Below are 136036 nucleotides of genomic sequence, written 5' to 3'. Positions count from 1 at the left end.
GTTTGCTTGTCCTGAATAGTGCAACTGGGCTACAGTTTGCAATATATTTAAAATTAGAATTATAGAATCATAGAACAATAGAATTGCTTGGTTGGTAAAGATCTTTGAGATCATTGAGTCCAACCATACCTGTTCCACAACTAAAGCAGATCTCTAAGAACTTCCTCTACCCATCTTGCAAACACCTCCAGGGATGGGGACTCCACCACCTCCCTGGACAACCTCTACCAGTGCCTGAGAACCCTTTTGGTGAAGAAGTTTTTCCTAATGTCCAATCTGAATCTACCTGATGCAACTTGAGGCCATTCCCTCTTGTCCTCTTGCCCATCATTTGGGAGAAGAAACCAGCACCCACCTCACTACAACCTCCTTTCAGGTAGTTGTAGACAGTGATAAGGTCTCCCCTCAGCCCCCTTTTTATATCCAGGCTAAACGACCCAGTTCCTTCAGCTGCTCCTCATAAGACTAGTTCTCCAGTTAAATACACTGGCAATCAGGTTCCTAGATTTAAAAAGGGAATAAGCCAGTTGAAAATGAACCACTGGTTGGAAAGCTTTACCCTTTCTCCTGGCCTCAGGGATCTTTCAGAACCAGTCAGCTGAGGAGGTGAATGACAACAGTCAATTAACACTCGTGGCCATCTCTGCCTGTGACTGGAACAGTGACCACCAGAACGTGCTGTCATGTGCGATACTAACCCTGAGCCGCACCACGACACAACCCATGTTACCCCTGCAATGAGTTAATAACTGGTTTAGGTTTCATTATCACTCTTAAACCACCTAATTAAAAACATCTTCCCAGAAAACAAACAAAGTAATTACACAGGGAACTGGCGATTAATTGATTTATAAGCATAATTATGACTTTACCATATGCTTGGGTTCCTGTATTGAGTGTATATTATGTCCAGCATTATGCAGTGGTATCAATAATTAATTCTGTACGTTAACCCTGCATGCCATTCTTCCTAATTGCATTCCTTAGAGATCATCCTAAGTGACCAAGACAGGAGCAGCCATACAAATTCCAGACCTTCTCTCTGCCCCTAGTGAAGGCTGGTCGACTGCTGGGGGAATAGGGAAGATACAGAAGGTCCAGGAGACTTTGAGCAACTGAATGCAAAATAGAAAGGCAGTTAAAGCCGTACAGCCTTTAAGGACATCACAGCAAAAAAGAGGAAGATAATTAGTGTACATGTTTTGGGTGGCTGTATTTTTTTCCCTAATGATCGGTAGTGGACAGTAATCCAAAACATGAGGTCTAAACATATATATATGAGATGATTCTGCTTCACAAATAGAATCATAGAGTCACAGAATAGTTTGGGCTGGAAGGGACCTTAGAGATCATCTAATTCCAACCCCCCTGCCATGAGCAGGGACACCTCCCACTGGACCAGGCAATAACCTACGACACGGGTTACTTTACTGGGATCAGAGTTATGCTAAAGAAAAACAGGAGAATAGAAGAATCTCAAGGCCACGAAATGAAGGGAAAATGAAAGAAATGCTAAGAAAATCTGAATATGAAAAAAATTCCAGACATGCAAAATAACTTTTACAGCCATTCAAAGACTTTGCAAACTTTTTATCATCAGAGGAAGGAGCCTACAACAGTCTGGTGATGTTAATACTAAACGGAATAATATCACATGGGAGAGAATTGGCAAGCAATTCTCACTCTTTTTCTTTTTTTTTTTTCTTTTTTTTTTTTTTTTGAGATGCAGAATAATCAGATTTCACCTTGTTGTGACAAATGGGCAATAGGTCAAACATGTTTGCATCCTTACTTTTGGAACCGATAAATAAGAAAAACCTAGTCAAGTGGAGAGTGATAACAGAAAAGTAATTTGAGATTTTCAGTCTTGGCAGCTTGTCTGATTCGTCACCCCACTCACCACTCTCTCTAAAAAATACTTCTGTAGAAATTGCTCTACGGGCTCAAGGTGGTGATCCCTGTGATGCTGTAACCTGCCTGGGACAGTGGCCAGGATCAGACTCAGCAGGAAAAGCCCTGAACTGCTTACAAAGCAGCTGAGGGATAACCTTCCTAAAGAAAAGTTTTCCTCTTGAATCTCAATAGATAGTGCTGTCTGGGAAATAAACACCACAAATCTGTTCTCAAGCTCCGCTGTTGTTTTATTTTAACTATTTATTACTTAAAATCTGGATTTTTCTTGCCCCGATGTTTTCAGTCATAGCGTCTTCTATCAACTCTCACAATAAACTCAATGAAACATTTTTGCACCACATATACCTATATATTTATAAAATTAGTCTGAGTATCAGAACTTATGCCATTACTGCATGACTTGATCTTCTTGTAACGTGAAACAGCACTTGCATGCGGTGTTCATTTCTGATAAGCAGGCATATCACTGTACATCAAATATAAACAGTATATGTGGCTATAAATACAAGCCTATCATTTTGTCAGCACATCTCCAGTTAAATGGATCGCTGTGACCAGAAAGCAGGTCCATCCAATTAGACCTGTTTCAATACCCTTGTCGGCTTGAATGATGCAGGGTACATAAAAACATCGTGTGCTCGATGTTAGTCTGCTGATCCTTGGTACCTGAGGTAGTTAAGGTCCACTCCCAGCTAGTGTTTCCTGTCAACATTTCTTCTGAGAAATCCTTTTGACAAAGGATGTGAGCCAATTCCTCTGATAACATAAGACTATTTTTCCATTGTTGTGATCAACAAGCCCTTCTGTGTTCTTGTGGAATTCATCCTGCTCAAACTTTCTTTCACTTAATCGTAAAATTATAGAATGGTTTGGGTTGGAAGATCATCCAGTTCCACCCCCCTGCCATGGGCAGGGACACCTCCCACTGGATCAGGTGCCCAAGGCCCATCCAACCTGGCCTTGAACAGCTCCAGGGATGGGGCAGCCACAGCTTCCCTGGGCAACCTGGGCCACCACCTTCCCACCCTCATCATGCAGAATTTCTTCCTAATATCTAATCTTAATCTTCCCCCTTCTGATTTGAAGCAATTCATTCTAATCTGCTCACACCATGACCTTGTAAAAAGTCCCTCCCAGCTTTTTTGTAGCCCCTTCAGATACTGGAAGGTCACTGTAAGGTCTCTGTAGAACCTTCTGTACGCCAGGTTGAACAACCCAAACTCTCTGTGCCTGTTACCTTTCAATCAAGTTTTAGAATACAACAAACTAAATTTAATTATCTCCAGTCTCTTACCTTGCCTTTATATTTAACCCATCATGATCTCAAGTTCTTCATGTACAATGTAACAATTCTGTGGCAATCAATCTTCCTATCTTTGGTAATTCCTGGGTTTTTATTTAGAAGAGTGATGGGATTATTTGCCTCAGTAGTACCAAAGAGAGAAAACTGATAGCTGAAACTGTACTCAGAAATAACTTTGAGCTCTGTCTTGTCACTACTATATATAGAGAAGTTTTGCTTCCATCATAGAGAGATGATGTGGAATAGGGCATGTGCAATCAACTATTCATTTAACGCTTTTTGTGGAGAAAACCAGATCTAAGTCTAGAGCAAGAATTTTCACTGCAGATACTTTTTTCAATGTAAGCATTGATCTTGAAACAGAACATTTAACCCTGCCAACGGTAGACTTGATACTGTTAACTGCCTCTCATGGACTGTTAGGAATACTTTGTGGATTTTCTGGGGTTCACTAACTGTACATTGAAAATCATTCCTTTTGCAAATGCTTCCAAATCGGCGATGGGCCAAACTGTCTGTAAAAAGGATCAAAACGGAAGAATAAAAAGCTGTACAACAAGTACACAGGGTCAATAAAAAGCAAAATAAACAGGATAGAGTCAGATCATCAAAAATTCAGGCATATAAACTGGAGAAAGCAAGAAAAAATAGAAGAACACTGGTGGTGCAATGTCACAAATATTCCATAAAGGAATAGGTTGCACGATACGGTAGAACTGGAGGATGCAGGCACACCCAGTGGAAGTTGCTCAGAAGCCGTTTTGGTTTTCTGAGGTTCACATACTAGCAGTAGCATTTATTCCTCATTTTTGCATTAGGCTCTGCCCCATCTGAAAGTATTCCTCCTTTTGCTACATGATTTAAGTAGCCAATGAGAAAAGCTTCATCTCAAATTAGCTTCACATTAGCTGCTTTTATGTTCTGAAAATAAATTCTTAACACTGAAAAGTCAAACAATGCTTCACTGCAAAGAACAAAATTCTGTCTCCTACCGCATACCAAGTGTTAGAGCTGCACACACTTCTTGCTGCGCACATACCTGAGGAGCAACCAACAGTAGTGTTGGGTTTACAGATGAAGTTTCCTTCTCCAGCCCTGAAACTCTGTGTTGCATGATGTGTATTTGTGGGCACCTGTCATTTTACTCCAGCTCCCAATTTTCATTTGATACTTAAAGAAGGAGTGAGCTTCCCCCTGAAGAACAGAGCCTTGGGCCAGATTATCTTCTTTATCAGATCTTGTAGCCTCACGTGAGGATGTCCCCTTGCTCCTGGCTCCTCTGGTGAGGCTTGTCCTCACCAGCAGTTCTGGCACTGCAGGCACTGAGTGGTCGCAGGATCTTGAGGGACACCAACAGCTGCAGCAGAGAGGTCACTGGGGGGACCGCAGCACCAACTGCTTCAAATTACGCTCTGAAAAACACTCCTAGTTTAGGTCCTTTCTGTGCTTATTTGTCAGGAAAATATGGTGTCAATTTATATGCAGTAATTGCTTGTAGTGGGAGCAGTACAAGTAGCTGATTTTTCTTTCCCATTTTTGTGGTGACCTCAAGCTGTCTGTTGTTATTTTTAAATTGTTTTCTTACTTGAAGGAATGTAAGGAATTGTGTTACATTCAATAGGATCTGAGCAGTATGCTGTTTGTTAGTAAATAATGTAGTTTATTTAGAATAAGCTGTTCATGACCCTCCTAACATACAGAATTGTTTCTACTCCTTTCTTCACTGACCATGGCTTTTATAAAGAGAGAACAGAAGTGCCCGAGTCATTGCTGGATTTACACACTAAGGAGACATAACAAAATGAGAACAGGTTTGGAGGTTTTTACACATTTAAATCTTTCTCTATATGAACCATGTCATCCTTGCCTGAGACATCGTTCCTGAAGAGATTTATTCGCCACATGCATGAAACTTCAGATTTATTTTTTTTCTTCTAGCATTACCACAAAGGACTAGTATCTGCATATATGCAGATAATCTTAAATTGTGAAGTGTGCTGCCTCACAAAATCCCTGGCCCTGCCCCAAAGCCCTCGGGCTCTGCCCAGATGGCTGCCCAGGATGTGTGAGCCACATTCATATTTAATCAGATCAATGTTAACACCTCCACCATCAGGCATGTCCTCTGATTAAAAATGTTGATACCCCAAAACTTCATGTTTCCTAAGAAAAGATGGATCAGGAGAATCTTTCTGTGGTACGCCTTTTGGACCAGGAAAGAACTTAATCTTTTAGCTCATATTTCAAAGACCTCCCATGAACTGCAAGAAGAAAAGTTTATATTAAAATCTAGTTATGCTACTCCATCCAGGACATCAAAAGTAGCACGTCAAAAGTAATGGCAGCAAATTTAACTATTTCAAGCCTTTTCATAGAATCATAGAAAAGTTTGGGCTGGAAGAGACCTTAAAGATCATCCAGTTCCACCCGTGCCACGGGCAGGGACACCTCCCACTGGATCAGGTGCCCAAGCCCCATCCAACCTGGCCTTGAAAACCTCCAGGGATGGGGCAGCCACAGCTTCCCTGGGCAACCTGTTCGGGAGAAACTTATTTCTGTCAGGTGTCAATTTTTTCTAATTATCTCCTTAGTTATATGTTACTTTATTTGGTTTTTTTTAAAAAAAAGAAAGAAAATGTTTTAATTTTTTGAAGCATACTTCCAGTTATTCCACCCTTTCTCATTTGCACCATCTATGGTTATCAGAAGACATGTGAGGACAATTTCTGAAAATAACTTAAGCTGATTTTCCATCCCAGGAGGCATGTCTGGAACACACTGTCTGGGAGAATAATTAATTCCAGGGGCAAGCAAGGAGTGATCTTTTTAAGCAATTGCTGATGCAAAATATTTAAAATTAAGAACAAAATTGTGACATTTCTAAAAACAGATATTGCATGTTCAGCTGAACTATTAAATTTTTAACTGTGTATGGTTATAAGGCACTTTTAACTAACTGGTATAAAAAGACAATCTTTTTCAGAGTAGATGGGTAAATAAGCAACAAGCTATAGCAATAATCATGGCACAATTTGTGCCTGTAATCATACTTGCTGATTCAGGTGAGGCTGCTAGTGCTGCACGTGATATGATGTTATCTACAGGTGCGGATCATGCAAATGATCGCATGGTACATCATGTCTATACGTGACCAGAAGCTGTCTGAACAGAGGTGCTCAGCACGCAGGAAAATTATTGTTCTTACATGCTTCAGTTCGAAAATCCTGGCCAAACCTTGATTTTTCAAGCTGCAATTTGAATTCATCCACTATTTCACAGATAGGCATAATTAAATGTTGATTACAAAGAAATCCACAGATAAAAGGTAATTTGTATATATGCTACCTGTTATCGTAGAATCACGGAATGGTTTGGGTTGGAAGGGACCTTAAAGATCATCCAGTTCCAACACCTGTTTATTATTAATATTTCTTTATTAAGTGATCTGTTTTAAATGTTCCAACTGCACACTCTCAAAATCTCACTGAAGTCAAGAGAAAGCATGACTTTAATGAGCAGAACTTCAAGACGGGGGCGTGACAAGGTCCTGAGTTGGCTTTGAAGAGGATCTGCCTAGGTGTTCTCATGGTAGGCTCTCCAAAGAAGATCAAAGATGTTAGACACAAAAAGGCAGGTTTAAAACAAAAGTAGTTTTATTTTTTGAACAGGGAAGGCTCAGAGAAATAATAAAGATTGTGCAGATGTCCCCATGTGCTCTTTGCAAGCGTGTCCCTTCTTCCAACCTAAGCAATGACTTTCTGAGTCACTAACTCAGCTCTTGCTTAGGCTTCTTGGTCCCAGGAAGCAATTTGCACCCTCCCTGAGAAGCAACTTTCAGGTCTCTGCTGTGACTCTTTAACCACTAACTCTTCCAGGCCCTCAGCATAGGAAGGAGCGACCCTTCTGCTTCTGTGCCATTAGGTTTCAGTTTCCTCAATATTTTTTAATAATACTAATTTATAACAATCAAATAAAATGAACACCATGACTCAAAAATTGAAAACGGAATTAGGAGTCGCTCAAGCAATACCTCATGTTCTGAGATTTAAATCTAAGACCTAAAAAGTTTGTGTCTTGGAGACAAAGACCAGCGACAACATTAATAAGAAGGATGGAAAAGAAAGTCAGAAATGAAGAATTAATGACTGTGTCATTTTGACTCTAGTGCCTCTGCAAAAGTTAAAAACTAAAGCACTAAAAGTATGTTGTTTATCGTGATATTACAAATGATACTGAGATTCACCTTTTTTATTTTAATGGCCACTATTTTGCACTGAAAGGCCACTCAGCTCTTGTTTTGCTACTGGATTCCAGTTAAGAGAAGACAAGGTCTTTTCTTATCTATTTGTTTCTCCACAAAATTCTCCATTAGAGATTAGCTAATTAAATTCCAATGCAATTATATTCCAGCATAATTGAGAAATACCGCACAAATTATAATCATAGAATCATAGAATAGTTTGGGTTGGAAGGGACCTTAAAGACCATCCAATTCCAACCCCAAGGCCTTCTCTTCTCCAGGCTGAACAACCCCAACTCTCTCAGCCTGACCTCATATGGGACTGATCATCCTTGTAGCCTCCTCTGGACCCGTTCCAACCCGTTCCAATCTCCTTCTTCTGTTGGGGATTCCAGAACTGGACACGGGACTTCAGGTAGGGTCTCACAAGATAAGAACAGAGGTGCAGAATCACCTCCCTCAACCTGCTGGACACACATTTTGTTACTGGTCCATTATGTACTCCTCAGGTAAGAGATATTTGCTGCATATTTACAATAAAAATATTTTGATTTTTTAAGTGGGGATAGAAGACACGAGTTAAAGTATCAGACTGAAATGTATCTTTACTATAAAACATTTCAAATGAATGGAGAATTTTTTTAAATGTTTGCTTTTTTGATAATAAAAGAAAAAAACAACTCCCTCCCTCCCTCACCCTCATTACTTCCTGACATCTTTTTTTAGCTCCTGTTGTTCTGGTAGAAGAAAAGAAACTCTGAAGAGAATAGAATGAGAACTAACAGTGAAAGAAAACCAAACAGAAGCAGAAAAATCAACAGTAAAAATCTAAATTTTGGCTAATTTTCTAAAATTCTTCCAACTGACTAAAGTTGCAAACGACGTGATAAGGAGAAATAATCGAGCCTTAACTCATGTATCGCAGCCACATTATAAAGATATCATAACTTACAGTCAGAATTGGACTGGAAACATTTTTCCTTTCCAGAAACCATGCAAAAAGAAACAAAGAATCAGTCGAATGTCTATCTTGTGTGTGAGTGTAGTACCGAATGATTAGGAGGACAGTGGATCCTTACAGCAAACTTTGTGAATATAATTATCATCCATGCAGCTGAAGAGGATTTTACATCACAACGATTTGCGCGCAAAAGCAACCAGCATTGCCACAGGTTTTAGTAGGTTTTTTCCTCCATTTGTTTCTTAAGCAGGGTGTCTGTTTTGCTTATCCAAAACCTGAATCTAGGAATAATGTTTGGCTCACTCCACCCAAGCCCTGGATCTAGGAAGACTGTTCTGCTCTCTGAAATCCATACTAAAATTCATAGGGACAACAGGGAGATGCCATAGACAGAACATGAAATTTTTATCATGAAACTACGATCAAGACTGCTGGTTTCACCGCTACTGTAACTCAAATGTGGGAATTCAGGGTTGGTGACCTGGAGCAAACACTTTTTGGGTTTGTTCCCTTTTTAGTTCTTCTCTGTATTGCCCTTGCAGGATCCTCTTGCTGTTTAAAATGACTTAATCCTAACCGGAGATCCTGTAACAAACAACAACAGAACATCAAAGGTGACTAGAGGAGAAAGATCAAACAGGAATTAGGCAATTCAGGGAGCTATTAGAGGACATGAAAACTGCCCTGAGGGAGAGAACAGGACTGAGCTAGCCCACCCTAGTTGAACAATCCTATTGTCTTTGATCAGACAGCAAAACGGGTGAGCTGAGGGAGGTTTGTCAATAGACCGAATCTTCAGCCTAGCTGAACCGACCACCTTGTCTCTTGGTCTACTTGGGTATCTGACTTCAAACTGTATTTTTCCGGTTTGTTATTTTTAAACATAAAAATCTATGTAGATTTTTTTTTTTTTAATTCTGAATGTTCTGTTAAAGTCTCACATCTTTCTTTTCCAAGACCTTTGTTTCACTAATACTTTGCTCAAACTACGGTAAGTTGATTTTAGTCCCAAAGAATTGTTGCATTTTACTGGAAGCTAAGGTGGTCATGACTAGGGCAGACCATGTCTGACCCAGACTGCATCACGCTGGTGGAGCTGCTAATGAGTCACCTTTTAGGCTTGTGAGGCATCTCACCCCAGGTAATCACAGGCTCCCACTGTTAACAGTGAGATGGGCATTTGATGACAACTAGGGAGATGTTGGCTGGAGGGGATGTCTGAAGGCCTCTTGACCAGTTTCCTGCTCAGACAAGAATGATTGCCAGCATTATCTCGGATCAGCCACAACTTTGTCCAATCAAATCTTGAGAATCTCTCAGAAAGAGGATTCCCAGCTTTTCTGTGTAAAACATGAGAATGCCACACTACCATCCTGGTGAGAAACATTTTCACTCAGTGTCCATCCTAAGCTTTTCAAGTCAGAATTTACAACCATTGCACTTTGGTATGTGTGTACATATAGAATCATAGAATCATAAAATCACCAGGCTGGAAAAGACACATTGGATCATTGAGTCCAACCATTCCTATCAATCACTAAACCATGTCCCTCAGCACCTCGTCCACCAGTCCCTTAAACACCTCCAGGGAAGGTGACTCAACCACCTCCCCAGGCAGTAGTGTGTTTATATACATATATATATCTCTACACACATATATGTATATAATCAGCCACTGCAAAGAATTACTGCACCTTATTGGGTTTTTCCAGTTTCTCCTTGAAGCTTCATAGATTGCTGCTGGATCACACCTTGCCACCTCTTCACCATATGAAACAAGACTAGATCCCTCAGCCTATACTAACAGATCTTGTACTTGAAGCCCTTGTGCATCCTGGTGGTCATCTACTGGGCTCCTTCCAGTTTCTCATTGTCCCCTTTGATCTGTAGAGCTCAGAATGGGATGTGTGCTTCCATGCAGGACCTCACTTGCACCAGCAGAGTAGGAAAGCAGCTTCCGTTGATCAGCTGAATACATTGCTCCTGATGACACTCATTCTTTTTAAAAGATGAACAGAAAGCATTTACTGGGAAATGAGCACAGTCTTATGACATTTGCCTGTCTTCAACGAAGGCGCTGGTTCTTAATTATGTCAGTAAAACACGTGGCTGGGGGGCTCTGACCCTGGCTGAGGCCTCCAGGCACAGATGTAGTACAAATAATTGCCTGGAATCTCTTCTGGGTGAGGTATTTCCTCAGTGTAGGCAAGGGATTAAACTAATAACACCCTATTTCCCCTTTGCTGGTATTAAGGAAAATTACTCTGTGGGAAACCAGGAGCTCATTGGTTCAAGAATACTTCCCTTTGGGAAAGTCTCTTCAGGGTGTCTTCTTATTTTCCTTTACCATTGCAGGTTTACTCTTCCACCAGGTAGGTCAGCTGGCTACTGAGCAAGGACCTATGATTTCCTATGTTTTAAGCAGCTTGTCAAAGCAGAATTAGTATTATTTTTCATTTTTATTTGTTCTTTTTCTAGCATATAATTTAAACAGCTAGAGAAATAAAAAGTGTGATAGTTGCGTGGATAAAAAAAGGGTAAGGAAAAAAAAAGATAATAAATCTTACTATAGATCTTTAATGTACAGCTATTAAAAAAAAAGCTTATAGAATTATCACTAAATCATAGAATCATAGAATCATAGAATCATAAAATGGTTTGGGTCTGAAGGGACCTTAAAGATCATCTAGTTTCAACCCCCTGCCATGGGCAGGGACACCTCCCACTGGATCAGGCTGCCCAAGACCCATCCAACCTGGCCTTGAACACCTCCAGGAAGGGGAATCTACAGCTTCCCTGAGCAACTTGTGCCAGTGCCTCACCACCCTAAAACTGTAGAATTTCTTCCTAACTTCTAGTCTCAATCTTCCCCCCCTCCAATCTAAAGCCTGTCTTATCACTCCATGCTTTTGTAAAAAGCCCTTCCTGAAGCCCCTTTCAGCACTCGAGACTGGTCTAAGGTCTCCTTGAAGCCTTCTCTTCCCGAGGCTGAACAACCCCAACTCTCTTAGCCTGTCCTCGTAGCTGGGATGTTCCACTCCTAATCATCTTTGTAGCTATTCTCTGCACAACTCCATCTCCTTCTTATGTTGGGGATTCCAAGAACTGAACACAGGACCCTAGGTGGGGTCTCACAAGAGTGGAGCAGAGAGGCAGAATCCCCTCCCTCACCCTGGTGGCAAAATACCAGGTAACGGCTTAGCAAGGCTCATTTCCTATAGCCACATCTAACAAACTGTCTCTGTTTGAAAGGGCGGACACATTAAAACATATTATCCGAAAAGAACATAAATATCTGGCAAACGCAAGTTATACTGTGCGATTTAGGACATGTTAAGCATCTTTCTTTGGACACATACACTAGCACCAGGTCGCCTGACTGAGGTGAAGACTCAAAGAAGAGAAACTTTGGAAGAGAACTGCTACTATTTTGCTGGTTTATATAGAGCCTGTTCTAGGAATTGCTCATTATAAAGTAACTAAAAATGCATATTCAGGTGATCTGCAAGTCCTGAAGCAATTAAAGATACTCTAGCACATTCCAGAAAATTATTGTTTGAACTTGGAAGCAGTATTTTTCATAATGTAATCAGTGAAGAAGTAATTGTCCCTGTAAACTCATAGTGTATCCAGGAAAGGAGAATGGCAGCTTTTAAAGATATCAACGGCACCACTTTCCCAGGTAAGAGGAAGACGGGTATGTGACGCTGGCTTCTGTGGAGACAATATCCTCAATCAGCAGATGTCATAAACTCTTGAATGTCCACGGTCAGAGATTAAGTTACATAGAATCATAGATCAGGCTGTTCAAAGCCCCATCCAATCTGGCCTTCAACACGGCCAGGGATGGGGCAGCCACAGCTGTCAAAGGACTATCAAAGTGGCCTCTGACTAGGAAGAAGCAGGAGGTATTTGATGATGTATGCATCTGAGTACAGCATAAACTTTCCTGGAGAGCAGAGAAAAGCTCATATGTGAGCGTTTATAAATTTAAATAATTGATTTTACCGGTACCCTGAATTCAGCATCCTTGCTGATATGCCATCCAGCTACCCCACGACACTCACTTTGTGTATATAATAGAAATAAAAGACATAATTATATGCTTTCAAAACCAGTCTGCGTTTTGCTTCTGCCTTTAAAAAAAAATTAAACATCAGTTTAAGCTTTGGAGTCCTGTGCTGGTACATGGAGGTATAAAATAAACTGAAGAAGATTTGAGCTTATCTTTCTCATATCTGATTTTTTTAGCAAAACAAAAGATAAAAGCATTAACCATCTGATATTTTAGAAAGGTTTTTTTATTACTCCAGCAAAGCCAAAACTATAAAACTAAATTACTGGTATGGAATAAAACCAGCAAGTGGCAGTATTTGACAAAAATCTGAAAGGTAGGTAGGAAACTTTTAGAAACAAACGGAGATTTACACTATATCTAACTATAAAATAGGCACTTCACCTAGTGTTCAGAAAGAAAAATCTCTCACTTCCTGCATAAATACCTTATGTTTTGTGAGGTCTGCTTCTCAACTGGAGAAATCAGAAACAGGAGGCAAATTTCCCATGGATATTTATATGCAAGGTCAACAAAAATGACCCTACACATTTTAGAAAAATTCTTCTATGAAAACTGGCTAAGAATAGTAAGATATATCAAAACCATTTGGGAGCCTTAGTTATCAGAAACCTTCCCTGCTACCAATTTAGAATAGAATGCAATCAATATTCAAATCATTATACAGCTTTCTTCAGTGCATTTTATAAAAGAAAATAAGATATAGATAAAAAAAACCAAAAAATACCCAAACAAACCCACAAACCCAAAAGAAATGGAAAAGATTTGAGGTTGTAAAGCAAAAAACTTAGCAAACACCAGAAATTTGCTTTCTCCCTTGTGCAACTGCATTTAAATAATTTACAGTTACTTAATAAAAGGCATTTTTTTCCACAAGTTTCCTGCTTTATTTAGTTCAAAGAATAAATCTTAATCTCAGTATGAAAATCCTTTTCTTCTACAATGTTTGTGAAGAGCAGTTAAGAAACTGTGAGAACTTCCACAAGTTGGACTGATTTACAATGCATAATGACATAAATAGCTTTCCTCTGCAGCTTTAAGTAAAATTGATTTCCTTTTTAACCTACTCTCTAAGCATCTTTTTAAACTCCTTCATTACTACTGGTGAAAATCTCTTGAAAGCTTTTTTGGATCTTCATGGTCACCTCTGGAAAGACTTTTCAATCTACCCATGTTTCTGCCTTCTCTCTCCTGCCAAACGAGCATTTTATGGACAAAAAACAAGATGCGAGATCTTTAACCAGAGCAGTGACAAGGAAAGAACTGACTGCCTTTTCAGCATCTCAGTGAACATCAAGTCAATCTGCACTATATTTTAATTAGAAATATTAATATTCTCTCCAGTGTCTAGGGCTGAGCTAATTGCAGATGCTACTGGATTCCACAAGGCATGAAAAAGGTCTAACTTAAACGACTTATGAGGCATTAATAATATATTAACCAAGAGCCTGGAGGTTACATGTAACAAAGTAAATGGCAAGAATGCCATATAGCATGTTAAGACTAAATTGCCTAATTAGAGTGAAAATACCGATGTGCTTTTAATCTCATGCTCAGAATTACATACATCTAACAGATATTTCTAATATATAGTACAATAGTCTAGTAAGTCCCCAAACGCTAAAACCTGTTCAGAACAGGGAAGTGATTCTGCTTTTGTACTCAGCACTGGTGAGGCTGCACCTCAAATCCTGGGTTCAGTTTTGGGCCCCTCACTACAAGAAACACATTGAGGTCCTGGAGTGCATCCAGAGAAGTGGAACGGAGCTGGTGAAGGGGCTGGAGAACAAGTCTTACAAGGAGCAGCTGAGAGAAGTTGTTTAGCCTGGAGAAAAGGAGGCTGAGGGGAGACCTTATCACTGTCTACAATTGCCTGAAAGGAGGTTGTAGCGAGGTCGGTGCTGGTCTCTTCTCCCAAGATGCAGGTGACAGGATGAGAGGGAATGGCCTCAAGCTGCATCAGGGGAAGTTTAGATTGGACATTAGGAAAAACTTCTTCACTGAAAGGGTTCTCGGGCACTGGTAGAGGTTGTCCAGGGAGGTGGTGAAGTCCCCATCCCTGGAGGTGTTTACAAGACAGGTAGATGAAGGAAGATGGATCTGATTTAGTAGTGGACAGGTATGGTTGGAATTAATGATCTCAAAGGTCTTTTCCAACCTAATGATTCTATGATTCTATCATTGTAATTTTCTATAGAAAACATAATCAATTTTGAATGAGTACTTTATGTTTTAAAAGAATCATCATAAAGCACCAAAATGCCACAAAATAAACTGTCCTCCTATTTTCCTACATGCTATGAACAACCCAGTTTAGCGATACCTCTGCATGACTGTGTTTAGTTATCTAACCTCAGATGTTCTGCTGCTTTTAGTATGGGCACCACAGGATGACAGATTTACAATCGCCAAGATGCTCTAACATGAGTGGCATTTCCGAGACAAAAACTTCCTTGTGCCAACACTTGCACTTCTCAGGTCAAAAGTGCTTTTCCTGGACCAGGAAACAAATATAATTCTCAGACTAAGACATGCCTGTATCCCAGCACTGATTACAAATGCAAAGGAGGTGATACATAAAGCAGCTGCCTTCTGAATTGACATTGAGGTGATGCCGATTTTAACCTGCTGCTTCTGTAAACTTCCACAACCTTCTACAAGGTCCCAGTTAGCCAGCCTCCAGCTCAATGGGAGGTTGAAGGATGCTTTAAAGGACTCAAGACTCCTTTGAACAAGAAAAACACTTCCACGCTTCTATTAGTGAACTCAGTTTTGAAGACATAAGCAGTCAAGCCTCGCTTTAGAGAACAGAAACATAGTGGCTCAGGAAAAATATCATCAAACAGCACTTCTGCAGAAAGTAAATTACAGATAATAACTCAGCATATTTTGATTCTGGGCCTCTCAATGATTTCCAGCACTTGTAGCACACTGCCAGGCTCTGATTTCCTACATAGAATCATAGAATCGTAGAATAATTTGTGCTGGAAGAGACCTTAAAGATTATCCAGCTTCACCTCCCTGCCATGGGCAGGGACACCTCCCACTGGATCAGGCTGCTCCAAGCTCCATCCAACCTGGCCTTGAACACCTGCAGGGATGGGGCAGCCACAGCTTCCCTGGGCACCTTGGGCCAGGGCCTCCCCACCCTCATGGTGAAGAAATTCCTCCTTGTGTCTAGTCTAAACCTGCCCCTCTCCAGTTTATCCCCATTGCCCTTTGCCCTATCAAGACAAGCCTTTGCAGACAGTTCCTCCCCAGCTTTCTTTTATTCCCTTCAGGTATTGGAAGGTCACTCTAAGGTCTCCTTGGAGAATTCTCCAGGCTGAACAAGCCCACCTCTCTCAGCCTGCCATGAGGTGTTTGACTAGGTATTAAAAAAAGAACACAAGTGTCATTCCTTGGCTTATGTGCTAAAACTAAGTCAGAGTACACTTAAGAGTAAGAATATTGTAGTTAAATTTTAGGCAAGAATGGCCTCTACATTGCTCCTTGAAGCAAAAGGCAGGGTGGCAAACAGGTAGAAGTGGCTCATTTTTGGGGTGGAAGTGGGGGTGCTGACACTGATCTTTGGTAAAAGAAAATGATTTTGTCACACTTGATAGATTACTTGCAAACATTGCTACTGTCATCAAAGAAAGGACATTCCCATGTTTCTTTCCAGGGAATCAATGCATGGAAAGGATTAGAGGAAAGGTGTCTATCTACTTTGGACCCGATATGTCAGAAGAATGGCTACATATTTAGGGCAATGTGAGGGATCTCAGAGCTTATCTAGCTTTGTGTTCTCATGCGACGTCTGATTTCAGAAAGTGTTGAGATCATGGGAGCTAAGGCTGTAACCATTCCTTTCAGCAGTTACATTCTGGTGGTCCTCTTACACCCCCTTGCCAGTGTAAACACCTACCCAAAACCTTCAACTGAATATAACTGATGGCAAATCTGAATATCCTGGTTCAGCAGCAGAAGCTGCAGCACTAAGAGGGAATAATAGTTCAGGGCTTGTGTACATAAGCAGAAATGGGACTTAGTTTGATGAATTTGCTTCTTCCCATAAGAGTTTCTCATTTCCTTTTATTTGTTCTTTATCTCTTCTTTTCCATTTATCGCTCTTTTCCCTTTCTTTTCCTGTCTCTTCTACTCCCTATTCTTTCTCCTTCTCTTCTTTTTCCTTCCAATTCTTTTCCTCTCTCCTTTCTCCTCTATTTCCTTTCTTTTCCTCTCCCTTTTCTCCCCTTTCTCCCCTTTCTCTCCTTTCTCCCCTCCCCTCTCCTCTCCTCCTCCACTTCTTTCTCCTTCTCCCTTCTCATTCTCCTCATTTTCCTTCTCCTTCTTTCTCTCCTTCTCCTCATTTTCCTTCTCCTCCTCTTCATTTTTCTTCTTCCGCCTCTCCTTCTCCTTCTCTTCATTTTTCTTCTCCCTCTCCCTCGCCTTCCCCTTCTCCTCCTCCCTCTCCCTCTCCTCCTCTTCCTTCTCCTCCTCTTTATTTTCCTTCTCCTTCTCCTCCTCTTTATTTTCCTCCTCCTTCTCCTCCTTCTCCTCCTCCTCCTCATTTTCCTCCTTCTCCTCATTTCCCTCCTTCTCCTCTTCATTTTCCTCCTTCTCCTTCTCCTTCTCTTCCTTCTCCTCCTCCCTCTCCTTCTCCTCCTCTTCATTTTCCTCCTTCTCCTTCTCCTTCTCCTTCTCCTTCTCCTTCTCCTCCTCCTCCTCCTCCCTCTTCTTCTCCTCTTCGTTTTCCTCCTTCTCCTTCTCCTTCTCCTTCTCCTCCTCCCTCTCCTTCTCCCTCTCCTTCTCCCTCTCCTTCTCCTCCTCTTCATTTTCCTCCTTCTCCTTTTCCTTCTCCCCCTCCTTCTCCTCTTCATTTTCCTCCTTCTCCTTCTCCTCCTCCCCCTCCTTCTCCTCTTCATTTTCCTCCTTCTCCTCCTCCTCCTCCTCCTCCTCCTCCTCCTCCTCCCTCTCCTTCTCCTCTTCGTTTTCCTCCTTCTCCTTCTCCTTCTCCTTCTCCTTCTCCTTCTCCTTCTCGTCCTTCTCCTCCTCCCTCTCCTTCTCCTCCTTCTCCTCCTCCTCCTCCTCCTCCTCCTCCTCCCTCTCCTTCTCCTCTTCGTTTTCCTCCTTCTCCTTCTCCTCCTCCCTCTCCTTCTCCTCTTCATTTTCCTCCTTCTCCTTCTCCTTCTCCTTCTCCTTCTCCTTCTCCTTCTCCTTCTCCTTCTCCTTCTCCTCCTCCCCCTCCTTCTCCTCCTCCCCCTCCTTCTCCTCTTCATTTTCCTCCTCCTCCTCCTCCTCCTCCTCCTCCTCCTCCTCCTCCTCCTCCTCCTCCTCCTCCTCCTCCCTCTCCTTCTCCTCTTCGTTTTCCTCCTTCTCCTTCTCCTTCTCCTTCTCCTTCCCCTTCCCCTCTTCCTTTTTTTCCCATTTCTTCTCTCTTCTCTCCTTCTCCTCTCCTTGTCTTTCTCCCCTTCCTCCTCCTCCTCTTCATTTTCCTTTCTTTTTCCATGTCTTCCCCTCTCCCCTCTCCTCCTCCCTCCCTTTCCTCTCCCCTCCCCTCTCTCCCCTTTCCCCTCTCCCCCCCTCCCGCCGTTCCTCCCGCCCCTCAGGGCGGGGCCGGCCTGTCCCCGCTGTGCCGCGGAGGCAGAGCCGCGGAGCGGAGCGTGGGGCGCGCTGTCCCCGCAGCCGCCGCCGCAGCATGGCCCGGCCGGGCTCCGCGGGGCTCTCTCCGCCGCCTTCGCCGCTGCTGCTGCTGCTGCTGCTGCCGCCGCTCCTGCTGCTGCCGCCGGGCAGCTCGGGGCTCGCCCCGCCGCGGGGCAGCGTGTGGTGCCCGAGCCGCTGCCTCTGCTTCCGCACCACCGTGCGCTGCATGCACCTCATGCTGGAGAGCGTCCCCGCCGTGTCCCCGCAGACCTCCATCCTGTGAGCGGGGAGCCGCGGCGGGGGGGGGGGGGTCGGTGCCTCGGAGCCGGGTGCTGGGGATGCTCGGGAGCCGAGGGAAGTCGCTGCCTCGGAGCCGGGGGAGTCGCTACCCCGGAGCCGGGGGGAGTCGCTGCCTCGGAGCCGGGGGGAGTCGCTGCCTCGGAGCCGGGGGAGTCTCAGCCTCAGAACCGGGGGAGTCGCTGCCTCGGAGCCGGGGGGAGTCGCTGCCTCAGAGCCGGGGGGAGTCGCGGCCCCGGAGGCGGGGGAGTCTCAGCCTCAGAACCGGGGGGGTCGCTGCCTCGGAGCCGGGGGAGTCGCTGCCTCGGAGCCGGGGGGAGTCGCGGCCCCGGAGTCGCAGTCCCGGAGCCGGGTTGGGGTGAGATGTGTCCGGTTCCCCCGGGCTGGTGACAAGGTGGAGGTTCTGCTTAACCTGCGGGCGTCGTATCTCGAGCTTAGTCGCCCGCAAGAGGAATTTTGCGGCTCCCTTGGTGCCCTGCTGCAAGGCATCTCTGGTTTGCAGGAGGGTCGGTGCCGTTCCGGGCTCGGTTCTGAGCCCCTGGACCGAACCCCGGGTTCACCGAGCACTGACCCGGTCCAGGTTCCTCCCAGGAACCTGCGGAATTGGTTCCCTCTCCTGTTTCTTAATCCCAATGTGTCAGCTGAGGTGTCCGGCCATCCCGCTGGAGGATCCCGTCACTGTTTCGAGCAGCAGTAAAAACCCAGCTTGGTAATAAAATGCAGTTTGGTAATAAAATTTAGCATTGGCGAGGATTAAAATATATTCCATTCACATTGTTTTGACTGCGACGTTGACCTTTCCAGCCGTATCTGTTTGTCATCAATGCAAAGATCTAAACGAACATCACACTCTGTTTTGTTTCGAGGCTTATGTGAGGAACAAATTTGTTCCACTGACCTGCTTCTAAGCTCCTTGGGCTTCAGAAAGCTCTTGGCCCCAGCCCCGTCCTTCCCTTACACACACGCAGCCCTGGAAGCCGCGCAGAGCTTGGCCGGGGGAGTTTTCTGCGGGGCCTCCTGTAATAAATCGACTTGTGACTTTGTCAGACATTTTCAGATGGGGTCTAGAAAGCCTCGGTGTGTTTCAGCGTCCAAGTATTATTTCATGTGAAGAGTGCAGCCCTTTAACGTGAGCCGAGTCCCTCTTTGGCAAGAGGCACAGCCTCTTGGGCGGAGAGGGGTTAGTCCTTGTAAACCTTTTAGGGAACAATACAGCAAGGGGGTGGTTAATATTTCTTGAAACAAAGTACATTTACAGAACACCTTTTGCCTGGAGATTGCAGGAAACTGTGTAAAGCTAGTTTTGGGAATCATTTTAAAGGGGAAAAAAAGTAATAAATAAATAAATTTTAGGCTATGGAGTCGAGTCGTAATGGCTGGGTTTCATGTTTGAGGTAGAAGGGCCTGCAATGAGCAGAAAGTATTTGATTAAATCTAGCCAGGGTGGAGCTCCCCTTACGGTAGGTATTTATAGTCTTGCAGGGAGTCGGAGGAGAGTGTGTGAACAATGCAAGCATTATGCTCGTGTAACCCCACTAACATATCAAATTGTCTAGGATCCTAAATCTGACTTATCATTCCGGTATAATGCAAGCTACAATGCAGCAGAAGTAAGGAAGAAGAATTTTAAACCATTCTTTTCTGCTTGACAAAGAACGGTAATTGTCAGAATTCCCCTGCGGATGACCAGCAATCTTCAAAACATAATAGTGGCCTTACTTGTCATAGAATCATAGAACCATGGAATGGTTTGAGTTGGAAGGGACCTTAAAGATCATCTATCTAACTCCACCCCCCCCACGATGGGGGAGGTTCTAATTCCAACCGCCCCTTCCACCTCCCACTGGATCAGGCTGCTCCAAGCCCCATCCAGCCTTGTCTTGAACACCTCCAAGGATGGGGCAGCTACAACTTCCCTGGGCAACCTGGGCCAGGGCCTCCCCATCTTCACTGTGAAGAATTTCTTCCTGAAGTCTAGTCTGAATCTTCCCCTCTAGTATTTATAGCCATTGCCATGTGGCAGTGAGTATTCTCCTTTTCCACCAACCAACTAGTGAATTTTTATAAATAAAAGAAGTGATAGTAGGTATGTAAGCGCGCAATTCCTCCTTCTGCTACAGTTGTGAAGGGCTGCGAATGGGGAGGGATGGGGCCAGAGGACAGTCAGGTAATTTGAATCTCTGGGACAAAGAACGGCGGTACAATTTATTTAGTAATCAATAGTTTGAGGGCACTAATTACACATAAATAGCTTACCTATTGCATATGAATTGCCTAGCTTTAGCTGTAGAACATACCTTCAGAATAATCATTCTATGGCTGAGGTACTCATTGATTCACTAGATGGTTTACCACTCCTTTTTACCTTCCTGTTTGGTAGAACTGCAGTTCTACGCAGGAGTGTTAAGCCCATCACCCACAGAAGGCTCTCTACACTTGAGTAGTTCTTTCTTTAAGCATAAGCATAAACTAAGAAGCTGTTCTTTCACCTCTGGCCTGACTCTTAACAGTTTGTCTTTCATGTGGAGCCCGTATACGAAGTGCATTTTCTTTAGTAGTGGTTTTGATAGCCGGATAATTAGAAATCATTAATCAATTTCAGTTGAATGCCTTCCCTCTGAAACAAAATCCAGCAAAGTCCAGAGGGTCCAAAGGTGGCTACAAAGATCATCAGAAGGCTGGAGCACCTCCCATACGAGGACAGGCTGAGAGCGTTGGGGTTGTTCAGCCTGGAGAAGGCTCCGAGGAGACCTTAAAGTGACCTTCCAGTACCTGAAGGGGCTTCAGGAAAGCTGGGGAGGGACTGTTTACAAAGAGTTGTGGTGACAGGATGAGGGACAATGGGGATAAACTGGAGAGGGGCAGATTTAGGCTAGACATAAGGAGGAATTCCTTCACCATGAGGGTGGTGAGGCCCTGGCCCAGGTTGCCCAGGGAAGCTGTGGCTGCCCCATCCCTGGATGGGCCTTGGGCAGCCTGGTCCCCATGACAGGGGGATTGGAGCTGGATGATCTTTAAGGTCCCTTCCAGCCCAAACTATTGCATGATTCTATGATTCTAGAAAGTGTGTTGCTGGTGGGTTAAGCCCATCTTTACTGACGCTGGCAAATTCCACATTATTATCTGTTTCTTTTCTTCCTTAGGACACAGATTGACCATGCAAAGTAATTATTAAAACAGCATGAGGCCCAGACCGGCACTGCAGCCAAATGTTTTTCCCCACATATCAAAAATGTCTACTCCTAATCTCAGGCTCTCTTTTGAAAACTGTTCATAACATTACTAGTTGCTGCCCTTGCCAGTGCTACTTCTGGCTGTACATTTTCTCACTCTCTCCTGCTTCCCCAGCTTCCTGGCACTTCCCCCTTCCCTGCTGGGATCCATGCCTTAAATTTCTTCTGCAGACTGGATGCTGCCAGCTTCGAAAGTGCTCGTGGAGCCTTGCGTGAGCACGTGGTTTCGCCCAAGCTGGGATTATTGCCCAGATTCCTTGTAGGACTAGGGCTGGCATCCCAGTCAGCAGGGCTTGTGATGACTTCCCGTAGGAATGGAGACCACTTCTTACAGCGGTTTGCAAAATCACTTCATGCCTTAAGTACAGTCCTGGAAGTTTCCTTTCATCTCTGCCTTAATATACAGTGCCCATGTATTCATGGAAATTGCTGAAATACATTTCTATTTGACCGTTTAAACGGTTCGTGGAATGTAAAGTTCTGAGTACAGTACTATTGCTGTCCTCTCTTCCCTGACTTGTGTTTTATTTTACATTTATTTGAGGGTTCTCTGTGCTTTAAAGGCATTTTTGCTTCAGGGTACTTGTCATTCTGACGGGGTCCTTTAAGTATTCGTGAAATATGTTATTATTTGTATCTTGCCTTATCCTGACCAGAATCCAAACCTGCCTACAGGACTAGTTACACATACTCAGACCAGTAGTAAAATTTGGTCACAGTTTTTCTTGGCAGCACCTAGATCTCTCCGATTTTTTCCTAGCTGTACAAGCATAATTGCATTCATTGCAGCTGGATCCCAAAGACTGAGCAAGAACAGAAACTAGTGTTCTGTTATAAGCCCAAAAGGTAAAAACTGACAAAAATAATTGTCACACAAGAAAATGGACTCGATTGTCATTATCAGTGACACGCAAACCATTGCGAAGTACATTTTATTTTGAAAGAAGTCACTCGTAATACTATCTGCTATGAGTATTTATTTCTTTGGCTCTTCTGTATGTCTGTTATGAATAAAACACCTTTTCAATGCACTAGTATAATTTTATGCGGTCGGACCTTAACAGGACTTTTTAATTTGCAATCGTTCTAAGTATCTTTTGAATGCAGTCACTGAAATTAAATTGCGGGCAGCGGTCTCAGTGGTCCTTGTTATGGCTTTTGTTTACATAATTCCAGCATATTCTGGAAATCAGACACCTTTCAGTGCGTAGCTTTTTATTTGTTTGTTTTAATTTCTCTTTTGTAGCGTAAATGTCAAGAATCCATCCAAAGGGGAAGGGGGAAGTGTTAGTTATTTATGTCTCTGGTGAGTTTCTAGACAGCTGCATAACAAGTATCTAGGTTTTTTTCATAGCTCCATGAGAATTTTTGTGGGATCTGATGTACACTCGCAGTGCCAGTGAAAAGCGTTACTGATGCTTTTCACGAGCATCTGTCGTAATACAATTTAAAGAAAACCAAACCTGAATTACACAAAACACACGTCTGTTTGCAGTGTACATGAATTACTGAAGAGATTGGGATAATGGAAACGTAATGACATTTTGCTTTTTAGTGTTGATTTGTGAGAACATTATGCCTCTTAACAGAGATATTTAGGGAAAAGAAATGGGTAGTATGTATGAATTCGGTCAGTGTAGGAGTCTCTGGGCTTTCATAGCAGAACGATGCACGCTTTTTGCATATCTGCTGTTTGCAAACGATGCGTTGTCATCAGTCAGCAAACTACCATCCGTTCTCATCTGAAAAATGCAGGATCCTTGCTTCTGATCAGATTTTTGAAATCCTTTTAGAAAACTTCCAGTAGGTTAAGTGGGGTTCCCCAGGGCTCAGTGCTGGGTCCAGCCCTGTTCAGTGTCTTCATCAATGACCTGGATGAAGGCATCGAGTGCACCCTTAGCAAGTTTGCGGATGACACTAAGCTGGGTGGAAGCGTTGATCTGCTGGAGGGTAGAGAAGCTCTGCAAAGGGATCTGGACAGACTGGATCGCTGGGCAGAGTCCAATGGCATGAAGTTTAACAAGGCCAAGTGCCGGGTCCTGCACTTGGGGCACAACAACCCTGTGCAGTGCTACAGACTGGGAGAAGTCTGTCTAGAAAGCTGCCTGGAGGAGAGGGACCTGGGGGTGTTGGTTGACAACCAACTAATATGAGCCAGCAGTGGCCCAGGTGGCCAAGAAGGCCAATGGCATCTTGGCTTGGATCAGAAACGGCGTGACCAGCAGGTCCAGGGAGGTTCTTCTCCCTCTGGACTCGGCACTGGTGAGACCGCTCCTCGAATCCTGTGTTCAGTTCTGGGCCCCTCACCACAAGAAGGATGTTGAGGCTCTGGAGAGAGTCCAGAGAAGAGCAACAAAGCTGGTGAAGGGGCTGGAGAACAGGCCTTATGAGGAACGGCTGAGAGAGCTGGGGGTGTTTAGCCTGGAGAAGAGGAGGCTGAGGGGAGACCTCATTGCTCTCTCCAACTACCTGAAAGCAGGTTGTAGAGAGGAGGGAGCTGGCCTCTTCTCCCCAGTGACAGGGGACAGGACAAGAGGGAATGGCCTCAAGCTCCGCCAGGGGAGGTTTAGGCTGGACATTAGGAAAAAATTCTTTACAGAAAGGGTCATTGGTCCCTGGCAGAGGCTGCCCAGGGAGGTGGTTGAGTCACCTTCCCTGGAGGTGTTTAAGGCACGGGTGGACAAGGTGCTGAGGGGTATGGTTTAGTGTTTGATAGGAACGGTTGGACTCGATGATCCGGTGGGTCTCTTCCAACCTGGTTATTCTGTGATTCTGTGATTCTGTGATTAAGCAATTAAGATAGCAAATAAATACACCTCAACACTGTGAAGGACCAAGGACTGTAGTCTCAAATTTGGACTGCAGGTAAGCTTGATCACTGCTAAGCATCAATTTGCATGTAGGAGGTAGTTGAAATATGACACTGATGTAAGTTTTTAGTTAAGACACAAAGATTTGTGTATACTTAGTGTTCAAAAAAGAACAGATACTGAAGGTTTACTTGAAGTGTTGGAGAATAACTGAATACAGACACAGATCTTGACAGACTCTTGGCTGGGCAGCAAACTGCATTAAATGCCAGTGATAATTTACTTGGATTACATAAAGCAGGGGGAAAGCCTAACATTCTCTCAATAAAAAATACCTTCTGTCTTCCTTCATGGAAATTTTGTGACTAAATGCAGAATTCAGTTTGAGGTTGAAACCCCTACTTGTAGGTCTCTATACGCAGGAGTCTACAGTCGTGTTTGGTGTCTGAGTTTCCCTTCTCGTGAGTAGCAGCTTAGCCAAGACAGTCCATGGTGCCTAGAGTAGGACTCAGCTCACGTGAAAGGATTCGATTAATTTGCTAACTATGGTATCTAATGCCATTTTAATTGCCTTGAGAAAATAATTTCTGGCCTCCGGCTGCCTCTCCAAAAAGGACACAGGTCTCCCATTAGGCATGGTTTGTATCTGCTTGGTCCTAACATGGCTTGGATAGTTTAGGGCATTCAATGAACAGCAGATACCACTGTTGAGACAACTGAATTAAACTGATACCATTTGTGCAGTTTATTCATTTATTCATGCCCTGCCTTCTCCTGTATGAGTGTGTTGACTAGTCTTCTGTTGATGATAAAAAGAGTTTAAACATCTGCATGTAGATACTGATATCTGTTTGTCTAAACCAAACCTTAAAATATTTTTCAGAAGAGAATGTTTTCACAGCAGCAAAGCAAATTTGGTGGGTGTGTAGGATGTGAACCGCGCTAGAAGCCTTTCCCAGGCAATCTGTCTCATGCTGCTGATGGAACAAGCCAGGACCGAGGCACAAATGAGTTAAGGAGACATTTGCAGAGCTTGCAGAATATGCTTGGTCCTTAGCAGGGGGCAGAAGGGCACAGCATTGACAGAATGTTTGGCATTTACTGGTTAGACATTAGGTGAAGCTGCTGAAGGATGCAGCAGAAGCCCAAGTGTGTCTTCGTTTCAAGAGCGTATCTGCAAGCCACTGAATCTACTAGTGGGAAAATGTTTTTGTCACCTCAGCAGTAAGTTAACTTGTGGAGCAAAATCATATGCATTGTTTTCTGCAAGTGTCCTACTGCATGTTAGACACTGTCATAGTTTGTTTTGTTTTGTCATACATTTTTATGTTACAATTAATAAACATAATTTCTGCTTTTCATCCCTTTTATGTGTTTTTGACCAGTAAATACTTAACATTTGAGTGTAAAAGTGCTAAATATGTGTTTATTTACAGAAAGATGTCAGTAATGAGTAAAACCAAAGATCCATTTGACCTAATATCTATTCTTTGAGGGTGACTGAAAGGGCAGCTTATAAACAAGTAGACAGCATAGAGCACCATGTAAGGGTTCACTCCAATAATAAATTGCAGCTCAGGGGTTTTCTAAGCTAAAGATTATTTCCATGTTATACGTAAATCTTGATGTATTTCTTTTCCAGAGATCGTTTAACCTCTTTTTTCCAACTGATTTAGTTATTTACGCCAAGGTTTATGCTAATAACTTCTGTTGACAAGGAGTACTACACAAACTATGTGGTGTAGATTGCTCTATTCTTCTGTTTGAAGCCTGCAAGTTGCCAGCTTCACTTGGCATCCCCCATTTCTTCTGCTGGAAGAGACAGTGAATATTCGATCCCTCTCTATCATCTCAACGCCAGCCATGATTTTATGACCTTTGATCCTAAGCTTCTCCATTCATTTCTTTTTAAAGCTGAGGAGTCTTCTCACTGAAAGGTCAATGTTCTTAACCTCTCATCATCTGAATTGCTTTTTCCCAGCTCTGCTATGTTTTGAGGTGAGGGAATTATAACTTTCCCTAGAGTTTACATGGACAGATCTGGTACTTGGGCTAACTGGGGGTTTATACTGCAGCTCTAGGATCATCTCTTGTTTTATTTTCTGTTTCTTTCTTAATAATTCACAGCATCATATTTCTTTCTCTTGAAATGTTGTGTTCATTGAATTATCACGTCAGACTTTGTTAAAATAGATGAATATCATAGGCAAAACCTTATTCTCTCTTCCCCTTACAAATAAACTGAACAGTGAAGAACCCATTACAGCTTTCTGTGCAACTTTAGTGATGACTGTCCTCCACTATGAAAATTTGCTGTGTACTACCAATATCTCGTTATATGCTGATCTGTAGTGCGTAGGATGCTTTCCAGCTGTTTGAAAAGATTGTCTTCTAATTTGCAAAGCTTTGGGATTTTGGACTGTTGTCAGCCCAAGGTATTTTCATTTGTTCTGCTGAAACATCTTAGAAAAGTCCTGAAGGTTATATAAATCAGTGGATCGCTCCGTGTTTTTGCCTGGATCCCCTAGTTGAAAATCACAGTTTAAAACATTTTCTGTTTTCCTGATTCTGCGAACGGATAGGTTCCGTGCCTCTGCTGTTACTCGCTTTTCCCAAACAACAGCAAAATTAAAAGCATGAGTTATATCAATTTTCATCATTACTTTGGGAATTTAGGGACCTAAGGGACATTGAATAAGAAATTTCTGAGACAAACATGGGATTAGTCACTGGAAAAAGTAAGAAATGGATGTTTTGACATTAGTCAATACACTCCTCCTCTCCCAATTCCCAGAGAAGGCTGGTGAAAAAAAAACAGGGAGATGCCTATCCCTTGCATCATCAGGAGGTTGTGGATTTGAGACGCAAGGCGGGGGTCACTGTCTCGTCTAACAGTGTGGTAAACACATGCCTAAGGGGAAAATATGACTAATAACTATTCTAGCCTCCTGTATTTTTCTGAGTAGTTTTTGGCTCCTAGGTGAGATCAGTGCTCATTAAAAGATGAGATGTGGCTATTGTTAACCAGCAGAAAACTTGGTTGTTTAGGTGTTGAATAAATGTTAGGTTGCACACGTGCGCTCATGGATAGGCTTGTAAGTAAACTAACTTTAAATGAAAAAGTTGAAAGTCCATCAGAAAAGAAAAATAGAAAGTAGTAGCCAAAAAAGAAGAGAACAGAGCTGGGGTAAAGACAGAAAGAAGCTGTGGAAAGAAAGCAATGTAACATAATGTAAGAAATTTCTATTGCTGTTGTGACATGAAAAAGTAGCAGACAACTATTCAGAAAATAACAGAAGAAGAAGAGAAGTAGCGCATGATGTGCAAAATTGCATAATATTTTATTTTTTGAATTACAAAATGCCTCTTACAGGAATATTTTACTGTGTATAATGGGTGAAATGAAAATACTAGATTAATGTTTTCAGGCTCCAGTTCTATTTTGAACAATTGAAAAACAAACGGTATGTTTTCACCCTTCTTGATTCATCTCTCCAAGTTGTATTTTTTCAATGATTTATTTTTTGATTCATCTTTCTGCAACTTTCAAAACTTACTGTAGTTTGTTTAAAGTATTTTTCTCCACATCATATATTATTTTGCGACTGAATACATTGAATGCTCTAGATCTCATTTTGCAGATATGAATGTATTCCTAGCTTTATACACATGAGTGATCCCAGGCTTCTGATTCTTCTTTGACTTGAATGTTTGCTGAGTCTCTTTCCAGCAAGCTAAAGTGTTTACAGCCGTATAGGTTAAGACTTCTTTTACAGTAATGATCCGTTTATAAAGGTGACATTTAAAATCTATATCGCCCAAACTAAATATTTATAGTAGCTTGTCTTTCTGGAGAAGTTTATGTATAAAAATAAGTCAATATTTTAAATATTTATATGTGTGTCTGTGTTTATATTTTTATGTATATACACACACCGTGCTATTGTGTGCATGTATATGTGTGTGTATGTATATGTAATGAAATAGAAACAACTGAGACAAATTGTCTGTATCATTTGCTCCATTTGGATTTGATGAAGAAAAACAAAACAAAACAAAACAAAAATAGCTTTACAGGCTTTATTTTTGCAAACACGGGCAGCGTTTCAAGACAATCCAAAGAGATGGTGCAATGAGAGCTGGCTGAGCTGGAACGGGGTGACTCAAGTATTTCCTTTTCCTTCCTTTGCTTATCAGGCTGCCAAATTTGATTTCTTTTTGTTACGGAGTTTTTACTGTTGTCTAGGGACAAAGAAAATGAAAAGAAAGTTTAATTTATCACAAATAATAAAGATACTCAAATTCCTTGAGAAGGACACGTAAGGAGGAGATTGAAGTGGGCTTTCAGCTTTCATGTCTTTTGGTTTAATCTCTATTTAGACAGATTAGCAAAGATTAGGGCATTAAAGACATTGTGCAGTGCCTGACACGTTTCTTGAGCCTTGTGAAAGTTTGTAGAATCAGACTGCAAATTTTGGTACAATGTAGTCTTTCCCTCTTGGTTTTTTTTGGGTTTTTTTTTCTGATTTTTTTAATGTTTTTCTACGTTTAACTCTAAAATTAGTTTTAATGACTGTGACATTACTCCCTTTTCTGTTGTGCTCTGTTGTTGTTCAGACTTCCAGATCTTTTATTCCCTTTCCAATTGCCACTCCCCAAATCTTTCAGAAACATTTTATTTTAGCATTCTTTCCCCTTAAATCACTTATTACAACAGTCTACTCATTGCCTGGCTGCTCTAAAAAAGGCAGATTACTTTGTACACAGCATTACCTTAACTAAAGACTGCTTTCCGTAAGCAGGGTGATGACTGCTTGTTTGGAAGTTATTGCACTGTGCTAGCCAAACTGATGGATTTAATAGCCTTTTCTTAGCCGTATGGCTGCTGATTTCCTTCACAGGAGAAAAAAATATAAAAAAGTTGCTTTGATGTATCTTGAGGCGGTGTGAGACGTAGCTGGGTCTGCATGAAGTTCAGTGTTCAAGGGCCTGTAGCCTCTGTTGCAGTTCCACCATGCTCTACAGAAGGTAAATATTTTGGTTTTACATAGTTTTGATCACCTAGTTCGATATAAAATCTCACTCTGATATCTCGTGGGATACTCATTTATTTAATGAGTATCATGATAAACAGATACATTTTGTGAAACTGAGATGAAATCTGTCATCAATATTCAAATCTTTAAAGTGAGTCTGAGTCAAAGTCTTACATTGTTTTACTGGTGGGTGAGGAAATATTTTTTTTTTCAGTTTTTCAAAACCATTTTGGAAAATACATGAGTCGTTGTGTGGCCTGGTGCACAGATAACTCTAGTGAGCCATTCAGAACTCTGAATAAATACAAATAAGCGCCACACTGCATCATCGACTAAAATAATGTAAAAAGCTGGAGCAGCGCTGTAATGGTGTGACATTATATATATAAAAAATACACAATGATTGATTTGGTACTGAGATGAACTGGATGAACTTTAAGGTCCCTTCCATCCCAAACTATTCTATGATTCTATGATTTTGAAAATTAAAGATCATCCAATTCCAAGCCCCCTGCCATGGGCAGAGACACCTCCCACTGGATCAGGAATTTACATTATTCTCTAAAAAACATAAATTGACTCATAAAATTCAGATTGTTGACTTAGGTAACATTCTCAGCCTTCAATAAAATAAGTCCAGGTGTTTGGTTTCAAGTGCCAGAAAAAAGGACAAACTTTCATGGGGCAGGAAGAGCTGCAGAGCTGGGCCAGGGCTGCAAGAGCAAATGAGAACAATTTGATTATGTGAGTATGTGCTTTGCCCTGGCCAGATTCAAGTCATTAACTTTCTATTTAATTTTACTGGCCTAGGCAGTGCTTAAATAAGTCTAATAGTGCCAATGTAGGGTTAGAATTAGCTAAAATAAATCAATTAAAATGTTTATTAGTAAGACTTTTATGTATAGATAAAGCATGTTTTATGTGTAGGTTGAAGGCAGAGCTGTCAGGAGTGTAAATAATGGCTACCAGGCAATTATTAATGGTCTATAAAGACCTTTCTTCATATAGAAGCATATTCTATGTGTTATTTTAAGCAAGTTTTAAAACTCAGGCTATTCTTTTTTTCCTGAGTCCTCTTTAGAATGAGCTTGGAGTTTCTAAAATTTTGATACATGCCAAAATATCTTTCTTCAGTGAATTATAGTTTTGAATATAGTTTTCTAATCTTCCTGTTATGACATGAGCTTTTCCTGATATGTTTTACGCTGTGTCAACTTCATATTCTTTCTGGACTACATAATTAATTTTTGCTCCCTGCTGTTTTCCTTATACATTTTGAATATGTCAAAAATTGTATAAAATTTTTGGAAATGGAAGAAATACTGTCTAAAATGTAAAAATAGTCTGATATGCGATATCACGGAATCATAGAATAGTTTGGATTGGAAGAGACCTTAAAGCTCCTCGGAGCCTTTTCTTCTCCAGGCAGAACAACCCCAACTCTCTCAGCCTGTCCTCATATGGGAGGTGCTCCAGCCCTCCGATCATCCTTGTAGATGCCTCTGGACCCGTTCCAACAGCTCCATCTCCTTCTTCTGTTGAGGATTCCAGAATTGGACACAATACTCCAGGTATCCATTGGAGATTTCCAACTAAACAGTTTGGCAAAGTAATTGAAGTTGCAGCTAGGAAGATTTTTAATAGAAAAGAGTTAACCAGCATTCAACATCAATCTTTGTATCGGTCATATATCTATAAACAGTGTTGGTCTGTTAATGGATATACAATATAACCATCTTTTGAAGAAATTTGTGGCTATGCCAAAGACTTTAGATAGTGTAGAGGAAGTTTTCTTTTTTCAATGAACTTGCAGTGTGAGCAGCACTTAAAGAACAGACATGAGAGGTAAGAAAATAACTTGTGTACATTCCACACGCTGGGGTTCTCAGGTGGATGTTTAGGTCAGTTTTGTAACTACATGGCAGGTATTCATAAACCCTTATTCATTAGAGAAAAAAAATATGAATTAGTTGTAGTATGACACTTGCCATTCTGCAGTATCATCTTGAAATCAATCTAGTTTGATCTTTTCAATACTGGTAAAATTCTGAATTCCCACAATAAATTTGAAACCAGTGATATCTGTGCAACCCGTATTCTTCAGGTAACAGGTTTCCATTTGTTTTCATTTACTTTTTTATTGTGGGTATCCATGGGAAATTGTTTTTAATAGCATTAACATAGGGCAATTATCTATCTTGCCTGTTAGACATTGCTTATGAAAGATTTTGTATCCTGGTTTGGTTTTGTGTGGTTTTTATTTGTTTGTTTATTTTTTTCCATAATAAGCTTTCCAAACCCTTTTCCTGAGAATCAGGAGAAAAAAAAAATATAATCAGGGGACAGGACAAGAGGGAATGGCCTCAAGCTCTGCCAGGGGAGGTTTAGGCTGAACATTAGGAAAAAATTCTTCACAGAAAGGGTCATTGGGAACTGGAACAGGTTGCCCAGGGAGGTGGTTGAGTCACCTTCCCTGGAGGGGTTTAAGGGACAGGTGGACGAGGTGCTAAGGGGAATGGTTTAGTGATTGATAGGAATGGTTGGACTTGATGATCCGGTGGGTCTTTTCCAACCTGGTGATTCTATGATTCTATGATTCTATGTCTTAGTCTATTACCTGAAGCAGGATTTGCATTTTTAGCATCTTTAAATATTCAGGTTTCACAGCTTGACTTTGGTTTGAAAATATCCTTATGTTTCTGAAGGGATATTTAATTTTTCAGAAGCCAATCTTCTGGACCATATAAACAAATAATTGCTTTTAAAACAAGCTGAAGATTAGGTGGAATTAATTTACTGTTTAACTTTGAACTTTGGACATAATTAGACATGATAGTAGGTGACCATAAACTGAATTCTCTTTAAATTATGCGCCCACAGGTAAGAAATTTCCAATGGCATAAGCATTTGAAGAACTTGTGGAATACATTTGTGGATTTAAAATTTGTTTTATTTCCTCTTGATCAGTGTCTCTGTCATTCCATAAATCTGCTGGTTTTTACTGCATAGTGACAGAGATTCAGTGAGTGGGAAATAAAATTCAGCTAAGCTTTATCTTCAGCCTTATGGTTTGGGGGTGGGAAGGATTTGTCCCTCCAAAGATGACAGCAAGTGGATAATCTCTCAGGAGATATTTCAGCCATGGCACTACTCTAGCGCACAACATCTGACGTCTGGAGGAGACGTTACCAGTGGGAAATTGTGCACTTAAGAGGTTAAGTGCTGGGTCTATGGCTTGTACTCCTGAACCTCTTAAATTCTACTTAAGGTATCTGAAGTATTTGTGGAAATCTCAGCCATAAACTGGCACTTGCATTTGTACTTCTGACCAGTCTTACAGCAGTGACAGTTTAGCTGTGGGTCCAAGTCAGGCAGAGTGCTAGTAGTTTATACTTTTCCAAGACACATGAATATGGAATCATAGAATAGTTTGGGTTGGAAGGGTTGTTAAGCCCTTCCAGTTCCTCCCCCCCTGCCATGGGCAGGGACATCTCCCACTGGATCAGGTGCCCAAGGCCCATCCAACCTGGCCTTGAACCCCTCCAGGGATGGGGCAGCCACAGCTTCCCTGGGCAACCTGGGCCACCACTTCCCCACCCTCATGATGAAGGAATTCTTCCTTATGTCTAGTCTAAATATGTATTTTCGGGTAGTAGAAACATTCTAAGAATCTATTATCCAAAGCTGAAAAGTAATTAGTAGATATACCTGCTTCTTATGGTTTTTCTTAAACGTGGCTGCAGATAGTACTTAGACTTCTTTTTTGGGTGCTGACTGTACTGAAGATATATTTAGGCAGCCAGTCTATTTAGTGTATTAATGCTATTTAGTGTATTAAAACCTACTTGTTTTGTTTCAGTTTTCTGTTTTAATTCACAAAATAGAGATTGTAGCTCTTTCTAGCTAAAAAGCCCCAACCCAGAAACATCCTGTGTGGTATTTGGGGTTTTTTTGGCTGCTAGGTGCCAACAGTAGTGGCTTATTCCTGCCCTTGGTCTCCTCAGAGTTAGCTGAGAAATAAACAAGGGCAAAACTTTGGTTTTACTTGAATCTTTTCCCTGATTTTGTGGCCTCTGATGTCCATGGGCACTCGTGTTATCTGCAGTGACAAGGTGGCCTGGAAGGCGGAAGGAGGGGAAGAACTCTGATAGTTCCTTTTTTTCATTTTACTTTGGCTAGACTAATCAAATGTTTTAACTTTTCCTTTTTTTTTTTTTCTTTTTATAAACCCATGGCTGAAAGCATTTTCTCTTCTGTTAAACACTACGTAAACCCCCTTGAGAGTCAGTGTTAGCTAGAACGTGTTACTGGGAAGCCTCTGAAGGTGTTGGTCCGTGTCCCAAGTGGTATTTCTGGCTTGAGTCATAGCTAGTTTTTAACTGATAAAGGCTGACAAAAAACAAGGATGTAAGCTGAAACATGTTCAAAATGGAAAAATAAGATTGAATTATTGCTTTAAAAATAGCATTAAGCTATGACAACTGAAGTAGTACAGAATCCTCTTAGAAACAAACTTTTTTGCCTTAGGAACAACGTCTAAATGTGTAAAAACATTTTCTGCCTAAACATTTTTCGTGCTACTTTCTGGTAGTTTTGCTGCTTTGTTAATGTGATTAAACAACTGCAGAGATATTAAAAAGTGATTTCTAATTAATTCGTGACTTAATACTGCCAACATTAGAACTGCAAGGAAGAGGATGCATGACAAAGCAAAATAGTTGCAGTCTCCTGAGGCCACTGGAATTTCAAATAACTAGCAAACACACACATGAGACTAGTAACACCTGAAAATTTCAGACACATCTGTAATTTGCAGCAATTCAGTTTTCCAAGTATTTTTTAATCTGGTAAGTCCAGATTTACTCTGAATAGAGAAAGAATTGTGAAAGGAAAGAAGTTGAAGGCATTTTATTTTGTTCAATCCAACTTTTGGCATGTAAGGTAAAATGAGATGGGTGTTGATTCCACATGTTGTTTGATGTAATTAAATTATATAAAGTATAGTGTTTATTATTGATATTGATGCAAGGATAGACAGAGGATGAAGAAAAAGGAAGGAATAATCTGTTTCCAGAGATCCCCTTCACTAATAGTCATGCAGTTGGGTACTTCAAGGTTGCACATTGTCTTCTAGCAGCTGCTTCGATTGCTCTTCATAGCCAGAAAGCAGTTTCTTTTCTCCTAAGAGACGGAACACACAAGGCTGTTTGCAGTGAAGAAGAATGAGGAGATAAATACTGGAGGAGTCCCGTCAGTCACTAACATGGTCCAGTCACTCCCAGTTTTTGTTCTGAGTTTGCTTTGCCAGGAGCAGGAGGAGCTGGGGGCAGAGCATGAAAATTGCAAGCTTATCTGCTCTGGCAGCCTGTAGTTAACCTCAGGAAGCAGAAAATGTGATTCCAAGAGCTGCTGCCTTTTCAGTGAGATGACCTGGGATTTTCCATGAAATAGAAGGAAGAACTGCTTCTTTGTCTAAAACCAGGAAGCCAATCTGCAGCCAAGTGATAGAGTACCTGAATTTTTGTTTTTATTCTTTATTGCTTTCCATATCAATAGTAAAATATCCTTAGCATTCTGTAAGAACAAGTATCCAGATAAATTCTAAAAACTCTGAGTCTGTTTGCATCTAATGCAGGAAAATCTGTATTGGAAGTAACTGGAAAGTACGTAACAGTTGGAAATACTTTCTGATAAAATCTGCCCGGTAGGGAGGGAAGAGTGACACACAGATTTACAATGAATAAAGCCTTTAGAGTCAAATTTAGGTGTTATTTTTAGACGCAGAAGTTCCTTCAATTTTCCACATCCCTTGGCTTGATGTTGATCTTGTATTGCAAGACTTCTTTTTGAACTGATGGGGACAAAATGGGCATTTGTTAGTAAGGACATGGGCATTGCTGATGCTGGATGTTATTTGTTGGTGTGATAAATATAATGCAAGCTTACATGCCCTGCATCAATGAGGCTTCCTGCCTCGGGGAAAGAAAAGCCCGCAGGACTGCACTGATGGGGAAATCACACTTCCGTACAATTATTTTAGTTTGCCTGCCTGGTCTGTTACTTCTTTCCCAGCCCTCACTTGCATCTCTGTTTTCAGCTGTAAGATCTGCTGCTGCTGCTGAGAGCTCCTTGCCCTCCCCTCAGTGCTGATGCTCACCTGGCATGGGTTGAGCCCAGCTGGGTAGTCCTGTGGGAGAAGAGCTGAAGTGTCAGAGATAGAAGGTGGTTTAAGAAGTAATATAAACTCTATCACTTTTGTAAGAAACAGGTGACTCTTCTGCATCAGTGTGGGTTTTCTTTTATGAATATGCGCGCTTGCTTGCTTTTCACACACATCTATTTTCCTGACAGTAAAGAAAGGAAGAAAGAACTAATCTGCCATAGAATCATAGAGTGGCTTGAGTTGGAAGGGACCTTAAAGATCGTCTAATTCCAACCCTCCTGCCATGGATCAGGTGCCCAAGGCCCATCCAACCTGTCCTTGAACACGTCCAGGAATGGGGCAGCAATAACTTCCCAGGGCAACCTGGGCCAGGGCGTCACTACTCTTATTGTGAAGAAGTTCCTCCTTATGTCTAGTCTAAATCTGTCCCTCTCCAGTTTATACCCGTTGCCTCTAGCTCTATCCCTCCAAGCCTTTGTAAACAGTCCCTCCCCAGCTTTCCTGTAGCCCCTGCAGGTACTGGGAGGTCACAATAATATCTCCTTGGAGCCTTCTCTTCTCCAGGCTGAACAACCCCAACTCTCTCAGCCTGTCCTCATAGGGGAGGTGCTCCAAGCCCTGTGATCATCTTTGTAGCCTCCTCTGGACCTGTTCCAACAGCTCCATCTCTTTCTTACGTTGCGGATTCCAGAACTAGACACAATACTCCAGATGAGGTCTCACAAGAGCAGAACAGAGGGGCAGAATTGCCTCCCTCCACCTGCTGGCTGAGCAGGACAGAGTTGGCCTTCTGGGCTGCGAGTGCACATCACCAGCTCATGTTGAGCTTCTCGTCAATCAACATCCCCAAGTCTTTGTCTGCAGGGCTGCTCTCAGTCACATCATCCCCTATCCTCTATCCTGTATTCGGAAAGATAACAAAGAATTGTGGGGATATTTTCCTGCCCATCCATATTTTGAGTTTTAGGATCCATCCATCCATCCATCCATCCATCCATCCATCCATCCATCTTTGAAGTACTGCTGCAAAGAAAAATAAAATAATCATTTATGTACTTCAGTGCTCAACTCCTTTGGACCTTTCTTAGAAAACTGGTCAGTTGTACTCCTCACTTACAGCTATTTAATCCCAGTGAGCAAAAGCTGGAGATAAACATGCTCGAGCTGGAAGCAGGGTGAGGCTATGCCTTTTTTAGCAGTTAATATAGTTAACTACTAGAATGACTAGCCAGTCATTAGATTTTGCTTGATTTGTGGTATTTTTGAATCACAGATTTATATTTTTCTCAGAGGGATTGTTCAGCTCTGACAGTAATAATTGCCTTTAAGACAGAAACTACTCTACTGTTGCATGACTTGTCCTGTGTGGGAGGTCAAGGGATGATAATGTTTCTTCTTGGCTTTCAATTCTTTCCTCTGAGAATATCAGTATTTCAGGGATATAGAATTCAGACTCAAGGATCCTTTTGAGACAGACAAGTGCAGAAACATTATTTATTTTGTAAAATGCTAATGGGGTGGGGGAAGAGAAAACACTGATTTGTGACTATAGCAAAAAAGCAGTATTTCTGTAGGGTTTTTTTAATTACGAGACCAAACAAAATTGTTACCCTGTTTCTTTAAGTGGTTCATGGTATGCAATAAACTAGTCAGCTTCCCTTTTTCATGTCTTGTTTAGCCTATGGTAGAGGAGAAACTTTATTTTTTTGTTTGAAAAGTACAGTTAAAATGGTATAGAGAAGGAAACCGAGTCAAGTATGGCCTCAAGCTCCGCCAGGGGAAGTTAAGGCTGGACACTAGGAAAAAATTCTTTACAGAAAGGGTCATTGGGCACTGGAACAGGCTACCCAGGGAGGGGGTTGAGTCACCTTCCCTGGAGGTGTTTAAGGGACGGGTGGACGAGGTGCTAAGGGACATGGTTTAGTGTTTGATGGGAGCGGTTGGACTCGATGATCTGGTGGGTCTCTTCCAACCTGGTTGTTCTATGATTCTATGATTCTAAGTTTGCATCTCCAACTATTACTAATCCTCTAAAAATATTTTGATGTATCATTAGCTTTTGACAACTAGACTGTGCCAACCATTGGTTCTCTCTTTGCTTGTTCCAAGACCTTGACCATTACGTATTTGTTTTAGCACAGCACTCAGACGCAGCTGTTGTGCCCCATTTTCTTGGGCACGGCATAAATGCAGGACGAGAAAATAGCTCTTCCCCAGGGATATTTCTGTCAGAAATAACCTGTCATGAATCAGGTGGCTGTACTGTCAACAACCTTTTCATTGTTTGATATTTAGAAATAGATCCCCCTGAGAGGAAGAAAGACAGATTTCACCTTTTCTTGTTATTTCTTCAGGCTGTAGAATTATTATTACATCTCTTGGAATGCTGCCCATATTGTTAAAAGGGTGTTTTGGGTTTTTTTTGTTTTGCGTTTTGTTTTTGTTTTCTTGGGTTTTGTCGTTTATTTATTTTTTAAGGTAGCGTAAATATTAGAAACAATTATAAAATAAAATTTCTAATTTTAAAATACAGTACTTCTGTAGTGGCTGGATTTTGGAAGACTCTGAAAGTGGATAAGACAAAGAGCCAGGATCATGCCAGAGTAAAATTTCCATGTGTAATTCTTGACAATTTGACCTACTTGCCTAAAACTTTGAAAGAGCAAATCCCACTTGGGTCCTATTAATGGCACTGCATAGCTGGTTGGAAAAATTGGCAACAAGGGCAGCAGAGGGATCTACTGACTTAGTAAGACAATACTGCATTGCTGTTCGTTGAGTTCACATTTAAATGTTTTCTTTTCAGCTCTAATGGCAAAATAATTGTTAGTTAAAACAAATCCTTAGCTCTTGGAGAAGACCGTATCACCAGCTCTCCATTTAGCAAAGCTGTACCTAACAAATGTATTTTTTAAGACTTACAAATTTGAAGACCCTTTTAACAAATTTTGCATATTTTGCAAAATAGGTATTATTTTAATTAGATAATTGGTAGATCATCCAGGGCTTGGGCAGCCTGACCTAGTGGGATGTTCCAGCCCATGACAGGGGTGTTGGAACTGGATGATCTTTAAAGTTCCTTCCAACCCAAACTATTCTATGATTCTATGATTTAGTTATTTATATTTTCATAATCATGGATTTATAATCCAGTTGAGTACTGCCAAATGTTCTGTGTCCTCTTCTTCAAGTTCAGTATTTTTGTGATCCAACCATTTACATTTGTTACAAAAATTATGGTATACTAAATATTATTGACTATGATACCCACGCACCATGTAAGAATTATGTTTTAGTTTCCCATCTAAAATTGCAGTGTCTTTATTTTGTGTGCTGAGTGCTTATGTATAGATAATAAAAATTTCTCTATGTAAATTAGTGAAAATCACGTAGTTCATCTAGTAATTAGACTGAGGAAGAATTAATCCAGAAAATTAACTGCCAAGAAAAGTGAGGATGATCTAATTTTGTTTGTAAAAGAGTTACTAGGGCTAAATCTTAAAACCAAGCAAAAATAAAAAAAAAAATAATCTTGGTTCTTCTGGTATTGCAGGAAATGTTACACCGCCAGTAGTGAGGATTAATATAAGCAGTGCTAGAGCTGAAAGTGGGGTTTAGTTACATTTTTTTAAAGTGGTGGACTTCTCTTTGTTTGTTCAACAAAGTGACACTTTTTTTTTTTTTACAGGGCAGTAGTTAAAGCAGTATTAAAGTGCCATTGACATCATCCAGTTACTGCACTGACTTGATTATATAACCTCTTTTGTCCAATTTTCATGCTCTGCTCTGTTTGAATGTTTTTACTATGCTGATGGCTGTTTTTCATTTCCTGCTGGGATGACCTTGAATAAAAAAAGAATAAGAATAAAGTAGACATAAGCAGTGTAGTCTTGCTGGCAGTTGCAGATCTTTTGTTCTGTGTTGAGAAACATAGTAGTTTGGCATTATGGTATAGGTTATTTCTGCTGGGTAGTAATTAATCTTCAACAGTTAGAAAAAAATAATGTTTTGCTCTTATTTTATTCTTTTGAATTTTCCAATGGCAAAATAATCCAGTTATGACAATACTAGATGATCTTTAAGGTCCCTTCCAACCCAAACTATTCTATGAGTCTATGATTCTACTGTATTAACACATCTGAAGAGAGCTAAAGAAATGATAAATGCAATGGTCATTCTTAACTTAGATTACTAATTTAACCTATTAAATCTAATAAATCTACAAATATTATATTTATCTATTAAATTTCTCCCTCTGTTTAAAGGAAAATGAGATTAACTAGTTGGCAGCTTTTTCCAGATTCAGGATTTATCACATGGCTGAAGGAATTGTTATTTTTCTGTTTTGTCACTCCCTGTTGACAATTAGCATTTCATAACTAGCCGGACAGATTAATAAGACTACATCATCTTTCACATGCATATCTTTTTCAGGCGGCTTATATCTCTCAATGTCAGAAAGTTGTAACAATGAGAAATCCATGCATTGAAAGTAGTTTGCATTATTGCTGCTGATTCTTAGCGAACCAAAGCCACCACCTACTTTTAATTTGTGAAATTAAAGCAATAAAGTTTATATTACCATGCAGCTCACAATCACATTTTGGCTTTAAATAGTTTTCCTGGGACTTTTAAAAGTATCTGTCTTTGAGGCAGGGGATTTGGCAGGGGGCTTGTTCTTTTATAAACCGCAGTTAGAGAACCTTTCATTTTTTAAGATGCTTAGGATGGTAATATCCTCTCAGGTGTTTCCATTTTGCTGCTGTGATGATTTCACTTATCTTAGGAATTATCTCTGAATTTAAGTTCCTTAGTGTCTGAAATCAGTGATGAAGTACTGGTTAACTCCTGAAGCAAATTAATGAGGTACTTACCTTCACTGCTAACAAAAAGAATCAAGATTTTATTTCATTGGTAAATGCTTCAATCTTTTTCTTTTTAATGAAAATTGATAATAGGTGTGATTAACGTGTCAACATTATGTTTCAAACATCAGTGTGTTGTATGACTATGTTGATTTCATCCACATTGCCTTTGTCTTGTCCAAAGCTAAAAGAGATACAAATATTTTCAATTTAAAGCGTGAAGTCAGGTCCTTTCAATACAATAGGTTAATACAAATGAAGATTGTCTAAACTTGAATTTAAGTGCATTGTTCTAGTTTGCTAATGGTAGATGTGATGCTTTGGCTTTATTCTGTCTTGACGGATACTGGTTTTGGAGAAACTTGGAAATCCTACTTTTTTTGAGTGGTATTGTCTGTTTCACTTTAGTCTCATTTTCATGTAGTGTTTCTTAGCATGCATGTATGAATGTGATTTATAGTCTATTATATCTGAGAGCAATATGCTGAAAAATAATCCTCCAGAGCAAGTTTAATAAGTGTAACTACATCATCATGTTTACATTGTTCTGTTGATTGCATCTACTGCAAAGTAACAGCATATGGTAAGTTTTGGACAAGAAAAACTTAGGACAAATGCTGAGAGATTACCAAGTGATTGAAGAGATATAAAGTTCAGAGAGACAGGTGATGTGGAACAGTAGGTTGACCCAAAAAGTGCTAGGACATAGTCTTATGCCACAGAATTATGTGAGACTAGTACAAACAACGATGCTTGGTTAGACCTGCTGCTTTTTCATTTTAAGCCTCAACAGGGAACACAGTGACAAATAAATGTTAGTCTGTAACTACAGAATTATAGAATCATAAAATAGTTTGGGTTGGAAGGGACCTTAAAGATCATGTAATTCCAACCCCCCTGCCTTGCACAGGGACACCTCCCACTAGATCAGGGTCCCCAAAACCCCATCCAACCTGGCCTTGAACACCTCCAGGGATGGGGCAGCCACAGCTTCCCTGGGCAACCTGTTCCAGTGTCTCAGCACTCTCACAGTGAAGAAATTCCTCCTTACGCCTAGTGTAAACCTGCCTTTCTCCAGTTTATACCCATTGCCCCCAGTCCTATCACTCCAAGCCTTCGTAAACAGTCCCTCCCCAGCTTTCCTCCCCAACAGTGCGTTGGAAGCCTGCTAGGCAACTGTCAATGAGCACCTGCTTGGCTGCGCACTGCCTGGCACCCCTCCTGACTCCTAGTTGTTTGCAGTGCTGTGAGACCCAGACCTTTCTCCAGCGCTGGAATGCAAGTCAGGAGCTTCCAACTGCTAAATTGTCAGCGTGCTCCCTGGCACGTTCTTGGCCCGCACAGCCTTGCGCTCTGCCGAACATTCCCTGGTCGCGCTCCATGAATTAGCACAGAGCAGATGACATGGGGCCAAGAAGATAATCCTGAGAGTATTCGGTTTACAAGGCATCGCCCACATGTTGTTTTGTTTGTGTTATCCAGGCGAGACTTGGTGTTTCAAAGTGCTGGGCTTAGCTTCTGTGGAAGTCTGTATGACTGAGGTGTATTTTGACAATTTAAATTGTTAAGCTGTGGAAGGTGCAAGAAGGGAAACGATAACCATTAGTATTTAGTATTTTTGTGAATTGGCAGAAAGGCAGGTTTTAGAGCTTTATGTAGAATCGTAGAATCATTTGGGTTGGAAGGGACCTTAAGGATCATCTAGTTCTAGTCCCCCTGTGATGGGCAGGGACACCTCATGCAAGAAAGGAAAGTTAATTTTCATTGTAATGACTCTTCTTTTTTTTTTTTTATTATGTATATACATGTAGCTGTGTTTGAGAATACAAGCTAAGAGATAACACTTAGCAAAGTGTTTGGGGAGGTCAAGCAGGATTTCTCTGAAGGAAGATGCTTAGGTAGAAAACCAATACAAGAAGGCAGCGGTAGCATACTTTTCCCTAGAGTTATTAATACATTGCGTAGGTATCATTTTAAAAAGTAAATATTTCCGCTATAAAACACATAATAAAGACGACTATCTGAATGAGGAGTTAGGTATACTAATTTTTTATGTGGAAAACTGAATGCATGACATTTAGGTTTGGATTATTATGTAAAAGTTATTATAGTACCCTAAAATCCCATGCCATCATGATAGGTGTTTGGATAACTTTTATTGGTTGTTTGATTCATTATTTAGAGGTTGGGAAGGGGAAAAACGACAGTGAGCAGCTGGGGTGGATGCCCTCAGTCTGCTGTTTTAACCTTTTGGTGCACCCTGGCTGGTCAGTGGAAGTGGGATTCTCTGAGCCCTGAAGCAGAGCACCCAGCCAGAATACAGTCAGTTTGTAAGAACGAAGTGGGGAACGACAAAAAAAGGTAAAGAGAAAAGAACAGGCAGGGAACAGGCTTTTGTGAGTAGAAAGTCATGTGGCAGCATGATTGGGCAGGAACTAGTCTGAAATAAAGGGACAAGAAACTTTATCATGCTGATTAACCACATGTTATTTCAGCAACACAAAATGCCTGTAGATCTGGATCATAATGTCCTGCTTGAGCTACCAGTACCTGTTTCAGGCTAACGCAGTCCTCATTCCTGCCGTTCACTCTCTGCAGGGATGTTTCCTGGCACTCTGGTTGCTCTTAATGCTTTCACTCTGAGCTCCTCTCCTGTCCCCTGGAATGCACTTAATTCTCACAAGCTGGACACGGGGTCTGTACCATGGGAGGGTGACATTTCAAGCCTGAGAAATGGTGCTTTGTTCAGTATAGAATATTTTTTTCTCTACAATGGTGTGACAGTGGGGATGGAGGCTTTGTGAATTTTTCTTTTAATCATTTACTGAAATCTTAAATTGGCTTTGAAAGAACTGGTGGCTGTTTGATTTTTTCCTGTCTCATTGCTGCTCAGTTAATTATTTCCCTTCTCAGGGGTTTGTAACTTCAAGCTTGTTTCTAGTCTCAAAACAACCAGAATATTTGCAGCCACTCCAAATTTTCTATCAGCTACAAACTTCATAATATTATTTTTAATTCTATCAACTTTGTCTTAAAATATTTAGTACCTTACGGCAGATTTTTCCTTATTCTACTTGATACAGCCTTTTATTCCAATAACTTGTCTTTCCTTATCCTCTTTTTCCCTAGCAGTTGAATGCTTGTTTACAGAAATATCCTTTAAACCATACTTCTCTGGTTTGTTTATGTGAAAGGCTTTTATCAAACCCCTTAAATTAATGCGTGCAATGTATATTCTGTCTCCTTTACCCACCTCATTATCACGTTATACAAGGAGATTAAGACAGTTTTACAGAATTTCTTCTTGAGAAATCTACAGTGGTTATGATTTAACAACTTTTGTCTTCTGTGTACAAGAAATACCTAATGAAATACCTATAATTATATTAATTTAGAGAACAAAAGAGGCTGTGCTTTCTTTATTTTAAACAGCATTTGTGAACTGACCCACTATTTTGGGGGATTTTGTGCTGAAAAATGAAAAACTTCAAGTTCACACTTAGAAGTGTTACTTTCTTTTGAGAAAGAGCTCCCCTTTGGAGAAATGTGCTGAAATCATAATCCTACATTTCAATAAGATTAATATAGTTTTTATTCGCTAAATGTAATGTAATTGTAGCACTAAATTCAAAGAAAACATATAGTTAGTTATTATAAAAATGTATATTTGTCTTCATAGCTTTCTATGAAACATTGTACTTGCATATACCGGATACACATGGCTCTAGAGAAAATTTGAGTGCTGTGTTGTATTAAGGCTTTTTTAACACCTTTATGCAGATTGAAAATGGATGGATAGGGTTTCAAACTTGATGTCTTAATTAGTCCTAATGACTTCGTATGAGATAGGAAATAACGTCAAGAGTTGGGATAAAGCATCACCATATGCAGTGATGGTAAAATAATGTGAATTATTGTGATTGGCATTGCTAATCCCTAGTTATGTTAGTGAGTTCCTGCAGAATGGATTTGACACATCAAAAGGGTGCTCATTTTAATGCTGACTCAGAGGACTGGCTCCTTCATTGAGAGCTTTGTTTCACTGTAGGGAATAGGCTTGATTTCATATAGAATCATAGAATCACCGGGTTGGAAAAGACCCACAGCATCCTCGAGTCCAACCATTTCTGTCTGCCCCTAAGCCATGTCCCTGAGCACTTTGTCTACCCATCTTTTAAATGCCTCCAGGGATGGTGACTCAACCACCTCCCTGGACAGCCTCTGTCAGGGCCAGGTGACCATTTTTGTGATTCTTTTTTTCTGATGTCCAGTCTGAACCTCTCCTGGTGCAGCTTGAGGCCATTCCCTCTTGTCCTGTCCCCTGTCACTTGGGAGAAGAGCCCAGCTCCCTCCTCTCCACAACCTCCTTTCAGGTAGTTGTAGAGAGCAATGAGGTCTCCCCTCAGCCTCCTCTTCTCCAGGCTAAACAACCCCAGCTCTCTCAGCCGCTCCTCATAAGGCCTGTTCTCCAGCCCTTTCACCAGCTTTGTTGCTCTTCTCTGGACTCGCTCCAGAGCCTCAACATCCTTCTTGTGGTGAGGGGCCCAGAACTGAACACAGGATTCAAGGAGCGGTCTCACCAGTGCCGAGTACAGAGGGAGAAGAACCTCCCTGGACCTGCTGGTCACGCCGTTTCTGATCCAAGCCAAGATGCCATTGGCCTTCTTGGCCACCTGGGCCACTGCTGGCTCATATTCAGTTGGTTGTCAACCAACACCCCCAGGTCCCTCTCCTCCAGGCATCTTTCTAGACAGACTTCTCCTAGTCTGTAGCACTGCATAGGGTTGTTGTGCCCCAAGTGCAGGACCCGGCATTTGGCCTTGTTAAACCTCATGCCATTGGACTCTGCCCAGCGGTCCAGCCTGTTCAGATCCCTTTGCAGCCTCCCGACCCTCCAGCAGATCGACACTTCCACCCAGCTTAGTGTCGTCTGCAAACTTGCTAAGGGTGCACTCGATGCCTTCATCCAGATCATTGATGAAGACATTGAACAGGGCTGGACCCAGCACTGAGCCCTGGGGAACCCCACTTGTCACTGGCCTCCAGCTGGATTTCACACCATTTCCCACCACTCTCTGGGCCCTCCAGCCAACCAGTTTTCCACCCAGGAGAGTGTGCGCCTGTCCAGCCCAGAGGTGACAGTTTCCTAAGCCAGTTTCCTATGGACAAATGTATATTCTTTTCCGTATCAAAAAACATTCTGCATTCTGTCTCTGCCTGCTTTGGGTAAAGATTTGTTTTTAATTCTGAAATTCAAAAAAAATTAGATAATTTGAGAAGCCTTGTGTGGTTTAGGAGCTAAGGATTGCTAGTTCTAGTGGAATTTTGAGTCTATTGAAAAATACTCAGTTTTCAGTATCCCATTCATGAATACTGCATTTTTGCACTTTTGATTATTTTAATTAAAATCAAAACACTTCATTAAAACACAGTTAACTTGCAGATAATCCACAAAAAGCTCTCAGTAAAGTGGAATGTCATGTCCAATAATGCATACAGAGGGATCTGCTGTATTTTCTCTCCGCATCAGCTGCAACGCTCAATGCTTCTTTAGAAAATCTTGGCACCTAAGATTCAGTGACTCACAGGCAGCAGCTTTTTCTCACGAGTGACACATGTTTCGTGTGTGTTAAGTATTTCTCGTATGAATGGTGAACAAGATGTAACACTGTTTAGCTATAACTAGAGACAGTACTTTTTAAAGAGCAAATTGAAGCTATGACAGTTTGTGCTTCTAAATCTGGAAATCCTCAGTTCAGCTGGGAGTTGGGTAAGGAGACTGTCCTGCTGTCCGGAGGCAGTCGAACTACACATCTAAACAAGGGGTCACAATTTGCATCCCTCATTTATTCTCTAGTCACTGACCGCATAGTTTGGTGGAGTGTAATGCAAACAAAACCACATCTAATCCTTTCCTTACAATGAACATGGGCTACATCCTAAAGCACTTATGTAGAAAAAGTCCTTCTGAGGCCACTATTCCAGAGCTGAATGAGCCCTGATGGGCTCATTGGTGAGGAATGATGGTTAAATATGCTCTTTGTAAGACCTGAGGAAATTATACCCCCTTTACATACAACCTCAGCCAGGGGAATTATATATGAATAGAATGCAGCTGACTTTTCTGTATTTCCTTTGAATAAATACTGAATTCCAGAGAGGCTTCTTGATAACATATTTTCTGTTATAATGCAGTGCACATTTATGTTTTAATTAGGACTGGTTATGGTGCAAAGGTTGAAGCCTTTAACACCACTTCTCACTGTGTTCTTCTGGAGAAACTAGCTGCTCATGGCTAGGAGGGGCATGCTCTTTGCTAGGTAAAAAACTGTGTGGATGGCTGCACCCAAGGAGTTGTGGTGAGTGGAGTTAAATTCAGTTGCCGTCCAGTCACAAGCGGTGTTCCCCGGGGCTCTGTCCTGGGGCCACTTGTTTAGTATCTTTATCAATGATCTGGATGAGGGGATCGAGTGCACCTTCAGTAAGTTTACAGATGACACCAAGTAATGTGGGAGTGTTGATCTGCTTGAAAAGGAAGGTTCTCCAGCAGAATCTGGACAGACTGGATCGATGGGCTGAGGCCGAACGGATGAGGTTCAACAAGGCCACTGTTGGGTTCTGCACTTGGGCCACTACAACCCTTGTACAACGCTACAGATTTAGGGAAGCGTGGCTGGAAAGCTGCCTGGCAGCAAAGGACCTGGGCTGGTTGACTGATAGCAGGCTGAACATGAGCCAGCAGTGTTACCAGGTGGCCACACTGGACAACATCATCATAGCTTGTTTCAGAAACAGTGCCAAACCTCTAATCCTACGAGATTAGACACTGAGGTGCTGGAATGTCTCCAGACAAGGGCAAATAAACTGGTGAAGGGTCTAGAGCACAAGTATTATAAGGAGCAGATGAAGGAACTGGGGCTGTTTAGCCTGGAGAAAAGGAAGCTGGAGGGAGACCTTATTGCTCTTTGCAACTACGTGGAAGGAGGTTGTAGCAAGGTGGGTGGTGGTCTCTTCTCCCAAGTAACAAGCGACAGAATGAGAGGAAACTGCATCAAATTACACCAGGGGAGGCTTAGACTGGATATCAGGAAACATTTCTTCACTGAAAGTGTTGTCAAGCATTGGAACAGGCTGCCTGGGGAAGTGGTTGAGTCACCATTCCTGGAGGTATTTAAAAGTTATGTAGATATGATGCTGAGGAACATGGTTTAGTGGTGGATTTGGCAGTGCTGGGTTAAGGATTAGACTCAATGATCTTAAAGGTCTTTTCCAACCGAATGATTCTATTATTCTAAAGTTATGGCAAGTTTATGTCCTACTTATTGAAAGCAATTGGTAAGTGTGTTCACCAGGAACAATAGAGCAGTAAGTGTGATCACAGTCTTTTCAGATTTCACTTCTTTTCCATTTGTTTCCCTTCTGTCAGAGAGTATAAGGTCCTGGTGTGCTTGGTCTCCTGCTAGAGAAGAGAACAGACCTGGTGCCCTCCTTTGTTTCACCCGTTTCTGATCTTTTCTCACAGTCCATCTCTTGCTGTTTGGCCTCCCAGGGAGTCCATTCAGTTTGGTAACAAGACAGCAAATTATTTCCTGGTTCTTTATTTTTTTTTTGTGTGAGTTTCTTTCATCTAGTCCTGATGAGTTGGTTAAATCAGTTTCTGAGTTGCTGGGAGTAAAACAGCCAATGCAAGTGAGCAGTAAATTCGTGCGGCTCAGAGCCAGAGGAGGACAGGAGGTGGGCAGAGGTGGAAAATGCTGCACCTTCTTTCAGCAGGAGAGAGGTGTGAGACTGGCACAACCGTGGTGTTTCCCCACATCCCCGTGGTGTGCAACCTTGCTCCCTGTCCCTGCGTGCTCTGCAGCCCCTCGCTTGAGAGATCGGTTTCCTTCGTCTTCGAGAAGTTCTCATTCAGCTCTAGATCTAATGGGAAATTGAAGAGGGTAAAAATGTATAAAAACCTAAGACAAAGTAAAATTAAATAAGAAAAGAAATCTCTTCTGGAAGCTGGATTTATGGGTTCTTAAAAGCAGGACAACATAAGGCACTTAAGCCTTCTTACCCAAAACAAAAGGATGGAGTAGCTTAAAAGTCTTTAAAGCTGCCTCCATTTTCCCTGAGCTTTTTTCTGGTCTTGGTTTTTCTATATCTGCTTTTTTTACAAGCATTTTTATTTATTATTTACAAGCGGCTTTTAAAATACAGAGATGATTCAGTTTAGTGAAATACTATTCAGCATCCCATTACAAGGGGCTTCACCATGGAAGAGAGCATCCTCATGTCTGCAGGTTCAACTTAGATACAACCTTCAACATTGAGAGCTGAGGGTGGATTTGGTCAAGGCTCTGCTTAAGTCTGCCAAACAGTGTTTGGATCCGTTTTGTCTTCTCCTTTAGTTAGAAACTATGGTTTATGGAAGGAGCCTGGTCATGGTAGTCACAAAAGAGCTTGCTTTTTTCATATGGAAATATACACAAGGTTTGGGTTTTTTTAATAACATGATTCTCCTTTCTTTATTCTACAGAGACTTAAGATTTAATAGGATTAAAGAAATCCAGCCCGGAGAGTTTAGACGGCTTAAAAACCTGAACACACTGTAAGTTCTTTTTCAACTCTGAAGGCCCCTTTCCCCTTTAGATTTAATGTGATTAATTTGATAATGTGCCAAATTTGCTCACTTATCACAGTGATTATCTCACAAATATCAGCTGTAGTATTTACACAGGTGAGGGAAGTGAGATTTAGGCCTGATGTATTTGAAAGCAAATCCTGGTTATATAGCCTAAAATAAAAAAAAAAAAGAAATTATTTATATTGTAAAAGTATTTTGGTTTGGTTTTTTTTTTCCCCCCAGCTGTTACTGCATGTTAAAACAAACATCTGTTTATTTTTCATAGACTTCTAAACAACAACCAAATCAAGAAAATACCCAGTGGGGCATTTGAAGACCTTGAAAATCTGAAATATCTGTAAGTTAAATGAATGTCACTTTTTGCATCAACATGTAACTGAACTTCTTCAATTCAAAAGTGTTTTAATCTCAGACTGTGTTTTTATCTGACTCACTGTATTAGGAGGTAAACTGCTTTGAAATTCTGTGAAATTCATTTGCGGGATGGGGGCAAATGGGAATCTTTGTTTCTATAAGCAGGTGCTTTGAGATTTGCTGATATAACACTATGGTATCTGTAGGCAGTAGATTTTAAAGGACTTGCTAATTGCTGTTTACTATGTGCAACTTAAAATATAATTTATAAATGCGTATGTTGAGAAGTTTAGGAAGGCGCTTCTTTAAAGGTTCGCTTGAAAAAGTTTGTGTTTTGAGAAGTGGTTTCAAAGCAGCTGGTGCAAATTTTTTGACTGCAGAAGCTTGTAACTGTATATAAGCTTTTGACTAGTCCTAAATTGTCCACTGAATGCACTATAAATTTGTAAGAGAAAAACTAAGTCAAACACAAAATAGAAAGGTAACTATATGATTTGCCATAAGCTCTGTGTCTTCAAACACCCTGAATATTGTAAGACTAAGTTCTCCCATTTTTAACAAACGTATAGTGTGTTAATTAGCTGAATAAACTAAAGGCATTAAAAAATGTTGGTTTTATCTGTATAAAATACTAAAGCTGAATAGGAAATTGTCATGGATCTCAGCTCTAGTCTCTGGAGTCCACCTTATGTAGCATCATGTAGGAAAGTTTCACCTTGTTGTCTTGGAGTATTGTTCATTGCATGAATGCTGTACAGAAGAAGTGGTCACTTTGAGATTTCGTTGCTTTGGAAACAGTTCAGAAGCTTAATTTTCCAGCTCGTTTTCAAGAATGCAACCTAAATAGCTCTAGGAAGTTGGGAGAAGGGTGGAAAATTAAAATAACAACTTTGTGCAGATGCATTACCTAATTTTCCAAGCTATGTTTGGTTACATTTACTGGTTTCATTTATATGTGTATCGTCTTTCGATACTAAAATTGTTTAATCTGTATACAGTAGTAGGGAAAATAATATTGATCAGACTGTCCCCAGCGAATTATTAAAGTCCATGTTGAGTGTTACAAAATATGTTTGTATGGTAGATCTGGTAGTGGAGTAAGTAAGGTCTGCTAATTCAGGATGGCTCAGGTTCTTTCCATAATCAATAACAGCAAAAATACTGTTTATTAGTTGTTTGTTTTCACGTGCTTGCCATTGCCTAGTGGTAGTAAACCTAGATAGTGGTAGATAAAACTCAGCTATGCACTCTGTTCATTGGGCACGGGAACAGGCTGCCCAGGGAGGTGGTTGAGTCACCATCCCTGGAGGTGGATGAGGTACTGAGGGACACGGTTTAGTGGTTGATAGGAGTGGTTGATAGGAATGGTTGGACTCGATGATCCAGGGTCTTTTCCAACCTGGTGATTCTGTTATTCTGTGAAATAAAAATGGAGAATGAAGATAACTTTGTCAACAACATCAATACCTGTTCACTTAGTAAGAAATGGAGAAGTGAGGAATCAAACATAGCATCATTGTGATAAGCATGTGATAAATGGAAATTAAGATTATATGAAATGGATCAGTTCTGGAACTGCTGAAAGGGAATGTGTGTGGTTTGTTTTTCCTTTGGTGAATGAAGTAATAGTGGTAGAAGATACATTGTAGATTTGCCAAAGTGCAGAGCTGCTGACCCTCAACCTTCCAGAGAAGGAATTGGGTCATATTTCCTTCTGTGCCTTCTGCCACCATTGCAGTGATGATCATGTTCCTCTGTCCTTTGAACACCTCCAGAGATTCCAGGTCTTCTTTGCAATTCATGTTGCTAATTCCACTGTCTCCTTTATGTTTCTGTATAAATCCCTCTTTGCTGTGTTTATTTACTTGTCAGATTTAACTCTACAGTGCCTGATACTGCTATTACTTTCGAGATTTTTTTTTCCTGCAGTTCCGAACAAATATATCTGGATCTTACTTCCTTAAATCATGTGATTTTTTTTTTTTTATATGGTCCCTTAAATACAAACAAATAAGAGTTATGTTCATAAGGGATATAGTAAGCTTTTTAACTGCTACTTAAGCTTAACTACTTTTTTTTTCCTTAATTTCCTGATAACTGATTACCTATTTGTTTGTTCATTTCCTATGTATTATGACCAGTACCTCTCACCTCTATCAGCCTTTCTGAAAAAGTGTTATTCAACTCTTCTGGAAATAGTTGGTAGTAATCACCAGAAAGTAATTTAATGTGTTAATAGTATATGTAATTTTGTCATCTTAATCTTCTGTTTATTCATTCTTTGTAAAATTCTAATGGTTCAGTTCCATAAGACAGCTCTTAGGTAAATGAAACGATAAATTACTTTTTCCCTAATTATACTCTGAATCCATTTTCTGCTAACTTGGGATAAATTTTGAGAATGTTCATAATTCCGAGCATTTTGTATTTTGCTTCCACTTTGTTCTGTATTGGAGGAACTGCTTTTTGTTCAGATGTGTATCTATGTTAATTAAGCACACTGAGTCTTTGTATATGAATGTGCTGGAATCTCAACAGTGTGTTGGAAAACCAAATTTAGAGCCAAGGGAAGGATACTTCTCCATATGGTGCCCCAAACTTGTCAAGAGTTGAACATCAGATACCTACAACTTTTCTCCTCGTTAGTGCCTGTTGTGAAATGCCAGTGTTTTACCTGTTGCATCAAAAGAAGTTTGCTATATTTCCAGTAAGTTACTGAAAACTGTAATAGTAGAAAAGTGAAAACCACTACTAATAAAATGCCTGCTAATAAAGCCATTTGTGGTCCAAAGTCTCTTCATCCCTTTTATTTCATAGAAATCCATGCCTGATTAACTGAGTTTCAAATCATTTGTCCAATCATTGTTACAAAGTTCTTAACTGTGAACCTGTTCCTAACCTATCATAAAAAGAAAGTGACTGACATCAAACCTCAGAAGTTTTTTCATTTGCTGCCTCCATGCAGAAACTGCAGTCATCAGCTAAACTGTGAGATTTTTCTCCAACACCCTCTCACTAAACCATCTTTGCTGTTACAAGCATGATGAACATGAGCACATACACTGATCCATCCTGATTTATTTTGATTATGTCAAGAACACATAGACAACCCATGTGAACATACTGGTACCTTGCACGTGTTTGTTCCGTTTATATTACAGACTGTCAATGGAGACCAAATGTCCATCTTTACACAATGATAAAACAAAAGATAACGCTGTTTCATGGATGTGATACCAATATTCTATCTTGTGTCTTTTTATTTTTAAATATTCAAAAGGTGAATAGGCGGAGTTAACAGAAATTCTCACTTTTTGGTTCTCCAAGTCCAGTAAAAAGACTTATTCTATCACAATTTGAATATTTGTACCAGTATTCAGATGAGATATTTTAAAGGAAATAAGAAGCCAGTGGCATCCCCTGTGTGTAAAGGCACTTTTGATGTAATTTGTCCCACTGAGTTGAATTTATTTTGACTTTTGGCAAGCTCATCAAGAGACAGTAAGTAATGACAGTGGGCATGGGGAAGCCCAAGACCATCCGGGTGACAGCCTTGGGGTCTACACGGCACCAGATTTTAATCTTTCTTAGCAAATATTTGGGATGACATCTCAAGGACTAAAGTATTTTTACGTGTATGTGTTTAGGTTTTGTTTTGGTTTTTTTTTTTTCCTAATATGTAGTTGAAAAAACTGTCTTCATGTGTCAACTTAATTCTTCTTTTCCACCTTCATGTAGCTCTCGTTTGTGTACTAATATTACTGATTGTTTCTTGTTTCAGCTATTTGTACAAGAATGAAATCCAGTCAATTGACAGGCAAGCATTTAAAGGACTTGCCTCTCTAGAACAACTGTAAGTGCCTTTTCTCTTCTGTGCTGTCATCATCAGGGTCCCCCCGCAGAGGAAAAGTGCACGTGTCCGTCCATACATCCTGCCTGCATGCTCTGCATGTCTGCACTCCCTGGGTTGTTAGGCAGAGAGCCCCATAATCATTTGCATGTGAAAAAACACAATTGATCTCTGTGTCAAATTCCTCGTTTCTATGTTTGTCTTTCATTTGTGATTTGAATCCCCTGTGGCCCTATGAGGTCTTACATAGCTTTGATGAAGAAAAAGCATTATTGTGCAAAATGTTGAAAAGTGATTTGCATTGCTTAGTGAGATATTCTGACTTCATTCCTGTAGGTTTTATAACATCATGATTCCTTTGACTGCAACAGTTACTTAGTTTTACGCAGCTTAACTAAAGCTGAATTAGTTTGTTGAAGTTTAACCTGATTTTGCTGTACTTCAAAACAAGAAGAATTTAAAATTAAAACCTTAGTATTGTTGATATCTGTTAATCACTGCCGTGTACAGATGTTTAAAAAATAAGAAAGTTCATTGTAATGTAGAGGTTTCAGTGATGTCTTCTAGAAAGATTAGCATTGTATTCGTTTTCCGTTATAATGACTGAAGAATTATTTCTACTGAAAAAAATGCAAAATGTAGTCCATAACATGAGAAAAACTGATTGTTTTGATTCCAGTGATTTTAACTGTGTTTTGTTTTATAATCAGAAAGCATTGCTATACATTCATTGTGGTGATGTTTAGGAAAAAATAGCTACAAATGCATAGCTATTTCACAGTTTGACTGCCAAATAACTGTACTAGACTAATGAGTTTTGTAGTGTATAAACTGAGTGGACTAAACATCTTTATTCTAGGACCAACATAAATTTTGAAACTCGTGACAGTTATTGGGCCATTACAAATTTTCTCCAATATAGACCACTTTTCTTGTTTGTATAAACCTCTAGTGGATATTTGTGGACACAGGCTATATCTGAAATAAAATGGCACTTTGGATCAGTATGACATCATACAAGTTCATTTTAGAGGGTAATAGATGCCTTTTGAAGGTAGAGCTTCTATATGAAACAAAAGTGATAATAATGAAACACATATAGATGTCGTTTTTTTCCTTAAAGCCTTTCTCTTCCTCTTCCTGCTACTCTAGAAATGATTATTGCAGCATATCAACAGCAACTGGGAGGGCTGACTTGCATGCTAGTTGCAATTCTTATTTTCTCTGTAGAATTTTAAATATCGAGACCTGTTTATTGAATTACTAATGCTTCCAAAACAGTATTCTTCCCTGTGCCACAACCTTGATATGCTGCAAGTGGCAACATTTTTTTCTTCTTTATGTTGCTCTGTTTCCCATTCATCTATTATGACTGAAAAACATAAATTGCTTTGGAATATTAACGTTTTTCTGCTAGGTTGCAGTTCAGCCTCTCTGCTTGCAGTGATATCACAGCTTAAGCTCAAGCTTGAGCTTGACCAACATTATTCTGTATGAAATTAAGTTTTAAATGGGATTTGAGTCTCATCTCTAGTTTGGAAGTATGGAAAAGGAGGCAGGCACAGTCACTGCTCGGCATCTGCCCTTGTGTCCTGGCAGCAGTTGATGCCTCACGCCTCGCTCAGGTCTGCTGAGCTGCCAGGTGGCGAGGGGGGTCCTGCCCTACTGGGTGCGCATCAGAAAGCTCTTTTTGAGCCCTTCTCCTGTGCAAATCTTCAAAAGAAGGCTTGCCAGGGGGGAAACAGGGAGCACAGGAAGCCCATGGCAGGCCTAGAAATCAATTTAATGGCCTATTCATTGAGATTTGTAATTTATGAGAGAGATTTGTCATTTATGCAGCTTTGCATAAAACCAAGTTCTGACTCTAGAGAGTCTGTTTTATCACATTATGTATCTTTGGAGAAAGACTGTGTTTGCAAGGGAAAAGTTAGTCTTTTCAGGCAAGTTCCCAGTCTTCTTACATCAGTTTGGGACTGTACTTCAGTTTGGGTTGTTTAGCCTGGAGAAGAGGAGGCTGAGGGGAGACCTTATCACTCTCTACAACTACCTGAAAGGAGGTTGTGGAGAGGAGGGAGCTGGGCTCTTCTCCCAAGTGATAGGGGACAGGACGAGAGGGAATGGCCTCAAGCTCCGCCAGGGGAGGTTCCGGCTGGACATTAGGAAAAAATTTTTCATGGAAAGGGTCATTGGTCCCTGGCAGAGGCTGCCCAGGGAGGTGGTTGAGTCACCTTCCCTGGAGGGGTTTAAGGGAAGAGTGGATGAGGTGCTGAGGGGCATGGTTTAGTATTTGATAGGAATGGTTGGACTCGTTGATCCGGTGGGTCTCTTCCAACCTGGTGATTCTATGATTCTGTGATTCTATATCGACTATTCAGTTGATGTTTCCACATAAGGCTTCTGTGGCCTTAAGTTATCAAACCTATTTTGCTGCTGGATGTGTTGACTCAGCCAAATGCTATTCTCAATGCTCAGCAGAGTTTTCAGAAGTAGATGCTGTCGTCCACATCTCAGGGAAAAAAATTGATTCATAGTAATTTCTTCTGCTGCAATGAAGCAGAGTAGAACTCAGTTACTTTTTTAAAAAAAAACCTGAACAATAAAGCAAACGCTTTTTTTCATTTTGGTTTAGTTTGTTTTTTACTAATGTTATTCTTTGAGAGAAGTTAAATATAGTTTGATTTAGGATGCCTGTTGCATGTATAAAGGAAGAAAAAGCCCAGTATTTACTGTGGCTGGCAGGATGCTTCTTAAACCTCCACAGTGGAATTCTTTGCTGCTGATGTAGTAGAAATATCTTCTTTTTTTTTTTTTGACATTTCTGCCAAGGGAATAAGATCTTTGAATCAGATCTTGAAACCCACTTGTGCTAGAGTAAATTCTGAAAAAAAACCTTGGCAGTTCTAGATGCTCAAACACACTGAGCCATACGTATTTCGTCACCTAACTCATGGGCACAAAGAAGGAAGGTGAGCTGATGAAAAGTAGCTGCTTAGTCCCAGTTTAGACCCTCTTAAATCTGCAGGACATATGTTTGTGTCTGGCAAATGCAACACAAAGCTGCAGGAAACTTGCATTTTTTTTGAGCGGCAAAGGGAAGGCAGCCAGAGCACCCAAAAGGCAATGAAAGCTGCCTCTATATGTTCGTGCTTAGACAGCTGCTCTATGCCTCTTTATAAGCCTGTGCTTAGATAACTGATTCCCACCCGAAATATCACATATACCTGGCATGGGAGATTGTGAGTTTGCTGTATCTGGATCCCAAAATCAAGCTGCAAATGCAGTCTCTTTCCAGATGCGCATACATCGCTTTGCAGTTCTGGAATCCTCAGCATAAGAAGGATATGGAACTGTTGGAACAGGTCCAGAGGAGGCTACAAGGATGATCCGAGGGCTGGAGCATCTCCCATATGAGGACAGGCTGAGAGAGTTGGGATTGTTCAGCCTGGAGAAGAGAAGGCCCCGAGGAGACCTTGGAGCGACCTTCCAGTGCCTGAAGGGGCTACAGGAAAGTTGGGGAGGGACTGTTCACAAAGCGTAGCATGAGGGGCAATGGGGATAAACTGGAGAGGGGCAGATTTAGGCTAGACTTAAGGAGGAATTTCTTCACCATGAGGGTGGTGAGGCCCTGGCCCAGGTTGCCCAGAGAATTGGTGGCTGCCCCATCCCTGGAGGGGTTCAAGGCCAGGTTGGATGGGGCTTGGAGCCCCTGATGCAGTGGGAGGTGTCCCTGCCCATGGCAGGGGTGGGACTGGGTGAGCTTTAAGGTCTCTTCCAACACAAACCGTTCCATGATTTTGTGATTCTATGATTATACTCAAGTAATGGATTTTAAGTACTTCCCCAGTGTTGTGGAGACACTATTAGAAATGAGCAATTGGCAGGTATGATAAAAGTAATCCTTTAAAAAAATATTATTCTACAGAAGATATAATTCTAAATTTAGTGCTGTGAAAAGCACCACGGAGACTGAATTATACTGTAAATGTTCATCATCTAAGATTAATAGAAGCAAAGATAAAATCTGTACCATGCTTGTTTGATCAAATCTTTTTCTTCCTCCAGGTGTGTTTGATCTGGACTATTTTTTTTTTCCTTTAAGCATTTCCTTTCCTCCTGTTTCAGCCTTGAAAGAATTAAAAGAAGGAGACACAGGGGCATTTAGAAATTATTCTTGCATGCTTTTTCTTTCAGTTCCCATTATGAAAGTCCTTTTAATATCAAATTCATTACATCATACCACTATTTTAAGTGTTTTGTACCATGTACATAAAAGATGTGTGCAAGTGCATTTCAGTGTGAGATTCATTCCTGAATATGATTACAGTGAATTTCCAGTCCAATAAACTCATATTAATTAAAATATTAAAAACACTTTAGAAGAGCGTAGATGTGGAACATACAATCTAGTAGGAGGTGTCCCTGCCCATGGCAGAGAGTTTGCAAGCAGATGATCTTTAAGCAGATGATCTATGATACAAGAAAAGAATGTTATTATAAATCTAAGTGATAAAATGTGATTAAAATGTGGGTTGTAAAACTGAGGATTTTTTTATTCTTTTTATTGTAGATTTGCAATGCAATCTTGTTTCTACATCTATTTTTTCTAGAATTAAACTTGTGAATAATTAATTTTCCCACTTATTTAATACCTTATTCTGTTCATAAATTACCTGACAAGTTGCTCAGGACTTTTTTCTAGATAATAATTTGAAGATCTTGTTCTGCTTTGCTGAACAGTGACAGACCTGTAAAACCCCGCTAACTTGTCGTATGAAGCAGTTAGGAGTATTTTCCATCTGGACTTCATGATTTGATTTTTTGACCTACTTTAGGCAGGATAATTTCTGATGAGGTAAAGTTAACTGTTTTATTGTCCTTCAGTGCCTGAACTATTGTAGTTTTATCTGTGATGATTTGAAGTTGTAAACATGGCAGGGTTTACAACAGAAGTATTGTTTCAATTAGACAGATTCATTTGGCTGGAAAAACAAGATGAGTTTTCAGGCAAGTTAAGCATTTTTTACATCTGTAATTACAGTAGTCTTGAATGCTAAACAGCAGTTATGAGCTGTTGCTTTGAGTTCAATGATGTAAACGTCACATAAACCGTCTGAGAGAGGAGTCCTTTTTCTCTTTTTGCTAATCTCACCTCTGATCTATGGAAGGAGGGATTGTGTGCCTCGATGTGCCTGCTTTTGCCAGCGTTATTTGTTGTTCTAGTTAGAGGTATTACTTGTACTGACAAATCTTGCCTTGTCAATGACGAAGAGGTACAAGAAGTTAATTTATTGGGAAGATAAAGAGATACATTTGCAAGGTGCTCGTGTATCATAAAAATGCAAGTAGAATTAACAGAGTTAAAAAAATCCCTCTTGGCACAGGAAAATATGTAATTTTTTCCAGAATCAAAGCTTCTTCAAAAGAAGTAACTCTGTAGTTTTTTCCCTTCATCGTCTTTCACTGCACTGATCCCTACCTTGCCTTGCCCCATCCTGCTAGTCCTCCCTCAGGGCTGGACCTGAGGTCCCTCTTCTTTTTGCTGGCCGTTTAAATGACCCTTGCAGCAAGTATCTTCCTTTGAGGTGTCTGTCTTTTTAATTTAGATGAAATTGGCCTGTATTTTCAATAGGGAGTTGAAGACTGGCAGGCATAGCACGATGACACGGTTTTCTTATGCAAACAGCATCGCGCTCTGTGCTCCCTACAATATGTGGTCCCGCGTTGCGCTGGCAGTGAGCAGGCTTGACACTCCGATGTGCCTGATCACATTTATGCTGATTTATTGGCTTTTTCTGTGGTCCCCATTCATCGCTCCCTGGCATCGCTCGCTGGCTCGCGCTTGGGCCGTGCTGCTGCTGGCAGGGGACCTGGGACATTGCCAGGCACGTGCCTGGCTTCCCCGCTGCGTGCGCCGTCCAAGGCTGCAACGACTCTGCTGCAATCGCTGCTTGTTCCCCCTTTCCTCTGTCCGCAGTGACCATCCAGCTCAGGTCAGGGCATGTGCAGAGTTTCAGCACGAGAGACTTCCCATGTCCTATTACTTTTCATGCCGAAGGATTGTTTTTCAAGAGATTTTGGGGTCTGAGATTTTCTTTTTGTTATCAAATGATGAGCTTCGGCTCTGAGTGATTTCTATATATTCACATTCTCCAGATGTTCCTGAATTTATCAGAGGTCAAAAAGGAAACTTTAGGAGGCTTGAATACATATGGATATAATCAGGATCCAAAGGTTATAAATCATTTTCACAGTTCCTTGTGCAAGTCTTATCAATTACTTCTCATTTTCACATCTGCAAGGCTACGGAGTACCTCCACAAGACAGTCAAGACTGGAATGATCCTGCCTTTGCTGTCTATTTTCAGAGCAGTTACAGAGGAACTATTCATAAAGGCTTGTGGTGATAGGACGAGGGGGAACGGGTATAAACTGGAGAGGGGCAGATTTAGGCTTGATATAAGGAAGAATTTCTTCACCGTGAGAGTGGTGAGACACTGGAATAGGTTGCCAAGTGAAGTGGTGGCTGCCCCATCCCTGGAGGTGTTCAAGACCAGGTTGGATGGGGCTTTGGGCAGCCTGATCCAGTGGGAGGTGTCCCTGCCCATGGCAGGGGGGTTGGAACTGGATGGGCTTTAAGGTCCCTTCCAACCCAAACTGTTCTATGATTAATAATCTAGTTAATTATCTTGTTATCTTTTTTTTTTTTTTTGGGTTTTACAGGATTAACAGCTGTGTAATATTTGTTGCTGTGTAGTATTAAAAGCTTACATTAAGTATCAACAGAGCATCAAACAGAGCACAGCTGTGGTAGTTAATTGTACCCCAGTTACTGGGAAGCCCTTTGAAAGCAATTCAGTCAGACTTGGTTTTGTATTACAAATCTGTTTGTCTTTTGAGCTTTTGAGAGCATTCATAGCTTTAAATGCCAGTATTCATGGACTAGAGCAGGTTACTTCTCAGCAACTTTTGATATTCTCACTTAAGGTGATAGCAATGAAAACAGTTGCCCTCTAAAAATGTTATTGTGTTGGAAATGGTATATGTTTTCTAAACAACCCGCCATATTTTCCTGTAAATATTAATAATTTTCCCTTTTTTCCATGTATATGTATTCAAGTATGTTTACTAATAAAAAGTAAACATTGCAAAATAGTGTTCAAAGTTGTATCTCCCAAAATCTCCAAAATAATTGTTTCCAAACACATTTTTTTTGCACGAAAATGTACAGGTACACACAGACACACCCACACTAGTCAGTGGTCTGCAAACCCTTCTTGTTTGTCAGGTCTTGTATTTCCCAGATTCACATTTAAGATTCAAAAAAACCAAAAGCAAGTTAAGCCACTACCTCACTGTCACCATTTAGATATATAAGCAATGTTTAAACAATAACAAATGCTTTATAAAATTTGTGTAAATAATAACAATAAATATTTTATAAAATTTCAGCTTCATTCAGAAAACCGTTTCAGTATTTTTCTTTTTTGTTTAACATATTTTCAGGTATCTGCATTTTAATCAGATAGAAACATTGGAACCTGAATCCTTTACCCATCTTCCAAAACTTGAAAGACTGTAAGTTTGTTTTTCTTGGGGTAATATTCAGAAGTCAGCTTGCTTCCTTGTTTGAACTAAATGAATGTTTGAAAATGGAAAATAATACTTTTATCATTCCCATAGATTATTTTTAATCTAATTTTTTTATTGTAACTACTACATCATCTTTGCCAAGAATACTTTGGTCAGGCCAACCTTTGATGCCTGCAGAAGTGAGCGCTGCCTGTGGTATATTTTTCTATTGCAAAACTGTTTGCCAAAGTGCTGTGATCAATGTTTGGCCAAAAATAAATGTTATGAATGAAGAAGTGGAATATTTATACTATGACTTTTTTTTTAAGTTTCTCATTTGAATGCTTATGAGCTCCCTTCTTTTTGCTTCCTATGTCTTTTTATGGCTTCTTTTTTCCCCTTACGGGCACACCAAATGCACCTTGGAGGCCACTTAAAAATAGCAGCCAATGAATTTGTGCAAAAAGTTTCTTTTGTAATGTTACTTTCTCTTAAAGGACTTTTAGAAGAGTGTAAATGCAATGAATGCATCGCAAAATCTGAAGTATTACATGCATATTTCTGTGCTTTTTAACAGATTTTTGCATAACAACAGAATAGCTCATTTGATTCCCGGAACATTTAGCCACTTAGAGTCCATGAAGAGATTGTAAGTAAATTGAATTATTATTGAACTGAAGAAAGTTTAAATAATCTAACTATACAATATCTCATCCTGCAATATTTATCTTCCTTGCAAGTGCCTTTCATTGTTTTAAGTATTTCTTTCCTGAGCTGTGCTCCAGTTGTTCACCTATATAGATTGAGACCATTGCTTCATATTCTACTCTCTTTAGTGACTAAATCCTTTTGTTTGTTTCCTGTCTTGGAATTACTTGTAATCATATGGTCTTGTTTTGTAGATCATAGTAACATACAAAGATCCTTCTTTTTTTTGTTGTTTGTTTCCAACTCTCTCTTGTCTATGTCTTACCAGGTGATCCTTCTGTGATGTCTTTCAGTAACTCATTATTTTGTTATATTCTGTTAATTGTTTTCCTTATCATTTAAGTTTTACCAGTAACATCTGATATACTGGGAGACATTTGTACAATAACTTTTAAAGTACTTTGGTTTGTTCTTGCCTGTTTTTCACAGGAGAACAGGGAAGAAACAAAATGTGGGACAATAGGTTAAAAAAAAACCGTTAAAAGACAAAGTGATGCAAAAATTTACTATCCCCAAAGATTGCTTTGCCGTGCAGTTTTATTTCTTATCTATCCCTCTATCCCTCTATCCCTCTATCCCTCTATCCCTCTATCCCTCTATCCCTCTATCTATCTATCTATCTATCTATCTATCTATCTATCTATCTATCTATCTATCTATCTATCTATCTATCTCTAATAGTACAGATTTCTGTACTTAATGTTTTTTTCCTCTACTAGAAAGTGTGGAGCTCCATGTAGTAACTTCTTCACTACTGGAAAGAAAGTCAACAGAATTTATGGGTTCTTGTTATCTGCAGAAGGCAGGTGTTCCACAAAATTACTGACCCACTGTGCTCAACAAGAGCTTAATGCTTAATGCTTAATGCTTAACTGTGAGTCTTTGTCTCAGCTGCCTGATCAGCAAAATGGGAAGTTGTAAAAATGTCAGGTTAGCTGTAAAGTTACTACTATAATAAGTATTAAGCAGAAAAAAATGGGAAGAATGGTACAAGTTACTTATTTAAGCAAAGGTTGTATAACATCTAAATAAAACTTGATTTATTCACTGAATGCTGGGGTTAAAAAAAGAAACGTTTAGGTGTTTGCTATGTTGAGTACAGTCCTACCTATGCAGTTAAAATAAAATATATATTTGTAATAAAGACAACCACAGTGTGTACAAGCAAGTGGCCATCACCTGTCTTGCAGCCTGTCTGTGATCACAGATAAAGGCATCGCTGGTATTGCAGAACCATTTTGATCCTAGCGAAATAGTCCAAGGTGGCTAACAGGTGGTGTGGCTGCTTCTTGTTTTGTGCAGGCGTTTGGATTCGAATGCTCTGCACTGTGACTGTGAAATCCTGTGGCTGGCGGAGCTGTTGAAGACGTACGCGGAGTCGGGTAACGCTCAGGCAGCCGCTACCTGTGAGTATCCACGAAGGATCCAGGGAAGATCAGTGGCCACGATAACACCTGAAGAACTTAACTGTGGTGGGTTTGCTGCTTCCTGCTGGTTTCTTTAATGTGTTAAATGCACCTAGACTCTGATATTTTTTTTCTTTGTTAGAATATGTTCTTCTGTTCTCTTCAATAACACCGACTGCTTCGGGTCAGTAGTGGTGGTTTCCAGAAATCTCCTTGTGTTCCTTCTCATTTTTTCTTTACTTCTGACAGAACTTCGACCTCGTAGACTGTCTTTAATGAAACACATACAGCTATGTTTGAAATTTCTCATTGAGGATCTCAATGTGATTATCTGGAAGGAGTTTATTTTTCCTATTTATATTTCAGTTTTGATGATAAAAGGATTGTGAACTAAGGTCTTTGGGCTTATGGTAATATTTTCTGGTGTCTTTTATTCCTTTTTTTCGCAAGGGAAAGGGAAGAAAGGAACCGTACAGGATTGCTCCTGATTTCACAGACATTATGGTTAAAACTCTTGTTGATATTATTGGAATTGAGGTGGAGCCACTGAATTTATTTCTCTCTCAGCTATGCTTACAGGGAGTACCCTGTGCAGGCACTGAAATCCAGTTATGGAAGGATTAATGGATAATCACTTCTTTGATATCCTTTTGTTCGTCTGTATTCCTTTAATCTAGGAGAGCCCAGGCTGTGCCCCATGGGCGTCCTGGGGCTCAGCCCTGTCACCTCTCCAGTTCTGAAGCCAAAATGCAGGTTTTTCATCATGCAATGTGCATTTGTCTGCCCAGACACTTGACGAGATGCAGATATAAGTGAAGTAAATTGTCCTTTTTTTTGTGTGTGTTGGATGTAATTCCGATCCTGAGAATTATGAAACATCTATGAAGTTCTTGAACAAGACAATAAAAATGGGATTTGGTTCAAGAATAAAACACGTGGCATCCTACAGGCTCTTTGCACATCTAAGGAGGCTGAATATAAAAAATGCAGGAAGCAAGCTGGACAATTTACTCTGTAGGAGGCAGGTTAGGCGCTGATGCTTATCTAGAGGAAGTTATTTTTAATGGTACTTGTGCACACTGCTTTAAAGTTTTTCTTCCATAAGCAAATTGAGACCCTTTTCAAATAAATACAACAGCTACTTTAGAACCTGATACAAATTTGCACAGTCCATTTCCCGTCTGCTAAAAAGTCCTAAAGAACAATGGAGGAGGGCAGAAGGCCCACAGACACTGTTGCAGAGGAAAAAAATGCTATTAGTCCTGATTAAGTGCATAAATATTTCAAGTTAATTTTTTTGTGAAAAATATTTTTCTACAAGGAGTATAGAAAATCTTTTATTTACCATTCTTTAGCAGTTTCTAAACAAGTAAGAGTTTCTTATATGTTCTGTTGTTGATATAGAGAGGCCAAGAATTACATCAGAGCCTCAGGATGTGGATGTTACCTCTGGGAATACAGTGTACTTTACTTGCAGAGCTGAAGGCAATCCTAAACCAGAAATTATCTGGCTCCGAAACAAGTAAGTTTAAAAGAGGAAGAGAGAAACCTGAAGTAAGTATGTTTGTCTGGGTGTGTATATATTTCTGGGTGCATGTCCACCTGTCTTACTTCCAAATATATCTACAAGTTAGAGCAGAAACATTGATTAAAATAAGTATATGGAGAAATAGTGGCCCAGATCTATTAGTAGTTCTAAACACGTAAGAGCTGTTAACTTTAGAAACTATTAATTCATGACTATAACATTATTGGTTGCATTTTTAACTATCATTATACCTGAAAATGTGCTCACACATTTAAATCATTCGTGTGTAAGTACCAGGCAATCTAATGTAGACGTGTTGCACGTGCAGGTGGTGGTTTAGCTAGTGTTTGCATACTTTTGTACTGGTCTGTTTGCATTATATTTTGAGCCAGAGCAAAATTTACAGCTGGATAACAGGTTTCAGAGGAAGCCTTCCTTAAGCCCCAGCTCCTTGGAGGCAGCTTTCCTCCAGGGTGTAGCTCCATCCCAGAAGAGGGGAGGTATATCAATTTCCAGGCTCCCCAGACTCCTACATGGAGAGCAGACAAGTGCTTATACCACGAGGCTGTAAGGTAATTCAGGCTGGAGGGGATCCTGGGAGGTCTCCAGTGCAGCTTCCTGCTCAAAGCAGGATCATACCAGGTTGCTTTATCCAGTTAAAAACCTCCGAGGATGGAGGTGGCAGAAGCTCTCTGGATAACGTGCACCATTGCTTCTCTTAACTGCTTATCATAGAATCATAGAACAACCAGGTTGGAAGAGACCCACCGGATCATCAAGTCCAACCATTCCCATCAATCACTAAACCATGTCCCTCAGCACCTCGTCCACCTGTCCCTTAAACCCCTCCAGGGAAGGTGACTCAACGCCCTCCCTGGGCAGCCTCTGCCAGTGCCCAATGACCCTTTCTGTGAAAAGTTTTTTCCTAGTGTCCAGCCTAAACCTCCCCTGGCGGAGCTTGAGGCCATTCCTTCTTGTCCTGTCCCCTGCTTATGGAGTGGTGGGAAGGACCTATAACAAGAACACATCTTTCAGCAGCCCGAGGGCCATCCTGCTGCATGAACCATGCCCAGATCCTGGCTCTCTCCATCAGTGCAGGCACAGCAGGGCTGAGCAAGTTACGTGATGGCGTGTTGCCCCTCTTAAACTGGTGTTAATTTATGACAAGCACATGACTTGTGAGTTTACCGCAGTTTATGCAGACTTTGATTTAATAATGGTCTTATACAAATGGAAAATCTGATCTGGAAAATAAATTCCCTTGCGTTTTATATTAGCAAATGAACAGTTGTAGTCTGTTAGTTGCTGATAAAATAGAATTACATAAAGTCCTATTTCTGTGGCTTTGTGCTGATGTCTGTGAGAACTTCATGTGCAGCAAGGGTATGATGTTTATGGAGTATGTCAAGAACAGAGCCTTGAACTTGGATGGTATAATTATTTGATTGAAATTTTCTTTGGCTCGTGTACTTTTTATAATAAACAAAGAAAACATGTATTCAGAGTACACATATGAAAGAGTTTTAAGAAGAAATTTGAGCTTGGGGTGTGGGATTATTGACTCTGGCTTGTTTCCTGGCTGCATGAATGAGAGCAAAGCTCTTTGCAAGGTGAATGTGGCAAGATTTCAGTCAAAAGCCATTGACCATTTTGAGCAGTATGTGGAATAGATCAGCAGTTAGGCTGGGTTTTGTACAGAGGGGGTGAAATCTCATCCCTTTTCTGTGCTTTCTTCATCATGTACGGAGGGATGGAGTGAGAAACAATATCTTTAATAAGTGCCCCATAGTTAATATCACAGAAATGTGTCCATGACGTAGCCCGAAGACCTGATCTTAACTTATGTTTCAAACCAGTGCAAGTTATAATCAGGTTCATTTAGTGTTCCTTGAGCCATCCAGGCAGATGTTGGCACAAAGATAATTTTACAGCAACTAACCCCTCTCCTAGTAGAAAATATCTTGAGTGTTGAAATTACATTAGCGGAAACATTTTAAATTGATTTGCCAGTTAGAACAGCCTTAAAAGAAAATAAGACCACATGTATGTATTTTGTTCATTTTTTTTTCCTGTAAGCTTTTACTCATAAAAGGATTCTGGATTTTCTTTTTAAAGATGTAATATCTTCATAAGCAAAATTATTTTCAATTTTTGTTTTTCCACTTCTTCTCTTTAGGGGAAAACTAAAAGTTCTATGATACTTAACTCAGTAAAAACACTGTTATTTTGGGTAACGTATTTTGGGTTTTACTAGTTGGCAGTTTTCTGTGCTTGTGATTTAAAGGTTTAACTCCAGCAGATTCTTTTCTTCACAGTAATGAGCTCAGTATGAAAGAGGATTCCCGTCTAAACTTGCTAGATGATGGCACGTTAATGATTCAGAATACTAAAGAAACAGACCAAGGCATTTACCAGTGCATGGCAAAAAATGTGGCTGGAGAAGTGAAAACTCAGGAAGTTACTCTTAGATACTTTGAGTCACCAGGTAAAGAAGACTGTGTCTGAATCTTTCATTCAGATAGAGAATTGTTTTGATAATAGGACTGCTAAAACTAAGATGCTTTAGCTCTTGCATGTTCTTGACATGTAGAGTTCTTGTGCTTGGGCATCGTAAAAACTAGATCATAAAGTTGTAATATCCCTAGAACAAGTATGCAAATAATGCAGTTAATTAATACCTTTATTGTAGAATGTAATTATGATGATAAACGTGTGTGCTGTTTATAGAAGGGTTATGAAAAGCTGTTGCGTTGGAACATTGCTCAGTGCAATAATGTTCTCTCTGGATACCTGAAAACCACAAGACCATGAACAGGCCACTCAAGAAGGCTTCAGCACACCCTGAGCAGTGACCCTTGCTCAGGAGCTTTTTAGCCTGGATCTTTGTCTTGCCAGTGCTTCATGTTTGCAAACAGTGAATTCCTGTCCAGGACTGTAATGCTTATAAATTCCAAACCTAGCTGTGAGAAAATTTTGTTTTCTCACTCAGCATTGGGTGAGCTTCAAACGTGACTGCAATTTATACGTGTAGTTGGGAAAATAGACTAAAATGTAGCCAAATCAGTTTTGTCCTTATGAGAAGGAAAAATATTAGTGCAGTTATATGAGCTTTTGTTTATTATCTATTGACATTAATAAATGTACCTAGGTTAGGCTTAATGTGAGGCAGAGTTTGCACCACGATTAGAAGTATGTTGGGACAGAACTATTAAAGTGCCTCAGCTTCTCCAAACTGTTGCAATATTTAACTAAATTAGTGCTGTGTGAGCTAAAACTAATATTTAAGCATCGCTCTTTTCTCACAGCCCGGCCAAGTTTTGTGATTCACCCACAAAATACTGAAGTGCTGGTAGGTGAGAGTGTTACCTTGGAGTGCAGTGCAACCGGACACCCTCAGCCGCGAATTACCTGGACCAAAGGTGATAGAACCCCTTTACCAAGTGACCCTCGCATCACGATAACTCCATCAGGAGGACTTTACATACAAAATGTGAAGCAGGAGGACAGTGGCGAATATACCTGTTTTGCAACTAACAGCGTAGATAACATCCATGCGACTGCATACATCATAGTCCAAGGTGAGTAACGTTAAACTAGGAGTGACGTAGAATCACAGAATGGTTTGGGTTGGAAGGGACCTTAAAGATCATCCAGTTACAACCCCCCTGCCATGGGCAGGGACACCTCCCACTAGATCAGGTAGCTCAAAGCCCCATCCAACCTGGCCTTGAACACCTCCAGGGACGGAGCAGCCACAGCTTCCCTGGGCAACTTGGCACCACCCTCATCATGAAGAATCTAATACTTCCCCCTTCCAATTTAAGCATACTGAGAAACATATTAAGAGGAATATATTGCTTCATATTGTGTGGGCTTGTCTTTTTTCCTGAATTGTCAGAGCTGAACTAAAATGATAAAGAGATTTTTCTTTCAATTACATCCTTCAAGTCTAGTCTATATGAAAGTTGCTATGCATTTCACTCGGAGCATATCTTATATACTAACTCTCTGAAAATTGTTTCATTTATTGTTCTCAGAAGTTAATCATTAGTATGTTGATTTGCGTATTTCTTTTCATACATTTTGTTTGCCTGTAGGAATAAACATACAATTTCCAGTTTGCGGGGGGCGCAATGTTTTCTGTAACAGGTAGCAATCCTAGAAATTAGAATTCGTACCTAGAGTACTAGAAATTGAGTTTCCAGTACAGATCTGTGCTGCCTGTCTTTTGTAGACACTTGAGTAGCATTGGTGCATTTTCTTTTGAGTTTCTTGGAAACTATCACTCTACCAGCTGAGGCATTAGCATAGTTTTTCTGCAAAACATAAGTCAAAGTACTCCAAGTTACTGTGGTTGCAATAATTTCTATATCAGTAGGACAAATGTAGAGTATTTTGAGAACAATATATATTCAGAAGTCCTATGTAGATGTAGACTATCCTTTTGCAGATGTTTGAGTATAAAAAGTTTTATTTCCAAAACATTTTGATTAACTTTTAGATTTAAGACCATTTCTGTCCTCATGTTGACATCTCTTGTTGGCAGACAGTTCAGGTAGCAAATGCATTGTTCATGAGTTCAATTTTTAAAGCTATACAACAACTTTTCTATGTGGTTTGTTCATTTATCATTCGCCCATGGATGATTGTGTTTTGAAAGCTAAACAAATGCATTCTCACACTGATAACGCCTTGATTAGTTCAGAAGCTGGCCTGTACTCCATTCCTTGCTTTCCTTTAGGGTAAAGAAGAAAACAAGCAACTCAGGATGGTTTTGAATACATTGCAGTTTCTTCACAATTTAGCTGAGGATTTTGTGCGAGAAAGAGAAGAAGGGAACACTCTGTTTGATTCTACAAGTCTTGCTGTAACTCTTACTTTGGATCTATGGGAGTAGATCCTCGAGGCCTCAACTAACACCAGGGCTCAGTTGTGAAGGAGAAGTTCCTGTTGCACAAGTGGCTTCCCTAACTCTGTGCCTTATAGCGCGCACAGTATAAAATAATCCCATTAGCATCTAGATCATCTCTAAGTTCCCTCCCAACCCAAATCATCTCTTTTCCCCCAAGTATGAGCTATTCAAGTCATACAGGAAACTGTCCGTAATTTCAGATAGTTTTACATTTCTCAGTTTTTATTTTTGCAACCTGTTTGTTTTCTCATCTGCAGCTCTACCTCAGTTTACTGTCACTCCTCAAGACAAAACAGTGATTGAGGGACAAACGGTTGACTTCCCTTGTGAAGCACAAGGCTACCCCCAGCCTGTTATTGCCTGGACTAAAGGAGGTAAACATGTTCCATTTTTACTTTTAAACTTCTGGAATAATTTAGCTGTCATTTTGGAATCACTGATGCACTGAAAGGAATTGCATTTATTTGTTTAGATGCTTCAGTCTCTGAAGGAAATAGCGCTCATCTCTTTCTGCTTTAGCTGGAAAAAGCAAGGTGTCCCACAGAAACTAGCTGCACAAATGTTTCTCTTTATTCATAGATCCACTAGGTTGGAGAAGACCTTTGAGATCATCAAGTCCAACCATGCCAGTAAAAAAGTCACTAAAATATATAGCTCCATCATAAATTCCTAATAATAAATGTTTTAGAAATATGAGAAAAAGCGCATGTGAATAACTATCATTGCTGGTTTACTGCAGAAGAAATGGAGATGACTGTCGTTAGCTAGAGATGTTAAATTAGTTGGGATGGGCTGTCTTCAGAAACCAGAGCAGACCAACTTGTAACCAGCATGAGTATAACTGTCACTTAAAGCGTGTTGACAGGAACACTGGGGTGCACTCTGCTGATTGTTTTATCAGGTTGTGGCTGTAAAGGCACTAAGCCAAATCCAGCAAGAAGAAATACTGTAGTGGATGTTTTATCAATAAGGAAATATTCCAGTACAATTAAATGAAATAGCTCTACCAGGCAAAATAGCTCTTAGGAAAGTCTAAATTATTTTAGGTAAAGAAGATTGTTAACAAACTGTTCATCATTTTAATATTGATAATGTCCCTGTTTCTCCCTCTACCAAGATTGCTCCAATTAAGTGAAATGTAAATGAAAAGGAAGAATAGGGAACGCTAACTTGCCTTTTATTCCATTTGTATTATATTCCATTTTTCAGACCCGTATTTATTTTTCTGTGGATTCTTTAGATGGCCCAGGCAGATGAGACTGTGTCTTACACACATAGCAATAATATAAAATGAACAGTAATGCATGTTGGTATTCTTATCATGCCTTCTCCCTCTGATGCTTTGTCACGCTCCTTAAATGAAAATATTTATTTCTTCCACAAACAGAGAAGAGATCAGGATTATGATTGTGTGCATATCTATGTTTTGTTTGCTCTGTGTGTTTATCTTCTGAGAAGTGAAGGTTTCAAACTTTGGTTTTTTTAGAGACTTTAATTTTTTCCAATGTTTTATCAACTGTGACATCTTCTGGATTTCCCTTTTTCTGACACAAAAGGACTTTGTTCTGCTCTGCTATAAATAGCAAACGCTGTTGCTCTGTGTTTCAGGAGGCCAGTTGTCTGTTGACAGAAGACACTTAGTTCTATCCTCTGGAACCCTAAGGATTTCCAGGGTTGCTCTGCATGACCAGGGACAGTATGAATGCCAAGCTGTCAACATTATCGGATCTCAACGAATTGTTGTATATTTGACTGTACAGCCTAGAGGTATGTTCTCCATGTACAGCTGCTGGAAAAAAAAATAATTAAGCTTACACTAAAATAATGCGTGTGATTTATTTTTTTCCTAAAATGTATTATTGAGAATTAATTATTTTTCATGGCACAAAATGTTAGTATGACATAGTTTATTCAGAATTTAAAGAGACCTGTTTTTCTTCAAGATTTTTGTGGCGTTTTACAGTGATTCTAAGTTGATGGGTTAGACTTATAACATGGTTTATTAGTTTCTATAAATTAAGCATGTGGACACTATGCCCTGATAGGCTTTGTTCGAAGGCACTTGGAGACGACATGAGCTTACAGCTAATCATAGCCTTGTTTGGTAAAAGCTTGTTAGAATGAAACTATGCATTTTGTTGTTTAGAAAACTTGCTTTTCAGGGTATTGCTAACATTTCATATTTCTGATCATTATTCCTGAGAATATTTAGATTCCAGGTAATTTTAAATAGCATGTATGGATACTTACCAGCATTTGTATCAGGTATCATTCCTTTAGAACAGCCTGTCCTCTGCGAAAGAGGTTTATTTGATTTACTCTTTTGGTAAAGAACAGACGCTTCCTTTGAGGATCACAGAATTCCTATGCTTGGGAAAAATATTTTGTTTTGTGAAATGACTAGTTTATTATAAGTCTCTTTGTTGATAGCTGAATAGTGTTATTAACATAGTGTTTTGATGTCCAGAAACAGAACTTTTTATTTTACAACAGCAGAATGACCTTCACAATGAAAAGTCATTCCGTATACTTCAAATAAGCTGACACAGAAAAAAATCAAGTAAATTCTGAGTAAGCTACTTCAAGGATTAATTAGAATCATATTAATATTTATAATTTAATCACTTCGGTGTTTAAATTCAAGGAGGTTAACCGTGTAATTAAAAGCATTTCTTGTTAGCGACCTCGTTTTAAACAGTAGTTTAGTGAAAGGGGCTCAAAAGTCTTCCTGAGCATAAATATTTGTCAGAAAAAAAAAATCTATTAATTTTTCCTTAGTTAGGAGTAGTACTGGGAGATTTATCAAAATCGGGATTTTATTTACCTATGTAAGTTGTTGACCAAAATTCCAGGGAAATTTACCAGTTTAAAAAAGTTTTATAGCCTTCTAGCTTGTTAAACATCGCTGAACTTGAGTAAAATATAATAAAACTATTTTTGTGTAATTCGGATTGCAAAATCCAGTCACCAAAAGGTAATAAATACGAGACTGGTGGTTGCATACGCAGCCTGAAATTGGAGCTCTCCATACATTCCTTGCAATACTTTTTTCAGTTGTGCAAGAAGATAACTTTTTCTTCTGGTCTTCTAACAAAAGGACTGTTTATCTGAGGAATGTCTGGTCAGTGGTCACTGTGGCTAAATCTGTATTAATGAGTACAGATTAGTGGTCCAGGTCTGTTTGCTGGCATGACATGGATCACATCCAGAGCCTGACTCTGGATGCCTTGTTTAAACAGTTTCTGGTCCTTGATAACCATTTGCGTACAAACAATTTAAGACCAGGGCCAGATTTGGTTTGTATTGTAAATGTATGCTGTGTGGCCAAATGCTTCTCTATAAAAACACAGCCCCCTCCCACTGCCCCAAAAATAAATACTGACATATTACAGCAGAGATGCAATTCTTAACATCTCCATAATCTCATATCGAATCATAGAGTAGTTTGGGTTGGAAGGAACCTTAAAGCCCATCCAGTTCCACCCCTGCCATGGGCAGGGACACCTCCCACTGGATCAGGCTGCCCAAGTCCCATCCAACCTGACCTTGAACCCCTCCAGGGATGGGGCAGCCACAGCTTCCTGGGCAACCTGGGCCAGGGCCTCACCATTCTCATTGTGAAGAAATTCCTCCTTATGTCTAGTCTGAATCTACCCCTCTCCAATTTAAATGCTCCTCAAGGTTTGCTTTTATCATCTAAGAAATCTCAGTTGTTCCAATTTAAAAAATTAAAACTTTAAAGAATTGACAAGTTGATGGGATTTTCATTCTGGTGTCTTCGTTCAGATTTAGATTTTCACAGAAATCAAAAAAAAAGCTTTTTCAGGGCTTTTAATTTGTAGAACTTAAGTAGTTTTGGCAACTACTACCTTGTTCTGTTAGAAATTGAGAGTACATAAAAATCACCCTGAAGCAAATCAGGCATGAGGTATTTTATCTCTCAGACAAACTTGAAGCAATTGAAACCTTTAATTGAGAGTCGGATTATAGATTAAGAAATGTTGAGTAACTGAAAAAAAATAAGCAGCACAGTCCTTTTTAGATGATGTTTTGCACAAACTGAATTTCTTACCATGTCAATGTATCATTTGCTTTTTTAGTGACTCCGGTATTTGCCAGCGTTCCCAGTGACATGACAGTGGAAGTTGGTACAAATGTGCAGATCCCCTGTAGTGCTCAAGGAGAGCCAGAGCCAGTAATCACCTGGAATAAGGTACTAAATATTTGTTGGGTTGCTGCAGAAAGGCTGTGGCTTTTCTGTGTCTTTGTAGCTAGCTATTTAAAGCGCACTCTGTAAAATTATTGCTTGCTCTGGTGTCTGAAAATGTTACCTGAAAGTTCCAGCAGCAAAACTTTTAAAACAGAGCATATGGACTCACATTAGAGTTATAGAATCATAGAATAGTTTGGGTTGGAAGGGACCTTAACGATCATCCAGTTCCACCCCATGCCATGGGCAGGGACACCTCCCACTGGATCAAGCTGCCCAAGGCCCATCCATCCTGAACTTGAACATCTCCAGGGATGGGGCAGCCACTGGGCAACCTGAGCCAGGGCCTCTCCACTCCCATAGAGAAGAAATTCCTCCTTATATCTAGTCTAAATCTGCCCCTCTCCAATTTAAAACCATTCCCTCTCATCCCATCACTCCAAGCCTTTGAGAACAGTCACTCCACAGCTTTCTTGTAGCCCCTTCAGGCACTGGAAGGTCACTATAAGGTCTTCTCGGAGCCTTTTCTTCTCCAGGCTGAATCATTCCTGGAGGTGTAGAAAAAATGTAGATATGGCACTTCTGTGATTTGGTCTAGTAGGTGTGGTGGTGTTGGGCTGATGGTTGGATTTTATTATATTAGAGGTCTTTTCCAACCTTAATGATTCTATGCTTCTGTGTATATAGATATCAAACCTAAATTTTATATATAATGATATATATATGGTTATGCATATCATTATACAGAATACCTAAAACCCATGATGTAGACCTTAAAAGGTCTATGCATTTTAATGACAGTGCTGTGCAAATATCCTATTAATGTTCACACTATCAATGATACTATAGATGTAAAACAATAAAAAAACTGTACTGCTGAATCTTTTGATGCTGTTAGGTTGCACATGTTTCGATAACACTTTGATAACCTCTCTATGGCTTTGATTTTCATTGGTGCACAATTGTTTTATTGACCTATTATTTAGAATTACAGGTGAATTAATGAGTTGCTAGTATTGTTCTTCAATTTTCCTGATTATCTTCTCTCCAATTAGTCAGTGTTAGAAAGTGTCCTTTAATATAAGTAGCTGTTAAACATGTAGTACGGGGAGAACTGATGCATAGAAAGCTCCTGAGATCTCTTTTTAGTTGGTTAATTTTGAGTAAAATCAAATAAATACCTTCTCAAGAAATGCTATCTTACTTTGGGGTCTTAAATTTTATGTGCTGAGGACGTATAACTATTAAAATACTTTGATTTATAATAATGAGTAGAATCATAGAATAACCAGGTTAGAAGAGACCCACCGGATCATCAAGTCCAACCATTCCTATCAAACACTAACCCATGCCCCTTAGCACCTCGTCCACCTGTGCCTTAAACACCTCCAGGGAAGGTGAATCAACCCCCTCCCTGGGCAGCCTGTTCCAGTGCCCAGTGACCCTTTCTGTGAAGAATTTTTTCCTAATGTCCAGCCTAAACCTCCCCTAGTGGAGCTTGAGGCCATTCCCTCTCGTCCTGTCCCCTGTCACTTGGGAGAAGAGGCCAGCTCCCTCCTCTCTACAACCTCCCTTCAGGTATTTGGAGAGAGCAATGAGGTCTCCCCTCAGCCTCCTCTTCTCCAGGCTAAACACCCCCAGCTCTCTCAGCTGCTCCTCATAAGGCCTGTTCTCCAGCCCCCTCACCAGCTTTGTTGCTCTTCTCTGGACTCGCTCCAGAGCCTCAACATCCTTCTTGTGGTGAGGGGCCCAGAACTGAACACAGGATTCGAGGAGCGGTCTCACCAGTGCCGAGTCCAGAGGGAGAAGAACCTCCCTGGACCTGCTGGTCACGCCGTTTCTGACACAAGCCAAGATGCCATTGGCCTTCTTGGCCACCTGGGCACACTGCTGGCTCATATTCAGTTGCTGTCAACCAACACCCCCAGGTCCTTCTCCTCGAGGCAGCTTTCTAGACGGACTTCTCCTAGTCTGTAGCACTGAAGAGTACTTTCAGAAGCAAATAAATACTTTGTATGCTTTAGAAGTACATGCTAGTCCTTTTGCTAGCATAACTGTGTTAGTTTTTTATATAAGTTTATCTCAGTCTATTTGACTGGTGTCCTGGCATACAAAGTAGAAATATAAAATAACATGTAAAAATTAAAAAAAAAGAGAAAGAAGGGAAACATTCAGATTTGAAAAACGAAGAGCGTTTAGAATAACTAAATGTTGTGCTTTGCTGCAGGATGGAGTACAGGTAACTGAGAGTGGAAAATTTCATGTTAGTCCAGAGGGATTTCTTACCATTCGTGATGTTGGAACAGCTGATGAAGGTCGATACGAATGTGTTGCCCGGAATACCATCGGATACTCGTCTGTTAGTATGGTGCTTAGTGTTAATGGTAAGATATATCATTCACAGCTATGCGTTAGAATATTGGTTTTATTCTAATTGCTTAATTTGTAAGGGACAAAAAAGTTAATCAAATGTTAAAATCCTTCTTTTATTCGTATTTTCCTTTTCCTCCCTTAATATTTTCTTCTTTTTTTTCCCCCTTCACTCAATTCAGGCTAGTATCTGCACAGATGTAAGGTGGGGATGTGTCAGCCAGAATGTCTCTAGGAGTTAAGCTGCAAAACAAACAATGATTTGGGCTCCAGTTAATCATGCTGCTTTCCTCTTGAGATATTATTTGGATCTATTAGAATTTGCTAGTTGAATACACAGCCTAATCCTTAGGGTTAACTTGACTAAAAGTCCTGGAGCGTCTTTAAAGGGGCACTGACAGCACTTGCTTGAAAATAAGGCTGTAACCATTGTGAAAGAACTTCTGAAAGTCATAATGATCTTAAGAAGCTATAGGAATAAACATAAGAAAAAGAGAATATTTGAGCCTATTCTAATTATTTGAAAGTAATAATGACAAATAATAGTTAATACATAGTAATAAAGCAACCAAAGAGGCTAAGCAAATAACTTTATTACACCGGATGGTCCTAATGTTTTTCTGACTTGTTGAGTAAACCTGCTGATTTTTCAGACTCATTTGGATGGAAAACGTTAAGGAAACTGTGTGATTTCTTCTCTTTCATTAGAAAATACGACATATTTTGTATCACTGAAAAATCAGTATTGAGCAGTGATTTCTTTAACATATTGGATATTGTTTCCCAGTGATTGTTTCCCAGCCTGATGTTCTTTATTTTTTTTTACTAAATTCATAGACATGTGTCAGTGAATTTTATGTGTTGATTACCGTGATATCAATCACATGGTATTAACAAAACTATGATATTCCTTTGCTTAAATTGCTTTTAGTAGACTATCAGTCTATCCCCTCCTCTACCAAAAATAATATTTTTTCAATCAATAAAGATGATTTCTGAGAGAAAAGTAGTAGGACTTGGAATTATTCAGTAATAAGGTTTCATCTACATACATGAAGTCTGCAAATGACAGAAAGTCCATCAAAATCTGCTAAACATGGTTACTCTGGAGATTAATAGAAAAAAGATATTTTCTTGTTTGGTTGGGGTTTTTTGAAAATAAAAGTAACCAATTCTCAAATCAACAAAAGCTCTGAAAAATAAGCTGTGAGTTGATTTATAACCTCAGTGGAAACCAGTTTCATTCACTTAGTGCAGGTGTCAACTGCTCGTTCTCATCTGCTGAAATTAATAAACTCCACAACTCGAGGCAAGCTGACCTGCAATATTTAAATGTGAGGTTGTTCTTTTTCTTGTGAATTGTAGCAGCAGTAAACCTAAAATTAATGAACTATGCTTGATTAATCTGCATTCACTGTGAAACTGTAAAAGATGTTTCTCGTTAAAACTAGGAGGGTATCAGATACTGCTTCTCTATGGTTGCTGTAAAAATGAAGCAGTCAGAGAAACAAAGAGGATAAGTAGACAGATTATAAGTACTGGGTGTTTGATATCTGGATGGTATGAATAATATCATAGCCAGAAATGTCTAAAAACTCTCATGTCAATGTTCCTTTAAACAAAGTTCATGTTTTGTGAATGTCCCTAATGCAAAAATATCTTTCCTTAACACTGAGACAGAGTAAAGGCAGATGTATAGAAGCTGGGGGACGGTTTTGCTGGCTGTGTTTGAGAGTATTTTAAAGATGCTTTCCTTTGGCCTTTCTCTTCTATCCTTTTCCATTGTTTTGTAAAAGTTTCTGGAATAAGTGTGAAGCAGGAATTGTGTGAATTAAGTATCCATTGCTTAAATAATCGTCATTTTTCTTCTTCCCATGCCCCCAGAAAAAGGTATTATGTGAAAGACTAGCAGGGAGCTTTAACTGTTAATATTTATTAGTCTAAAAAGAGAATTACTGGCAGCACATAGTCTAAACAAACTTGAAGTACAGCGGAGTTAACATCTGACCAAGGTTTGTAATTCAGCCCACGTGTACCATTAATCAGAAAGCAAACCCTGCAAAAAACATATCTAAAATGGACACTGAGATTGCATCTGTTATACACAGTTTTGTGGAATATTGTGTCCAGTTCTGGAATTCCCGTCATAAAAAGGATGTGTAACTGTTGGAGTAGCTCCAGTGGAGGGCTACAAAAATGATCCGAGGGCTGGAGCACCTCTGCTATGAGGACGAGCTAAGAGAGTTGATGTTGTTCAGCCTGGAGAAGAGAAGGCTCCAGGAAGACCTTATAGCGACCTGAAGGGGGCTACAAGAAAGCTGGGGAGGGACTGTTTACAAAGGGTTGTGGTGATAGGATGAGGTGCAATGGTTTTACATTGGAAGGGGGAAGATTTAGACTAGGCGTTAGGAGAGGAGAGGAGATGGAGAGGAAGCCATGAAAAGCCTGCAAACAACATTTTTTTTATGTCAGCTGATTTTGTACATCTGCTGATTTAATTCCAGCGTATTTGCTTTAGACTTTTTCCCTACTTTACCTTTTTTCCTGCGTAACTTCTCCAATCTAAACACACTCTGGAAATTGTTAGCTGTTGCCCCTGGATCTGGTAGTTCTTGGTTGAGCCTGAAAGGAAGGTTATTAGTCCTGGATATATTGTGCAAACATCCAGCTGCAACTGAGTACTGTGTAAAAAGGCAGATGAATGGGCTTATGCGTTAGTGAGCCTGCAGTATTATGAATAGTTGTGATTTTTAACGTAGTGTTAAAAAGCTAGATAATTTTAAAGTAGAAAGCAAAGAACTGATTAAAATAGATAAAATTTTATAGCACTTTTAAAACTCATATGTGTTGCTTATTAGACTAAGTTTAGGAGAGGAGCAATGTTAATTTTCTGTGGCTATTTGAAAATACATAAAATTTTGTGGGACTTCTTTTGAAATTTGGCTTTTTTGCATTTTGTTCATTTATGAGGGAGAAATGTCTTTGAAACTGTGTGATGCATGTTTTCCAAATGGCAAACAGGCTAAGAGAGTTGGGGTTGTTCAGCCTGGAGAAGAGAAGTCTCCAGGAAGACCTTATAGCAACCTTCCAGTACCTGAAGGGGCTACAAGAAAGCTGAGGGAGATTTCAATACTAATTGAAATCAAAAGGAATAGTTGCTTTGATTTCAATAGATATAGATGAGGGTCTTGTGTCCAACACTGAAAGATGATAAAACACTACCCCAAGAAAAAAACCTTGATAATAATTCATTTTTTCTTTTGTCATTTTTACTTGAAACTGTAGGACTAATTAATGGAAAGTTAAATGCTGTGTGCATTTATTATCATTTTTTTTTAGTTTTAGAATTATAAGCAAGATGACTTTTAAACTTAGATTAACTCCTGTTTTAAATGAATTTTATGGTACTGAAATATGCTTTTATAGAATTCCAAAGTGGTTAAGAACTTTATGTTTGGACGGACAAATGCTTAAAGAACAGAGGTTTACTTTGTACAACTGCAATGATGTCGTGTCTAGACTCTGTTTTATAGAAGTATCTTTTTGTGTGTGGCCATTTTTGCAATAACATGTGAATTCCTCTTTTTGTAGTCCCTAATGTCAGCCGAAATGGAGATCCTTTTGTACAAACATCAATTGTGGAAGCAATTGCAACTGTTGACAGAGCAATAAATTCAACACGTACACATCTGTTTGACAGGTATTCTCTTCTTTTATTATATTGAGAAGTCAAAATTAATTTGGTATATACTAAAAATAATGGAAGATTTATTAAGCAAGATGCCATTTTATTATTTAAATAACGTTAGTGTCTGGTTAGTTCTGGGAATAATAACACTTTAACATTTAAGGTTTCCTATTGAATATGTTGAGATCTCGATTTGTTGCAGCAATTAGTTGAGATCATGTGTTTTAAAAGACTGCTAAATGTTTAATTGCTTATAAATAGTTAATGTTTTATTATCTTATTCAATATTTTTTTGTTTGCCTTCCATTTTGAGATGAGTAACCAAGGTATGTACTAATCACATTGTTGAACTTTTACACAATTTATGTAGTATTGTGATTTTGTAACTCCTGCGTACGCTTACTATTTTTTCTCAAATTATCAGTCGTCCTCGTTCTCCAAACGATTTGCTAGCCTTATTTCGATACCCAAGGGATCCATACACTGTTGAGCAAGCAAGAGCTGGGGAAATATTTGAAAGAACATTGCAGCTCATTCAAGATCATGTACAAGATGGTTTAATGGTTGACCTGAATGGAACAAGTCAGTACTCTTTCTTTATTTTTCTGTGTTGAAGCATATTTGCCTTCTTAAGTCATTATACTTAGAGACATTCCTTTTCTGAGTCTGGGTCTCAACTGCAGAACCATTACATTGAAATCAGTGGAGTATTTGTCTTTGCAAAACTTATTCAAATATGTATGTTTGCCCAACCCAGTCCTTCGTTTGCACATTGCTACAATATGGTACAACTCAAATTTTTTTGAGCTCTCTGAGTACAGTGGTTTTTCTTTTCCTGATGTTGGCATAGTAGGGAAAAAATCGCATTCAGATTCTTCTGCTGCTCAAATTTAGTGTTATGGAAGTGCATAATGAGTCCTGTTTGTTAAGTCCCTGTGTGTTAATTCATAGGACCATTGCTTCAAAACAGACTCTTACGTATTAAAAGTAATCAGTATTTTGTTCGTGTTTCTTTAAGTAAAACCATTTAGCATCTGCGTGCCTTGGCGAGGAGAAAAGATGATATAACAAGAAGGATTTGTATGCTTTACAAACCAAGTTTTCTGCATGTCTCATGATAATATTCAAAGAATTATTTGCTATTCATTCTTTAAGTGTGTGTCAAACTAAGCTGATTCCTTTAGCAGTGATCTGATGTAATGAGAAATAGCTATTGCTGCTTCTTATAAATAGCAGAAAAATGTGAGGTTTGGTATTTCTACCTTTTAGTTATTGGAGTCCCAAGTTCAAATTCATGAAGTCCAGTTGGATCATATACAACTAATGTGTGCGGATATGTGTGTGGATAGGTTTGAGACAGAACTGAAGCATTTGGAAATAATGAGAGGCTTTTAGGAGAGAGACTTGAGACACAGCCAAAAGCTACATTGAAAATCTAGAGGAAATATTTTTACTCATTATATTCTTTTTGATGTTTGTAATTGCATATTTATTGTAACTTCCGAAAACTTTAACTCTGACCATGAACTAGTGAAGTATTTATACGACCAAAAACTGCGAGCTTTGTAGAGTCCTGTAACGTTTGCTAGTAAAAGAAGCTTGTTACTCATTATTAGATCTGAGTAAATAATTTGTGATGGATTGTTTACCACAAAAAACTTATTCAAAATTCTTTGAAGGCTTACGTTTTATAAGAGCAACCCAGTTTAATTTGCTTCTCTGATTAGATGCATATGCAAGTGTATGCATTTTAATACTAGGAATATATGAGGTCTGATGTGTGAGAATTGCTTGACTAATTTTCACTAGGATTTGTAACAGTGAAATTCAGTCACCTAAGTTTACCAAAAATTGGCATTAAAGCATGCAAAATTCCATTCAGAACTAGAGCTTGCATCTCTGCCCTACAAAATCCACAGAAACCTGGCTTTTTGGGGAACTTGATTAATAAAATAAACCTATTTTCATTTAAATAGCCTAATGCTCAGATTTTAATACTCCTATTTGTCTGTATTTGGTTTTATTTCAAATGCAGGGCTCCATGAAAGGTGTCATTTAACACTTCTGCATTGTGAACAGTTGAGAAATTTGACAATTTCCCATTCAGAGACTTTTTTAATGTAAAATCTTGGAATATCCCAAGGAAAGATTATGGAGCCAAGTTATCCTCTGCAGTGCCAGACTGTATAACAAAGGGAACAGCCACAAATTGCTGCTTAGGACGTTCAGACTGGATGTTAGGAAACAGTTCTCTCCAGGAGGCCAGTGCAGCACTGGAACAACTTATCCAGAAAAGCCGAAGAGTCAGAGTCTTTGGAGATTTTCAAGCCTGCTAGACAGGGATATGGCTGAGCTGATCTGGTGCTGAGCTGATCTGGTGCTCTAGCTTAAAGCAGGAGGTTGGTCTGGCTAATAGGACCCTTCTAATCAATATTTCTATGACTCCATAAAGCATCTTCCTTCTAGTTTGAAAAAAATGTAGCTAATCTTATGTGAATTGAGCTAACCAGCTTCTTAGCAATGGACATTCTCAGCACCCAGCCTTTTCGAAAGCACAGCCAGAGTTAGTGCCTTCACTGCGAGGGGTAATTAAGGGTCTGGGATGGGCAGTTATGGCAGTCTCCACACTGCTCAGAAAGCCATCAAATCTAATTCATTGCATCCCACTTGAACTTCTAAACAGAGAAGCTAAACCTTTTATTTTAGATTGATAATGAAGGCCATTCCACACAAAATATTCACAGTTGAGTTTTGCTCACAACTTTATTTCAGAAATGTTGATGAGGGGTTGGACCAGATGACCTTCCTGGTACCTTCCAACCCAAAGCATTCTATGATAACAAGAGCAGACAATTATTTACATAAAGACTGCATGAATAATGATCATAAGAAAATAACTTTATGATGAATGAAAGTCATTTAAAAAGGAGAATTATTATAAAGAAAGACATTTTCTGTGTGTAGTTCTAGAATTAAACTGCCCTGGTAGCCAGCATGTTAAAATATGTTATCAATAATATTCTCGAAGAGTGTACTTTGTTGCATTACCCACTGGCACTTACTGGTTTTGCTCTGTGGTTTGTTTTTCTTTTTCCTAGCCTGGAGTATTCCATGAAATAATTCATGTATGCCTACAAGAACAGGTTAGGTTTGCCTAATGCAAGCTCTAGGTCTCTAATACCTTCACTTTAACTTGTAAAACATGTGGAGTGCGTGTAGCCTGGGTCTGTTAAAACACAGATCCCTGGACTGAGCACAGGTCCTGTCTCAGCTGAGCAGCTCTGAGCAGTCCAGTCCCTTTCAAGGCAAAGACAAAGAGGGGCTTTAGGTAGATTGTTTGAAATTGCCCCGCTTTGTAGAAATTGGCAGAGTCAATGTGCACACATTTATGTGTTGAATATAGGTGAAGGTCGGTGTCTTTGCAAGCACACCAGGACTGAGTTCAGCATTAAAAGGAACATTTCCTGACTGTGTGCAGTTAGCCTGCACCAACCTCTCGCAAAACTGCATCCAGTTCACGTTCTTGAGCAGAACCTTGTGACCCTGTGGAAACATGGTAACCCTGCACACTCATTTACTTTCTTCCTTCTGCCTTTATTCTGCTTATTTGGTTTTACTCCAGACCTCAGACTTTTCAGATGAAGGTCAGTGATGATGTTTGATGATTCCTAGTTAACTAAAAGTATATCGGTCTACACTGTCAAATGCCTAGACTTTCTCCTGGATGGTGGAACCTCGCTCATCCATACTATATCCATTAATCACTTAAGGTGTGCCTATGCTTTGAAGCAACAGGGTCCATTTAAAGTGAACCTCCCAGTCATCTCCACTTACTCACTTTGGTGTGAGTTGTGGTATGGCCTGTGGAACAGTGTGGATTCTTTTCAAATTAAGTGAAAAATGTGGTCCAGGATCACATTCAGTCCAGGAAAATAACGTAAAGCTTTTCTGAAGGAAACATACTCCTGTTACACAATGGATACAGTGGGGATGTCTTCCTCAACATCAAAAATATCACTCTACAGATACATTTCTGTTGGTCTACACAAGTTGATAGTGCAGATTTAGCTCAAATTAATGCCATATTTTTCTTTTGTGAAATGAAGCCAAACTATTTCTAAGAAAAACCCCACTTTTTAGACTGAATCCTAATAGGCAGCATGGACAAGGTGCAGCCTGACCTGCTGTCTGCAGTCGCCTGACACTGTGCTTGGAGACCTTATGATTTTCAGTCCTTCCACATGCTGTCATACCACAGCAGAGTACAGCCTTACTTTGAAGTTATAAAAATGTAATTCTAATGAATTCATGGTGTATATTTTGTATATATTATTTTTCTATGAACTGAGAAAAAAATGCTGGAAAGCGGTATGTTGTAGTCCCAGAGGTGAATGGTGTGGATTGCAGAGGAAACCCATGCCAAGAGCTATGCAAACACCAGTTCTGTTTAGAAACTAGTCCTGGATAATGTGAATATGAGTTACTCCACACCACTTGTCCTAGAGTTCACTCCTCTGTTTAGCTCTATTGCCTGTGGTTATTTTCTGTTGTGTTGCTATTGAATTTTGTTTCTTAAAATTTTCTGTAATAAAGCAAAGCAAAATAGGAATGTGAATTATCAAGTCTCAAAAGATAAATTCTGGAAATCTGTGAAAAGTTATTGACCTTTCTGTAAATGCTTTTATTGATACAGGGAAAAATTACCCATTTTTCTCAAGATGAGGGGTTTGTCTCTGAAAACACGTCTGCTTTCTTAAGTGATCAAATAAGAAATGAGCTTCTTCTGTAAACATTTTGTGGAAGTTGTACTTGAGCTGGCATTTTATAGTTCCCCTGTGACCTAATAGTGGTTGTTGCTTAAATGACGTAATGTTCTGAAACATATATGTGTGATTATTATTGTTCGTTTCAAACAAAAGAGATGTTTAATTTGGCAGAAAATGCAGTGTAATAAGTAACGTTTCAAAGAAATTAATGATGTGTGGGTTCCATGAATCTAAGAAGTCTTTGATTTTTCTCTTTGTCTCTCTTCCACTTTCAGGTTATCACTATAATGACCTTGTATCCCCACAGTACTTGAATCTGATAGCTAATCTCTCAGGATGTACAGCCCATCGGCGAGTGAACAACTGCTCAGATATGTGCTTCCACCAGAAGTACAGGACGTACGATGGAACATGCAACAACCTTCAACATCCCATGTGGGGCGCTTCTCTGACAGCGTTTGAACGTCTGTTAAAGTCAGTCTACGAAAATGGATTTAATTTGCCTCGGGGGATTGAACCCAGGAGGCTCTCTAATGGCTACCCACTCCCAATGCCTCGCTTGGTTTCAACAACTCTAATTGGAACGGAAACAATAACTCCTGATGACCAGTACACTCACATGCTCATGCAGTGGGGTCAGTTTCTTGACCATGACCTTGACCTCACTGTGGCTGCTTTAAGTGAGGCCAGGTTTTCGGATGGTCAGCATTGCAGTTCTGTTTGTACAAATGATCCTCCATGCTTTTCCATCATGATCCCACCAAATGATCCCAGAGTCCGAAATGGTGCGCGCTGCATGTTTTTTGTTCGCTCCAGTCCAGTGTGTGGAAGCGGCATGACCTCTCTCCTGATGAATTCTGTGTATCCACGAGAACAGATCAACCAGCTGACTTCATACATCGATGCGTCCAATGTTTATGGCAGTTCGGACCACGAAGCCCTAGAAATCAGAGACTTGGCGAGTCAAAGGGGTCTTCTGAGACAAGGCATTGTACAAAGATCTGGCAAGCCCCTTCTTCCCTTTGCTACCGGTCCACCAACGGAATGTATGAGAGATGAAAACGAGAGCCCAATTCCCTGCTTTTTAGCTGGTGATCAGCGTTCTAATGAACAGCTGGGTCTTACCAGCATCCACACGTTGTGGTTTAGAGAACACAACAGAATTGCCACAGAGCTACTGAAACTCAATCCACACTGGGATGGTGACACAATCTATCACGAAACACGCAAAATTGTTGGTGCGGAAATGCAACACATAACATTTAGCCACTGGCTACCTAAGATCTTTGGAGAGGTAGGCATGAAGATGCTTGGCGAATATAAGGGTTATGATCCCAGTGTTAATTCTGGCATAACTAATGAGTTTGCAACTGCCGCTTTTAGGTTTGGTCACACACTCATTAATCCTTTTCTGTATCGACTGGATGAAAACTTTGAACCTATTCCACAAGGCCATCTACCTCTTCATAAGGCATTCTTCTCTCCATTTCGGATTGTAAATGAAGGAGGCATTGATCCACTTCTAAGGGGATTGTTTGGTGTTGCTGGTAAGATGCGTGTCCCATCACAATTACTCAATACAGAATTAACAGAAAGACTGTTCTCCATGGCACGTACTGTGGCTTTAGATCTGGCAGCTATCAATATTCAGAGAGGCAGAGATCATGGAATTCCTCCCTACCATGATTTTAGAGTTTACTGTAATCTTTCTTCAGCTCAGACTTTTGAAGATCTGAAAAATGAAATTAAGAATCCTGAAATCAGGGAGAAACTTAGCAGGTGAGCCTGAGGTGAAGAAAAACAATCAATTATCTAAATGTGCATGCGAAGTGAGTAGCTAAATGTCTTCTCTAGAAGAAAATACTTGTTAAGAAAAGGTTAACAAGATTTTTTCAGAAACTTCCATATGTACCAGGATAGATGTGGAAAATTCCCTCATGCAGATGATTTCTTTGCTTCTATATCTCTGTGATCAATAAGAAATTAATATATACTGCATGTGATTGTTAAATGACTAATTTGAAATGTCCGCTTTTACAAATGCTGTTAAAGATGAAAGTTGTTTCAATGTAAGGTCATACTTAATGCCAGTTGCATGCAAGTATTTGCATGTTCAGTTCTATCCATTCCATACACTAAAAGAAATGGGAATATCGTCCACTGTATTTTCACATGGACATCCTTCTCAGCCAGTAATCTGTTCATCTTTAGAGCTTCAGTGTTTGAAAATAAGTCTTTAGCTACCTGCCACCCCTAGTTTTATCTACACAAAGACAAAGAATTAGTCTCACTACAGTAAAAAAACCCAACAGAATACAGAGGGACAGGAAAGAGGAGCTATTGAAGAAGAAACAGTTCCAAGGAATCAGAAGAAAGCTACTAGGAGAAAGGCAGTTGTGGGCTAGGCTTGCAGACCCCCATGAAGTTATTCACATATGCAACCTACACTGCAAGATTTCTTGCATATGCACCTACAGGTTATTCACAAATGATGGAGCATTGTCACTGTCATTTTTACTGTGGGTTGCTCGTATCTCTGGCCTTTGATTTTACGACGTACTGGTTATTTTGTAAATGTAAAATATTTGATATTAAAGATTTGTGGTTTTCTATTTATAGGTTGTATGGTTCCCCGCTGAACATAGACCTGTTTCCTGCTCTAATGGTAGAAGACTTAGTTCCAGGGAGCCGACTGGGACCAACTTTGATGTGTCTGTTAAGCACCCAGTTTAGGCGTATTCGCGATGGAGACAGGTAAATTGAAATAGAATGGAAACCAAAAGTAATTTTAAATTGAGGATACTTAATAACATGTGCAAAGTCTCATTTCCAAATCAAACTGCATTATATTTTCATTTATCATTATAATATATAATCAAAAAGATAAAGATTAGCAGTTTTAGATGTTTTTAGAAGCTATGATTAATTTATTTTTTCAATCTACTTTTTAAGATGTATAGAAGTATCATACTGACCTGCGAAAAACACCACGGCCAGCACATTCTGAGTTTCCTTTTACCAGTTGTTTGTATCCGTTGCCTGTCTGAAAAGTGGATGTTACTAATCACCTTTCATTGTTATTTAATTACTTCATTGGCAAAGAAGTTTTGATGGTTGAGACACTTTCACCATCTCTGTCACTTAAGGACAGGTTGGGAAATATCCCTCTGTATGTAATTCCTATACATATTTCATATTTCAATACATTTTCAATACAAGCAGTCTGTGCACCAAACGCGTGTTAAAAGCAGGCAGGTTATCCCAGACAGCACAATGTGATAATTGTTCTTAAATCACTTCACGTGCACATTATGATCAATTTCTCATTTTTAGTTTCTGCAGTACCTGAAATAGGAAAATAGTCATTGCAGTTGTTACAGCAGCTACATCTGCTTCGCATGCTTTCAGCACACTCGTTTGGAATCTGAAAATCAACATTTCCCTCATTTTGACACAGTTTGTGACCTAGGATCCTGAATTTTGCTTGTTGTGAGGGTAGAAAGACTTAAGCTGACTAGTCCCATTCTAATGAAAGTGAAACAGAGTAAGAATTACTAAATTAGATTCACTTTATCTGATGTTACTTGTTTCATGTCAGTTGTAAAATTGCTACTTAAGATAGTAAAAAGGCTTTTTTTATTGCTGTAGTCAATAACACAAGCCTTTCTGTATTGCTTTTTTTTAAAAAAAAACCCCAACTTTCTCACATAAAATCCATTTAAAAAATAAGCTGTAAAACTTAAAACCATCATGCCTAGAGGCAGAAGGAGTAAAAGGAGAAATATATGCAGTATAAGCTCCACATTGCTGGTGACAACTACCTCTTTGTGTCACGACAGGATTGTGATAGTGCTTTTTTTGCATGTCTGTTTGCATTTTCCCAGCAAAAGGGTTTTTTTTCCTTCCTGAAACAACATTTAGAAACTATAGGAAAATAATGAATATTTAGGAAATGGGATTCTGCTGTCCAAAGAATACAGATGTTTTGAAGCAATGTGCCAGTAAAGAGTAAGATATTATTAGATACAATGAAAGCAACTCTCACTTCTTTGAAAAGCCTTTACAATGGGCAGAGGATCAAAGCTGCCAGCACCTTGCAAAACGAATGTGCTCTTGCAAGGAAAAGAAGTAACGTTCGAAGGAAGCCTAATTTTATGTTGAAATGGAAATCTCAAAGTCTTTTTTTGTGATCACAGTAGCTGGAAATTCATTTGCCACTGTCCAGTGCCTTATGAAAATGAAACAATAAGTGGGTAATATGAAAATTGTTGACAATTCTTCTAAGTTGAGTATAAAATTATTATTAATTTTTCATACAGTTGAAAGAGCCTCCTACTTATTTTTGGTTGAAATGGATGGAAAACAATATCAATACAGATTTATAACTTAATGTAATATGTGCTCAGATCCTGGACAATGACTTAAAAAATTTTCAAGGGCTGGCTTACTTTTCATAGTAACGTATTCTTTATATTTTCTATTGATAACAGGCTTTTAACCCTTTTTGGATGAAAAATAAATTATTTGAAACCACAGTGTTTCCACCTTGGAATCATGGAATTCCTAGGTTGGAAAAGACCTTTGAGATCATCAGGTCCAACCGTATCTGTCTACTACTAAACCATATTCCTAATGAATTAACTGAGAGTATATTAATAAGTCCCTGAATTAATATAGTCATTAAAATAGTTTCACAGAAAAGATTTTATTAAACAATCTCACTTATCCAGCTAATAGACTAGGTATAGATTAACCATTCTTCTGATCTCAGCAATCCTGTCAAAATATTCTCGTAACAATTTCAAAGTTGCCTGGAGAAAGAAATATATAGCAGTTTAGCCCTCAACCTTAAAAGAACTTTAAACTTGGTAGTCTAGTGCCAAGATACCCAGGATGTCAAAAAGGGACTAGAAGATAAATCAAAGCATTTGTTGAAGAATTTGTCCTTTTCAGAGTCAGCATAACACCAACTAGTGCTGAAATACCACCAAGTGCTTTCAGTTTGGCATCTGGATCCCTCCCTTCAATATAATGTAAAGTTGAAACAGAATTTATGTAATAATTAATTTCATTCTTAGCATAATATTGCAATATCTGTGGAAAACTCAGTGTTTTGTTTTTTTTCACTAGCAAACTTGTCTTTTCTGTGAGATTACAGGTTATGGTATGAGAACCCGGGTGTGTTCACTCCTGCTCAGCTCACTCAAATCAAGCAGATTTCTCTTGCCAGAGTTTTGTGTGACAATGGTGACAACATAACCAGGGTACAACGTGATGTCTTTAAGGTGGCTGAATTCCCACATGGATATAGTAGCTGCGACGATATTCCTAAACTGGACCTCAGGATGTGGCAAGATTGCTGTGAAGGTCTGTATAAGGTGGATAGGGTGGTATTAACATGCATTTGCTTTTATGAATGTCCATTTTAGAAAATATTTGGCTGTTGTTCACTTTTTGTTACAAACTCAAATCTGGAAGTTATATAACGAGTATAACTATTTAACTTCCCATTAGAAGAAGATGGGTGAGAAAGGTCCTTATTTACTGACATAAACATTGAGATGTTGTCTACTCATCTGACTCTCTATCAAAAGCTGGATTCTATGTCATTACTCATCAGCTGTGATGCTGAGCAATTTATTTGAGATAACCTTTTTGTCTTCATTAATTGCAAGCCTTTAGAGAGGGAAGGTAGAATAATGTTTGTTGGTTATTAATAAGGAAAGAAATCAATTAGCACAATCCTTATTAAATGAGTGGTCATTCCATGCTTTAAGTTCTATAGAGACGTTCTAAACATAGAATAGTCTTGAGCGTTGCACAGTGAAGTTAATTGTTTTCCTGTTTTCTTCCTTTTGTGGATAAATATTCTTGTTCATTACCATCTCCTGTATAAGTTAGGACATAGGGCTGATTTGTTTTTCTTCAGAAGTAGACTTTTTTCTCCAGAAACAAGGTTTACTTGGCTACATGAAGCTCAGGACACTGAAAATCCCATGTTGCTTGGTAGCCTGTATGTTGGCATTTGTCTCAAATACAGTTATACTCTCTTTAGCCATCATCACATCAGATTTCACTCCTTCTGTATCACAGTTAGAAGAACCCTTCCCAAGAGAATCTTCTGAACCTTGCAGATTTGTAAAATGGCTTGCAGTAGCGTCAACAACAAAATGCTTCAGAGGACAATGACCTCTCTTTATTGAGATCTCCTTGACAACGTTGTTACAAGTTTCTTTGGACAAAACTCAAATGACATACCCTGCCTGAAAAAGTGTGTTCAGGAATTTTGGGAGCTTCTCTGTGGAACCCTGATTATGTAGGAATTGCTTTCTAACAAATTACTAACTGGAAAAAACTTGCTCTGTCAGTTGGCATTTATTAGACTCTTATGATTTACCTAGTAAGAATCTAGCTTTCAGTACCAGTGCCTTGTGGATTTGCTGATGAAAGGTGTCTAGCTCAGAGATCTTCATCCTTTCTACTGCTGTTTCTCTTGAGTTTATTGCTGCTTGAGCAGGCTCTTAAGTATTCTGTCAAAAGATACGCATGAATAATGAACCAGAGAGATTTCACACCCTTCATCTAGTGTCCATTTAACACTTCAGGTAACATACAGTTGTATAAATACTGAAGAATGGTTCTAACTTGCGTGACTTTCCTGTGAGAACAAACTTGGGTATCATTAAAACTGAAAAAAAAGTAGATGGAGGTTTACTATTCAAAGATGTTGCACAATTTAGCTTTTAAATGGACTATAGTGTTGTCTTGTCTATAAACAAATCTTTAAAAGTTAATCACTCTCTAAGAAAATTCTCCCTTGAAAGACCTGGCTCAAAATGTTAGTTATTTGCAGAGACTAGGAGAAGTAGATACTTCAGATTTTAATGAAATCTTATACAGTTTCCCCTAGATATAATTTAATTTACTCTAATTTTTACCCATTTTTTTTTCTGGTTATAATTTGATAGGTTTGCCATTCCCAGAGAGGTATGATAATAACTTATAAAACTCTAGATACGGTTGATGCATTGTAATTTTAATGCAAAGTCTTCCAGAATCTCTTCAAATTAACCCTGATGTATGGCAGAAGCATTGAGAGAAAATCAATTATCACTTTTCAGGTGCTTTACTGTAAGCAAATAAATCAAATTCTACCAGTTCAGTCCAAGTTAACTTTGTCATGGTTCATACAACTTGGCTGACAGTTTCACAAATACATTAATTACATCAATTTGGAAAAATTGTAGAGCTGCTCTGAGAAATTCTGTGTTGATTCTCTAAATGCTAAGCTGTCACTGAGCCTTCTAGAGCTGTTGTCTTTGGAACTTCTTTAGAATATTCAGCCTAGCTTGTATTTTCGTTCAAGAATGTTACTACCACAGAGTACTACTGGATGCAGTACAGTTAGACAACTGCCAAGCAAAAGAAAGGGTAAATAACTAAATTCTTTAAAAAAACTGTATCCCCTTCTTCAGAACTCTTTTGAAATCTCTGTAGCGGTTAATGAAGAAAAAAAATAAGTATGCATGGCTTGAACAGCTTTCTTGCATGGATGTGATATTTTCTGTGGGGTGGTTCGGTGGCACTGAGGAGTCACCTCGGTGAAGTAGGGGGCATAGAATACATTCAGGAACAGCATTTATTTTAGTTAAATATTTTAGGTTTGTTTATGCCTTTGAATTTATATTGGTTGTTTTTATAAGAAAAACAACATTATACTATTCTCCACATTTAAAATGCTTCCAATTATTTTATAATTAAAATCCCTTTAAGTTAAAATTTAGAATATAGAATACTGTTCATTCCATTTTGTGTGTTTAATAAGTGACTTGTGTTCAGCTGTTTCAGCTTCTATTTTTGTAACCCTTCTTAGCTTGTTCGAGTCAAAATATATACTTTTCCATATGAAGAATAGTTACAAAAAGCTACTTCTTGAATTTCTTGAGTAAAGCTAGTATTTATTCCATATAAAACAGGACATTGTTCCTTTCTATAACAACAACACCAGATTACCTTTAGAATTCAGTTAACAAATCCTACAACAGAATTACTAGTTAGGGGAAAAAGAAGGGGTTCCATTGAGGTAAAGAAGTTTTTCTTCTGGCTTCCTTCACTTCTGCCTTTCTTTGTCTTGTCAGAGATGATGAGCAATAACTACAGATTTACCACAGCAATTTAGTTGAGCAAAGAACATCCAAGTTTCAAATTTTTTAAATATGAAACTCGGTGCCTTTTCTCAGGTTCTCTAGTGCAAAATAGTACATTTTTTAAAACAAAAGTACTTAGTGTACACCTCCAGGATTACTCTGCCTGCCTTTGTATCTCAGTTAGGAACCCAAAATACAGAAATGATAAATTTCACTTCTCTCAATATAAGCATACTTTTATGGATATGCCAAGTGTTTCTGTGAGATTAATTATGTTAAAAAAAATAGAATAGAAATTAGGTGCAAAGACATATTGGCGCAAATGGAAACATGCTTTTACTTCAAATATGTAAACTTGAAACTTTTCCATTGTGAGTCTTTAAAAGTTTCGCATGTTCTTTTGTAAATCAAAATGAAAAATGTATTTAGCCTTTTGGTTTATGCCAAACAATGACCCAGTGGGAAGTGATTCAGATGAGACAAAAGTCATCATCATAAGCCTAAAGTGATTTAGGAAGACAATTTTTCATAACTGGCTCTCAGTTAGCAACCAGCATGCCTCCTGTGTCAAATATTGTTCTTCTTTATTTAATTCTGGAAAACAGCCTTATACAAACTATGATTAAGAATATTTAAAATCACTGAATTTTATTAGAAGAGTTAAGATACATTCTTAATCTGAGTGCATTTATACATGGTCTCCCAGTAGGATCGACCTATATTTATGAATTCCTGCATTTTAAAACCATACCAACAATTATGCCATCATTGCTTCTGTACTGACCACGTTAATCTCTTCGGTTTAAGCGTAGCTTCCAGAAAGACATAGACTATTTGTTTTAACAATTAGGCTTTACTCCAAGTTGAAAATTCTCTTTTATTTCTAGCATTATATTTTATTATGCACTACTCATCATGCCTTTTCATCTTCAATCAAAATACTAGGCTGGGCTACGCACAAAATACTGTGGGAGAATTTAATGTTTAAAATGTTAACAAGAGCTTCGGTATGAGACTGCAAGATCTTTGGTGACAATTGAAATTCTTTACCAAGAACTCTTCAAAATACCACAGTGGTGCTATTTATGCCTGAACGTGTTTTATCTACACAGATCTTTTAGTTTGCTTCTGTCACGTCATGGATTTTTTTCGCTTCCTACATTCAAATGTATTTTTTAAACTTAAATCTACATTTAAAATGAAAATTTACATTTAAAGACAACATCTGTTAGCTTAATAACAACTGAGACTTTTCCAAGCTGCTGAAATAAAGTTCTGGTGTCTGTAATTCTAAGGATTGCACCCTTTCTTCTTTGACTAGTAGTACATTTAATGTAGCATTTCTCTTTGATTACAGATTTTATTGAGAGAATCAGTATTTCTATTTCATCCAGACAAAGTATATTTTAACTTTTTCAGGTATCTGCAATCAGTAAAATATCATTCTAATCCATAAACTTAAGATCAAGTGGCCTTAAACTGGGACGGTGCTTTGTCTTTGCTACCACATCTCGTGCCAGTACTCTCCATCCCTAGAGAAAAGCAACAGGGAAGCGTAACAATATGTAGATCCTAGAAGAAAACAGTGTCCATAGAAAAAAAGAATTATGAGGTTACTCTTAAACATCTGACTTTTGTGGAGAAAATTAATTGGACTGGGTGTAGCTTATTTGGGGAAAGTGTAGGGAGGCTGAAAAAACCCAGAAATTTAATTTTCTGATTTACCACAACTACTAAGGAATTCTTCATTTAAGAAAAAAAAAACGTATAAACCTCCTGGTTTAGACTTCCTGAAGGCTGGATAAGAGCATTCTGTCTTGCATCTCTCATCAGTGACAATCTTCTCCCTTGTACCTGAAACCGAGAACAGGAGTTGTTCACTTGACAAGTTGAGTTATTCAAGCCTTTAGAAACTACAGAAATGTCAGGTCTGCGTACTTCAAGATGTCACTGAACAGATGGTTCTTGTATTTACCAGTTTAAGGTGATAAAACCTTCCCAGGATTTCAGCCCTTTGTTTCTAAAAACCAGCGAAGGAATAAAAACAATCGACCATTGTGCTGCTGTACCAAAAAAAAAGTTAAAATAATTAAAAAAATGTATGTTTTGTGAGATGACCTTAGCAGTCATTAAACAAAGGGAGGTAGCAGAGATTGCTTTCAAGATTTGCTTCCAAGAGAAACTAAAATTTCTATGCCACTCAGGAAAACTTTAAGTAACAGATTGCTTTAAGAAAAAAATTCCTCTGGCTAAAACTAGTTCTTTCTCAAGTGGCCCTTTGGAGCTTAACTCTTTTTCTCACCGTCCTGATAGAAGTGTGGAAGGGTGATGGAAAATGCCTTCATGCCAAGCATCTTACAGGCTCAGCAGTCTCTTCCCTTCTGAAAGAGCTTAGTTTGTAAGTGGCCAACAAGAAGATTGTGTGAGAAACAGCAGAACACACAAGAGGAATGAATAATATTTTGGCAGTAAATACCTAGTTCTTCAGCGAAGCTGTTGTTACAGGAGGAACGTAATAAATTTGCTCAAGAATGGGACAAGCTGCACGGAAAGAGAAGGGAGGGAGAATTGTGTGAATAAATTCTGTTCAAGACTGGTGTGTAGGTATTGATTTTGAACTGTAAATCAGAGAATCATAGAATGGTTTGGGTTGGAAGGGAACTCAAAGCTCATCCAGTTCCAGCCCCCCTGCCATGGGCAGGGACACCTCCCACCAGACCAGGCTGCTCAAGATCCCATCCAGCCTGGCCTTGAACAGTTTCAGGGAGGAGGAAAAAAAATCAGACAGTACTTTTCTTTTTTGTCAGTCCTGGTTTTTTTTTTCTGCTCATGTCTTAATTCGTATTAAACAAGGCAATTGTAATAGTCTAATATAAGTAAAAAACCAATATAATTAAAAGTAGTCCAAGATACTTTTTTTTTTGCTTAATCACAGAGCAACTCGGGCTCTTATTTTTTCTGTTTCTGTGAGACAAGAACTTTGCATTTCTCTTTTAAGTTGCTCATTTCAACAGTGTTTTGAGGCTATTTTGTTGACTTGAAACTTGTGCAGTAATTTATGTGAATAATTTAGGATTTTGATCAAGCTACTGATAAATCCAAGAAAAAATACATTATAAAAAGTTATTGACTTTCTGAATAAATTATTTTCTTTTACTAAGAGAAATATTAGGGAAAATTACTTCAAATAGAATCATAGAATTGCTTTGTTGGAAAAGATGTTTGCCATCAGTGAGTCCAACTGTAACTGCCCACTACTAAACTGTATCCCTAAGCACTTCACCTACCCATCTTTCAAATACCTCAAGGAACGGGGGCTCAACCACCTCCCTGGGCAGCCTCTGCCACTGCCTGAGAACCCTTTCAGTGAAGAAATTTTTCCTGATGGACAATCTAAACTTCCCCTGATGTAGATTGAGGCCATTGCCTCACCTGTCACTTGGGAGAAAAGACCAACACCCACCTCACTACAACCTCCTATCAAGCAGTTGTAGACAGTGATAAGGTCTCCCCTCAGCCTCCTTTTCTCTAGGCTAAACAATCCCAGGCCCCTCAGCTGCTCCTCATAAGATTTGTTCTTCAGTCCCTTTTCCCAGCTTCCCTGGTTCAGTTGCTTTCATGGCTCATTCTGCTGTTACCAGACATAACTGGGATATGTCCATGGGATCCTTTATTTCTCTTTCCCTTCTGTTTTCTTAGTAGACTCTATGCTTCTAATTCTTGAACACGCCGTTGGTCTGTTAGTTCTCACTGCAGCTTGGCCCACTATAGCTTTTTGCTTTAAAGCTTCTGCTTTTTTCATTGTCTCTTCTCCAAAGTGCTGTTCCAGTTTTGTTTGACTTTTTTTTTTTTTTTCAATGGAAATATTCCCAAATATTTTTTCAATGGAAAAAAATATTTTTTCAATGGAATTTTTTCAATGGAAAATTCCCAAATACTCACTGTGTTTGGAAGGCTAAAATAAGTGAACTGAAAGAAACATACTTCATCCTGTGAAGACGTCCTCTTAGGATCTTAGAAGATTTCTGTCATGATTATTCTCAGGCCTGAGATTTTCATTCTGTGATGTGGTCTTGGGGTCTAAGTGACTGATGATACCTTCAAATCCCTCAAATTTGGAAATAGGGCTGGTCAAGCAGTGAACTGCATCTACAGATGTTCTTCAGGATTTAATTAACGATTTTCTTTCAAATGCCAAAAAAACCCAAATACTAATGCCTGGAATAGATGAGGAAGGAATGGGCTGTTTTTTCTGTCACTGTTTTCCTCTGTATGTATATGTATATGTAACTATTCAAACAGCAGAAAATAATTAAAAATGGAGAGTGGAAATTTCAGAATTTAAAAGAATAGTTAAAGTATTACTGTTTATTTGTGAAAATAATCTTGTATGCTTTTGTTTTGTACCAAAGAGGTGGTCCAAGAATAATCAAATTCTCTCCATCCACCTGGCTGAAATGTTGTATTGCTGAGATGTATTCAGCTGCCATCAAAGTGATTTAAAGGGATGGGCATTAATGTATGTAGTGTGTTTGCCAATTCAGAAGATACTGTAAAACCAGATTAATATTATAAGCGCTGAATGATAGTGTAGTTTATAATGTGTAATTTCTTGTCTAATTTCAGACTGTAGAACTAGAGGACAGTTTAATGCATTTTCATATCACTTCCGAGGAAGACGTTCTCTTGATTACAGCTTTCAGGAAGATAAGCCCTTGAAGAAAATGAAAATGTCCAAAACAGTAAGGTGAGAATTACTTTTCTTAAACAAATATGAAAAAAATGCTTGTTTTCAAAATGGAATGAAATTCAAAGATTTCTTTGCATACCACTTTTTTCCAGTGTCTGTTTTCTCAAGTTTACAGTTGATGTAGTTCATTCTGACAGGTCTACATATCTGCTAAGCACTTTTTTTCAAGCTCAAATTTGCGTTAGACCCCTTGTGAGCGACACAGTTAGAGCTCTTGGGCTTTTTATGAAAAAAAAATCAGCCTAATTTGGAGGATGTGGAATCCCACATTCCTTTTGCGCCTACAGTCACCAAACTAAATTATTTCCTTCCTTTTTCAGAGATGTCAGGTCCTCCTCTAGAAAGAGGACGAAACCAAGTCTTGACAGCATTAGCATAAAAATTTCTTATAATAGTAGGATATTCTAGTACCAAAATACTCAGAACAGGACTGGAGAACAGCAGTCATACCATGTTGTTTATAACTCACTAATCCTCAAAATCCTGGAAGTATTCAAGGCCAGGTTAGATGGACTTGGAGCAGCCTGATCCAGTGGGAGGTGTCCCTGCCCTTGGCAGGGGGGTTGGAACTGGATGATCTTTAAAGTCCCTTCCAGCCCAAACCATCCTATGATTCTATGAAAATACTGTAGCAAGGAATTAAACCACAATATTGGTCGCAATCAACGGCACGGGGTTCCTGTAGTTTCCAGGGAATCAAAACTTATCCATGAATTAGTGAAATGACATGAGCTCTGCTCAGACCAAACACTTTTTGTGAAGAACCTTCACGATAAGGGAATCTGAGACTCTCCTGAATTATTGTTCTTTCCATACAGCGTGTGTTCTTTTAGCAAATAAAATTATCTGCTTGACTGAGATAACCAGGCAGAGTCTACCCATTCTGGCAAGGAAACCATCTAGACAGATATGTAGGCAGGTACATGTATTTTAGCAGTTTCAAATACTCATGCGAATGTTTTAGTACTGGAGAAACACCACTGTTGTATTTCTCTTAACAGATCAGAAGCTGTTCTGATGTAAGAGACCCTTTAGTTGTTTTGGATTTAAGCAAGTGAATATAGAGGCTAAGTATAAGTTTACTTACAGAGAGAAAAAGAAACGTTCCTTGAAGTAACCCTTGAAGAAGAGTCTTTTGTCTGGCTTTGCAAGTGAACTGTTAGAGGGTTTTAAATTTAGAAAACCGTAATTCACTTTGTAAAGATTCTAATCCCATAATTTTAAAACTGTAGAAGGGTTAAATTAAATAAAAATGAAAGGAAGAAAAAAAATAAATGCTTGTATCTGAGAAGCAGCTTCTTTGTGTTAATTTGCTGTTTGACTCTGTTTCAGAAATGCAGCTCAAATCTACAACAATCCAACTACTAATCAGGGATACAAGACAGTAAATTTACAGTGCTTTATTTATAGCATAAATAAAGCTAAAGCAACCTCAGTCATTTAACTTTTTCATTAGTTCTCACGGTCATTATTGTATTTAAATTGCACTTGTGATACAGTGATTATTTTTTTCCTTTTTTTTTTCCTTCTCATTTTCAATAACTTAAGCAGGTGGGAAAGATTAAACTTCTTGTTATACAATAGCAGCTGTTTTACTGGAATTTTGGCGTGTTACATTGTTTAGAGGTTTTTTTTAATTTAAATGAAAAACTATGGGAAACGAAGTAGCTTGAACACCTGCCAATAAGTGCTGATTTAATTTAGGTAGAAAGATGATAAATCATCAGCCCTATTATATGACAGAGGATCCGTTAGCTCTGGAGAAGACACGCTAACAAAACAGAAATGCTTGTATGGATTCAAGTATCTTAATGTAATAAGTGACTTAATAATTAGTGTTTTCCTTGCTTTTGAATATATGTTCTCTTAAGTGGTGCCAAGTAGTATATTATTAGTTATGGTCAGTTCCCTTGATAACTGTTTCCCATCAACAGATTGAATTGATTAACATAATTTAATCTTGTACGTCCCTTATCAGAGATCAGCTGGAAAGTGCTATGGAAGAAAGACTCTAGATTTTCTGTACGATGATCAGTATTGTTTTCAAATGTTAGATAAAATGGGACACAGGAATATGTTCATATCTCAAAGTGCTTCTCATTTATTTATGAAAACCAACATTTTCCTTTTTAAAGTTATATTTCTTTAAATACATATTTTGCTAATGAGCATATCGAGGGAGAACCTGTGAATCTGAATGCGAAACATGGATTTCATGTTTAGGAGTAACACTTTAAGACTCTCTTGCTTTTGTCTACTTTCATATTAGAGACTCGAGAGATTTCACCATGAATTTAAAGCGATGCTCTACAGTGTCACTGATGAAAAGTTTATGTGTCCCACTGCGTGAAATGCATACATTGTTTTTCAAAGTGGGAGACGCTCCCTGTAGCTGTTGATGCTAACAATAATCCACAGTTCACTTCACCTGGGTCTTGTCTTCAGCACCAATGGGTTTCATAGAATCATAGAATGGTTTGGGTTAGACTCGACCCTAAGGATCATCGAATTCCACTCCCCTGCCATGGGCAGGGACACCTCCCACTGGATCAGGTGCCCAAGGCCCATACAACCTGGCCTTGAATACCTCCAGGGATGGGGCAGCCACAGCTTCCCTGGGCACCCTGGGCCAATGCGTCCCTGCCCTCGTAGTGAAGAAGGTTCCTAGTTGTGTTTATTGCTCACCATTTACAGTTTTGCTAAATGTTCTAAAATATCTAGCCAAATATAAATGAGATAGATGAATATCCTGACTTGCCATTCATGTGTTGCAGTTCCGTGAAACAGAGTAAATATTTTCATAATGCCACATCAGCATTGAATGAAAACACAAACAAACCTGCCGTGAACGACTTCAAAGAATTTGTTCTGGAAATGCAAAAAACTATTTCAAGCCTCAGAAACCAGGTAAGGTGCTGTAATGGATAGTTTCTACTTGTAGATTTAATTTATAATGTCTTCCTAACATCACTCCTCTTATGTTTTTAATATTTAGACATCCACTGCAGCCAAACCCCACCACATAGTATCTCAAACAAAACACAACACAGAACATGGTGTGTTATTCTTCTTTATTTCTATGTTCTTTTGAAATCATACTGAATTATTCTACAATTAAACCCTCTTGACTTTTGAACCTGAAGCCTAGTGTAACCATTGTGTACTAAACATGAGATTAGTCTGTCTCTAACAGAACTCTGTAGGCTTCATTTTTTTCCTGAGATTTATAGAATCTATGTAAAACTATGATTCAAATGTAGATGTCATAAATAATATGCCAGACTACCACTGCAAATGTAGTTAAGATCTAGGTCATTTAGAAAAGACTTTTACAATGTGGGATAAATGAACTCTTTATTCAGAATAAGTCAGCCACGGTGGAATTCAGGTTTAAAAAAGTATTCCTTACAGGATAGACAAATCCAAAATGAGCCTAAAATTTTTGCCTAGAATAATGAAGTTAATCTAGAACAGATTTTCCATGTAATTTGTAGATACAAATACTGTATTTATTTACATGGTAACTAGATTCCATCTTTTATAGTATTATTTAATCATTATTTTATTCACCTTCAGTGCTCCCATTTTGACAGTGGGAGCACTATATTAAGACTTATTACATTTCTGTCAGTTCTGTCTTTTTTGAATGTGAAAAAGACTGAGGGATTGTTAAAAACTGCCTTCCTAATTACTGTTTCAAGAAGCATGCAATCAGCCAGATAAACTAATCTAATAACCCCCTTTTTATCATTAAGTAAAAACTAGACATAGTAAAATATCCAAACAAATATATTTTATTAAATGTAATGTTTTATTTTGTATTTCACCTCCTATTTCATTCAGAGATTTTTGGAAGTTTAGACTTGTCTTTCCATATATGTCATGCAGTTTCCTTTTCTTTGTATCCTCTAGTTGTATATTCCAATGGCAAGAAAGATGTATCTCCTGCTAGTTTTGCTTTGAAAGGCTTTTTTTCATACTATTAGCCATTTCCAGTCTTTTAGTATTATGAAAACTGAGTAGGGAGAAGAAAAAAACCCAGACAAGTATTTATCATGTATTACATAGCATACGAGAAAAAGCAGAATACTTCACAAAGAAAAACCTTTCTCTGATTCAGTTATTAACTTTCTTTTAATGTTTCCAGATAAAAAAACTTGAATCACGCCTCAGTAAAACAGATTGCACTGATGAAAGGGGTAAATCGTATTCCAGCAATGAAACATGGAAAAAGGACCCTTGTACTGTGTGTGAATGTAAAGTAAGTATGTGGAAAGTCATTCTGAGGTTGATGTTATATTATGTTCTGCTTCTAGAACAGTTTTAGTTTTGTGCTGCTTGATTTCTGGGCTGCAAATTGTTTTATCTTCCGTTATTTGGTGCAAAAAAACATTGAGATTTCCCTGACTTTGACACTGGTTTTCAATCCAGCCTTCATATACTTCGGTTGTACTTCCATTTTCATGGATGTATAGTGGTACTGGCAAAATGAACTGCGAAGTGAGAGACGTCTTGAAAAATTTTACTAAAATGCATAAAAATCAATAAAAGCTCGTCTAATTTAGTCCTAGATTTTCATTTTCTTTTATCATAGTAAAATTTTAAAAAGGTAGTAAGAGAAATATGTCAGGACATGGTCTCCCTGAGTTTCCTGCCTGAATATTAGATGAAGTGATGTACTGCTCAGTTAAAGATGGCATGATACAAAGAACTTTTTCAATCTAAGTTTATGGTGATGTAAACTATGTGGTGTTAATCATAGTTAGCAAGATCTTAGAAAGGATGAATAAGAACATATTCTTCCATAATCATGGATTCATAAAATAGTTAGGGTTGGAAGGGACCTCAAGCCCATTCAGTTCCACCCCTGCCATGGGCAGGGACACCTCCTACTGGATCAGGCTGCCCAAGGCCCATCCAACCTGGCCTTGAACACCTCTTCTGGTGAAGAAAACCCTCCTTACGTCTAGTCTAAATCTGCCCCTCTCCAGTTCATACCCGTTGCCCCACTCCAAGCCTTTGTGAACAGTCCCTCCCCAGCTTTCTTGTAGCCCCTTCAGGTACTGGAAGGTTTCTCTAAGGTCTCCTCAGAGCCTTCTCTTCTCCAGGCTGAACAACCCCAACTCTCTCAATCTGTCTTCATATAGGAGGTGCTCCAGCTCTCTGATCATCTTTGTAGCTTCCTCTGGACCTGTATATTGAAAATATTCCTTGTTTGGAACATATACCTAAGTGTGTTCTGACTTTGTTACTTTATTTCTTGACACAGGTTGGTCAGGTTACCTGCTTTGTAGAATCATGCCCACCAGCTGACTGCGAAGCGCCGGTGAAGGTTCAAGGAGATTGCTGTCCAGTCTGCTTACAACAAAATATTAATAAACAGAAGCCATAAGTCTGCTTTTTAAGAATTTAGGGTGCATACTCCTCCAATCATATCAATGCCTGCTGATGGCAAAACCAGGTAACTACAGTCTTAACAACAGCAAGAAATCCAGATTTACACTATTCTAATGGTGCTGTAGCAGTATAACATAATATATCATTTTCTTTTCTGCCCGTGAAGGTAATCACAATGCAAAACTTAACAAAAGGGAAAATAGCAAACAGGTCAAAGTTAGTTGCGTGTTAAACTTCTCAGGTTAGACAAAAACAAACTGGTGCTACTTTGAAAGAACACTGTCAGGAAGTTTTAGGTACCCAAAGTGACTGGGCTTAAGACTTACTCGAAAACGAACACTTCGTTTCCTATTTTTAATTAGCAACATGAAAAGTTTACTCTCCCTTTTTCAGAACCAGTCTGACTTGATATTTAGCTCTTTGTTATTATTTAGTAAATGAAGGAAAAAGGAAAACACAAGGTCGCTGTGCCGAAAGCAATGCTATAGAGGGCCAGTTTCTGCATGGAAATACTGGTGAATCACTCTATCATTTCTACATCTGGACCAGCAAGGAAATAAAGAAAACTGCACCACGCCTTTCAACATCCTTTCATTAATTCAAGGAGCAAAACTTACCAAAATTTTCACACGAGGAAAGCTAGAATTAGTAAGGAAAGATTAATAGATGTAATTGGAAGATACAAAAAGCAACTGAACGTATCTTAAGGACATATTGACAGTGTTCCTCCTTCTAGCAGAACTTAGATGACAGAGTAGCATTTGATCTTAAAATGAACATAATCCTTTTTGTCAAAACATATGTAATTGCTTGGCAGCTTTTTTGTTTGTTTCGTTGATACTAAATCATTGTAACATGAGCAGCCGGTCCCGTTTTAAAGCTCGCTTCTCTTGATCTCGGATCAACTCAACGTATTTGTATGGCCCTGTTTCGAAAATGTGAAACGATGTCACATGCCATTTTGTAGACAAAGATTCCTACTGATTCGTTGTGCAGGTTGTCAATACTCATGTGTTCCTGATTATATTGTGGCACTGTTTGTTGAAAAAAAAACAAAAACAAAATCAAGCATCATGATTAATTGTGGATTGACTACTTTTTCTGACAAGGTATTCGATTTTTTTAGGTTTTTTTTCCAGTTTCATCTAATGCATATATATTTTTACCTCAATATTTTTATCATTCATGTTAAAGATGGTCTGCCAATGGACTTTATTTCCCATTTAATAAATGTTTAACGTTATAAAGTATATGTCTACACTAGCATTTCAAAATGGTCTACTTTTTAGAATTCAAACTGCATTTTTTTGGCCAGGAATTATGTATTATATTCAGTGAAGGACAACTATCATACCTCATTTTACAGCTTGTTTGTGTTTATTCAGAATTGATTCTCTCTCTGAATACTTAATATGTTAGAATTTATGTCTCTGTCCTTAAGTTCTAAATCAGGACTAACTAGAACCAGGGCTCTTCTGGTATTAAATATTTTATTGACTTCCGAGATTATTGTTCAAATTTAGGGAGGAGATTTGGTATCAGAGAAATCTGCACAATATTAAACATTCTCATTGTAAACATTTCAGATTATGCAGAGACTGAATACTTAATTATTCCATGATAGATCAAATACCTGTCTGATGTCTAACGTAGCACAGCAATATGAGTTCCAGTATAAGATTTTGGCACATAATTTCTCTGATTACTAACATTAATAATTTCTAATTTGATAAAATGATACCATGACATACAGTCAAACTTTGGTGTATCTTTAAAGCTTACTACAGTAAGTTTCATGCTATGGTAGGAACAATATGTACACGTGAGTGATATGTTAAAGGTGTGTAGTAGAGGTACACATGGAGCTACAATTTATATTTTTAAGAATATTTTAATTGATTTTATATACGTTGTTTTGACTTACGTAATTTTCTATGTTAATACTTTTAGAAATTGTGTGTGGCGAGCATGTTTTGAGTATCACATGGTTACTAGAGGCTGTCATTCCTGTATTTCTTTGATGCTCTGGTGTTTTGTTGACTTTTGTTGCGAGTCCAAACCACATGTCTCGTCCTGTAATTCCAACTCAGATGGAACTCCCATTGACCTATAGCAGGAATTCCTCCAAAAGGAAGGATTGCGAAGCTAAACCAAACATAATTTAACTGTCTAACCAAACATAATTTAACTGTCTAAACAGTTAAATAAGGCAGTAATAGATCAAGCTGGTTACTACTTGCATTCTTTTAGTCCAATTTTATATTAAATTAACTTTCTCAAGATTTCCGCTTATAGGAGAAGAGAGTTTCCATTTATCCATTATAAAATAGTACCTTATATCTGATTGTTCCTTTTCTCCAGCCTCCAGAGTAAACTGGGAGGTTTTCTTTGTTGTTCACTGTTTATTCATATGGTATATAAAATGGGCTTAGGAGTCTGGGTATGCTTAAACGAGTATAATATTGAGTTTTTTTCTGCCATCCATCTGATTAAAGACCATTCAGGAAAAACAGGTCTTTACCCACAGTTTAAAATGTAATCAGTCATAGGTTATACTAATTCAGTTTTATTGCAGTGTCTGCAGAATCAATATTGATTTTAACGTATCTGAAACAATGGCCAATGGCTAGATGACCATTTCCTCAGTATCCACTGTGAGAATATTGCTGTAATATGTTGCAAATTTGACATATTTATTTTCTTTTTTAATGTTACCTGAAACAATAACTTTGTTGTTTTTATTGTAATCAGTAAATTTACCAAAGAACTGTTTGCACTGTATAATGAATGCTTTTCAGTTAAAATAAAATGGACCACATTTCCAAGTAAATTCCAAGTGATTTCTTCTCGGTACATGTATGGTTTAGGTTATTTGCTGAACATTCCAGTGTGCAGGCTTTTGTCATAGATCCATATTCCTTATGCTGGATTGCCATGATCAAGACTCCATTTCTGGGAACTAAGCAATGAGCTAATAAATTACGTAGCTTCAGTTGGTTCTGTAATATTATGACACACAGAATTTAAGCATCTATTCACTCTTTTCTTCTAGGTGATGGGAAAAAAAATACGTGTAGACTCAGAAAGCATATTTAAAAGTACATTTATTTCTTGGCAGAAATGTGTTCTTGAACACTTTTTTTCTGAATTTTTATGGGAATTTCATAATACTTGGTTACAGTCTGTTCTTACAGTTCCTTTACTTCCTCATGTCTTCAGGTAGATCCAGGGGCTGGAGAACAAGGGTTATGAGAAGTAGCTGAGGGACCTGGGGTTGTTTAGCCTGGAGAAGAGGAGGCTGAGGGGAGACCTTATCACTGTCTACAGCTTCTTAAAGGAAGTTGTAGCGAGGAGGTTTTTGGTCTCTTCTCCCAAGTGACAGGTGATAGGACGAGAGGGAATGGCCTCAGGTTGCTCCAGGGGAGGTTCAGACTGGACATCAGGAAAAACTTCTTCACCAAAAGGGTTCTCAAGCACTGGAACAGGCTATGCAGGGCAGTAATTGATCCCCACCCCTGAAGAAATTTAAAAAATGTGTAGATTAAATGCTTGGGATACGATTCAGTAGTGGACAGGTACAGTTGGACTTGATGATTTCAAAGGTATTTTCCAACCAAGTGATTCTGTGATTCTATGATTTCACAAATGCCTATCCAGGTTCATGCAATCTCATCTCAAAATGAATCTCCTGTGCAAGAAAGATGCGTTTATTTACATCATTTTGTTTCTGCATCATAGGATATGGATTACTGCCAAATCACTCTCAACCTTTGATGAGGAGTTAGGATTTCCAGAGAACTGGGTCAATTCCTTTGTTAGACCCACCTGATTAACCTGTATCTTCACAAATGGAATTTGTCAGGCTCTCAGTGGAACGAGACAACATTATCCTTACTAAATAATGGGAACCAATAAATTACTTAACATGTGATAAATTACTAGATACTAACATTGTCTTAATCAGCAGCAGTGCTATGAGTGCTCCTTTCAGTGCGCTTTAGCATTCCAGCCTGGTAACAGACGGGGCAGAGCGCAGATCAGATCTGTCTAAGTTACAAGAAGATCTGGCCAGCTGTGTTTAGCTGAAAAGCTACAAATTGAGTATCTGTTTAGATTCTGAAATGGAACAGAACAGCAATTCCTCTGATATAGGAATAAGCCTAATTGTTATGTTCAGTAAAGATATTTCTGTCTATTTGATGCCTCCCTCTGTTGCTCTGTTGCCAAAATAAATCCCATTACCTACTTATATCGTTATGAGATGTTGTCTGTTGTTAACCTGGCTCACAGCCAGTCCAAGGATCAGCGCAGTAAAGTGTTTCATGTCTCTTTTCATAGAGATTAGCATGAAAAAAGTACCCAGAGGGAAAAAAAAGTAATCAGGAATTGTCCTGAGAAAGGAAACGAAGCTATTCCTTTGTTGTGGGGAGAAAAACAGAAAAAAAATTCATCAATATTGATTTTTTTCAGGCAGAATGGAACAGTTCATCAGGAATATAGGAACTGATTCAATATACCAAAGCAACGTGTGTACTAGAGTGAAATAGAGGGTCTCCAGGCACTGGGAATCAATTTTACCAGTTATTGGACCAGCTACTAGTGTGGGAGTAAGGCAGCCTTCTAGTCCTCTGCCTGCACTCTGAGGCAGAGCCTCTCTTTCTATGAAGATCACCTTTTTTTTTTTTTTTCTCCTCCATGCTTTCACAGCTTAGGGTTGGAAGAGACCTTAAAGATCATCCAGTTCCACCCCTGCCATGGGCAGGGACACCTCCCACTGGATCAGGTGCCCAAGGCCCATCCAACCTGGCCTTGGAACACCTCCAGGGATGGGGCAGCCACAGCTTCCCTGGGAAATCTGGGCCAGGGCCCCACCACTCTCCCCGTGAAGAAATTCTTCCTTGTGTCTAGTCTAAATCTGCCCCTCTCCAGCTTATAGCCATTAAATCCCAGTTACTGAAGTAACGGAACTGGCTTGGCATGTTTGCGTACGGCCCCGCTTACTGCCAACCTGTTCTCTTGTATTGAGAATATTTAAAGATTGCCATGGGATTATTTGGATTCTGTTTTCTATCAACAATCAATTCAGGCAATAACAAGCAGCAGCTGCCTTGAGGTCAGAAAGTAACAGCTCCTTTCTGATGCAGGCAGATGTTCATGTGAATTTTAAACCCTTCGGTTTATGTTCTTAATTTTTTTCTGCAGTGGAATGCTGCTGTCACCCCACATCCTGCACCTAACAAGCAGCAATTCCATTTGAACTTCAGGTTTATTCAGAAAACGTGTCAAGTTGGGTTTTTTTAAGATCAAACATTTTTGGAATGATAAAGAGGGACATCACTCCTACGCATATCTTTTGATTAATAGACTTTAAAAGCCCAGAGAAGTCACTGCAGTCCTGTCTAGCACCTGCACAACATGTTAAACTCAATTTATCCAGTGTTTCTTACACTAAGACGCTATCTGGTGTTCGAATTAGGTCTTAAAAAGATGTGCAGACATGACTGAAAATTATAAAAAGTTACTTCTGCATCACCACAACATAAACTGTAATAGTGGGTTACTTACTTTCACGAAGAATTTCAGCCTAACATAGTTCATGTGTATGTGTAGCTATTCAGCTACTGCACGGCTCAGCATAACTCTTACTTCCACTTCTACTTGTTGACTAGATCACGCTTCTCATTTTAAAAACTTCAAGGTTTTATGGGTGCGCACTCAGAGTTTAAGGTGTCTCCTACTCACTAAATCACACCAAGAAATCATATTCAGCCAGATCCTAAAGCTGCTTTTAGCCTCCGATTGCATAATTAGGAGTCACATTTTGTATTGCCCCCCATGCATGATTTTGTGTTTAACTGTGATGTACTCATCAGAATAACTCAGTCTAGAAAGAAATCCAAATTTATCCATAATTATTGGAAGTTTTGGTTGGAGAAAGTAATTTACTTAAGATTTCAAGTTATTTAATCTGGTATCAGCGTTCTGATGCAGCTGCAGGCAAAGCCCTCCCTGACATTCCTTGTGGCAAAAATCAGCCAAGTATAACTGAGCACTTGAGAGAACAAGAAATTAAAGGAAAAATAAAGAAGCTTCTGCTTCCTCTCTGTGGGGAGAAGCTGTTCACAAAATGAAATAAGGCTGGTGACAGTCACTGTTGTTTTTTCCCCACCTGATGCTGTTTGCTTCACTCTTGATACACTATGAAAAGTACAACAGCTTTGAGAGAAAGGCTTTGATAGGAAAGTCAGGATTTAAACTGTAGTAACATCCAGTGTAGGCTGCATATTCCTAGGGATAATCTGGTCTATCCTTTCCCTTTCAGCCACAAGCTTGTCTGTATTGCAGCCTGTAGCCATGTCTTTAATTTAAATATAATTAAAACAAGAATAGCGCACGCTTATGAACGAGCAGAAAAATACGGTGCGGAAATTGTTTATATTAGAAGTTTAAAGAGTTTGGGCTACATTAAGCTAAGCTGTGGTCAGGAATTTTGCATATTTAAGTCTTGGATTTGCACCACTGGAAAAGGAAATGCCTTTTTGGCTTGCTGAACAGCCTTGGTTTGCAGACGTGAGAACTTCCCGGTGCCAGTGAACTCCACCACGGCTCTGGAAAATTATTCAGCCACAGCTGAAGACCTGAAGCTCATTCAAACCTTGATGTGTCTGTTGAGACTAACGCTGCAAGTGAGTAGCTGTCTTAGTGGTTTTGTGATAATTACTTATTTGTGAGGGGATACTCTGTGCAGAGTAGGTTTCGTTTCTCCGTTAGGAACAGAGCAAACCATCCCACCTCTCTTCTAGAACCATTCAGATTAGCAGTAATTATATACTAACCCATAATATTTATTATTTTACGTGTTACAATATTTGCATACCAAAAAGTTTCTTGCAGGGTAGTTGTTTTTTTTTTTTATTAATCACTGCTTCGAACGGTGAAAATAAAAAGGGTTAGTTTAGAACAGAAAAGAAAATGCCAACACCTTGACAATCACACATTTATTTTGTAAACCAAGCACTGCGTTGTGGACTGCTTAGTACTAAAATACAAACTGAAGTGTTCCTCCCGGGCTTTACAGAAAATAGTATTTTATGGAATCTTGCAAAGCAAACAAGGTAGTAGTACTAAGTCTGCTATGGAGAAAGCTGGTGGTGATGACTGGCAGCTCATTTCAGATCTTTAAAAATCATGTTCTTCCATTTCTTATGGGATTATTAAAAGATAAAGCATTTACAATTTAAGATTTTAATAAGATATGATCTTGCAAAAGTGCTGTAGAAACTGCTTCCCTAAATGGGCCACTATTTTTCAGGTTTTTTCTTCCTATCTCCATCCAGCTAGTTGGCTTTCTTTATTCTATTCTAAAATCCCATAAAAATCTGCTGAGAGGAGATAAAAGACAGGCTGGAATCTTGTCTCTTAAGCCAATGCCATTGACACTGCGTGGCCAGTGCTGGGAATGAACCTCATCGGGCCAGGATTTCACCCCAGATAGTCTAATAATATTCATGCGGTTCTGGATTTTGTGTTTTAAGAGGGAGAAGGAATTTGTTGTCTAAGATACAAGATCAGGAGATCAGTTTCAATAATGTCAGTCTACTGCAGATGAGTTGCAACAGCACTGAACAATATATTTTTACTGGGAAGAAATCCTCTCTAACATCCCAGGCCCATGTCCTGACTCTTGCTTGTTTACGCGTGCTCAGTACAACAGGAAAAAATAAACAGAAAAGTCACAGTTGCATTCTCTGAAAACAGAAGTGACCCAAGGAACATTTTTAACCAACTTCTTAGAGTCAACAAATTGCTTGGTTAGGAAAGACCTTTGAGATTATCAGGCTTAACCGTACCTGTCCCCTACTAAACTATACCCCTAAGAACTTCATCTACAAGTCTTTTAGATCTCTACAGTGAACCCTTTTTGTGATGGATTTTTTCCTGATGTCCAGTCTGAACCTGCACTGGTGCAGCTTGAGGCCATTCTCTCTCATGCTATCACCTGTCACTTGGGAGAAGAGACCAACACCCACGTCTCTACAACCTCTTTTCAGGCTGCTGTAGACAGTGATAAGATCTCTAAGATTTATGTTCCTAATTAGATTGCTAGGGATAGCATGTGACTAGAGTTTAAAGAATCATAGAATCATAGAATCACCAGGTTGGAAAAGACCCACCGGATCATCGAGTCCAACCATTCCCATCAATCACTAAACCATGCCCCTTAGCACCTCGTCCACCCATCCCTTAAACACCTCCAGGGAAAGTGACTCAAGACGAGATTCCACTGAAGAATTCCTTTTACAGGAGACCGTCAAGTTAGTCATTTTAGAACAGAAGCCTCAGTGCCACCAGGTCCACCCTGTGAGTGCCTAGCTACAAATGAAATTGAACTTCGTGTAGGAATTAACTTATGTGGGTTTGGCCAGATAGCAGAAAATCATTCACTATTCAGAGAATATCCATAAGTCTCCCAGCAGATATAGCGACTTCTCCTGGGCAGCTTGCCATGCTGTCCGGATGATGGCTGCTCTCTTAGATCTCAATAAGTGCATTTTGGTCTTCAATGAAGATTTCCAAAGCTTGTTACATCAGTCTTGGCACAGCAAACCAAGGAAGCATGGACAAGGTCGTGACTACATGACATGCATGACGAGAATGCATGTCTCTCTCAGGCCCTGAATAAATTATCTGGCAATCAGGCAGAATAAAACATACTTCCCTTTGGTCTTGTGAACTTGAGAGCAAATTAGTTAAAATATCTCTATGGGATATGTGAATTTCCAGCTGCAGGCAGGAAGGAAACTTGCACCGAATATGGTATTCCTTTATCACATGAATTTTCTTTTAAAGAATCACAGAATCATAGAATCATAGAATAGTTTGGGTTCCAACCTCCCTGCCAGGGGCAGGGATGCCTCCCGCTGGATAAGGGTGATCAAAGCTTCATCCAACCTGGCCTTGAACCCCTCCAGGGATGGGGCAGCCACAGCTTCTCTGGGCAACCTGTGCCAGGACCTCACCACCTTCATAGTGAAAAATTTCTTCCTAATGTCTAAACTAAATCTTCCCTCTTCCAATTTAAAGCCTTTCCCTATCCTATCACTCCAGGCCTTTTCAATAATGGAAGAGTTGCTTGAGGTGATTCAGGTAGAATCCAGTTTTGGAGGAGAAAAGGGGTTACTGAGCATTGAGCAACTCTATTCAATCCCTCCAAATGTGGAATAATCCCCAAAATAAACTGAAGAGATTCATCTGTTCATTTCATGGCAAAAGTTCCACAAAATTAAGTGCAAGGTGCATAAAAATAAATAAATGGTCATTGGCAAGAACGGCAGCATATCTAAACAAATCATATCTGCTTTTGGATTTATGCTGATGTATTCATCAGTATCTAGAAAATTCCATCCATTGTGAGAGAAATACTTTTGTGTAAGAACTGTGTGCGGCATTTGAAATGGTTTTTTTTAATTTTTAAGTTGTTATTATTGTTCCACTAAATTGTATTGTACATGACAGTATTATTCTGATTAAAAGTCTTGTTCCCAGTATCTGTTATTTAGTATTTTTTACATATTGATCTATACTTTAGTTTCTTTTCAGTAACCGGCTATTGAATTCTTTATTTCAATTCTGTTTCCCTGACCTTAAGGCTACACAAACCTGTGTACTGATAAGTGGAAACGTGCTGTTTGGGAGTACTTGACAGTCTGTATGAAATATCCTATATTTTATGTATTTTTTATAAATGATGTAACTAAAGTAAACATTGGGGGTTTTTTTAAGTAAATGCCAGAGGTAGAATTAAGCGTTCAAATTAGAATAAGAAATACTGAAAATGGTTTGGTTTTGAACTCTTCCAGTCAAGCTGTGTGTTAGCCCAAGCATATAAATTGAATTTAGGAGGATGTTTTGCTGTTAAACACATATAAACGGGTTGTGTTTTGAATGAGTAATTTAAAACTCAACATGTTTGTAGCAATTGTTTATCAAAAGTGCTCTAAAGGAACCATCTGTCCTCCTGGGTGGTTAGAAAGGATGCGTGGCTAACAGAGCTGCTGGCCCTCCTGTCTCCGGAGTTGTTGGATTCTATGCTGATAATATTTGTCATCTTGATCCTAAAAAAAAATCTGAACCAAGCCAGAAATAGGGAAAAACATCCCTTAAGCATCGTCTGGCTGAATCTTGAACAGTTAATTGAAAGCAGGATGGGGCCTTGAAGATAAGAAACAGGATGGTTTCTTGGATTAATATTCAGCATGTTTGGGCAACTCTTTTAATCGCTCAATGTTTAAATCTCCTATCTATAAAAATGACATAATAATGCAGGCCTGTGTGAAGGCCTTTTAAAACCTGAAGCTCACTGGTGGTCTTCTGTGTTATTTCCCTTTCCTGTTTCTTTTGAATTTTTACTATCTTTGCCTTTATTTTGCATAGGAATTTGGTTAACCAAATGAAGACAAGCTACTTCAAAGTCTACTGTAAATAGAATTATTCTGTTTACAACACCTCTGGGAACCTTTAAGCTGAAGGGGAAGATGATTCTTGGATAACGTGGCTGTTATAGAAGTTTTCCAGGTCTAAGAGTGGCTACCAGTGCCTGTCATTTCTCACCAGCTTCTCTACAGAGGAGATTATGAGTTAGAAGTGGCATATTCTGTCTTTTCTCCCTTCATTTCATGTACATGCAGTTAGGAATATAGAGAATTAATAACAACGAGACCATATTTACGCATACCTAATCCCTATTTGATAGCCTATACCCTTAAAACTGAATCCTCACTTGAGCCTCATATTACTCACCCAAAATTAAACTGAAAAAAAATTGCCAGTGAATACAGTTTGAAAATAATCACAGAACATCCCAGGATTTCACTTAACCCCAGTGAACTTAAAACCATGATTGTGAGACAAGACATACGCTAGCAAGTTGGCACTGCAGCAGATAGAATTATCAGTTCAAATTTCTGAGATTTTCATCAGAATTTCTGTTCTTTCAGACAGCCTTAGGCCTGGATTTGTCTGGAAAACCTTGTATTCACTGCCTGTTGTTGTCTTTTGGGTTTTCCCGTGCAGGCATGGGATCAGATGAGACATACTTCCTCTTTCTCAACCCACTAGAGAATTCACAGCCAGGGTTTACTTTATGTCATAGAATCATAGAATAGAATCATAGTTAGGGTTGGAAGGTACCTTAAAAGTCATCTAATTCCAACCCCCTGCTGTGGGCAGGGACACATCCCGTTGGATGAGGCTGCTCAAGTCCCATCCAACCTGGCCTTGAACACCTCCAGGGAATCACTTCTGTGAATTCGTGTTTTCCTTTAGATATAACTAAGAAAAATCCTGCTAATTTTCAGCTGCTTGCTAACACTTAACTTAGAAGTCTACTGAGACTTTATTTTTTGTGTTTTTACAGTAATTTGATGACGTGCAAAGTGGCAGAGGACTACTTGAGAGGCTGAGAACTAGATGTTGTCTAATATTAATAGTTTGTGGAATGAGGGCAGAGAAAATTCACAGCCGTAGTAGTAGTAATGTCACTGCAGTGACTTGAGAACAACTTAATCCCACGGTTAACCTGCTCTAAATGGAAGAACAGCTGATTGTAAGCCCGGGCAATGATGCTGACACGCAGATGACTCCAAGGGATCAGAATGGTGAAGCTCTGTATGACAGTAAACAAAATTGTCTTTTATAATATGCTCTAAAAGGAGTGGGGAAAAAATATCATTGACAGTTATATAATATGTATTATTTACTTAATAGCCATTCTGGTCTATTGGGTAAATATATAGTCAGGCAGTTTTTAAAACCATGTATTACGTACCCAAGAGACCAGAGAGACTCTGAAGGAGCTGTTCCAGTCTATTGGAATATGTATTTAGGCAATTTTTCAAAATATGTTAAAACTCCTTCAGTGCCGTGCCGGTCAATTTGTTAAATATGTATTTAGACTTCTTTTTTTTTTTTTTTAAAATGCCTTTTATGTAGCTGATAGACTGAAAAAAACTGTAACTGCTGAATATGTTTTCATAATTTTTACCTATGGGTATCACTTATAGTTGCTTCCTGTATTTCAGCTCTGTCCCCTGCTGTTGCATCTATCACATCACCAAGGAAGAGCTGTGAGTCACGGGCATCATCACTGAAAGCAGTGGCATGAGTGAGAGCTAATACAAATATTTTCATGTAAACGATGTTATGAATGTCCCAATTGTCATCCTCGCTCGCTGAGAGTGATGCTCTACACACATTTTTCCTGCTTTTGGCTCTCTATCAGTGGACTGACATACTTTGCATTGTGCTGGATTAGTTAGACTAATGGATATTTTTAAACCAGGTGTATTTTTCAGTATTCAGAGACACAAAATGGCAAGCTGAGCTGCTTGAAGACTACAGTTCTATGTAATTCTTATTTTAGCTGACAAACCCTATTTGGATTTAGTCCTGCTGTCATTTCTCTGATGCACCCTTCAACATCCCTGCTCTACTGCAGTGCCACATTTCCTGCTTGTTCTTTATCCCCTCGTTGCATCCTTAGCTCCTCATCTTAATCCTTCTACTCCCATTAGGTTTTTATCCAACTATGTTCACCTCACTCTCACTTTGGCTCGAAGTTGGGCTTAGCTTGAAGAATCAGGCATATCAACAAGCCCCAGCAGAGCAATTTTGAGTCTAACTTGAACAGACATTTCCTGTGAACCTGATACCTGGATTATTTCCATAATACAAAGATGACAAATGGCTCACTAAATAATAGACTTCATAAATATATTCTTATTTTAATGAAACATTTCATAGCATTTCTGAAAAGGCAATAAGAAGTGAACGATAATGCAATCCTGTGCTGAGCTTCACAGCCAGACCTAGTTCTAGGTCAGTGTAAGATGCTGAAAAACAAACTGGGACATTATATCATCACCAGATGTTAGATGTATGACTTGATTTAGTTCTTGTGGTTAGTGGGCTGAAAAGCTGATTGAACTGTTATTCCCCTTTGTGTAAGAACACAGATACATCTGTTAGAAATTGCACTAGGACCTTTGGGATTTTCAAATGCAGCAATGCAGTTTTGCAGATGTAGCTAATTATACATTGCTACATAATGAAGATTTAGAATTTTGGGGGTAGAGTGGAGGAATGTATTCCATATTTTATATTTTTAGCATTATGGCTAAATGTATTTATATTTGAGCTCACTTCACAGAGGGCAGGCTTGAAAAAAGAAGTATTTTAGTTAGTTTATTTTCTTAAGAAGTACCCACTACGTCTCTCACATCGATCCCTTGACAGAGCACTTGCCATGTAAATGTCATGATATTTCAAAAATAAGATTAACTGATTTTGGTAAAGAGTTGGTCTTACCCAATGCCCAGCACGCAAGGACAATGCAAGAATTTTGGTAGTAATGCATAAAAAAATTCTTACAAGTCGTATTTTAATTATTGCCATTCAAACTCTAAAATGCAGAGACAAAAGCAAACTTCAGCTAAACTCAATATTCTCTTGACAATAGATGCAGATTGTTTTGTTTGAAAATTTGTAGTTCCAAAGGAACGCAAAAAAATCATTTCAGTGGAACATATAGAGCTTAGACCGGGTTCTTTGGAAATCCCAGTGTGTGTGTCCTGGAGCTGAGCTGCAGCATGTAAAAAAGAGGTAGAGTCAGAGCTGCAAAGCCTGTGAACACAGCTGGTTGGAGAGTAGTCTCTTTTAGAACATTATCTATCCGAACATGTAATTTGTAGGCCAGCAGCTTGGGATGTTTGATGAGGAAACTGTTTTTTACATTTGCTGTTGAAATGTGTGTATCTTGGACAAAATCTCTTGTTTCTGGCAAGGGTTTCTTGCTGTATATACTATCTCCTCCCTATTCCCTGCAGTAGTTAAAAAACACCTTACCTCATTTACTTAACAGTGATGATGTTTCAGGTCAACTTGTAAAAAATATTCAGCCTGTGAAGATATTTTAAAACACTTTTATAGTAAAAAATTCTTAACCACCTGAGAAGTCCTAAAGTCAGCTAAACAAAAATAGTTGTGCTTCTCATTCTTGTTGACAAAAGAGAAGGCAACGATCAGTCATTTGATCAAACAGCTCTTGCCATCTGATTGCTAATCCAATATGCTGTGGATGTAATTGCAGTGACTTGGTTGTTCATAACTTATCAACACAAAAGGCAAAGGTAAGTCAGCCAGCAGGCTCATCCCTTGCAGTCCTCAATTCCATGGATTGGGTTGGGTTGCTTGGTTGGTACAGACCATTATGACTGTGCACGTGAAGCGTAGGTCCCCCAGGGTAGCAGCCCTGGAGAGGATCCTTGCTCCCATCCATGGGAGGCCTTGTGACCGAAAGCTCTGTATTTTAACCATGACCATGAAGATTTACTCCAAAACAGAAGAATAATACAACTCTGAGATAAAGAAAGGAGAAAGATATTTGGTTTGTTCTATAGCATGGGCAAAACTGAGGGACACTGCAGGGGTATTTTTAAGGCTTGTATATCTACTTCAGGCAGGTTCTGGAGATTGGTCTGTAATAATCCGTGGCCTCTGCATTTAGGAAGATTCTGTATACACAGTCATTAAGAAATTACATCATCATTTGAGACCTCATCTGGAGTATTTGAGACCTCATCTGGAGTATTGTGTCCAGTTCTGGAATCTTCAACGTAAGGAGGATATGGAGCTGTTGGAACGGGTCCAGAGGAGGCCACAAAGATGATCAGAGGGCTGGAGCACCTTCCATATGAGGACAGACTGAGAACTGGGGTTGTTCAGCCTGGAGCAGAGAAGACTCTGAGGAGACCTTAGAGCGAACTTCCAGTACCTGAAGGGGCTACAAGAAAGCCGTGGAGAGACTGTCTACAAAGGCTTGGAGTGACAGGATGAGGGGGAATGGGTATTAACTGGAGAGGGGCAGATTCAGGCTAGACATATGGAGGGATTTCTTCATGATGAGAGTGGTAAGACACTGGCCCAGGTTGCCCAGGGAAGTTGTGGCTGCCCCATCCCTGGAGGGGTTCCAGGCCAGGTTGGATGGGGCTTGGGCAGCCTGGTCCAGTGGGAGGTGTCCCTGCCCATGGCAGGGGGATTGGAGCTAGATGATCTTTAATGTCCCTTCCAACCAAGCTATTCTATGATCCTATGACATTTACATAAAGAAAGCTCCACCTTGAGGCAGTTTTGGCATTTCTTCTTATGGTTGCCACCATTCCCTGAGGCCACAAGATCACATGTGAGCAGAGCAGCAAATGGAGCCCTGTGAGCCCTCTGCAGATCAGCAGGATCTCCTCAGGTCCTCCTGATCCCTGTCTGGACCTCTTTTCCATCTACAAAGTCTCTGTTGGTAGATGAAGTCCACTTACCTGCTTAGGGTTGCGGGAACCTGGGCTCTTCTTTTCAGACTAAAGACAGACGGAGTTCTGCTTTTCAAAGGAGGGAATGGAGATTACAGATATTCTGCCACACTTCATTATATTGAGAGGAAGCAAACGAGGAGTTTAGCAAATAATATGTCTGATGATATCTATATACATAAAGCAGTTTTGCCTGTTAATGTCAAGGACATTAGCCAAGCTGAACATCCCTCTGTCTGAATACAAAGCCATTCTCTGGTCTGTCACTTGGCCTCAGCCTCATTTTTGCAGACATCTCTTGCTCTCAACCTCAAATGTATACACCAAGAGTGTCTTTTACCCAGCAAAAGAATTTAATAAGTTAAACCAACCTCCTGAATTTCCTCTAACTCCTGGTAAAGCTGTCTAGTTTACACTGAATTACACACAAGTTTGAAGTTTTGTTCTCTTTAGTTTCAGGTTTGCGGGAACCATCTGAAAAATACATTCCCAGATCCTTAATGTCCTTCCAAAACAGGACTCTAGGCAAGCTACTGTGTTAATTGTAAGCCTTGCAACTCTCCTGACATTTTTATTTCCTTGAAAGAAAGCAGCCATTATATTTTTTAGCTATTTGTTTTGCAGATGAAAAAAAAAATCAGAAATATTTTCTCTCTTATTAACCAGACCAGTTTGTGGACACTGGGGAGTCCTTATAAACCAGCTTTTCTCAATATTTTACTTTCTTCCAGGTGGCTGAGGAAAATAATGCATCTGTTCCAAATCTCAGTGGACCCACACATTACAGACGTCACCTGAGCCCTAAAATAAACATGTTGTGTAAAGCTGGAAATGGTTCAAGAGTTCCCACAATTATGAATTCATGTGATATTCACTTGAGAAACATAACAGCTTGGAACAAATAATCTTTGCTAAACTAGCCTGGCCATATCTAAATTTTCCTCCGAGTCTACGTGTATGCAAAGGGGTAAAAAGGCAGCAGAGCAAATCGATGGGTTGAACAGTGCCCTGTGCTGAGCCAAAAAGTGACAGAGGAGGTTCCTGGCAGCCCAAGGTCTATGACTGGGAATGAGGTAATAAGTTATGAGCGGCACATTTTACTCTTTGGTGGTTTGAGTTGTAGTATCCATTGATTTAAATTGTCAGAGAAAGATACAGGAGGAGAGAGTAAATTCTCAATAACTCAAAGCAGAACCCTTCTGCCAGAATTACTCCGTTGCTTACTTTATTGGAGCTCTTTATACATACTTTCATCAGGAAAATCCCCCCTGTGACACACTTCACATTTTCATGAAGGTCCTGGAGTATCAGTATGACCTCATGGGGGATATTTTAGCTTGTTTCTACCTGGGATGCAGACAACTTCATTCACGTTTTCTGTGACAAGGAATTTTATAAAAGTTATTTTTAAAGAATTTGCAACAACATTTTATCTCCATTTGAACAACAACAACAAAAAATTCTCCTAAGGATACCTTGCAGTTTATTATGGTAACCTCCTTTTCATAGAATCATAGAATCATAGAATCATAGAATCATAGAATCATAGAATCATAGAATAGTTTGGGTTGGAAGGGGTCTTAAAGCACATCATATGATTGAAGTAGCACTATTCATTCCCTCATGACCCTGCAGATCTAGGGACTTTCATTTTATAATGTACACTGACAGAACTCACACTGTCTGGTGCATCCTGCTAACAGTAGCAAGAAATGTTTTTTTGTTAAAGGGGAAGGGAGATTAAAGGGTGACAAGAGCACACCCTTGCTTTGAAGCTTTGTCAAAACTGGATCTTCCATTCATTTTCTTCCTGCAGCTGCTAACAGTGGTTTTTTCATGGCTTTGACTTTTACGAGACTTGTGTTCTCCAATGAGAGAGAAGGGATACTGGCAAGCAAATAAATACAGCAAAATTAAACACAGGGATTTGTATTCCCAGTGTTAAGATAAGGGCAGCAGCAAAAAAAAATGATCAGAAATTTCTTCCTCACAAGATAAAAGAGATGAAAAATTTCTAGATTTGGAGATCAAATCAGTACATGCTGTTGATATTCTCTAGAAGCAGAGTTACTTACCATATATATATAGCCATGTCCTGGATACGTCCTCTTTTTCACCTGAAAATTTTATCTGAATGGAATTTGAGGATTACAGGGATATGTGAGGATAATTTGCCTTATATTAGTTACTACTTATTGCCTCTATACTGGAGACTAGTGGTGTATTATGCATGCTGGGACTGGTTTATTAACTATGTTGTGCATATGGTTCACTAACAGCTCATGTTTTGGATGTAGCAGACCTGTGGTAAATGCACAATTCTACTCAGAGAGGTCAATCTATGTATGTAGTTCTACTTAGGAGGTATCAGTCAAAAACCACCTAGACAACAGTATAACCTTCCTAGTGCAGGAGGAAGGGAATTTGCAACCCTTCTGGTCTTTGAACCTTTGGTAGTTCAGGTACATCTGTTACTGAAATTCTGGAAGTGGTATGCAGGAATTAAGGATGTATTTTATCTTTTTAACAAACTGAATGTGTTGGGTTTTTTTTTTTCTTCCTCCTTTTCCAGTAACAGGAGAGAGAGATTTTGAGGGGCTATGGCAGAATGATGAAGTGAAGGATTTCTAAATCTGTATTTAGAGCAAGTCTTTCCAAGCTCAGAGGCATAACATGAAAGGTCCCTTTCAGTGGCAGTCGTTGCTCTGGTGAGCTGTAGGAGAGAGCTCTTTGACCTTTAGAGTGAGATGCAAAAAAATACCTTGAAGCAATCATGTGTTTTGTGGGAAAGACTGTTTTATTATTTGAGTGTAATGGGGTGTCCACTTAGTTATTCAGACAGTTTTTAAAATTTGGTGTAATATTTATCTGGCTATGAACTGTTCATTATTACAGTTATTAGTAAATTTTCGCATGCTAATGACATTTTTATATATTTTGGAGTGTAGACATGTTTTTAGAAATAAGCATACAAGCATACAAGGTTTTAAATGTTTGGTACAGATCTGATGCTTAAATGTAAAATTATGTTATGAATTCAAATTACTATGCCAGGTGTTCATCTTTCTCAGCTAGTTCCTCCAATTCTCTGCTGAAAATTCATGCTCCAGATCCTCTTCCTTTCCCCTTTGTTCCTCAGGAACATTTCCTTCCTGTTCTCTGAGATCTCTGCAGCAAAAAACAACACAATCCCCTTTCTTAAGTATGCCAAGCTGATGGTTTTTACATTCAATTATGAGCAATTCATATTCTTCACATATGAAAGCTCACATGAGGTAATGCTGTGGTAAGAAATTCAGCTTAGTGAGCTCTGATGGGAATGCTGCAGATACGTTAGGCTAATGGTAATAGGTATTTCTTCCCTGGAGTGTGGAAATCTCATTCATCCCTGGCAGTGGCTCAGATTCACCCCTGAAGATGAGTGGGCACCAAGCAAAATGATGAGATAGTCCTAGGAGAAAGTGGAATTGTAGGAAATGAAGGAACAACAGCAGAGCCACCTACAGAGCATAGGAAGTATTTGGAGAACTGCCACTACGTGGTAATTTTATTGTGATCACTGAATTACTTCGAGCCATGGGACTTTGTTGAGAGGATATCTAATTAGGAACCCTGAAAGAGGAGACATTAGTTTGTGGAAGCTTTGGCAGTAGCAGGGAAATATTAATTACAGGCTGAAAATTACCTCAGTACCTTAAGCCCCATGGTAAAACCACAGAGCCTTGGGCCAGCTCTTTGTTTTTCATCCTCTTTCTGGCACTTGGATCTCTGTTTGCATGCTTAAGTTTATAATCATGGTGTACGTTATTGCTAGGAGGCTGCAAAGACCATGCTTTTTCCTTGTGGCAGTTAGGAAGGGTCTGTTTTTCTCATAGCACTTTTTTTTCTGCTTGTCCTCAGAACAACTTGTTGCTCCAGTGGTTACCATAGGGACTAGAAAGACATCCAGCATATCCTTCCACAGTGTTTTTGCAGGCTGCTCTACGATCCTGCACAATTCCAGTAGCGTGACACCGTGTTATCTTTATTTATTTAAGACTTTATCTCCTCTCTTGAGGAAAAATGTGTTCTGAATTCTAGACAAGTTCACAAGAAGCAACAAGTAAAACCAGCCATCCTATTAGCTCATTTTTTTCCATTTCTTCATTTTCTATTTTTAAGGAGACTTGAAAAAAATAAAATAAAATAAAATAAAGAAAGAAAGAAAGAAATAAAGAAAGAAAGAAAGAAAGAAAGAAAGAAAGAAAGAAAGAAAGAAAGAAAGAAAGAAAGAAAGAAAGAGTCACTTCAACCCTTCTAAAAATCTCTGGATCCAGGGATTGCCCCTAAGCAATTATAATTACTTTTGCCTTGCCCTCTTAGACCTACAAGACATACAGATGTAATCAAGGTCAGAGAAAGTTAACACAAAAGCCATGTAATTTGTGTTCTGCGAGTAATAGAACAAGAATCCTTCTTTGTTATTAGTCAGTAGATCAAAGCTGCATTATGCAGGAATGTTGTATTTATGTTCTAAACTTGGATTTCACTCAGCAAATGGCTTTAGGCCCAAGCATTTGTAATTAAATTAGGTACTTAAAGTCTTATTATGCATTTTAATGAAAAAAAAGTAAAAGTACGCTGACCTGCAGAATCCATGGTTTACATTTATTTCTGATTTTTTTTTTTAATAAATAAAACCAGGTTTTTTTAGAAGTGAACTAGTGGAATATGGTCCTGTTTATTTTTCAGAGCACCTAGTAATTTAACATGTCAAGTGATTCGATGTTTTAGTGCTAGGGCAAAGATGCAGGGCACTTTAAACTGTCCTCTGCTTAGCCTACAAAACTTCAGGGGTCTAAAATCACTCAGCAGTTCAGAGATTCTTACCCCATCTTTTAAAAAGTGCCCTTTTTAACTGGAAGCTTGTTGTAAAATTGTTCTGTGGCTCAAGCAATAAAACCTCTGTCCCTAGCACTGAGATATTATGTTAAATGTTTTCTTTATATTTGCTAGGTTCTAGTATTGTAATAAATGATATTCTTATCCTTTTGGAAATAAAGGGAAATTGGAAAAGCTCCAGAAAGCTTCTAGCCCTAACGTTCCCCTTTCTCTGAATTTCACCTTCTTGTGCGAATATCTTGATGTCTCAAACTAGATATTCTCTGAAGCTGACCTTCCCTGGGTGCTCTTTTTAAAGCTGACCCAGTTTTTCTTCTGATGTGAAGGCCCTTAAATGCTGATTGGCAGATGGTCAGGCCAAGAGAAAACAAGTGAGGCGTCATTTCTGGGCATGGGTCAGACACTAGAGTAGACCCAGCAGAAATCTCCCATCTACAAAAAAATTCTCCTAAGAAGGAAACAACTTAGACACACCTATAAAAGCCACGAGGCTGTCTACTGTGCACCGAATGTCCAGCTTTCCCCATGCAGCCTCCAGGCTAATGAATTATAGCTCTGCTCAGCAGAGGTACACGATACTCAAGCTACCATAACCTTTCCTGCTTCTCTTCTTCATTTGAGTCTTTCAGCACATTTTGCCCCTGGGTTGGAATATGCACCGTGTGTTTGTGTGGAAAACATCACATTTTTAATAATTTCTGGATGCCCAAACCAAATTGTGTGCTTAATCTAAGCCCTCACATCCCTGATGCTACGAGCTGCTCGCACCATGAGGTTACGTGAGAATTCATGCATACTTGGATGCGACAGGCTTCTAAAAATATCGCACTCCAACGTACATGCACACTGACAGCAGAAATGCCAGACATTCCTCACTGCTCCAAGCTTTTCTATTGAATCTGTGTATATATGAAAGAAAATAACCTATTTGGGGAATGAAACCACCTCCCAGTAAGACAGTACTGTAAGAACTCTTTTAGCAGAGTTTCTTTACTAATTGTTCATTCTTTGTTTCAGACAATCAGCAGCTGTAGTTTGAAGTACTGTGATCTTCTGCCCTTGGCTCTTCAGTCCATTTGACTAACTGAGGAAAATCAAAGGAGTGGCTGAGGGAGGGCTGCAGTCAAAGGAAATTTGCTATTGAAACAAAAGTGAATCTGCTTCTCTGCCAGGCTTTCCATGGACAAAAGGGGGTTTGTTTTCCCTTTAGTACCCGCGGTGGCATGGCTTTCATTGGAAAGTTAGCGGGCCACGGTTACAGCTGTACGGGATTGCCAGCCAGCTTCTGCAGCCAAATGGTCTAAAACAGTCCATGAGAGCCCAGCTGCCTCAGAGCACAATGAGGTGAGGAACTCATGATGAACAGCTACGTCTGTGTCTGTGAGTGAAGTGGGGAAGCAGAAGAGATCACTGAGGCTATTGCAGAATGCCAGTAATACAAATTATTCTGTGAATTTACTGTCAGTTAAACGAGCTATGCGTCTGATGGTGCCTGAAAGAACAGATGGATTGAAACTAGAATGTCACATCCAACCCATCTTATCTGTGGCCAAGGAGGGTGGGGACACATTTGAATTCCCAGCTTCAGCATCACTCCTGTGTTTATGGTTTCCAGTAAGATCTCAAAGCTGGAAAAGCCTGTTTCCCGCTTGAGATGATGCCAGATGCCCAGAAAACAACAATTCTCAGGAGATTAAATGAGATATTTGCCAAACCCGTGTAACTGTTAAAGAAGATTTTGGCGCAGTTTGTTTTGCCACCAGCCTAAACTGTAATTCTGGTGAGCTTAAACCTTCAAGCTTCAGCCAAGACTGAAAATCTTCCCTTCACCTCAAATCTACTAGCAAATCTATCTGACATTTTGCTATTGGTTGACCTCTGTATTTGAATTCAATAGTAGTGAACAAACTATCGCATTTGTTGAATTTTATCTGTCATCTTTAGGACTTTAAGCGCTATGTGGAATTGATTATTTTTAAGTACAGATATCCTTAAAATCAGTCAGGTGTGTGTTAAATCAAGAGCGTGTTATTTTTTGTTCCTTCAAAACTTTTCAGAGCCCTGAGAGCAACAACGGGTTTTACTGTCCGTGTCCAGCCTCCACTGAGCCTTCCCCTTCCCCCTCCGTAGGTCCAGGGCTGCATTTCAGCTGTGCCTGGGGCTCTCTGTCCCTGCCCAAATAATTTTGCAATTGTGTGTGTTTGCAGCTGTTTCTGTGGCCCCATCTCCTTTTGCTCCTGATGGGTTTCCTGGCATTAACTGTGGATCTGGGTCAGGGTTGATGGAACGTGCTACCAGCCACGCTCTGCCCTCCTGGGACTGCACCCTGTTGGTGGAGGCACAGCTTGTGCTCCGTCACCTTTGACTTCTATGCCCTTAGGCAACAACTGACCCTTGCCACTCCCTGACATCAGATTTTAATGAATGGATTTCTTTTTTTTTCTTTTAAATGAAAATATATTTTTTCTACAACTCCTTAGCACCATGTAGACCTCAACTGATAGCTACGCTTTGATTCTGCCTTTAAAGAAGCAAAAAGATGGTCAAGCTTCTTCATAAAATTCTATGAGTAGCTTGCCTCTGTTTCTGACTCAGTCAGTTCTTTATGTGGTGTATAAACTTTTTGTACAAATGCAAGTTAATACAGATGTAAAAAGGGTATAAGATTGAACAGTCTTTGGTATTTGGCAGTAGCTCCACATTTCCAGAAAGCCTTCTCCTCCCAAAAGTCTAGCTCATGAGGGTGAGCTGAAGAGTAGTGATGGACAAAGTGGTGTCATGGGGAGACCTTATTGCTCTCTACAACTACCTGAAAGGAGGTTGTGGAGAGGAGGGAGCTGGGCTCTTCTCCCAAGTGACAGGGGACAGGACGAGAGGGAATGGCCTCAAGCTCCGCCAGGGGAGGTTTAGGCTGGACATTAGGAAAAAATTCTTCACAGAAAGGGTCATTGGGCACTGGCAGAGGCTGCCCAGGGAGGGGATTGAGTCACCTTCCCTGGAGGGGTTTAAGGCACGGGTGGACGAGGTGCTGAGGGATATGGTTTAGTGTTTGATAGGAATGGTTGGACTCGATGATCCGGTGGGTCTCTTCCAACCTGGTTATTCTATGATTCTATGATTCTATGGACCCTACTCCTGATGCACACACATGAGAGAAATAAATCATAGTGGCCAAAAGGCTCTAGTAAGGATCAGCACCAGAAACACACTTGTGTCTTTCTCTTCCTCTTTCTCTTTTTTCTTCTTAAAGGCAGAAAACATAAATTTTCTTCCCTCACCCCAGTCCTAATTCCTTCAGCCTTTCTTTATGGGCCATGTTTTTAAGACCTTCAGTCATTCTTGTTTCTTTTCTGGACTGATTCCTGTGCTTCTTGATCTGCGCTGCCCCAAAATGGACACGGTGCACCTCCTGGGGCCGTCCTACTGACAAGTAGAACGCAAGACTTACTTCATGTGTTTTGCAGACAAAAATATTGTTTATCTATCCGAGCATGGTATGTTCTGTTTTTTTGTAACAGCCTAACATGGATAATTTTCAGCTTGTGACTCACTGTAGTTCAGAGAGCCTTTTCTGTAGCACCAGAATTCATAATTATTCATCCTGTCATTACAGACCTGATTACACTTATGTGCAGAAGTTGACATTCGTTCTTGCTGAATAACATTGTATTCTACCCTAGATGATTTCTCGAAAATTGCTCAGTGATTCTGCTGTAAGCCTATTTTTAGCACCACTTGTGTTAGCAGAAGGTGGCTAAAGCCACTGTCACTGATGCCTCATTACCACAGCTGTTGTTTGCAGTGCCACTTCTGTCACTCTGCATTAGCTTAGACCAGACGCTAATGGCACTAAGGACACCTCCTCCAATTAGATGCTTGGGGGAAGTTATCTACAGGCATTTTAAGTGCTTATATTTCCACTGCAGACAATGAAAATACGGTTCTGTGCGATTTTTAAGCATGGACCGCTGGGCTGAGTCCAATGGGATGAGGTTTAACAAGGCCAAGTGCCGGGTCCTGCACTTGGGGCACAACAACCCTGAGCAGCTACAGACTAAGAGAAGTCTGGCTGGAAAGCTGCCTGGAGGAGAGGGACCTGGGGGTGTTGGTTGACAGCGACTGACCATGAGCCAGCAGTGGCCCAGGTGGCCAAGAAGGCCAATGGCATTTTGACTTGGATCAGAAACGGCGTGGCCAGCAGGTCCAGGGAGGTTCTTCTCCCTCTGGACTCGGCACTGGTGAGACCGCTCCTCGAATCCTGTGTTCAGTTCTGGGCCCCTCACCACAAGAAGGATGTTGAGGCTCTGGAGCGAGTCCAGAAAAGAGCAATGAAGCTAGTGAGGGGGCTGGAGAACAGGCCTTACGAGGAACGGCTGAGAGAGCTGGGGGTGTTTAGCCTGGAGAAGAGGAGGCTGAGGGGAGACCTCATTGCTCTCTACAACTACCTGAAAGGAGGTTGTGGAGAGGAGGGAGCTGGGCTCTTCTCCCCAGTGACAGGGGACAGGACAAGGGGCAATGGCCTCAAGCTGCACCAGAAGAGGTTCAGACTGGACATCAGAAAAAAAAAATTCACAAAAATGGTCACCTGGCCCTGGCAGAGGCTGCCCAGAGAGGTGGTTGAGTCACCATCCCTGGAGGAGTTTAAGGGATGGGTGGTTGAGGTGCTGAGGGACATGGTTTAGTGTTTGATAGGAATGGTTGGAATCGATGATCTGGTGGGTCCCTTCCAACCTGGTGATTCTATGATTCTATTATTTGAGGGTTATTTATTTAATCAGACCATCAGCACAGTGGTTCCTTCATGCCATCTGGCTGGCCCAAACATCCACATCAGAATGACAAAGGGCATACAGGAGCTCAAGGTTCTCTGTGTCCTACTGGATGGCAGCAAACAGGAGGTCATAGGACCTCTCAAATAGCACTGGATCCTTCTGATAAACTGAATCAACCCATATGCATTTAATACACAGAGAACTGAAGTTCTCTCCAGGCTCCTTTGACAACTCGCTTTAGAGCCCCACACACTGTAACTGAAATTCAGCCTGTCATGCTGATAAATATTCAAGTGTTTTAATTGCAGATTTAAGACCTTAGTATATCCAAGCAAGAGATGGAACTTATTGCTGAGACGGGAATACTCATTTTCATCCTCATGGAAGGGCAATGTAAAGTTTTCCTCACAATTACTCCCTTCTCTGAAAAGAAAGAATGGGTTGCTAAGATTGCAAAGGGAACAGCAGGGATTTCATGGAAATCCTAGGATACGGTGTCTGAGATGATGGACTTTCTCATTGTTATGGAGAAAAATTAAAATTCTGTATTTATTTCTTATATGTGGCCTGACAGTTAATTTGCTGGCTCCCTATTCACTTCTACCTTCCTTCAGATTTTTTTTGCAGCCTGTTTTGTATCTTTTCAGTGCTTTCCGCTCTCATTTTTGGATCGTGGTCGTGTGGATACTTCTGACAAGCCATTGTAATTAATCATACGCCTGTGCCCAATCTGCTTTGCTATAAGGCCACTCTGAGGAAAACACAGTGGGATTCCATTTTTCCTGGAAATTTTTACTGTTTGAGCTTCAGTGGATTCTCAGTAGGTTTTGATGAGACTGGATATCTTATTGTTTGACTCTCTACTTTTTCATTTGGCAGTCAAGCAGAGAAACACAGAAGTCAGCGACTGTTGCTTGTCTTGCAAAGTGTGCAAGAAGCATGTAGATTTATTTTTTTCCCTTGTTGATTGAATGTATTTCTTATAATAGACTTTCTGACTGGAATGCATGCACTAACTCGTTTTCCACTTTTTTCATATCCATTCATTTTTACAAACCTGCATGATGAAAGATGATAATAAAAAATGGATATAAAACCGGCAAATTCTCTATGTTGAAGCTGAATAATTGTGAGAAATGTTTGTGAAGAATGCTAATAATGGTGAAAGCAACAAAAGATGTTAATTGTTGTCAGACAACTATGTCTGTGTTTCAGTCCAACATCAGCTGGAAGGAGATGTTTCAAGCTTGGTGTAACAGGCAACTGTGGCAGACAATACCTGTGTGGAAGTTAGTTCTCATTCAGCAACTGGAAGCTGGTTCGTGCCTTAAAACCTGAGGACTTACATATCATAGAAAATTTTTCAGAATATTCTCTGTCTTCTGGATAATTTTACTATCCATACAAAAGTCCAAAACTTTTTGGAAAACAGCTCAGCTTTTTGGCTTCAGGACTCTCAGGTCTGAATCTTGTCAAAATGTATTCACACTTTTCAACCCCCAAAACATACAGGAATATCTTATGACACAGAGTTAATTCAAATTAACCAAGTTCATACACTGGGAACAAAGTGAAATGCAGTGTTTATGTCAGAGAGAAACTCTGCTCAAGATGTGAGCTGGAATGAATCATAGAATCATAGAATACTTTCAGTTGGAAGGGACCTTAAAGATCAGGGACACCTCCCACTGGATCAGGCTGCTCCAAGCCCCATCCAATGTGGCCTTGAACACCTCCAGGGATGGGGCAGCCACAGGTTCTGGGAAACCTGGGCCAGGGCCTCACCACCCTCATCACTGAAGAAATTCCTCCTTATGTCTAGTCTAAATCTTCCCCTCTCCAGTTTATAGCCAATCCCCCTCATCCTATCACTCCATGACTTTGTAAACAGTCCCTTTCCAGCTTTCCTGGAGCCACTTTCAGGTACTGGAAGGTCACTCTAAGGTTTCCTCAGAGCCTTCTCTTCTCCAGGCTGAACAACCCCAACTCTCTCAGCCTGTCCTCGTGTGGGAGGTTCTCCAGCCCTCTGATCATCTTTGTAGCCTCCTCTGGACCTGTTCCAACAGCTCCATCTCCTTCTCATGTTGAAGATTCCAGAACTGGACACAATACTCCAGATGAGGTCTCACAAGAGAGGAATACAGGGGCAGAATCACCTCCCTCAACCTGCTGGCCACGCTGCTTTTGATGCAGCGATACGATTTTTTCCATTTAGCACATAGTAAGTGAACAGCATTGGAGCAAATGTGATGCCTCAATACAGTTAAATGAAGTTATAATATCAGTACCCAAAGGAAATAACTTGTTTTTAATCCCCATATCCTACTCCCCCTTATAGCAATAACACTTTGAATGAAGGTCGTACAAAAAGAAGCTTGTAGCTGTGCAAAGGTGATGACTTATTGGAAAACAGGAAAAGATGTACATTGTAGGAAATGTAAATTTTCTTCATTACAACAGTGCTGATAATACAAACATAGAGCTAGTTAAAGAACATGGAGTCCACTAATGAAACATAATAGAAATGTATGTATTTGTGGAGGAAAATAGAGAAGAAAACCAGCTGGAACAGCTGGAAATACAGGACTTCTTTGCAGAAGATTGTTTCAGATACAGAACTCTGACAGTTTTGGATGGGATCCATTCCCCCTAAAACATCTATAGCAATAAATTAAACAGTGCTATAGCAATGTTGTTTGGATGAAACTGCCCTGATTTGGAGGGTTAAAAACGTTTATTATTAATGATACAGGCTGTATCATGCTAGGTTGCCTCAGTGCCAAAGACAGCTCCTGGACATTTTTAAGTGGCTTACACAGATAGAGTCCTAGGCTTCCTCTTCGTTCCAAAGTTAGAACTTGAATTCCTAAAACTCATCTAGGTTTCAGACAGGACTCTTTTCAGTGTTATCTTAAGGATATCCTAAAATTCTGTGTTTCAATATTAAATAGAAACATCTTAACTTATCTTGGAAGTTCCCATGACATTTTTCAGGCATCATTCATCTGCAGAGAGGCTGCTCTGTGGAGAGGTTTTGTTCATGTTTTCACCAGACATCCATAGCATTTATTTCTGGTAAGATATTCAGGTAGTTAAAGAGATAATTCAGAATTTAGGAGCCACAGGTTTCAATGCAAAGATAGTAAACAAGATGGTAACTTCATTTGTTGGGAATGAAGGGAAAAAAATGTCAAGATAAAGCTGATGACAGGCTGCATCCGTGCTCTGATTACTCTGAAAGGCAGGCGTAGACTTCTAAATTGCCCAAGGTCTTAATAGGAAGGTGAGCTTTGCACATACTACTGGAGCTGCAGAAGGGCTTCTGCTGGGCAGAAAGGCTGTCTCTTTTCTGGTTTAGGAACTCACATCCACCCACTAAGGATGGGGGCTTTGATTTTATACAGGCAGACTTCAAATTTACTAATATTGAACTTTAAATGTTATCCATGTAGACTGTGCCATGAGTTCATGAAGTGTTCATTTCATACCTATACCACTGGGAACCATCAGCAGGAAAAATCCTGCAGCTCCCTGCCTAGACCATTCTGAGCTTGAAAGACAAAATAGAAAACTACAGATTCTGAGGTTTTTACATACTGTACTTCAGAAAGCTATTAGAATCATAGAATCATAGAATAACCAGGTTGGAAGAGACCCACCGGATCATTGAGTCTAACCATTCCTATCAAACACTAAACCATGCCATTAGGTTTGGTTTGCAGTGTTGAGAACTAGCAAAGCCAAGGGAGGAAAAAAAAAAAAAGGAAGGCATAATAAAATGACTAAGAAACATTCAAGGCCCACTCTGAACTTTTAGTAAGGAAAAGGGTGTACTACAGCTAATAAAACTCTCTAAATGAAACTTATGTTATCAGGATTGCAATATGAAAAATGCACATAAAAATGTAGTCTTACAGTACTAGGATAATTAAATCCAAATTACAGTTGAGAATAGTCAAATAAAGTGACTTTGCCCTGGGAACAGTTAAAACTCATGGACAAAAATGTGAGATGACATTGGCTCAGGATCTGAGGCATTAATTCTGAATCTATCTTTATTTGATCTGGCACAGAAGGCTACGTATTTATCAGGAAACTAAGTGCCTGAGACTATCCTCTGGCAGTGAGGCCAAGGGGCATGGAAGACAATCCATTGTTGTTTAAGCCACCAAACCAGGGTGATATTGCCTTGAGATCAGTCTCTGGCCTGCACTAACACTCAGGTGATGCCTGGGAATTGTCCGATGGAGCAATTATTGGCCCAGGAAAACAGTGCCAGGAAATGTTCTAAGAATTTAACATGTTCAAGTTCCAGTGCCCAGGAATGTTCTCTGGCATTGCTTGATTTGTTAACACAGAAGTAGCCAAAAGCGTTTTGCTTTAGACACTTAGGATGATGCCTGAGACACAACTAGCAAAGGATGAGCTCTGCAGAAAATTAAAGTATTCATACAAGAAAAATAATGCAAAGGGACAGAGAAGGTGATAGATGAAAGGAAATATGAAAGTGGTATTTTTTGTTGGATAAATCACTGAAAAATATATACTGATCAATCTCATTAGGTTTTAAAATTCTGAGACAAATAATGGGACTATGTTTTTAGAATTAGCATTGTGATAGCATCTTACTTGTCCATTGAAGCACTGCTGTGATTCTACATTCAAACAATACTGACTACCCTTTGTTTTTGCATTTTCTGTATCATTTTATGTACCTTTTCTCTAGAATAATAGACCTGTGAAATTTTAATTCTTATATACTGAAGTTACAGATTCACAAAATGGTAGGGGTTGGGTGGGACCTCTGGAGATCAGTCCACTCCCCCTGCCAAAGGATATTTACCTACAGCAGGTTGCACAGGAATATGTCCAGGTGGATTTCGAATGTCTCCAGAGAAGAAGACCCCATATTCTCTCTGTGCAGCCTGTTCCAGTTCTCTGCCCTCCCATAGTAAAGAAATTACTCCTTATGTTCAGGCAGAATTTCCTGTGTTCCAGTTTGCACCCATTGTCCCTTGTCCTGTCACTGGCCACTGCTGGCCTCATCCTCTCAACACCTACCCTTTAGATTTTTATAAGCATTGTTAAGGTCTCCTCTCAGTCTTCTGTTTTCCCGGCTACGCAGACCAAGCTCACTCAGCCTCTTCTCATAAGAGAGATGCTCCAGTCCCCTGATCATCTTCGTAGCTCTCCTGTGGACCCTTTCCAGCAGTTCCTTGTCCTTCTTGAGCTGGGAGTACTCCAGATGGAGCTTACTAGGGCAGAGCAGGGGAGGATGATAACTTCCCTCAACCTCCTTGCCATGCTTCTTGATGCATCCCAGGATGAGTTTTCTTCTTCATTGTCCTTATTCTTGTCAGGGATTATTTTTTTTTTTGTATTCTTCTCCTTCCCATTTTCCAGCTTTTAATTTATATTTGTTACTATCAGTTTTCCTAGTTTCCTAGACATTATTCTGGTTTTATAGTTGTCTTCCCATTTGGTTTGTTGGGATTGTTTAACCGCTATTTCTTTCTTGCTTATAGGATTATGACTTACTGGCCATGAAGAAAAATGTCTGCAATTGATTCCCTATTCCCTTATGATATTTTCACCGTAAACACTTTCTGGCAGCTGTCTTGACTCATAATTCTTTTCAGCTTTTGAAAATTTCTCCTTTCAAAGCACTGATTACATTTATTACTACTTTGAACTTTATTGGGCTTGATGTAGCAAGCAAACTTTTCTTTTTTTGTACTTACACTACCACTAATTTTTACTTACACAAGCAATTCTTCTTCAACTCTCAGAACGGGATTTCACTTTCTTGGGTTTACGCACCCAGTGAATGAAGGAATTACTGTGTTATACATGCTGAAATTTCAATGATTTTGAAGTACTGTCTGCATCACTTTTTTTCATTTCATTCATATTGATTTTTCCCTGTAATTGATTTCTTTTCCTAACTCATTTGACTGTTATTCACAGAGCCGCTCGTCCTTTTCTACAGAATAAGTTAGAGATTTTCAAAGCACAGCAAGCAACACTCCATCTTGTACTCTATCTTCTAAAGCCTTGATCCTTAAACCTTTGGTTTTGGTGAAAAGAGTTACTTTGCCAGACAGTTGTTCCCATACAGATTACATATTACTGATTTTAACATTCTGAAAATCATTTAGTTTCATTTCATTAACTGAATGATTTACTTTCATATCCAAGACATCTCTTCCAGCTGCAGTTAGGGAAGGGAAGGGAAGAAAATTTAATGTTCCACTGATATTTACTGTGAGAATATGTTTACAAAGAGAATTTCTCCTGTTTACAGTTTGCATATTTAGGGAAGCTGAGTCAGTCTTTAATTATTTGGGCTTCCCTTTTACTTGGTTTAAGGCTCATCTGTGTTCCCATTAGGTCAACTCTCTGTTAACTTTTTGGCATTTGTATTACACCTATAACTGAAAAAGTATAGGCTTTTCAATTTTTTTTTCCTAATTCACTATTTTTTATTTATGATCACTGTTGTTAAGTTCCATTGATGTGAAAATATTCACATCCGTTATTTCCTCTGTTTTATCACCTATGTTCTAAAATATCTGTAAAAAAAAAAAGAGATGAAGAGAACTATTTTTGCAACCTTAAGTAATGGTTGAAAACATGGAAAGGAATCTGAATGAAATGTATTTGGTATTTACTTTTTTTGGCAAACTATTGCAATAGGTAATAGGAAGATGAGTGCAAACACGTGCTGTCCCTTGCTATAGTTATTATTCAACTTCAGATAGCACGAATATTCTCTAGTCTAAAGTGGTGACCACAGGCTATGTGAAATTTGAAGCTGCTTCTAGGGAAAAAAGTAAAACCTCACCTGGGGATTTTTTCTGTCAAATGAGGGTTAGTAGAACTTCTCTGAAAACTCCATTACCTGAGCTGAAAGAGATTATGAAGCTCCATCTCATTGCCTGAGTGGGGAAACAAAGTCTGTGTAGAAAAAAAGTCAATAGTTTCTGTCATTTCTTTTGGCTCTATGGAGCAATCCTCAAAACTTTATGAATTTTAATTGCATTTCTATCTTGATTAAAAATGGTATTGCCCACAATTTTGGTTCCATTTTTTTTTCTTTTCCTAGGGAACCATCAGGATCACTGCTTTTACAGTGTCAATATCAGATCCTGCCCTATAAATACCAAGATGCTGAAAGAATGCAAAAATCATGAGTGTTTCTGGCTGATTTTAGCTTGCAGTAAGAAAATATCATAAGCATTCCAGTTTGGAGGTGCTCCATATACAAGAACTGGAGTGATCTTGGCCAGAAAACTCTCCTGAAGGAATTTTATTTAGATATTTAGAAAAATCAGAACAACCACCCAAAAAACTCCATAAACTAATTGTGAGCTACATTCATAGCCAGACCAGGAGAAATAAAGTTAATAGATTCATTTATTTAATGTATAAAACTGACTGTGCCCTAGATAGTCTCAGGTTACTTTATTCACTCCATAATAGCTGCTGAATTGCTTACTCCTATTTGCTTATTAATTATTTCCAAATGTTTTTTGGTGCAAAGACTCAAGATGTTCAACTTTGAAGAAGGCTCAGGCTTTAAAGTAGAGTTTGTCTTTCCCTCTCACACATATTCCAAAGAGTTTTTAAAATTAAATATATATATATATTTTTTTTTTTAACTGAAAAATGGGAAATACCTTTGTCACTGTGAGATTTAGTGCTTCTTACCAATATCAGACAGTTAAACCTTGTCGGTAATGTTATTACAGGAGGATGCAAAAAATAATTAGGAAAGTTCTGGGACTTTGCCCATCTGGCATCTAAAAGATTCCAACTAAGCCTTGCTTAGAATCAGGCCAAGAGCATGAAAGTTTTAATAGTCTGTATGAATAAACTAAAACAAAAAGGAGCCTGAGTATTGAGGGACATTTGCCCATACATCAACATGAGAGAATATATATGGGAGTTTAGCTGTTCTTGTGAATATTTCACACTATTTTAGTTGTCAAAAATGTATTGAACTCATTTGGATTACACTGTATCATTATTAACACAAAACAGACAGTTTTCCCCATTCATTATTTTTCCCAAAATTCTAAATCGTATCATGTAATACCATGACTTCATGTCGATTCCTGATGTGATTTCTAATAATTCACGATTTATAAACTGAAACATAGAATCATAGAATCATAGATTGGTTTGAGTTGGAAGGGAACTTAAAGATGATCTAATTC

The 136036-nt window shown here is 39.4% G+C and overlaps 1 protein-coding gene across 1 annotated transcript; it reads left to right on the top strand.

Annotated features, from left to right (window-relative positions):
- The first annotated feature begins 18173 nt into the window (after positions 1–18173).
- Positions 18174–105635, top strand: PXDN (peroxidasin). The gene is made up of 23 exons (XM_069851539.1): positions 18174–18397; positions 49044–49115; positions 49417–49488; positions 53287–53358; positions 60858–60929; positions 61501–61572; positions 62934–63103; positions 64442–64559; positions 66881–67050; positions 67871–68143; positions 69735–69851; positions 71086–71244; positions 73578–73690; positions 75915–76071; positions 79649–79757; positions 80170–80327; positions 84787–86290; positions 87131–87265; positions 89670–89878; positions 97285–97405; positions 100183–100315; positions 101556–101669; positions 102678–105635. The coding sequence occupies exons 1-23, from the start codon at positions 18174–18176 to the stop codon at positions 102798–102800; spliced, it is 4467 nt and encodes a 1488-aa protein (XP_069707640.1). The 3' UTR covers positions 102801–105635.
- Positions 105636–136036: the final 30401 nt, after the last annotated feature.

This window comes from Phaenicophaeus curvirostris, chromosome 2 (assembly GCF_032191515.1).
Source record: "Phaenicophaeus curvirostris isolate KB17595 chromosome 2, BPBGC_Pcur_1.0, whole genome shotgun sequence".
Classification (NCBI taxonomy): domain Eukaryota; kingdom Metazoa; phylum Chordata; class Aves; order Cuculiformes; family Cuculidae; genus Phaenicophaeus; species Phaenicophaeus curvirostris.
This window is presented reverse-complemented; position numbering and strand designations above follow the sequence as displayed.

Coding starts and splice junctions, on each gene's coding strand:
- PXDN (XM_069851539.1), top strand. CDS start 18,174: ATGGCCCGGCCGGGCTCCGCGGGGCTCTCTCCGCCGCCTTCGCCGCTG. Junction 53,359..60,857: donor CTTGCCTCTCTAGAACAACT/GTAAGTGCCTTT, acceptor ACATATTTTCAG/GTATCTGCATTTTAATCAGA. Junction 89,879..97,284: donor GTGGCAAGATTGCTGTGAAG/GTCTGTATAAGG, acceptor GTCTAATTTCAG/ACTGTAGAACTAGAGGACAG.